The sequence below is a fragment of the Alnus glutinosa genome, chromosome 11, assembly GCF_958979055.1.
Source record: "Alnus glutinosa chromosome 11, dhAlnGlut1.1, whole genome shotgun sequence".
Taxonomy (NCBI): domain Eukaryota; kingdom Viridiplantae; phylum Streptophyta; class Magnoliopsida; order Fagales; family Betulaceae; genus Alnus; species Alnus glutinosa.
The window spans coordinates 9,826,372-9,964,891 of NC_084896.1; the positions used below are offsets into that span (position 1 = coordinate 9,826,372).

The 138,520-nt window shown below is 37.9% G+C and overlaps 5 protein-coding genes across 7 annotated transcripts; 2 read left to right on the top strand and 3 right to left on the bottom strand.

Moving 5' to 3' along the window:
* Window positions 1-8,265: 8,265 nt before the first annotated feature.
* On the top strand, window positions 8,266-11,428 carry LOC133882617 (uncharacterized). Its single transcript, XM_062321830.1, has 3 exons — window positions 8,266-8,565; window positions 9,229-9,938; window positions 10,757-11,428. Exons 1-3 carry the CDS (start codon window positions 8,395-8,397, stop codon window positions 11,199-11,201), a joined length of 1,326 nt encoding a protein of 441 aa, XP_062177814.1. The 5' UTR covers window positions 8,266-8,394; the 3' UTR covers window positions 11,202-11,428.
* A 1,892-nt stretch (window positions 11,429-13,320) lies between these two features.
* LOC133881878 (putative transferase At1g60990, chloroplastic) lies at window positions 13,321-29,407 on the bottom strand. 2 transcript variants are annotated; one of them, XM_062320936.1, is made up of 13 exons: window positions 29,340-29,407; window positions 28,942-29,197; window positions 28,664-28,765; window positions 20,786-20,819; window positions 18,901-18,974; window positions 18,713-18,778; window positions 18,535-18,599; window positions 16,429-16,516; window positions 15,180-15,245; window positions 14,504-14,669; window positions 14,338-14,421; window positions 14,136-14,263; window positions 13,321-13,736 (listed from the first exon to the last, which is right to left on the bottom strand). In XM_062320936.1, the coding sequence occupies exons 2-13, from the start codon at window positions 29,161-29,163 to the stop codon at window positions 13,560-13,562; spliced, it is 1,272 nt and encodes a 423-aa protein (XP_062176920.1). In that variant the 5' UTR covers window positions 29,164-29,197; window positions 29,340-29,407; the 3' UTR covers window positions 13,321-13,559. The 2 variants fall into 2 exon arrangements, with proteins under 2 accessions (XP_062176920.1, XP_062176921.1); XM_062320937.1 differs by lacking the exon at window positions 29,340-29,407 and having other exon boundaries at window positions 13,692-13,814; window positions 28,942-29,259.
* Window positions 29,408-32,438: 3,031 nt separating this feature from the next.
* LOC133881091 (uncharacterized) lies at window positions 32,439-36,398 on the top strand. The gene has a single exon (XM_062320054.1). The coding sequence runs from the start codon at window positions 32,439-32,441 to the stop codon at window positions 36,396-36,398; it is 3,960 nt and encodes a 1,319-aa protein (XP_062176038.1).
* A 1,153-nt stretch (window positions 36,399-37,551) lies between these two features.
* LOC133881546 (membralin-like protein At1g60995) lies at window positions 37,552-61,729 on the bottom strand. The gene is made up of 14 exons (XM_062320493.1): window positions 61,455-61,729; window positions 60,965-61,027; window positions 59,782-60,219; window positions 58,730-58,811; window positions 52,917-52,978; window positions 52,697-52,791; window positions 52,051-52,130; window positions 51,137-51,220; window positions 50,694-50,810; window positions 50,416-50,501; window positions 50,185-50,291; window positions 49,271-49,362; window positions 49,104-49,180; window positions 37,552-38,353 (listed from the first exon to the last, which is right to left on the bottom strand). The coding sequence occupies exons 1-14, from the start codon at window positions 61,605-61,607 to the stop codon at window positions 37,871-37,873; spliced, it is 2,019 nt and encodes a 672-aa protein (XP_062176477.1). The 5' UTR covers window positions 61,608-61,729; the 3' UTR covers window positions 37,552-37,870.
* Window positions 61,730-70,545: 8,816 nt separating this feature from the next.
* Window positions 70,546-93,998, bottom strand: LOC133881643 (uncharacterized). 2 transcript variants are annotated; one of them, XM_062320622.1, is made up of 22 exons: window positions 93,584-93,998; window positions 92,467-92,599; window positions 91,458-91,594; window positions 91,305-91,350; window positions 76,107-76,319; window positions 75,443-75,946; window positions 75,229-75,363; window positions 74,890-75,105; window positions 74,721-74,810; window positions 74,388-74,632; window positions 74,184-74,272; window positions 73,461-73,501; window positions 73,110-73,140; window positions 72,866-72,988; window positions 72,540-72,757; window positions 72,369-72,464; window positions 72,154-72,266; window positions 71,778-71,913; window positions 71,552-71,656; window positions 71,230-71,436; window positions 71,091-71,134; window positions 70,546-70,776 (listed from the first exon to the last, which is right to left on the bottom strand). In XM_062320622.1, exons 1-20 carry the CDS (start codon window positions 93,856-93,858, stop codon window positions 71,236-71,238), a joined length of 3,147 nt encoding a protein of 1,048 aa, XP_062176606.1. In that variant the 5' UTR covers window positions 93,859-93,998; the 3' UTR covers window positions 70,546-70,776; window positions 71,091-71,134; window positions 71,230-71,235. The 2 variants fall into 2 exon arrangements, with proteins under 2 accessions (XP_062176606.1, XP_062176605.1); XM_062320621.1 differs by having other exon boundaries at window positions 71,091-71,436.
* Between the last annotated feature and the right edge of the window lie 44,522 nt (window positions 93,999-138,520).

Below are 138,520 nucleotides of genomic sequence, written 5' to 3' on the forward strand. Positions count from 1 at the left end.
CTGCAGACTCCAAGAGGATCCCTTCCACATGCATGTTCGATCCTTCTCAAAATTGGAGAGAGACGTATTCAATCCTAGCCGCATGACATGTCTTCCCGTAAAAGAACTAGAAGCTGGTCTTCTTTTTCATTCATGCTTGCTGTCCGCCATTTTTGGGAAGAGCCATCCAGTTCACGTGTTTCATTTTTTGTCCTCCTTGCGCAGTGTCTCGCGCTGTTTTGGTGCCGTGAATTATGGAAAGAGTCATAAAAAAAAAAAAGAAACTTAAAAATCTGCTCTTCAAAAGGTGCCACACGACTTGTCTTAGTACTGCTCTTCAAAAGGTGCTCCACGGCGCATGCCTCAATTTCTTTTCTCATTGCAAGTTTTGCACATTCACATGATGGAAAGAATTGTATGTTTGGTCAAAGATATTTGGTGCTGCCCATGCATTTATTGACTTGCTGCCAATATATCTAAAGAAGCTCTCCACCTAGATTATCTCTAAAAGAAAACTCCACCTTTTGTCTTTTCAATATATATATATATATATATATATATATATATATATATATATATATATATGCATTTTCTCTTCAAATTTGAATGGGTCAAACTGAGACGATTTTTCCGCTTCTATGTAATTTTACTTAAAAACCACCATTTTTTCTCAATGACCTGCAAAACACTAAAACACAAAAACTAACCAAAAATATCAGAAAATAACAAAGCTAAATGTTTAACTAATGTAAATTAAGGGGTCCAAATATACACTTTTTGGCACTCATCAATTAACAGTTGGAATGTGAGACTTAACTATTTTCTTGTTGCCAGTAAATGCATCCGGCAATTAATTTGCAATACTCTGCAAATGAATAATCCTCTGAACTTCTAGTTCACATTGATTTGTATGAGGATCAAAATGATAACGCCGAATTATTCCAAGTGATTTTTTGTCGTGGTTTTGGTAATGAGTTTTCTTTCCCTAGTGATGGGAATATATTTTCATCAAAATGACAATCTTCAAAACGTGCTTTAAAAATATCATCAGTTAGAGGCTCAAGGTATCTAATAATAGAGGAAGAATCAAAACTAATATAAATCCCAAGTCTACGTTGAGGTCCCATCTTAGTGCACTGAGGTGGAGCAATTGGAACATGTACAGCACAACCAAAAATGCGAAAATGAAAATTATTTGGTGGTTGATCTCAACTAATGATGTAGTATGTAATATTGCATGTCTTCAAGTATAAACAAGAAATTTTGTTTTCATAAACAAATGTAGATCAATCAACAGAAGTCGTTTAATAAATGATTAAGCTAAACCATTTTAAGTATGAGTATGAGTATGAGCAACATGATGTTCAATATAACACCGATTAACATGCAATAGTCATAAAAATGTTTGAGATATAAATTCATTCTCATTATCCATCCGAATAGATTGAATTGGATAATCAGGAAATTGTGCCTGTAATCATTTGGACAATAAGTCTAATAAATGCAACATTACGAGTAGAAAGCAGGCAAACATGAAACCATCTAGTTGATGCATCTATTAAAACCATAAAATATCTAAATGGCTCATATGGAGGGTGAATCGGCCCACATATATCCCCTAAAATTCTTTGTAAAAATGATGGAGATTCAACAATTACCTTAGAAGGGGATTGTTTGATAACAAGTTTACCTTGAGAACATGCAGCACGAGAATAATCACTGGGTTAAAGAATCTTCTGGTTCTTTAAGGGATGCCCATGAGAGTTCTCAATTATTCGACGCATCATAATTGTTCCCGGATGTCCAAGATGATCATGCCAAAACATAAACATCTTTGGATTAGAGTACTTCTGGTGCATTACAACATGTGATTCAATTGTTCTTATTGTTGTATAATACAACCCGGAAGAGAAAGTAGACAGTTTTTCCAATATGAGCTTCTGGCCCGAAATTATTGAAGTAATATAAAGATATTCGTTACTGCCTTCATTAGTGGTTTCAACATGATAACTATTTAGACGAATATCCTTAAAACAGATTAAATTTCTTCTAGATTTAAAAGAATACAAAACATTGTCAATACTTTTTTTCTTTTTTTCTTTCTTTTTTTTTTGACAATATGATATTCGCTCTTCCAGAGCCTTAAATTAGGTTTGATAAACCTGATATTGTATTGATACTAGCTTTGTTTAATATTAAATACTGAAAATATTTCTTATCTTGAAAAATCATTCCATGAGTATGACTCATGCCTCCATATATAAACAAAATATAAATTAAATTTCATTACTCAAAAAGAAAAGAACAAAATACAAATAAAGTTGATAATGTAAACATGATGTGATTCAGACATAATGAAAACATATTAATCTCCAATCAAAAGATCAGTTTTTCTGTTAGAGTCTACAAAGAAATTAGAAACATCAAGATGAGTGATACTCTCTCCATTTAGAATATCAAGAAAAACTGTAGGATCTACATGATCACTTTAATTAGCAAAATTCATTTCAATCTATTTTTCTTTCTCTTTTATGGAGGCTTGATATAGGTCTACCAAAAGTTTAGGCGTACGACAGGTACGTGACCAATTTCCTTTCATACCAAACCTGTAACATTTATCTTCATAATTCTTTGTAAGTTTATTCTGTAAACCTTTGTTTTCATTTTGTTTCGTCTCAGTGTGGTTCCACTTCTTGTGGTAAATAGTATTTCTTTTGTAAGAATTATGAGTACATTCCCCTTGACCTCTATAATTTTTTTTTTCTACCACGTCCACATCCACATCCACGATCACGGTTTCCTTTATTACCATGAAATGAGGTTCCATTTGCTTTAGGAAATGGTGTAAAACCCGTTGGACGAGATTGGTGATTTTTCATTAATAACTCGTTGTTTTGCTCAACCACTATAAGACAAGATATTAATTCAGAATATCTTGTAAAATTATGCACTCGATATTGCTGTTACAGGAGCACATTCGATGCATGAAATATGGTATATATCATCATAAATGACTTTTTCACCAAGCAGTTTTAACTGTGAGCTAATTTTAAAGAGTGCAACTTCAGGTGCATTCGACCATAATGAGCTTTTTGTGAATAAAACTGTCTTCTGGTACTCGTATCTCTCCTTAAATTATTCCACAAGGTGAAGGGATCTTTTACAAAAAGGTACTCATTTTTTATTTTTTATTTTAATTCATCATGCATATGATGACGATGAAAAATTATTGCTTTAACACGATCTTGTTGGGATGCTTGATTTTCTTTCTTAATAGTATTTCCAAAATTCATAACATCAATATTCATAGCATTATAAAATGATAACATTTTAGTTCATATTAATCTCACATGGATCATAAGATTCATCTGTTTTAATATGATTCTTAAAACACTAAAAATTTCTAAGCATATGTTAGAATGTTTATTAACAAAATAGATAGTAAGATTACTAAATTTTAAAGAGACTTACAATGATTTAAGAATATCCTACGGATAGCTTTTGATGTTGAAGATTAAAAGAACACAACAACTGGCTAGAGCGTCGTGCTGATAACATGTTGTAAAATCAAAGAAAATAACAATACAAGATAAAGAGATTGTAATATGTGAAACTAGTTCTTTAGGAACTATGTATGATTCTTCTCTATTATTGTGTGTCCTTACATATAACTCAATACTCCCTTTTATAGACATGGAATCATAGTGGGAAGTTAAGGAATATGAAATGGTAGTACATGAATTAATAGGCTACATGAATGTTATGAAATTTTTAAAGATGACATGAATGTGTAGAATTCCAAGTGATGGATTTAAATGGTCATCCACCACATGCATGAATGCATTCATAACAGAATTGAATTATTCTAAGTGAAGGAATTTGATTATAATTAGATTATATTTAAATAATTTCAAACCATTTGTAAGCTCTATAGATAGCTTTATACACAATCATATTAAGTAAAATAAGAGCACAATGTAGTTTTATTGGGCTCTTTCATGGTTTGGATATAGATGTTTAAGTTTAACACTATACCACCAATAAATAATTTGTCTCCAATTTCTTCCACTTTTCTACTTAAGTTTTCATTATGAATTTCTTTATGGTATTAGAGTCATCGGCTAAACGCCATTCTTCGACCCCTAATGACCGTGTGGATTCTTATTTTCTTCATTTTCCCGACAGTGTCTCCCTTTGGGATTCCTCACTGCTGTTCATTCATCTTTTGCCTCCGATCCTTATCTTCTGATAATTCTATCAAGCTTTTTACCACATCAATTAAAACCTTACTGGCCGATCTACACAAAGCTACAAAAATCATCCAAATCCAAATTCGCATGCGCCCACATGTGCCACTGAAATATGTAAGCTCTATAATTAAAGCTTTGTAAATTGTACACAATCATATTTAGTAAACTAAGAGCACACCATAGCTCTATTGGATCCTTCTAGTGGTGGACGTCGATGTCTGACATCGAACCACCCGTATATTATATCTCCATGTCTTCCACTTTTCTCCTTAAGTATTCATTATGAATCTTTTCAAACAGTAGATGAAAAAGAAAAAAGAAAAATAAAGACCTTTTTGTGTGCCTGTGATTAACCAATAAACCAAAATATAAAATGCAGAATATAAAGAACACATATTTTCGTGACGAAATGGAAACTCTTTGTACCAAAGAAAAAAATCACTCTGGGGCAGCCAAACCCAGGCAATCCACTATTCAGAAGAAAAAGCTAGTTACAAAGCAGTCGTACTCACATACTCCTAATATAGTAGTCGTACCTCTAACTTTAACACGTACCTATACGTGAACGCCTCTCAACCAGACTTCTTGTCTAAAGAGTTCTTCAATGGATTCTTTTACCTTATAACTTTTCCCGAAGCTAGACTTTAATGGTTGATCAAATCACTCACAATAAAAACGTTAAGAGAGTTAGCACATCTAACAATATTTGCCTAAACACCATCTCTTAGCACATTACAATTCAATACTGAATTCTTACAAATACATAGCATATGAGCTTCTTTAAATAGGCTACATAAATCCTAATTCTATTCAAACTTAGATTTGCATAGGCGGCGTTTGGACGGTAAGCAGCAATTCTTCATAAGTTGCTGAAGCGCATCCGGACGACTTGCCCTAGCGTGCATCCGGACGGTTGAGTAGAACATCTCCACTGTTCGCAGCTACCGCATTTGCGTCTTGACACTTGTACGAACATTTGCTCTCTATGGGTCGCGTCAGCTGGGTCATCTGGACGGCTGTGCGAATACTAAGTCCCTCGGTTTGCGTTTGATACCTTGTTCAGACAGGATAGAACACTAGTTGGCGTTCGGACGATTCCTCTGTATGACGCCTTAGATTTTAAGACATAAAATATAATGTCTTAAAATAGAATTTAAGACCTAATAATAGAAATAAAATAAATATGAATTTTTATAAAATAAATATTCATCAGTTTTGATATAAATATTTATAAGATTTAATATTTATTATAAGTATGTTTATAGGTCTAATTCACTAGATGGCTTAATAAACTGGAAGCAAAGGAATCACGGTTGAACAGTAGACTCGTGATGTCGATCAATCCATGACATTGGCCGATCGATCGACCTGTTGCTCGGTCGACCACACCTATCGTTTGATCTACCTATCGCTCAACTGACTAGACCTACTAATTGATCGACGTGTCGATTGATTGACACAATCCGCAACTCGATCGACCAAGTCTATCGACTTGTCGATCGATCCACACAATCAACTGATCGATCGACCTTGTTCTGCAGCAAATGAGCAGCAGCGCTGAACACCTGTCTCGTTGATATTTTTAATAAAATATCATCTCAAATCTTCCCCAACCGTTAGATACAATCAGAAGTGAACAATCCTAGCCATCCAAATTTGTTTATAAGGAAAGGAACCTCCCCCCATGGATCATGTATTCCTCTCCTTCATTCTCTCAATTCTCTTTGCATGTTCTCTCTTCCTTTGATTTGGTTGCATCATAGTAAAACCAGAAACTCTCCCTTGCTCTTTCTTTAATTAGGCTAAAACCAGCAGCTTCTTGCCTCTCTTAAACCTCACGTCTAGTAGCAGAGAAGAGGAAGAAGAAAACTCTTCTTTTTTCTCTCATACTTTTGGTCCAGCAAGAAGAAGAAGAAGAAGAGAACCTCTTCTTCCTTCTCTCTCTCTTTGGTTGGCTTGAACAGAAAAGAAGGAAATCAGGAGCTCTCTTCCTCTCTTTCGATAAGCTTTCTCTCTTTCTCTCATTCTCTCTCTCTTGGTTCAACCTTGCAGGAAGAACAAAAAGAAAAGAGAAAGAAGAAAAGAAAAAGGAAAGAAGAAGTTTTCTCCTTCTCATATATTTATCTCTCTCACTCACTCTCTCTCTCTCTCTCTCTCTCTCTCTCTCTCTCTCTCAGTGTGCTGTTGGTGAACAGAGAAGAATAGGATCCTCTCTCTCTTTTGTCTCTAGTTTGTGTGTCTGTCGGGTGCATCAGGAAAGTTAGAAAAGGGAAAAAGAAAGAAACAAAAAGGAAAAGAGAAGGCTCATCCCTCTCTCAGCCAATTCTCTGTCTTACACAAAATATATCTGTGATATATTTTGGTAAGTTTCTTATTACATGATTTTAAAGTTAATGGTGTTTTAAATAATTATAATTTTATGAGTTTTATTATAATATGCTAATGTTTTAAAGTTGTTGTTTTAAACAGAGTCTCACAATAAACTCTGTTTAATGAGAATGTACATCTTTTAGGTTTCAGTCTTTTCCATCTCACCATTGTATAACACACAAGAAATCATGTCTATATACCTCTCAGCAAATGTAAGTGGAGCTGAGAGGATGCTTAGACATATACTTGAGACTGGTCTCACTATGCTTATTCACTTCGAAGTTAGGCCTCTCAAATTGTTATTGGGTTGATGCATTTCTTACCCTATTCTATATTATCAATCGATTTCCTAAATTCGTAATGTTGTGTTTAATCAAAGTTCTCCTATATATATATGAAAACAACTCATATGAAAAATTTGTTCCTCTTTTCACTCATAACAAAACAAGATCATCATTTTAGGGTAAACTAAAGTATAAGGCATACTCAGTTTGTATTAATTGGCAACAATTTCTGAAATTGAAATCCCATAAAACTCAATAAAAAGAAAAAGGTACAAAATCAAAGATAAAATCACTAAAAGCTCACCAAACATCTTAACCATCATAAAATAACATAGCACCAGTTCTTAATTGAAAAAATTAAACATAATACAAACTAAACATATCCAACTTTCAACAACTACTCGTTGATAATTCCATTCACCCATTCTTCATTTTCATCATCTGGAATGCTGAAGAATACATCCATTAGTTCAAATTGACTAACAATCAATCTTGTTGCTTTGTGATGTTCCTTAACGTTCAGACCAGTTAGTTTTAATAGCTCACCATTGATTTTTGACCTATTAACAGGTGCTACCCTCTTGATAACTACATTGCTAAGATGATTTGATGTAGTAATATTTGAGCAAGAAAAAAAAAAGTAGGATCTAACTAGAGTAGCTTTGCTTACCTAGTTATGTTTAAAAATAAAAAGTTCAATTTACATGCTCTGGTGTTTAATTTACATTTATAAAGATGAGTTTGTGGTTTCAAAGGAAAAAAAGAAAAAAAAGAAAAGCTAGTTTTTGCTGCACTGTTAAGTAAAAGTAGTAATGTCACGTGAAAATATGAGTATTTTGTCAATCTAAATTGGTCAGGGGCGTTACAATAAATGTCCTTTGATCTTTATCCAACAACCACTCGACTAGCAGAAAGTTCACCTGTTTGTGGCTCGTGCGAGAATGCGACAAAGTATATATATATGTGACAAAACTTCTTGTGACTCGCACACGACGACGTTGGCTCGGGCGAAGTTGCGACTATCTTCAAAAAAAGGATACTTTTGTAATTTTGATTGATGCCCTGGACGCCTTTAAACATAATAAGTAGGCTTGTTATAGGAGTTTTTCTCCTATTTGTAGGGAAATAGGAAACTAAAAACCTTTGTTGCAAGAATTCAATTAACATTTATTAATTAAAACGAGAGGAAATTTGATTGGTGAGAAATGCATGATTGGGATGATCGAGAAGTTTGATATATTAATTTAAGGGTAGTGGATGGAACAGATGGACTAATCCAACGGCCTCTAAATATAGGAGGTATTAGTGTAAGAAAAACCTTATCGAGAAAAACAAATTTACCTGACCCATCCATCTCGCAACAGACACATTTTGCCCTACAAAAACACCCTAACAAAACGCGCGCTTCCTCATGTTTCGCTAATTTCCTCTCCTTCCTTCCTTCCTTCTCTTTGCATTCTTTTCTTAGCCGGCCTTCTTCCTCGATCCCCATCGATCTCTGTGTTTTTTTCATGGGCGATCCTCCACGTTCACAGACGACTGATCTCTACAGCATCGTCGGAATCTCCAAAGACATATGCAAGGCCTACAAATCTCTGTTCATGAAATGGCATCCCGATAAGAGTCCCAAGAAAAGCAAAGCTGATGCCACATCCATCGCCCCTGATGATCAAGAGTTCACGGTAAACACAAACTTTCTATATAAGTCAATCGATTCAGCAGGATATTTCAATCTGTACGTAGTGATACATATCATGAACACAAATTTTCAAATGCAAAATATATCCCATATATGAAGAATCTTTTTTTTTGCCGCAATGTCCCTCCAATCTACCTTTGAGATTGCAACGCCTCCTTTATACGACTCAAAATGACAAAAATACTTTATATGAAATAAAATATATATGAGTTACATTTTTTATCTACGGAATGAATTTTTGTCCTTCTGAGTAGCGGAGGGACACTGCACCCTAATGATAGATTAGGAGAACATTGCAAAAATTGAAATAATGAACACCGCAAAAATTATGGTAGTTAGAGGGATAAATGAGCGACATTTAGATGGGGTAAATGTAGTTTATGTGTTTATTAATTATGCACTGCTTAGATAAAAAAATATTAAATATTCGTGGTAACAATTAGAAAATATTGATCGAGAGCAGGGTAGAAAGTTAGAAACTATATACATTTTTATCTTACAATTATTCTCTAATGCTGACGTGATCGTTTTAATCAACTTTTCGATAAATTCTTGTTAAAAATAAATAAATAAATTTACCAATTATTAGAATTGCCACAACAAGTCTGAGGTGAAAATATGTGTTATATAACATTTTTCACTTTAGATAGTGCATGGACAAAGGGAGGATGAAAGAAGTACAAGTAGCGATAGTTATCATCATCAAAACGACGACGATGGCTTCTTCAGACGCGGCGCTTCCTTTTTATCAAGGAGTGCTAGTAGAAGTGAAACGCCGAGCCCACGCTGCTGGACGAACAGTTCAAGCCGGAGGAGCACCAGTACCCCACTATCCAAAGTTACGAGCAGAAGAAGCAACTCAGTGACGGAAATACCCATTCCCGATTCCTTTCTATCGAGGAGTGGGAGTAGAAGAAGTAAAACGCCGACGCCAGCGAGCCCACGCTCCTGGACGAACAGTTCAGGCCGGCAGAGCACCACCCCGCTATCGGAACTTTTGAGCAGAAGAAGCAACTCAGAAACGGAAATACCAGAAATACCCTTTCCCTTTTTGAGCGGAAGGAGTTCCTCAGAAACGGAAGGCTCTCGGTCAAAAAGTAAGAGTAGAAGGAGCTCATCGGAAACGGAAGCCTCCCTGTTGGGTAATGTGAGGTCCCAGCAGGAAACCGAAAATCCTCCACCTCCTCTGTTAAAAAATGTGAGCCGAAGGTCCACGACCCCTATCATATTCTCGCAATCAACCGCCCGGCGAAAACCTCCGCCGGTCGAGAAGAAGCTCAAGTGCACGCTTGAGGAGCTGTCTGAAGGATGTGTCAAGAAGATCATGATCACAAGAGATGTTATCACCAACACCGGGTTTGTTAATCTTCCCTATTTATTTATTTATTTTTATTATTATTATTATTATTTTTTTATAGAGGAGCTTAGTACATGCTATTTTTAATTATAACTTGGAATTTTTAATTTTTGTAACGTCAGTATTCCAATAATTTTTTTTCTTTTTAATTTCATCAATTATAAATTAAAATGTCCAAAATACCTTACTAAAAAAGAACTCAAAATTTTAAAGATTTCATTTGGTTCGCAGAATAGAAAAAACTCAAAATTTCTTAAAGTCTCATTTGGGGTTTGGGGGTGGCCGTCTTGGGAGGTGGTTGGCCACCCACTCGTATTCACTTTCATATATATATTTTTTTTTGGAAAATAATGTGGGCTTTTTTTAGTAATTTTAATTCGATTCCAATTTAGTATATGTATTGTCACCAAACTAAAGAGCGAGAATAACTATTATATTCCACTCTCTTTCATTCCCAATAATAATCATTCATTTTCTTAATAGAATACTCATTCAGGATATCAAACGAGACTTAAGAGTCTCAACCCACGGCCATGTATGTGAAAGTCTTTTTAAACGGGGGCTTTTTGGGCATCGTAACAAAAAAAAAAAGTGAAATTAAAACCCGAAAATTCCTTAGACATATAGCGACATTGTAAAAATTAAAATTGTGAAATTATGACTAATTTAGGAGTAAGAATTTTTTTTTTTACTTGTAATTAAGAAGAAATGACTATATTTCATGCCCGAGTAATTATAATGCTAAAAGGAGGAGTCTTAGCTTGTATTAATTTGTGTGAATTAATTAAGGAAGTAGATTAATATGCATGCATGGCAGGATAATCATCCAAGAAGAGGAGACAGTGAAGATAAAAGTGAAACCAGGATGGAAGAAAGGAACAAAGGTTACGTTTGAGGGAAAGGGTGACGAGAAACCTGGGTATCTCCCTACTGACATAATCTTCTCGATAGATGAAAAAAGACACCCTTTGTTTACGAGGGAAGGTGACGACTTGGAAATAGGAATTGAGATCCCTCTGCTGAAGGCCCTCACCGGCTGCTCCGTTCCGGTCCCTCTTTTAGGGGGTGAAAAGATGACGTTGTCATTCGATGACATCATCTATCCAGGCTTCCAAAAGGTGATTAGGGGCCAAGGCATGCCAAATTCTAAAGAGCGAGGAAGGAGAGGTGATCTTCGAATCAAGTTTCTGGTGGAGTTTCCCTCCCAACTCACTGATGAACAGCGAGCTCAGGCAGTTAGAATACTACAAGATTGTACTTGATAATCATATGTATGTACGTACGGTACGTGTTCTTCTTTTGAACCCCCCCCCCCCCCCCCTTCCTTTTTTTTCTCTCTGGAATTCAGATTTACTTGCAATGATTTACCAAGCAAGAAACAAAGAGAAACAGAAAAAAAATGTTCAGTACTTATACTCAAGTCCTGAGGTACCTTGTAATCATGTATATACTTTTGTAACTTAATTAGACAAAAAATATTGTCATGTATTTCAATGGTGGTACGTATATCTTGTGTTCATGTTAGGTTATATGTCCCACATTGTGTTGTGAATTGTGATAATTATATTGTATTGTAGTGATCGATCAGTGTACTCTACATGGTATCAAAGCTTAGTTTTTGAATCATTCTCACCGTCCGTCTCCTCCCTTTTAAAGGTGTTCTCCCCGGCGTTGTTTCCCTTCCCGGCATTCTTTCTGGCGACCCCGATATATGTTCCAACAATACCTCCTTTTGAGATCTTTGTCTTCTATTCTAAGCGTCCTTTGGAGTTGGTGACACTACCAATAGAAAAAATCAGTAGTTGATCTAACAACAACGCCGAAATCAGTATGTTAGAGCCACCAAGCACCGAAATTACTCCGATTATAGTCTTAACAGATAACTTACAGCCACTAAGCACAAGAGCACACACCTTTTTATTTTATTTTATTTTTTTTTTAAAAAAAAAAAACCATACATCATATAAATCAATTTCCAAACAAAAAAGTACACATCATGACATCATAAGTGAACCAATTAATGAATGACGAGAAAATTGAGATATGATTAGTGAGCCAATATTGGAATGACGAGAATTTTTTTTAAAAAAATAAATAAAAAATAAAAAAATAGCATGTGCTATTATAAAATCTTAAAGCCTTAAGGTATACATCTTGAGAAATAGAGGGACAAAACCCCCCTTACACTCTAAGCTACAAGGATCTTACTTAAAAAATAATTGCATGCGCAGAGAGTCAATAAACATTACGAGAATTACATTTGAGCATCTCTTACATTAACACATACTTTCAAATAAAAGAGGGCCGATCTAGCATTTAGGCAACTAAAATTCCAATAAAATTTGAGCAAAAGGGAAAGACAAGAGCTGGGGTGGACTTCCCTCCCCCGGCAACAATAAGTTTTTTTTTTTTTTTTTTTTGGGGGGGGGGGGGGGGTGTTCTATGGAGAGAGAGAGAGGGGACAAAAATGTCTACTTATGTTAACACATTTAGAAAATTGAGATACTTTAAATGTGCATTCAAGGCATCATAGTCTTCTCTAATTTTCTTTTATAAAAGAAACGCATCAAAGAAATAGAAGAGACACGAAAATATGCAATATAAAACTAAGACTCAAAAAGATATGCATGCAAATAACAAAAGGAGATCCTGCCCGGAATTCTAGTATGTGTTTCCATGAACAGTTGGCTATCTATTACATTACTGATCAAACATGTCAAGTTGAGACGTTTGAAAACGTGAATACCCCAATTTGAAATGTTTGTTAGTTCAGTATCCTTATCTCAAAATGGCGTATAATTCAATACATTTTTGTGAAGTTATCCCTATTTTTTTTTTTCTGAAAATATTTTTTGTTATGTGTATAATGTTTATAGACCTTGTACAATTGTATACTATGTTTAGTTGATTGATCTTGGATATTCAGTTGTGTTCGGAGGTATTTGTTGGACAATCATTTGTTGTTGGATGGAAAACAGCATTTTCAAGTGTTGTGATTTCATATTTACTTGAACATGTAAGTTTGTAATTAATTTGTATGTTGTATTTATTACAGTATTTGAATAATCTTTTGATCCAAGTTAGTTTGAATTATTTGGAGGTATATTTGATGAACTTGCTGATCGAAGTTGTTGTTTATGTTGTTTGATGGGACTCTTTATTATGATTTCTAAAGTTTTGTGACCTTTATATATATAATCAATAGGTTTGAGTTTTTGACCTTCCAATATTATTTTATACTTAATATATCGTGACTGCTTCCGGCACAAAGATGTTTCAAGAGATGCAGTGTCATCATTCAGTGCCCATGACTGTCAGATGTTTACTTTTACTCCCTAGACGGTGTCTTGTTCCGTGGTTTTTAAGCCATCTTACAATCAGTGAGGCTCAAGCTCATAATATTAGTATGTAAATTAAATCCTGTTAAGTCTGAAGAGCAAAGTATCTCTTTGGACTTTTGAACCAATGTACTTATTAAAAGAACAAAGAAAAAGGAAAAACGGTTGTGGAGGGTTAATATTATAATGGAAAAGTGGTGAAAAATATGAGAAAAGATAACAGACTAAATATTTGAGGTTCAGCTTAATCCTTATGATTACCGCCACCGGACCTCAAGAACGTCAACTCCGTGATGGTGGGCATTGGCGTGCAAGAAAAGGAACTTCCACCACTGTCCCTGTGATGTTGTCTCCAACAGTTACGGTGCCTCCCTCTGAAGCAGCTTGCCTCTTAATGTACCCTAATCCAAAATGCTCCGATTCCGTTCTTCCAGATGCATAACTTGTCACCTTTCCCACCTGCATCAAGTTGCACGTATATGAAGTTCCCCTATTTTTTTATTTATTCCCTCGCTAGATGCAATCATGAAGTGCGCGCTAACACAGATGGAGTAACAACATAAAAGGGAAAGAAATGAGAAGTACATAAACTATCATCAATATGTATTAAAGAATTATTTGAAATGCCACCTCTAATTAAAATTATATATTATTATCTTTTGGTTTCCAAAAAAGAAAACTACCTCAATTAAACCAATTAATTAGTTTACGCTGTTGATTGGTGATTTTTGTTTGGCATTCAAAATTCCTTTTCCTTTTCCTACCTCTCTCCCATGAGCAAACACAGCATATAAGTGAGCAGAACTTTTTTGGGGGGTTATTTTTCAATGTTAAAAGCATAACAGTCATTACCAGTACCTTTTTCCCATCAATTGTAATGGGGCTGCCAGGTTCTGTTGGTGCTGATAGACGAATTCCCCAGAGTCTTTGCTTGACTCCATCATATGTTATGAGTCTAGATATAGTCTCCTGTCCCTTGTAACAACCTGAGAAGATTAGAATTAGATCATTCATCTCTTATCTTTCTATTCAAATGATTTTGTGGAAATGAGTTAGATACCCTTGTCAACAGAGATGGAATTCCAGAGACCAGCCTCCAGGACATTAAATTCATTGGTAAGTTCTTTTTGAGGAGCTGGCCTCCCTGCAAAAATTGAGTTGCACTCATCAAGTAGTTATATAAATCAAAACTTGTAAGCCAAAACGACCCAGTCAAGAATCACCACCTTGAAGAACCCTTAATTTTTCCCATGCATTAGAACCCATTGGGAGAGCGCCCAGAGAAAGAATACTTTTCCAGACTGATCCAGCAGCAGCTGGTGACATCATTAGAGAAAAACCTTCTTCAGATATGATGTTTCCCACACCTACAGTAATAGGCATCCCACTGACCTGCAAATTAAAAGAGGGTTTGGATAAGGTCGATTGCAAATAAAAAATGAAAGTATACACAATAAAATAGTTAATATCTCTATTACCACTGGCCTTGGTTTACTACACTTGCGTAATGCATCATCAAAGATACTCCTAGTCATGAATTGAATAATATAAATTTAAATTTGTCACATTAGGAAAATTACAAAATCAGGTAAATGATTCTGTAACAAAAATGTTCTCTTTTTTTTTTTGGGCGGGGGGGTAACATAAATGTCTAAGATCCACAGATTTAACAGGGAACAGATACACAATAAAACCATTTTACATAATAATAATAATAGAAATCCCAGAATCATATAATCACCTGAAACAGAGACACAAACAGAACCATTTTACATAATAATAATAGAAATCCCTGAACCATTTTACGCATATGTGAATGCATCACTGAGACTCCAAAGCACAACTTGTTTATGCGTACGTTGTAACGTTTACATTACATTTTAGCTATGCATGTTAACATACACTGAAATGTCGATGTGTGCCATATGGTTGTCCAACAAGATCACCGAGGTTCAAGTCCTCCATTACCTGATTGCATTCCACAATAATAAGCGTTTACACCCTCAAATTCAAAGCTTCAAAAGCATCATATCAAATACTGGAATAATGTTAAGGGAAAATACCACGTTACTATCATGAATTTTGCTCGTGTGATAAATCGCCCCTTGAGCTTCTAATTTTTCCAATTAACTTCTGTCATTTTTTGCTCACCTAACAAATAGGACTGAACCGGTGGCTCACTCTTTCTAAGTAATGGGAAAGAGGACCGAAACATGCCACTGAAAGACTACTAAGACAAAGATGGGCTGTCAAGAACGTAGAGGAGGTAGGATGGGTAGTTGGTCAGATCTAGTATAGATCGTACATGGACGGTAGTTGGAGTTGGCGGCTCTCCGGGATCCCTCATTTGGGATCCCTGGAAAAGAGGATCAAGTTGGCCCTTGCGAACAGCTTGATGCACTATCTTCCTTCAATCCTTTCAAATTTCCCATCAATTTTTAACAAGAGTCCTACGACAAGTCCAATTTTATGTCACCCCAACAACAGCCTTTCAAATATGCGAACCTCAAATTTTCATTCATTTTCCAATACAAATCCCTTAAAAAATACTTTAAAAAAGCAAAAGGAAACATTAAAATAAAAAAGCTGAGGGTAGCACCTCCACCCCTTCCCGTCACTGAGGGGCAGCCTGAGGGGAGGAATCCACCCCCACATGAAGGGGTCCCCTGATGTGCTTGGGCGTGGAGGTGCCTCCAACCCCAGCCTTGACGGAGCGGCCTCCTGCCCCCCCCACCCCCCAAGGCCACCCAAGGGAAGGACCGAAGGGGTAAAGGCTGGCCCGTCATGAGGGGTGGAGGCATTTCCCTCACTCTCCTTCTTTCATTTGTTCCAATTTTTTTTTTTTAATGGAAATTTTATATGGTTTGTGTTAGAGAATTAATGTAAAAATTGAAGTTCACACACATGGAATCCCGTTATTAGGTCTTTGTTTCTGATATATATGTAAAATCAGATACAACACAGGACTTCCTATTAAAAATTGGACAAAAATCTGGAGGGAACAACCTATTTTTCATATGAGCAAAACTGAAGGAAGTTAATTGGAAAATTAAAAGTTTCCAGAGATTTTTCATACAGGCAAAACTCCAGGTAGTAACGGGGTATTTTCCCTAATGTTAACAATATATGAGAACTTTTTAACATTACTTACTTGATTGCTTCTGGGTCCCACCAAAACAAATATGCAAGTTTGCTTGGTGATGTCTTGAATCTCAACCTTGTCAGCAAGAAATATGTACCTATGATTGAATGCCTCATAAAAGACTTTACTGCATGGATCTTTTCCCTTGATAATAGTAATAACAATTTATACAATGAAACAATAACTCAGGGGAAAAGTTTCAATACAAAAGGTGTACAATCCAACTTAACTGGAAAAGACCTTTACTCAACTACTTGGACTCAGCTATATGCATTGGTTTTCCACCATCCTACTGTTTTGGGATCATTTAATATGTTCAAAGCCCATTTTATTGATAACAATACCATGTCAACCACATTTTTGTTGGCCTTCTAGCCCTCATAGCACTGGCACCAGCACCTTCAACTTGACTCGTCCTTACTAAGTCATTAATCGCCTTTGTTGCATGTTACCAAATTATCTGAGCGAACTTTCTCAGACATCGTATTTGTTGTCAATTAATGCTAACCTCTAGCTTTTCACAGATGTTATTATTCTATCCAATATTTTCTTGTCTTTTCATAAATCCCCATTAATCTACACAGACTATAAAGATCTTGCGAGGATGCTGCTTCTTGACTTTCAGCATGTAAGTACACATTTCTGAACACTTAATTTGATAAGCATAGATGGGATAGCTGTCCTATGACCTTTTCTGGGGTACTAATTGATATCACGATTCTATGAAAGCATTTTCCACAAAGTGCGACAAGCAGGGTTTATTGTTTACTGCTAAAAGTGTAAAAGCTTCCATGAGCTCCAGAAAGACAATACCACCTAAAATCATGATTGCAATGTTTGGCAAAGTTGGTAAAAAGAGAAAAAAGAAAAAAAGGTTTTCCTAACTTGATATTTATAAAATAGCTGCTATAACACATATGGGAAGCAGGTATTATGCCCGGAAACCAATGTCATGTTTATGATCTTTGACTGAGGTGTAAATCAGACTCCCTAGTCAGTCTGCTTGAGGAATCAAGCCTTTTTAAAAAAAAAAATTATTGATTTAAAACATTCTTGAATTTAATTTTGAGAACAAAACAAAAACAAAATATAATTAGAAATTATTTGATCTTGACATTTCTGATTTTGGGTGTTTGTTTTTCAAAACAGGGAAAAAAAAAAAAATCGGAACCCATGCCAGCAGTGCTAAGGATGCGCTACCGTCTATGTTCCTGTATTGTGCTAATTTAATGAACACATGCTTCTTTTGCTCCGTTGATTGTGTTGGCAATGAAAACCATGCCTAACAAAATCATAGCACACGAATGAATCCGATCAAGTTGTTGGCAATGGAAAGCACACCTGACAATAAAAAATTTGCCAAAATGAGTTGACGAGGTGGTTGCCCCACCCTCAAGCTGTCGGGGGAGGTTTCATCACCCCCTCGAGCTGTCGGGGAGAGGACATACCAACCCCCAAGCTGCGCACCACCACCCCGTGCCATCGGGAGGTCGTCGCATGTAACACCACCTTCTCAAATTGAGAAGATAAGGATTAGCTCACGTAGAGTGGATAGTTTATAAAAATATTTATGAGCGCTAAGCTCCACATTGTCTACTTCTTAGGTAAAACTGGGGTTTATAAGGGATTCTAGAGAAGCTCCAAATTGACTAATTCTTTTGGGGTGATAGCGCATATGTGACTAATCTTTTTCCTTAGGTCGTTATAAATGGTATCAGAGTCAGGTTGTAACGCCAAGCCATGTGGTACAGAAGTACCACATGACGTGGCTCTTACGAGGTCGTCAGAGGTTTAAGGGAGGGCATTTGTAACACCCATGTCTCACATTGGAAAGATGAGGAGTAGCCCACATAGAGTAGGTGGTTTATAAAGATAGTCACGAATGCTAAGTCCCACATTACCTAATTAATATGTAAAATTGGGCTTTATAAGGAATTTTAGAAAAGCTCCAAATTGATTAGTCATTTTGGGATAATAGTTCAGATGTGGCTATAGCTTTAAAATGTTTTTGGAAACAATTTGATATTAAAAACACTTTCCTTATTTATTATATTAACTATTAATACTACTATCGGTAGATAATAATAATAACATGCAAGAACAAGATGCACCTACTTGTTCAGCATTTCAGTTATGCTTCGACAGGTCACTGGTGAAACCAACAATATAACTGCATTTTTCTGTGAACACAAGCAACCCAAGAAAAAAAAAAAGGTACTAATCAGCCAATAAAAATACAAATATTATTACATTGCAGAGAAGCCAATAGCCAAATCAGAAGTATAAAGATTACCATGATCCACGCGAACGCAATATCAATTGTCCGAGCTGTTGGTGTAACAAAAACAGTGTCACATCCCTACTGATTTCAATGAGAAATCCTATTACTTAAGCCTGTAGGACTGTATCAATATAAGAATAAAGTTTATGTACGAACTACAAATATGCAATGAACTAATGACATCTCCCACCAAATCTCACCTGTCCTTCACGAAGACATTCAAAATTTGCTGTGCTTTGGTTGTGAAGAAACTGGATACGGTCTTCTCCACTGACTATATATCAGTTGAACCCGTATTATTTACAAGGAAAAAAAATGTTAAAGCACCTGTGAAGAGAACCATATACTGCACAGACTTTTGCCATATATGTGTGGAAGACCTCTAATATTCAGACGATATATATCTCTTACTTATCAAAAAAAAAAAAAAATTTCAGACGATCTATACATCAAAAAATTAACAATATGCAAAGCACTTTGAGTTGAGTGCAAAAGATGATAGGGTGAAAAATGTCAAATACCAAAACAAGGCAGTTTCTTAGCATGTAATCGAATGTGTCTGATAATCATACTAACAACTATGAGATTTCTGTAGCTTAGAAACAATTTCTGTACCACTAAAAAGTGGCGCACAATGACAAGCAGATGAAAGCATTACACAGGGATTAGGAATAAATATGAAATAATTGACAACATATTAGTACCTCAACTATAACTGAAAATTTTATATGGTTATCAACCACAATTTCTCATTCTATAAATGGCTATTTGCATTTTTATCATGTAATACACTGCATTGTTATATTCAATTTTACCATTCATAGCAAGATCAATAATAGCCTTGTTATAACGGTGAAGAGTTCAAAGATGGTCCAAGGTTTGTACACCGATCTCTGAGGGAGGGTTGGGGATTAGGAACTTGCTAAGGTTCAATCATGCTCTCTTAGATAAATGGCTTTGGCACTATGGGCTTGAGAGAGAGGCTTAGTGGAGAGTGGTGGTGGGCTCTAAATATGGAAGTGCATGGGGAGAGTGGTGTTCTAGTGAGCTCATTGGGGCATATGGGGTGAGCTCATGGAAGAATATTAGACGGGGTTGGGGTGAGCTCCAGGGAGCTATTTGTCACAACCTCAAACTAAAGTGACCAATTTAGTAATTTTTCCTCTTTTTTTTCTTCTCTCTTTTCCCACATTACGATTACTTCATTTGTTTCGAAAGACTTTCTCCTAGAAGTATACTAATTACCAGGGAATTTATCAAGCAGTGTCCTTTCATTAGCTACAACAATTATTCTGCAAAGTGCTGAAGTAAGTTTTTAAACATGTCAAATCTTTAATTCATAAAATATCTAATGTCTCTCTTAATGACACTAAGCTCTCGTTTGGAAAAAATAAAGAACACAATTGAAATATTCTCTTTTCTTTTTTTTTCTCAGCTAAAAGAATGGGCCAAAGCTGCAACATCACATCTGGAAATTTATTGGGAAGCAAAAAATACCATCTAAAACTATGAAACAAAGATCACAATCTAGACCATAAAGGCGGTTCTTTTGAAATTATTTTCTTTGCTGCTTCACCTGGGTTCCTTTATCTTAAGCGGGACCACCAAAACAAAAGATAGTAATATTATCTTTTAATGGGTTTTTAGCTATCCATTCTGCCCATTAATGACTACTTGGAAATTCTTTACTAGATTTGGCTCCAGATCATTAATGACTACGGAAAGAGTGCTGCCTCTTCTACCCGATCATTTTCAAAACATTGGAGGTGCTTGAGAAAAAAAAAATTATCAATGATCTAATTCACATGATTCTACACAATGCCTCACATCAGTTGAAACTACTACTGTTTCAAAAGAATCGACTCACATGGAGATATTTTTCAATAGCATTTACTAAAACAATACCAATAGAAACGTGGCTTGTTCCCTAACACCCCCACCCCTCTCCCCAAAATAAAAGGTATAAGATAATGATATCGTCAGTACAAATCACAAAACCATACAAAATTTTGCAGCATCATAGTCCTAACAAAAGTTAAGATAATGATAATATATCTTTCGAAAGTACAGGAAAAGAGCATGTACCTCTTATCCGGCCAAAATGTGAAAGGTCCACAACCTAAGAAATCAGATGTCATAAAAGAAACAAAATAAGACCATACAATTAATAGCTACATACTGAAGAAAAGTTAAAAGTCAGACAGTAAATCGCCACAAGCTCACTAAAAGAAGAAAGTTAAAAGACTGCATACAGTCTTATGAAACTCGTAATGAATTTCGTTACAAAATATTCCAAAGAACTTCATGGATTAAAGCATTAAGCCAATAGCACCTATTTTTTATTAGCTGGTGCATCTGACCAAGCCCAAGCCTAAGCCTAGCCTATGAATGCCTGATAGTATTAACTGCTTTGGCAAGCCCAGAGCTAAACAAATTTGTATTCTTATTTTATGAATTCTTCAGAATATTTTTGATTTGTTGCTTCATGGAAACTAAGTAGTGTCTTGGTTAACAATAAATCTTTTATTTTTTTTGATAAGTAAGTGCAAATTTTATAAATAACAGCGTAAGGCACCCCAAGTACACATGGAGTATACAAGAAACAAACACCTCAACACCGACCCACCCCAAACAACATCCCACAAAACAAACCAACCCCTAACTCTTTTCCATTACTGGGGTATTAAATAGTAGACCATCCAACATATCTCCAAGTGTGTCATAACTATATCTATTTGAACAAAGAATGAAAGAAGGGAGTCACAGCTATTATTCAAAGTGACTAAACTAGCATGCCATTTTAAAATTTTCTTTTTCAGGCCAAGTACCATTTCAAAATAAAATTCACTTCATCTGCACCATTTTCACACATTCTCATAGAGAACCACCAGACTTCACAATAAACCTTCTAAAAGAAGACATTGACATTTGATAATGCAACTCCAATGGCAGCATAAGCATCAAAATTATTTGCATTTAGATCAACTAGTCATGTTAAATTCAGTAAATGTGAAGCTAAAATGCTCTAAGACAATTTTAACTCAAAGAGACGGTTAGATTCGGTGGATATGTGGGTAAAGGACTAGGTACTGAGTTTTTTTTCTTTTATAAATTAAAAAAAAAAAAAAAGTGTTTAAAACTCTTTAAAACAAAGGTAACATTTTTTTTTTTTTTATTAAAAGATCCCTTCCAATATATATAAATGAGACCAAACGGTCTAATGTTCAGGGTTACAACAACTCTCTAATAAACTAAGTCAGAGGCAGGAAATTGAGTTTTCTCCGCCAATGCAAAGTCAGACTCAGACCATAACAGACCACAGCTGCTAAAAAATAACCTAGACAACAGAAGATGCCTCTACATTACATGAATATCAATAAAGATTTAGGAGAGGGCACACATTTTGAGCTATAAATAACTTTTACAGACCAGGTTTGAACTAAAACCAACAGAGCAGACTGCATAAGTAACTAATAACATACAAACCAAAAAACAAGATAGAAAAGATCGCCATGGTTATCTCCCGAAAAATCTCCACATTGGAAATGTCCCATATCATGAACACAAAACCAAGTTGAAACAACCTGTTGTGCCACCTGTAGTCTACTAACCGCATCAAGTGCCTTAGAAACTACCACTTATAACTGTTACCACTTGGAACTACCACCTGTAGGCTACTTGTAACGCATCATGGGCAATTGGGACAGCATGCCGCATAGATCGGTGATGGCCCCACCAAAAGCATTTCTAACAGAACAATTCTGATGTATTCTCGCAGCCGTTATGGAGGAATTAACCTGGCCAGTAACTGCTCCTTCACAGGCAGGTACATCAGTGCTCCTGATCTCCGATGCTCCGATACCCCTTTTTCCAGAGCAAAGCCCAGCCCTTCAACAACTGTTAGTAGCGGTTAATCCTCCTACCACTGTCGCTGCAAGCCACTGAGTGCAACCAACGTTTATTCCACCAGCATCATCTCCTTTGGCACCAGATCTACTCTCCTCCCTTGCTTGGCAACCAGCAAACTTCTCCTCTACATGCTTGACCACACTGGAACAAAAACTATTTTCACCTAGGGTCGTGAAAACATTCGTTCTAGATTGGGTGTCCTTCTCCGGAGAAAAACCACGACCAAAACATTAAACTACATCTCCATCCCAAAAAAGGACGAGACAAAATGACCTTCTCCAGTGGGACAACGTCGCCCTAAGATAGAAAACGCCCTACCAATTTCTAAAAACACAAACACAACAGTATGGGAATATGCTTCCCTCCTCAACAAACAGGCTTTTTTTCTTTTCTCTCTCTTTGGAAATAACTGCTAACATGCCATTTCAAAGTACTTTTCATTTTTTGGCTAAGTAACATTACAAAATAAAATTCACTTTATTTGCACCATTTTCATACATGCTCATAGAGAACCACCAGACTTCACAATAAACCTTCTAAAAGAAGACGTTTACATTTGATAAGGCGACTCCAATGGCAGCATAAACATCAAAATTATTTGCATGCAGATCAACTAGCCATGTTAAATTCAGTAAATGTGAAGCAAAAATGCTCTCGGGCAATCTTAACTCAAAGAGACCGTCAGATTCAGTGGATATGTGAGTAAAGGAATAGGTACTGAGTTTTTAAAACAAAAAAAAAACAAAAAAACGTGTTTTTAACTCTTTTTTTTTTTTTCGATAGGTAACATGAAATTGCTAAGAAGTTTGCTGAATTCCATGCAAAAGACCACATATATTCTCTATAATTAAGGCTTCCGACCAAGCCTCTAATATTACTGTGGGGTTTTCTTACATTAGTTCATTAGCATCTGATGGGTTATTTTGGTTATTTTTACGTTGAATCGAAGTCTTATGAGGTCTGGTCGGGAGTTGGGAATGGTGGTTTTCGACTAGCCGAGTGGAGTAGAGGGACTTTTCGGTCGGTGGTATGGGTTTTCAAAGTATGGTTTAGTTCCTTAAAATGATGGAGCAGTTGTTGATTGGAGCTTTGTCGGTGGAGTTATGTAGGACTCGTAGAGTTGTCTGGACATTTATGGAACTCACAGAGTATGGCGGTGGAGGGAGGCACAATTACGTAATTACACCAGAGGGCCATGATACTATTGGTTGGGGATGTTGTGTTTTGCAGTTGCGGAGGTTGGTAAAGCACGTGGAGCAGACAGGGATCGTCGACCCGGAAATTGATCCTACAAAGGGGCAACCACGAGTAGTGGAGTGGGGACATCGGACATTTGTGGAAGCAGTGGCAGTGAAAGGGCTAACCAAGGAAATATAGGAGAAGAGCAAGGGTGGTAAGGGAAAGATTGAAAAAAAGCCCAGTATTGAAAGTGAAGATACCAAGAAGCAGGAGGGGACTTTTATTCCCGTAGATCCCGCTGATCAAGCTGGGTTAATTCTAGTGAAGAACGTTATGGAAGGTAATGTATAGGCTTTAAAGGAAATTTTGGTTTCCTTTGAAAATGAAATCGCCAGATGTCTGAAGCAGATTGAATTGGGCCGGTTATTAAGTAGGGGCTGGATTATGGTAGGTACAGATACAAATAAGCTATGGGACCCACAAGGTATTCGAGAGGGTGAAGAATTGCTACCATGTGGTAGGCTTGTCGTATGAGGGGTATGAGCAGATGCTGGCACTATTTACAGTTATTGAAGCAAATAGGAAGGATAGTAGTATGGCTAGTTCTTCAAAAGTTTTGGCAAAGACAAATATCAAAGGAAAAAGAGAATTACAGTGATTGGCATGTTCTACCAACTATGATGCAAAGAGAGGGACAACAACAAAAGATAACGGAAAGGGGAGGGGCTTTCGCGTGCTTAATGATGGCCAGAATTTTATCTTGGAATGTGAGGAGACTGAATGTAGAGGAGAAGAGGATGCAGATTAAGGGACTCAGAGGGGTGTGGAAGGTGGATATTGTGTGTTTACAGGAAACCAAACTTCAAGTTATTAACGGGGAGGTGGTACAAAGTTGGTGGAGTTGTGCTCGTGTGGATTGGTACTTTTTAGGGTCAAGAGGTGCCTCCAGAGGTATTTTGCTGATGTGGGATAGAAGGGTCGTGGAAAAGATGGAGGCTTGTGAGGGGAGATTTATTAGTGCATGCTCCTTTCTCTGTGTTAGTGATAATTTTGAATGGGTCTCCGCAAGTGTGTAGTGTGACTGTGGCCACAATGATGATCAAGAAAGGAAACTTCTGTGGGATGAATTGGTTGGAGTCATGAGTTGGTGGGAAAAGCCTTGGAGCATTGGAGGACTTTAATATCATTCGTTATCTGAGCGAGAGATTAGGAGATAACCGATATTCATCATCTATGGGGGAATTTTCAGACTTCATTTTTGAACAAGGGCTTATGGATAGTCTCAATGATGACCAATGAAGTATTTGGGTCTTCCGTTTGGGGCGCCTTATAAGTCTTCTACTAAATGGAATGGTATTGTTGAGAATATGGAAACAAAGTTGGCGGGTTGGAAGAGGCTTTATTTGTCAAAGGGAGGGCGGTTGACGTTGATTAGAAGTACATTGTATAATTTACCCACATATTTTTTTTATTTTTTTTAATCATTGTTCCCTATTCCTTTGGGTGTGGCAAACAAGTTAGAGAAACTTCAAAAAGATTTCTTTTGGGGTGGTCTAAATGAGGAGTTTAAGTTCCATTTAGTTAAATGGTCTCAAATTTGTTCTCCTATGCAGTTTGGTGGGTTGGGTATTCAAAACTTGAGTAAGTTTAACCAAATATTGTTGGGTAAATGGTTATGGAGTTTTGCTACAAAAAGGGAAGCATTTTGGTGTTTGGTTGTGGAAGCAAAAAATGGTTGTTTGAATGGAGGTTTGAGTACTAAGGAAGTTGAGGGGCTTTTTGGTGGAGTGTGGAAACATATTAGGCGGGGGTGGCGAGTTTTCTCTAGATTTATTATATTTCAAGTAGGAGATGGTTCTCAAATTAGCTTCTAGCATGATGTTTGGTGTGGTGATCATTCTCTGAAGGACGCCTTTCCGAGGTTATTTCATATCCCGCAATGTAAGGAGGCGAGGGTCATGGATAATTTGTAGGTTTCCAATGGTGTTATACATTGGAACATTCCTTTTTAACTAGCTGTACAAGATTGGGAGGTAGAGGTGGTGCTTGCCTTTTTTGGGATGTTGTATTCTCTCAAATGGAGACAAGGTGGGGAGGATTGTATTCGGTGGATTCCTTCAAAAAGGAAGTTTAAGGTGCGGATGTTTTTTCATGAGTTATCTATTTCGGGGGTTTTTTCTTTTCCTTGGAGGAGTATCTAGAAAGTTAAAGTACCTCTACGTGTGAGTTTTTTTGTGTGGATGGCAGCTCTTGGGAAGATCCAAACCTTGGATAATCTACGAAAGAGAGGAGTTATAGTAGTGGGATGGTGTTGCATGGGTAAGAGGAGCGAAGAATCTATAGATCATCTTCTTCATTGCGAAGTGGCACTGAACTTATCGAGTGCGCTTTTGACTCTTTGATGTTATATGGGTTATGTCTGAAAGGGTGGTTGATCTGTTAGCATGTTGGATAAGTCAGGTGGGCACTCGTTTAGTTCTAGTTGTGTGGAGAATAGCCCCACTGTGCTTAATGTGGACCATATGGAGAGGGCGGAATAACAGATGTTTTGAAGATCATGAAAAGTCGAAGGACGAGATCAAGAATATTTTGGTCAAATCCCTTTTTAATTGGAGAAGGGCTTTAATATTTCTTTAATTTCTAACTTGTCTCTTTTTGTGGAGTTTTGTTCTTTTCACCTTCTTTTTTTTTTTTTGTTAAGTAAGAATTCATTAAAAAGCGCAGAGGGGCGCAACCCTAGTACACATGAAGTATACAAAGGAGCCCCTAAAAAGAGGACTGAAACGAACAAGAAAGTAAAAAATCAGCGTACGGCATACTACCCGAGCTATGCGCCGACACCCAAAGATATAGCATATTAAGCACATTTCTACAAAGAGCCCCAACCTGTACCTCCACATCCTCAAAAAGCCTAGAATTTCTCTCACACAAGCCCCACAAGACACATAGAGGAACCTGCTTCCAAATACGGTGAACAGAACCACGACCCAGGAAAGTGCCCCAAGCACTCAATAAATCCACAACACTACTAGGCATAACCCACTCCACCCCAAACAATCTATAAAAAGAACTCCAAACAATCCGAACCACGTCACAATGAAGAAGAAGATGATCAACGGATTCCCCATGCTTCTTACACATAACACACCACTCTACCACCACAACACCACGCCTACGTAAATTGTCATGAGTTAAAATCTTCCCTAAAGTCGCTGTCCAGACAAAGAACGCAACCCGCTTCGGAGCTTTGACACGCCATATACTCTTCCAAGGAAAGGAAGTCGTCTCGTGACAAACTAAAGCTTTATAACAAGACTTCACTTCAAAATTCCTCCTCTTAGTGGGGCCTTATCTTTGTATACATCCTATATACTAGGGTTACGCCCCTCTGTACTTTTCAATAAAATGAATTATTTATGAAAAAACAATTAAGACTTTCATGCTAGAATACTTGGTAGATGTAGTTCTTAGCTTGTGACAAAGGAAGTGTATTAGAAAATTTACAATATGAATAAACCCAAAGAAACGTATGTTAAAGGGTGTCTTGGAAATTCATTTTTTTTTATAAGAGAAATTTATAAAAGATGAAAGTGCCCCTGATGATACAGGGAGTATACAAAAGGACGCAAAACCAAAGAGCAAAAAGACGAGAAACAAGAAAAAAAACCCAAAAAGACCCAACCGCAGCAGAAAACCCAAAGCACCCCAACAAAAACCAAAAACCCTCTATAACATTACATCTCAGTAACCCTCTTGCTTTTGCCCAAAGTAGAACCAAGACTGGGACCTTAGGAGTGGAGACTGGGACCTCAAGACGCTGCCCCTCAACCACTTGAGTCATAACATCCAAAAAACCTTTTACGTTCCCCTCAAAGGAAATCCCCACAGTTTGAAGGCACATCGCGGCATCGAACACGGCCCCGGGAGAACCTACAACCTCTTTAGAAACACCTTCCCTCAAAGATTCACCCACCTCAACCAGCGGGGGAGAACGGCTGTGCAGAAGAAGGAACCCACGCCGACAAAAGTGGACTGAAGGCTTCCTAACTGCCATGGACTCCAAAGGCGGCAAAGGATGATGGCCAAGCGGAGAAGGAGAGGCAGTGATAGCCACCAAAGACTCAACTAACAAAAACTTGTTCAGATGCGCATCCTTTCACTTACAAGAATACCTCATCACCAACTTAGACTCCAAATGATAGATAGGTACCCAGACTCCGACATCATGGAAAGATGAAGTCGTTCACCCAACTCTTCTACCCCTGAGGAAACACCAAGAAAAGCTGACCCACAGCCTGCTTTCCAAGCGTGAGGAGCTTGCGGCGAAGAACCCAAGACCCCTGAGAAGTCACGGACAAAAAACTAGATCCAGGGCAAGTGAACCAAGGCCCTGGCTCAGCAACTCCAAAGAAGAGAGGGGAGGGACCAGTGAAGAAGGTACTAGACCCGATATATAGGAGCAAATCCTGAAGACAAGAAGCTTTCTTCTTTCTCAGTAGTATAGGAGCAAGAATCAATTGTAGCGACATAATGCTTGGAACAGCAATGACAAGCAAGAACAAAACCTAAAAAATTCAAACCTGAAAATGCAAGTTATTGGCAACTCTAGAAAGTTTGGAATTTGTAGAAAAGCATGTTGGGTGAATTCATCGAGGAAGTTGAATGTAATTAGTCAAAGATATTACTTCATCATTTCTTACCCTACAAACACTACCGTATGAGGATCCAAGTCATATTCAATTTTCACAAAAATACCACAGCAACAGAATGAGGATCATATAAACATGTAATTGGCATAGATACACAAATTAGGAATATTGTGAAGAAAAAAAAACTAGGCACTGGGTTCGAATTTTAAGAAAATAAAATACGCACCACAACCCCATTATCAACGGCATCTAAAGCTTCATCATCATTGTTAAATGTTTCAATAACGCCATCATCAGAAACCTTTGCACCTGCAATTGTCGCAGTCTCCTGCAAGATAGGGATTGCATAAATGGTCAGTTTGGATGTTCATGAGTAGAGGAAAAGGACAAAAACAAATGGACTCAACTGCAAAACTAAATCAGAGCCACAGAGAGAGAGAGAGAGAGAGAGAGAGAGAGAGAGAGAGAGAGAGAGAGAGAGAGAGAGAGAGAGAGGGCGCATACGAGGAGGTCGTGATCGATGGGAGGTGGTGAGAGGTCGAAGGGTAAGGCGGCAAAGTGAGTAGTACGGCTTGTGGATGAGAGACTCAGTTTCTTCGCCCACGTCACCTTCTTCTTCCAAGACAACGCACCGTCTCGGTGGAGCTGCTGAGACCTGAACGACGGCAAGGGGCGCCGTTGAGTGATAGTAATTGATGGGAGACGCTGAGCTGCCGCTGTTGCCATCCTTGGATTGTTCAACGGAGCCGTCTGCAAACAACTATGGCGCAGCGGTGAAAGGGTAAAAGGTCTACAACTACAAATCTACAATAAACACAACAACAACGAGGAGGACTTTATATATATATAAAAAAAAAAAATAAATAAATAAAAATAAAAATAAAAACTATCTCAATTTTAACCTGGGATTGGGGATCTTTTCCAAGAAATATTTCTTCAATTGTTTTGTCCTCCAAGAAAAATAATCATAATGGAGTGAAAATGGTACGTGCTTCCCACACGTCCAGTAGAGAATTGTGAAGAGTTATGTTTAAGCAAGTCTCGAATAATTTGTGAACGGTTGAACTTGTAAAAGTACTGCATATGAATATTGCTAGTTGCCAATGCAATTAAGTATATAATATTTTGCCATCACTTCCATGACAATTAATAAAATATATATGTGCATGACCCGCGTTTCCAATGTTGCGGATTGTTATATGAAAAATGTTAGATTTATAATACCAATACAACAACTATACAATAACCCCTCACATGAGGGTGGGTCCCAGTATGTGAGACCCACCCTCATGTGAGGGGTTGTTGTACAGTTGTTGTATTGATGTTGTACCAGAATCAAATCCCTTGTTATATTTCTATGTGGGATCCACCCTCATGTGAGGGGTTGTTTTACAGTTGTTGTATTGATGTTGTACCAGAATCAAATCCCTTGTTATAGTTCTAAGTAAATTAAATGATGGGTGCGTCTCTCGAGTGTAAGTGGAGCATGTGTGCCTGCATTTATTATATATATATATAAAAGAAACAGAAACACATACTTTTGCCACTTTACTCTTCACCCATCTTTGTTTTCTTCTATGTTTTTCTCACCTTTCTCTTTCACCTCACCATCAGCTCTCTAACCTTTTCACCTGTTACTATCCAATAAACGACTCTGCCCCACCTTACATCATGTCCTCTGCTTCTGCTTCGCTGAAAGCCCTTATTGCGGCTACTGAGGCCCTCAACTGTGAGGACCCTTTTTCCCTGGAAACAGTCCCTCTTGCTCTCCCCTCTTCTGATGGCTTTCGTTTACTTGGCCGTCTCATTTCACCCAATCCGCCATCTGTGCATACAGTACGGGATTTTCTTGTTCATGCATGGAAGTTTGTTGGTTTATTTACGGTTGATCCTCTCCCTGGTGACCGCCTTTTGTTCACTGTTTCCTCTGCGGTTCTGGTTCGTAAGATCATGGACGGTGGTCCATGGAATGTCAAGGGGGCCTTGTTGGTAGTTAAGCCATGGCCACAGGAATTAGCCATTGAAGAGGTTAATCTTTCCACTTGTGTTTTTTGGGTGCAGGTCCATGGTTTACCTCTGCAGAATATGACTGTCGTTAACGCTATTAAGATTGGGAAGAAGTTTATTGGGGAGGTGTTAAATGTTGAAAATGGTGATAAGAAGGGAATTATTGCTCATCATCACCTCCGTATCCGAATTGTAGTCAATATTTTAGTTCCTCTTCATCCGGGGTTTTTTCTTCCGCGCCAAGGACTTTCCTCTATTTGGATTAAGTTCTTATATGAGCGATTGGCCGATTACAGTGTCTACTGTGGCTTAATTGGACATAGGAAGAATTTCTGCCCGGGTCCTTTGCGCCCTAATCAGCAAGAGTTGTATGCTCATTCCCTCCGTGGGTATGTTTATCCTAGCACTCGCATTCCATCAACACGCCCAACTCATGTTCCTTCAGCTGGCTCTTCAACATCTTTGCGTGGTTCTGATGATTTTTCTTCTGGTTTACACTCTCCAATGGAGGTTTCCCACAGTAGCCGACGCCATGGTTCTCTCTTCAGTGATACACCACCTGTGCAGCATGGCAGGGATTTTTTTGGATCGCTTGGCCATCCCTTTGCCACGTCTTCCCATTCTGCTGGGGACATGTGTCCAAAGGGTAAGGAAAAATTGGTCTACCCTCAAGATCCAGGAAATATCCCCCCTCCAGGAAATATCCCCCCTCAGTCGGCTTATCTTGACGCCCGATATTTGCCATCTTCAACAACAGACTGCCCACCGGGGTTTGGGCCATCAAGGTTGTCTCCTCTTCATTTGGGCCCATCCATCACTGGGCCAATTATTCAGGGTCCAACCGATCAGACTAGCTCTTCGGGCCACTTGCAGCTTGCCCAGCAATTGACGGGTGTCATGGGTCACTCATCTTCGGGCCTCACTCTGTTTGGACCATCGGCACTGCATTTCTATCAGGGCCCTAGCTCCCTTTTGCCTGATGTCTCCAATCGGGCCTCTGAACCACTGCTACCTTCTCCTGCCCTGCCTCATGATCTACCTATAAGCCAGCCTTCATCCTCTCCTTTTTTCACTGATAATATTGGATCGCATGGATTTTCTCTGCATACCTATCACCCGGACTTACAGAATCTGCCCATGTCTAAACAACCACAAGTTTATACTAACCCTATTGTTTCCCTTCCACCATCCACTGCACAGCCTTCCCCTCTCCCGAATCAAAACCCTAGTGCCTACAAAATTCCCAGTATTATCAAGCCGTCCCACTCTCGGCCTTCTAGGTCTTCCCCTCGCCTTCATCATTTTCAGAGGACTAATACTGCTACGATGGACCATGGGAAATCTTTTGGCCTGAATGCTCAGAAATTGGATGATGCTACTGTGTATCCCTCCCCCCTTTCCGAGTTGAGTAAGGTCTTTAGACATAAAAGGGTTGCGGTTTCTGATATTTCCGAACTATTCCCTAAGCCATCGAAGAAATTAAGCATGACCACTCAGGATAGGATGAACCTTGCAGCTCACTCCCTGTCTGCGTTGAAGAACTCCCCTGCAGCTCCATCGACACCAATTGTGCTAAGGGTTTCGGGTCCCTCAGATTTGGCTCCTTTTACTTTGGCACAATCCTCTGTTGCAGAATCGTCTCCATCTACTCGGATTGATGCTATGGGCTTACAACCTTCAACTGCACCTTTGCCTAGGAAGGTGTATAAGGCAGGGAAAAAATCTAGGAGTGTAACACAATTGCTTTTGTTGGAAGCAGAATCTCTTGCAGTGGCTAACACCTCTGCTCCCTTTGAGGCGGCTGGCTTGGCCATGCCCCCTCCTGATATATGATAACTTTTTCCTGGAATTGTAGAGGGCTGTCACAACCCTCTACAATTCGCAGTCTTAGGGTTCTTATTAGGAAACATAATCCAGATGTTGTTTTTTTGTCAGAAACTAAGGCTGCTCCTTTTGTTACTTCCCCTATTTTGCATCAACTGGGGTACACTTTGATGGTTCATGCTCCTCCCTCTGGCTCGCAAGGAGGCCTTGTTCTTGCTTGGAAACCGGATGTAAATATTGTTAGCTTTTATGTCACTTGTAATATTATATGTGTTTGGCACTATTCGGATACTCCGCTTATTAAATGTATGCTTACCTTTGTTTATGGGCCTCCATACAAGAATCTTTGCTCTGCTTTTTGGAAGGCTATGAATACACTGGGGGTTTCTTATAATGATCCGTGGGTTTGCATTGGGGATTTTAATTCTATTACCTCTCCTGATGATAAATTTGGGGGTCGAGCATTTGACTCTTTCTCTCCAAGCCTATTTGCGGATTTCATGGATGGATTTGGTATGATTGATTTGGGCTTTAGTGGTAATCCGTTTACATGGTCTAACCATCACCAATGCTCTGGTTTAATCAAGGAAAGGCTGGACAGGGGTGTTGCAAATTGTCACTGGATTCATTTTTTTCCATCGTATTCGGTTGTTCATCTCCCAGCACATAGCTCTGATCACTGTCCCGTTCTTTTAAATACTAGTCCAATATTACCGTCCCTTCCTCGCCCGTTTCGTTTTGAAGCGTTTTGGACTAGGGATCCAACATGTGGTATTGTTATTGAAGAAGCTTGGTCCCCTTTTATAGCTGGTTCTCCTTCTTACTGTCTAACAAAAAAACTTAAGCTAACAAAGGAGGCTATTAAATTTTGGAATAAGCATTTTTTTGGGAAAATTAAATCTAAGGTGGATCGAACTCTTCTTTTGCTTGATAAGGTTCAACAGGCCCCTCCCTCGGATGCTAATTTAGCTACAGAACTTCACCTTCAATCATTGCTGGATGAATACCTTCTTCAGGAGGAGTCCCTTTGGAAGACTAAATCTCGGGAATTATGGCTTACGACAACAGATTTGAATACCAGATTTTTCCACACTAGCACTATTATCCGTCGTCGGCGTAATTTTATTTCTATGTTACAAACCCCAGGTGGGGGCTGGATTTCTGACCGGGCTGATATTGGAATCTCTTTCGTTACACATTTTAAGAAGTTGTTTACTTCCACTAATCCGGTTTTTACTCCTGCCCTATTGGATCTTTTTAATCCAGTTATTACGGATACTGACAATAATCTGTTGTGTGCTATTCCCACGGAGGAAGAGATTTTTGCTTCACTGATTAGTTTGGGTAAGGAAAAAGCGCCTGGTCCTAATGGGTTCACTGCTTTATTCTATGTCAAGTATTGGGAATGTATAAAGACTACGATTCTGCTGGCTGTCGGTAATTTTTTTGATTCTAACACTTTGCTAAGAGAACAAAATCATACTTTTATTGCTTTAATTCCAAAGCGATTGGACGCCTCTGTTGTTCATCATTTTAGACCTATTAGCCTTTGTAACATTATTTACAAAATTATCTCAAAGCTCTTGGCCAACAGACTCAAGCCACTTTTATCGAAGATTATTTCTCCATTTCAAACTGCTTTTGTGCCGGGTCGTCATATTCAGGATAATTCTATTCTTTCACATGAGATGCTACACTCTCTCAAGAATAAGAGGGGAAGAGGTGGATTAATGGCTTTAAATATTGACATGGAAAAGGCCTTTGATAAAATGGAGTGGAGCTGTGTTTTTATTATCATGGAGAAATTGGGGTTTCATCCAATTTGGATTAATTGGATCCGGATTTGTATCTCAACTTCTTCTTTCTCAATTCTACTGAATGGATCCCCTTTTGGTCTTTTCCGGCCTTCTCGTGGTTTACGTCAAGGTGATCCACTGTCTCCTTTTCTCTTTATTTTGGGTACTGAGGTAATTTTCAGACTCCTTCATCAAAGTCTACAGGGTTTTAAGATTTCAAGGAGATGCTTCCCTCTTAATCATCTTCTATTTGCTGATGATCTGATTATCTTTACACATGCCACCTCTTCGGAAGCTGATATTATCAAGGATTGTTTAACTAAATATAGTCTTTGGTCGGGACAAACGGTTAATATGGAAAAGTCAAATATCCTGTTCAGTGCTAATACTACTGAATCTACTAAAGCTAGTATTCTGGATATTATCCCCTATGCTAATACTCCTAATACTGCTAAACATTTGGGCCTTCCTATGTTCTTTGGCCGTTCTAAACAATATCATTTTTTGGATATTCTTGACAAAGTCAAGGGGAAAATTGAAGGATGGAGATCTAAAACTTTATCACAGGCTGGGAAATCTGTTTTGCTTAAAGTGGTAGCTTCTTCAATCCCTTCTTATGCAATGAGTTCTTTTATGTTCCCTGATATCCTCTGCAATCGTCTAGATGCTGCTTTCAGGAAATTTTGGTGGGGTTTCCCGGTTAATAAAACTCATAATCTCTCTCTGAAGTCGTGGAAATCGATTTGTGTGCCCAAAGATCAGGGTGGTTTGGGCTTCCGTTTGATGAAAGATATCAATGTCTCTCTTATTGCTAAACTTGGGTGGAAGATTCTTGTTAATCATGATGCACTTTGGATCCCTCTCTTCAAGGAGAAATACATTAAATATGGAACTCTACTCTCCTGCCCCCTAACCACTGGTTCCTATATCTGGAATGGCATCACTTCTGTTGTGCCCTTGCTTAAATTAGGTGCCTGTTATGTACCTCATGCATCAAGTTCTCTGGCTATTTGGAATTCGCCGTGGATTCCTACTTTAACCAATTTTCAACCTGTTCCTCGAGTTCCGCGACTCTGCTTCGATTACCCGTTGGTGATTTCGAATCTTATCCATCCGCAGTTTTTAACTTGGAACGTACCACTGCTACACTTTCTTTTTGCTCCTGAAACAGTTACAGAAATTCTTAAGATCTCGACTCGAGCTTTGTCTGACTCTCTTATCTGGACTGCATCGGCTTCAGGGGTTTTCTCTTCCAAGACAGCTCATCATTTGTATTCTTCCTCTCGATCCACTCCTGTCTCGCATGTTTCTTCTAGCAGTTGGAAAGGTTTGTGGAAGCTGAAGCTCAATCATAGACTCAAACTTTTTCTCTGGAAAATGACCTGGAATATTGTCCCCACCAAGGATCGAATTGCACAGTCAATTATAACTACTCAAAGGGATTCTTCATGCTCTTTATGCTCTGCTTCAACAGATTCGCAGCTCCACCTCTTTTTCTCATGCCCTGTTGCGAAGGTCATTTGGCGGAACTCTTTCTGGCCTTTGGATATTACTGCCTTATGTATCTCTGATATTTCTGATTGGCTAAATATTATTCTTCATCCGGGAATATTAGGTATTCCGCCTGCCGATTTTCATCTATTCCAAATATTTGCAATGGTAGCTTGTGATAGTATCTGGTACTCTCGAAACAAAGCTCATCATGATGGGTGGATTCCGAATGCTTTATCAATCTCCGCTGATGTTAACCGTAAATCACGGACACATTTTCAGGCTTGGTCAAATAAAATTTCTCCTGTTCGTCAGATCTGGACTAAGCCTGCTCCTCTTTGCTTCAAAATTAACTATGATACAGCTATCCGTCGGAATTTCTCAGCTCAGGCAGCAGTTTGTAGAGACTCTACGGGTGCTATTATTCAAGTATTGATGAGAATCAGTCCTTTATGCACCCCTTTGTATGGAGAAGCAACCGCAGCTCTTCTTGCAGCCACTTTGTGCTCATCTATGGGATTGTCCAATGTAATTTTTGAAGGGGATTCCTTGACAGTTAACCTTGCAATTAATAAGGGATTACTCAAGACTGGCGTATTTCGTCCATCATATCGGAGTTCTTTTCAACTATATCATCCACTCCAAGCTGGTCTGCTAGTAACATCAACCGAAGTGCAAACTTCTGCGCCCACTATGTGGCTGATTGGGCCGCGACTAGATTTACCTCTAGCTGCATTCCCACCTCTGTTTTGTCTTTTACACCTTTTTGTTCGTCCATTCCTCTCTGTTTTGGAATGGATTTTTCATTCTCCTTTAAAGTTCCTTGAATTCTTGCTCATGTAAGCTTTGTATGCTTGTTACTGTTGTACTTATAAAAAAAGAAAAAAAGAAAAAGTAGACCCTTTTTTTTTTTTTTTTTATAAGTAATGCAAATTTATTAAAAAAACAGCTTAAGACACCCCTAATACATACGGAGTATACAAGAAGTAACAGCCTCACCACTGACCCTACGCAAACAGCCCACAAAACAACACAACCCTAAGCAACTAAAGCTCACACCTCTCAATCTTATCCCACCTCCTATGTTCCTCATCAAGGGCAGATAGGAAAGCCACAATTTTATCCTCTTCCCCCTTGTCCCCGGATCCTATCGAAGACCAAAACAAAGACCACTCCATAGGAGAAATAGCCTGGGAACCGCATGTAGAGTTGAGAGCACTAGCTCTACTAGAACAACCCCCTCCAGAGAAACCATGCTTTGAAAAAGTAGACCTTATAAAAGCTCTCACAATTACATGCCAAATTTACAAATAATATGGGGAAAATGATAAATGTACATCACATGTACAACAAGTGTACAACACCCCTCTCACATGGGGTGGACTCCACACACTGTGGGGCCCACCCCATGTGAGTGGGGTGTTGTACACTTGTTGTACATGTGATGTACGGGAATCACCTCTCATAATATGGGCAAGTAAATTAGGTGTAATTGTGTTTGAATCTCAATCCATCCCTAAAGGTTGTCTATTCAAACATACTTCTTTCTTCCCTAGCTTCTCTTCGGCAATAAATGTTGAATGAAAATATAAAAAATATTTGCTAATTTAGCTTAAACATTTTCCAACACAACATTCTAAGCAAATGGGCTAAATCATAATTTTATTTTATTTTTTTTAAGTAAATCATAACAAAAGTTAAAATACGGTAATGCCCATCTCTAAAATACTGTAAATACCAAATTACCACAACTTATAAAAATCACTAAATTACCTCCGTAACTCTTTCTACTTTCTAGAGGTCTCCTTAATTCATTCTTTGATTTTCAAAATCAATGGCATTCTACCAACTTGGCAACTCCCTCAGCCACCTTCTCAATTCACCCTTAGCTCCATCTATTCTTCAGAAAATAGAATCAATTTCTCTTTTGATAGGAGGTTTTGGAATAAAACGCAAAAAAATTACCCACCCTAACCAGTAACCACACAACAACCCCTTCAATACAAGCATCTTCTCTCTTGAAATTCAACCATTGTCAGTTGGATCCTTACTTCAATAATATTACCACATCTCAAACAAGATGTCACAGTCATGTACCACCCATTGTATGTAATGTGAATGCAACACATGCAATGTAAGCTTTTTCTTTGATTTTCTTTTCTTTTCTTTTTTGCTTCCATGGACGAATTAACAGGGTTTGGCCTATAACATGTATCAATCATTTCTGTACAAACAAGAAGATCCAGTAAACTCTGTGCTATACTATTAAACATGAACATGTTACACAATCTAACACTAAAGGTAGCGTTCCAACACTAATGCGCATTTTGATTTGCACGGTTGTCTTGCCCAGGGGATTCGGCAAAAACTTGTCCTTGCTCTCTCACATCTCTGAACATGGAAAGGAATGAGTTGAAGCCTTCAGAAGAGGCACCTCCTAAGATCCATAACAAAAGCGAACTGAACGAATTCATAGCCCCAGGGTTGGGACCATTATCTGCTTGCTGAAGGTTAGCTTGTCCTGGCATCTGAATTGGATTCCCTGCCCCATTTTCGCTTTCTGATTGCTCCTGAAGCCCAGCAACATCTACTCCTCCATTGGCTGGCATCACTGGGTCAGATCCAGGTCTCAAACCAGTCCCAGAGGTCAAGTCTGTGTTAACTGAACCGGGATTCCTTGTGTTCAATCTTGTGATGTGCAAAGTCGATGCAAGGATGGTTGAGGAGGTAATGTGGAAGTCTGGATGCTGCTGAAGCTGTGATCGACGGTTTTGCATAAACCTTTGTAAAGCAGGTACCTGGGACAAGTTTAGCACTGTATTAATGATCAAACATGAAGTCAAGAAAAGTAAATTCAAATTTCTATACAAACACAAAGACCATAATGGAAAAAAAATAAAAAATAAAAAACAATTCTTCAAATATGTTTCTTATATTTCCTAGCAGAAACAGAATCAAGAAGTCTACAGGTCCTATCAATAAATTGTTAAACGTAACTCATTTCAAAACAAAACGTACTTAGTCTTAAAGCCCATTTAATAAATAACCCAGACACCACCCATGCACATAAATGACTTTCTATGTGACAACGCGAGGAAGTTAAGCTCATGCAAGATCAATGACAAATGGCCAATGAAGCAGAAGAATCCATAGGCTTCAAGTAAATATGCAATAGGACATGTCTATTAACCACAAACAACCCCTGCTCATTTTTCAGTAAAGATAGAGCTGTAACCTATCGTTACATGCAGGTGAAAACAGTCAAGAAAAAAGAATAAGTTCAATAATTTTCATGAAATGCAATTCCAAGCTAGCCAATGCATAACAAAAACGAGATTTCAACAGCACATCTTTATGGAAAGAATTAATAGGGCATTTAACAAAAACAAGAAATCCATGCGGAGAAATTCTTATATTTTAGTTAGGCAGGGTGTCAATCATTCATTTTGCAGATGATACAGTTATTATGTGTGATGCGGCTCGTGATCGAATTTTGGGTCACATTCTTTTGTGTTTTGAGGATATTTCAGGCTTGGAGGTCAATATTGGAAAATCTGAATTAGTCACAGTGCAGGTACCACATCAAGAAGAGCTGGCAAACATTCTCAGCTGTAGTATCTCTTCTCTAACCTTGAAACATTTGGGACTTCTTCTGACTGCTTTTTTTTAAGTCAAAAGCTATTTGGGAAATGGTCATTAAGAAAATGGAAAAAAAGATGGCTAGTTGGATGAAGATCTACTTTTCTCAGGGTGGTCGTCTAACTATAATCGAGTGTACGTTATCTAGTTTATCTACGTACCTTTTGTCCCTTTTTCAGTTACTAGCCAGTATAGATAGGAGATTGGAATGTATGCAAAGAGGCTTTCTTTGGGATAGACTAGGAGGTGAGCCTAAGTTTCAATTGGTGAATTGGAAGACTATCTTTTCCTCGGTTCCTAGAGGGTTGAAAGTTAAAAATATCGTGTTGTTCAACAAAGCTTTATTTGGTAAATGGCTTAAAAGATTCGTGCAAGATGAGTCTTCTCTATGGAGATAGGTGATTGTTGAAAAGTATGGGATCCAAACAAGGGGTTGGTTAAGAGGAAGCTCAATGGCCTTATGGGAATTTCTCCAACTTTGTTTCCTTCAAGATCGGGGATGGATTCATTTTTTGCATGATAATTGATGCCGAGAAGCTGCTCTCAAGAATCATTCACAGAACTTTACTCGACAGTTGGCCTTGGTGTTGGGTTACTTGGATTCCTTTAGCGCTTCTATACATGGAATTTGAGTTTCTCTAGGATAGTCCAGGATTGAGAGCTGAAATCTCTTTACTGTTTACTCAATTTGTTATACTCCTCGAGAACCCATCTAGGGGAGACTAATAGTGTAAACTTAGAAAGGGTAAAAGGCTTATGAAATGCACGTCGACTTCAATATGTTTGGTGCAGGCATGCGAGACTGGGCTGGTAGCCAAAGACAATGCACCTGAGTTGTCACACCAAATGGTTGGTGGTGATGTAAGAGATATCTGCAATTCTCGGAAGAGCATGCAGAGCCAGTAGAGGTCATCTGTTGCAAGGGCCATGGCGCGATACTCAGCTTTTGTGCTGGATCTAAAAACAATATGTTGTTTCTTTGCGGACCAGGAGAGAAGATTGAGCCCTAGGAATATGCCAAAGCCGATGGTGGAGCAGCGGTCGTCTAGGATTCCGGCTCAGTTAGAGTCGCAAAACCCTGTGAGTTGGAGTTCTCCTGAGGTGTTAACTCACCACTTGTCCCAAAAGCTTAAGCTGATAGAAAGAAGTAAATTTAATCACTTAATACTTTAACACTCCCCCTTACGTGTGGGCTCAGACTTCTTTTTAATAGGTGAGGCTTAATACATGGAATATTTAATTGAAATGGGAAATAAATGACGGAGTTAGGTTCAAACTCAAGATCTTTGGCTCTGATACCATGTAAACTTGAAAAAATATTAGGGTAAAAGGCCTTAGCACTTGATGCTTAGGTTTTGATATTGATGTTGTATATATAGAGCTGTACAGGATGCCATGTATATGGCATTCTACAATTACAAAGATTTAGTCTATAATTACATAGGTTAAATATTGTAAGAGGTATCCTGTCCTAATAGGCAATATAGCTGTTGGTGTGTATTGAGAGGAATAGGAAATATGCAAGCCGTTGTAGGTTTGATATGGTGAGGATATTATGTATTCTAGTTTAGGAACTCTTCCTTTATTAACACAATTCCAATAACAACTACAACTCAAGACTCCAAATCCGCTTATGAGTCTTGTGCGGCACTACATAATCCAAAGACTATTGAATAGAGGTCTAATCCTATCCGGAGTCCTAATCTGAAGATAGAGTTCTAAGATAAATTGTATTCTAGTTATTTGAGAGCTAGAGAAGTCCTAGATCAATTATGTATAGGAGTCCTGGTATATGTTTATCTCTTGTAATACTCCTATATATATTCAATGAAAGCTCATCTATAGAGCACGGTTTAACAGCCTAAAACATTAGTTCTATCATGGTATCAGAGCCATATCACCGACTAACGTCGTGATCTATGGCTTCCGACTCCGAATCCTCTGCCACATCGGCAGCACATCCCCCACCACCCGCTCAACCCTCTGTTACTTTTTCAGTCCCAAACATGAATCATAACCTCAGCATCAAACTTACCAAAGGCAACTTCATGGCCTGGCGAACTCAGATCCTTGCATATATCAAAGGCCAAGACGCTTATGGCTTCCTTGATGGCTCTTCTCTTCCGCCTGCCCAGACGATTCCCAACCCAAGCACTGCTGCTGGAGCACCCGCCACCGTCGTCAACCCAGACTTCCTCGCCTGGAATCAACGGGATCAGATGATCCTTAGTATTTTAATTTCTACACTATCCGAGCCCTATGTCGTCCATGCAGTCGGCTCTCCCTCGGCTTCCTCTCTCTGGAACACGCTGCTCACCATGTTCGCTTCTCAGGCTCGTGCTCGGGTCATGCAAATTTACTTCCAGCTCGCAACGGTCAAGAAAGGCACCAACTCGATCACCGAATATTTTCAGACTATAAAGACGCTCAGTGATACTCTTGCTGCAGCCGGACAGCCTCTCAATGATTTTGAGAGTGTTTCTTTTCTTCTCAAAGGGCTCGGCTCCGAATATGATCCATTTGTGACTTCGGTCACAACCAGAGTCGACCCACTGTCCATTGATGAACTTTACGGCCACCTCCTTGCTCACGAAATGCGCCTGGAACAACAAATTCCGAGCATTGATGTTCCCTCACCATCTGCGAACATCACCACCCGCACGTCCAACTCTCGTGGTCGAGGTTTCCGTGGTCGTGGCGGCCGATCCTCCAACCGGGGACGTGGATCTTTCAACAACAGAGGACGCGGTTCCTATTTCTCCACGGATGCTTCCTCTTCTCGACCTATCTGCCAAATTTGTGGCAAGCCCGGACATACAGCAGTCCGTTGCTACTATCGACAGGACCAGTCTGAGTCGTCTCAACCGTCCGAGCCGTACCAGTCCTCCAATCCCCAAGGTTATTACTCCACACCTACCTTGCCAGCTGAAGAACTGTGGTATCCTGACACCGGTGCCACTCACCATCTAACTGACCATCTTCAGAATCTCAACATAGCTCAAGAAGAATATCACGGCCAGGACCAAATCCGCATAGGGGATGGAACAGGTTTGAATATTTCTCATACTGGTACTGCTTCCATTCCTTTCTCTCGTCGTAAGTTCATCTTACAGCAAATTCTTCATGTCCCCTCTATTTGTAAAAATCTACTATCTGTCAGAAAATTTGCCCTTGACAATTCCGTTTTCTTTGAATTTCACGCCTCTTATTTTTTGATCAAGGACAAACACACCGGGCTCCTCCTTCATCACGGGCACCTTAAAGATGGTCTTTATCAGTTGCTTCCGTCTTCCTCGAGTTCGTCACCTTCAATAAATCAAGCTCTTGTTGGGGAACGCACCACTCCGGTCTCTTGGCACAAGCGCTTAGGTCATCCTGCTTTTCGCATTGTCCATCGTGTCCTAGATCAGTTTAAGCTTCCTGTTATTTCCAATAAGGCTGATTCCTTTTGCTCAGCTTGTGCTCAAGCAAAGGGACATCAATTGCCATTTTCTCCCTCTATTTCTCAAGTTTGTAAGCCCTTACAATTAATCCATTCCGATGTATGGGGACCTTCCCCAACTATTTCAGTTAATGGAAATCGATATTATGTCTCGTTCATTGATGTTTTCACTAGATATACATGGGTTTTTCCTATTCAAGCAAAATCTGATGTTATGTCCACCTTTCTTATATTTCAAGTCATGGTTGAACGCCTCCTTAATCATAAAATTATAAGTGTTCAATCTGACTGGGGTGGTGAGTATCGTAACCTTCATACATATTTTCAATCTGTTGGTATTACTCATCGTCTCTCTTGTCCTCATACACATCAACAACAAGGATGTGTTGAACGTAAACACAGGCATCTTATTGATACCACCTTGGCATTACTCGCTGACAGTCATCTTCCTCAAAAATTCTGGGATGAAGCTTGTCTTACCTCATGCTATCTCATAAATCGCATGCCAACTCCAGTGTTACAAAATAAATCTCCCTTTGAAAAACTTTTTCATACAACACCCGACTACACTTTCCTCAAAATCTTCGGGTGTGCTTGCTATCCAAATCTTCGTCCCTATAATTCTCACAAATTTTCTCCTCGGTCAAAGGAGTGCGTTTTTCTCGGGTATAGTCAACATCACAAAGGTTATAAATGTCTCCATCTCGAATCCGACCGGATGTACATCTCTAGAGATGTCATCTTTCATGAAGACCGGTTTCCCTTTTCCAAGGGCTCTTCTCTACCTGAATCTTCAAGTGTCTCCCTTCCTGTTGTGCTTCCTCCATCCTTGTTTACTCCTACTTCTTCCACTATATGTCCCCCGGACACTCCTTCTATTTTATCGTCTTCTTCCCAGGCCTCCCCTGCTGTTTCCAATACCTCTTCAGCAGTTTCCAGTATGCCCTGTTCTACTTCCTCTGCAGATCAGCCTCCTGCTCGGGTACACTCTATGAGAACTAGATCAATGAACAATATTGTGCAGCCAAGACAGCTCACAGATGGCAGAATTCGATATCCAGCTCCTCAGGCCTTCATGGCAGCAGCTTCTCCTGCCAATATTGAACCAACCTGCTACTCCAATGCTGCTCCTATTCCAGAATGGCGACAAGCTATGCAAACCGAGTTCAATGCACTTCTTCAAAATCAGACCTGGTCACTTGTTCCCCCCCATCCTTCTCAAAACATTGTGGGATGCAAGTGGGTGTTTAAACTTAAAAGAAAAGCCGATGGTTCTATTGAGAGACATAAAGCTCGCCTTGTTGCAAAGGGTTTTCATCAACAGGCCGGGGTGGATTATGGAGAAACCTACAGCCCAGTGGTGAAGCCTACAACTATCCGGACAGTCCTATCTCTTGCTTATTCTGCTGGCTGGTCCATGAAACAGATTGATATCCAGAATGCGTTCCTCCATGGGCTCCTTTCGGAAGATGTTTATATGGTGCAACCACCAGGTTTTGTTCACTCTACCTTCCCTAAACATGTGTGCAAGCTTCAAAAGGCAATCTATGGCCTCAAACAGGCTCCAAGGGCCTGGTTTTCAAGACTTAGTGACAAGCTCCTTCAACTTGGTTTTGTGGGTTCTAAAGCTGACACTTCTCTTTTTATTTATCGCACCAAGACTCTTACTATGTATCTTCTTATCTACGTGGATGATATCATCATCACTGGGTCAGATCCAGCAGCCATTACCGAACTTCTACAGCTTCTTAGTGCAGATTTTGCTGTAAAAGACTTGGGCGATCTTCATTATTTTCTCGGTGTGGAGGTGACCAAGCTCAAGTCGGGTCTTCTACTTTCACAACATCGCTATATCATGGACCTCTTGAAGAAAACAAATATGCATGAAGCAAAACCGATCACCTCTCCAATGGCTTCTTCGTCAGCTCTCTCGGCTTTTACAGGTGATCCAATGGAAGATCCATCACTCTACCGTAGTACAGTTGGATCCTTACAGTATCTCTCTCTCACTCGGCCAGATCTTAGTTATGCAGTCAACCGTGTGTGCCAATTCATGCATCGGCCTCTCAAACCTCATTGGCAAGCGGTTAAAAGAATTCTTCGATACTTAAAACATACGGTTTCTCATGGTCTCCTTCTTCATCACAATTCTTCTACAAATTTACAAGCGTATTCCGATGCGGACTGGGCTGGATGTCCCGATGATCGTCGCTCTACAGGTGCCTATTGTGTATATCTCGGGTCCAATCTAATTTCTTGGAGCTCCCGCAAACAACCGACTGTTTCACGATCATCTACTGAGGCCGAATATAAAGCTGTTGCCAATACTACAGCCGAACTACTTTGGATTCGTGCACTTCTTAAAGAACTTGGAATCACTCACTCAACTGCACCAACTCTTTGGTGTGACAATATTGGAGCTACTTACATGTCGGTTAATCCGGTTTTTCATGCTCGCACGAAACATGTGGAAATTGATTTCCACTTTGTCCGTGACCGTGTGGCTGATAAATCTTTAGTTGTTCGGTTTATTCCTACTTCGGATCAGATTGCAGATGTCCTTACAAAGCCACTAGTTTCTGCCAAGTTTCTTCACTTTTGTTACAAGCTCAACGTGCGATCTCCCCCGTTGATCTTGAAGGAGGGTATTAACACAATTCCAATAACAACTACAACTCAAGACTCCAAATCCGCTTATGAGTCTTGTGCGGCACTACATAATCCAAAGACTATTGAATAAAGGTCTAATCCTATCCGGAGTCCTAATCTGAAGATAGAGTTCTAAGATAAATTGTATTCTAGTTATTTGAGAGCTAGAGAAGTCCTAGATCAATTATGTATAGGAGTCCTGGTATATGTTTATCTCTTGTAATACTCCTATATATATTCAATGAAAGCTCATCTATAGAGCACGGTTTAACAGCCTAAAACATTAGTTCTATCATCCTTGAATCACAGCTGACTGCTCTAGTGTTTGTCTGCTATCACCGAGTGAGTTTGAGGCTGTAGTGGCGACTGATGAAGGTTCGGGTAGTCTTGTATCCTTGACAGATAGAATATTGTGGACCCCAATACCAATCGCGACTATGAAGTGAAGAGCTATTATAAAACTTTACAGATGAGAGAGCCTTGTCTGTCACCCTAAAAAAGCGTTTGGAAGGTTAAGGGACCGCTCTGCATTGATGTCTTTACATGGACGGTAGCTTTGGGTAAAATATTCACTATTGATAATCTTAGAAGGCCGGGTTTTCCTCTTGTAAATTGGTATTGCCTATGCAAATAGAATGAAGAGTCTGTCAATCACCACCTCATCCACTGTGCATACACTAGTATCTGTGGCACTTGGTTCTCAACTTATTCAGAGTTTTGTAGGCTATGCCTAGCAACATCGTAAAGCTACAACATTGTTGGAAGACTCAAGGGCAGGGACGTTCCAAAGAGGCTATTTGGAAAAGTTATTCATGTGTTGTTAATGAGGAGCAGTTGGAGAGAAAGGAATCGGCGACTCTTTAAAGACTACGAAACCAACGTGCTTTACTTTAAATCCTCTATTTTAGAGATCTCTCTTTAGATTGAGTTGTAGTCTATGTTCCTAATTTCTCTTATTTTTCGAATCTTTTAGATCTTGTTAACTTTTTAGATTTAAGACTATATACTTTTCATGTAAAAGAGCTTTGCTTTTTTCTTTTAATACATTATTATTCATCAAAAATAATTTCTTGATGCTCTTGATGTTATGCGGTTTGTTTCCATGGTTAGCTGATATGTAAACACCTGTCGACTTAGTTGTGTGCATTCATATGTTTGTGCTCATGTGTGTATGTTATACGCAATGAAATTATTAAGCAAAATGAGTGCACAAGGGTGTACACAATGACCTTCTAAAACAATTTAAATGTAAGTTTATGCGCCAACGATATCTTTACCTACCTTCAAACATAGGAGGTTTTTTGCCCAAACAAACTGAAATATCTATGGGAATTTCCCCCATCTTTAAAATGATGATGAATTCTTAGAAAAACTATTTTCCCAATAGGGCATTTAGATGCACCCACCCTCCCTCGAAATCATCTGATAATATGGGGGACAATTACCAGGTTACTACCCTGGGTTTTTGCCAGTCCAACAACTTGCCTTCTGAGCATCTAATTTTGCCAATTAACTTCTATCAATTTTATTCATATGACATATAAGTCATTTCATCCAAATTTTTGTCCTCTTTCTATAGGAGTAATTCTACGTGTACAATATTACATGTTAAATTGTTTTTTTTTTTTTTTTAAATAAAAAAAAATAAAAAAAAGGACCTCATCGCTTTTCTAACAAGATTGAATTACTCATCAAAAATAAGATTTTGTGGAGAAGGCAACTAAGCTCCTGTGCCACCATCCCTCACCCAAATGGTGGGCAGGGAGGGAGGCCGATTGTTGGGGCAACCCATCATAGTTTTTTTAGAGGTAGGGGTGACCCATTGTTTCAAGGGGTGAGTGGGTCGATCCAGCTATCCCACCCCTTGAACAGAGGGGGGTGTGGGTGTTGGGGGGGGATGGGTCAACCCACTCTACCCATCCATTTGGGGACATCACCCCCACCCCCTTTACACAGCCCGCCCCACCACTCATGATTGAGGGTGGGTGGCAAAGGGGTTGGCCCCCCTTCCATCAATACTTAGATTTTTTTCCGTTGATATATGGTTTTGCACTTTTTCTTTTGTTTTTTTTTTCCCTGGAAGCTATGACCAGGCAGTCCAAACATGCAGAACTTTGTTATTGGATCTAATGTGTAAAATTGCACACATGGCATTAGTCCTGCTAAAACCAGGACTAAAGTTTGGATGATTTATGAGCAAAACTAAAGGAAGTGAATTGGAAAAATTAGAAGCCCATGAGGCAATTTGATAGGGACAAAACCCAGGGTAATAACATGGCATTTTCCCTAAAATTTAGTGTTTGGGTGCTTCTTCTCAAGCTTTGGGTGGGACAGTGGTACGGTCCTCGCCGAAGCTAGGTGGGGGAGTGGGTAAGTCTCCTCCGTCTAGCTTTCTTCGGCGAGGATTCCTCCTCCCGAGTGCTCCCTCCCCATTGAGTGGCTGCGCTTCTTCAAATCGGATGGCTTGATCCAATCTTAGGAGTGGCCAGTAGTTTTGGCATGTCTGGGGAGATTGTTGTGTGGGATCAGGGGGCTGAAGGCTGGGTTGGGGAGGAAGGAGACTCTCCTTACCCCTTGGGTATTTTTCCTCCCGACATGCCCTTGGATTGGGTGTCAGATGGTGTTGAAGATAAAGATACGTCATTCGCGTCTTGGATGCCATTGAAAAGGATTTTTATCGAGTTAATAAGGGTAAGCATCTTAAGATTAAAGGGAGGAGAGAGTTGCAGAATCTGAAGAGCTCCATCAACTACAGCAATGCTAGCGTGCCCTCTAGGAGTAGGAAAGGAAAGGCTCAGGTTTTGTATCGTTGAATGCTCCGTGTGGGTTTCAGGGGTTTTAGTGTGGGTCCTTGTGGGTTTGATTGGGCTTTTCTTTTGTTGCTTTGAATGCTCTTTGAGAGTTTTGTACTTTAGGGCCTAGGTCCCTATGGGTTTGTTTGGTGGGTTTCTTTCTTTTTTTCTTGGCTTATTTTTTTTCGCTTTCTAGCTAGATACTTTCACTTGTATACTTCCGGTGTACTTAGGGGCGTCTTACGCTTTTAATAAAATCAGTTTATTACTTATAAAAAAAAAAATTAAAAAAAAAAATAAATCTTCAAATAGTTTCATATTTTTTCCTTGTAGAAACAAAATCAAGAAGTCTCCGGGCCCAATCAATAAATTGTTAACCATAACTCAGTTCAAAACAAAATGTACTTGGTGTAAAAGCCCCTTTAACAAATAACCCAGACACCACCCATCCACATAAATGACTTCTATGGGGCAACGAAAGGAAGTTAAGCCCATGCAAACTAAATGACCAATGGCCATTGCAGCAGAAGAATTCATATATAATGGCGCTATTGAACTTGAAAAGCTTCATTAACTACGGCGATGCAAGTGCACCCTCTAGGCGTCAGAAAGACAAGGCTCACATGATGTAGTGTTGTGTGCCTTTTGTGAGTCTTGAGGTTTTAGGGTCTAGTGGGTTTGTGGGTTTCTTTTTTCTTTTTTCTTTTTTTTTAGTTGGTTTGGTAGTTCCTGTGTTTACTTCATGTATACTTAGGAGCGCCTTACACTTTGTTTACCATACATAATGGCTTCAAGTAAAGATGCAATAGGACTTGTCTATTAACCACAAACAATCCCTGCTCATTTTTCAGTAAAGATAGAGCTGTAACCTAAAGATACATGCAGTGAAAACAGGTAACAAAAAAGAATAAGTTCAATAATTTTCATGAAATGCAATTACAAGCTAGCCAATGCATAAATGTATTGAGAGGAAAAGGAAAAAATAAAAAATAAAAAGAACTTGGAGGCATACACAATAATCATTACCTCAAAACGGTTCCAAAAGTATAGAATGAGGTGCTGCATAAATGCTGCAGTAGTAGACAGAGCCAGATATGAAAAACCTGGAGAAATTATACAAGCAACATTTTAAGAGAAAAACAAGAGATTCCACCTGATACAGAAATAAGTCCAGAAAGGTAATAGGGCCATACCATAAGCATAGGAGAAGAAATAAATGTGAAAAACCAAAAAATAGAGCAAAAAGAAGCGAGGGAAGAACTTCATTGATATTGGTGTCCGGACGCTGCAAGATATATTAGAAAGCAACCCATATTAGAAAAACATACACATGAATACACCTGCACAACCATATTAGAAAAGCATGACACATGAATACACCTGCAAGCACACATACATATGGACAAGCATACACAAGACAAAACACTGAGAGAGAGGTGGTAGCGTTTGCCAGATGCAGGGGTTAATAAGTTTGAAAGATAATTGTTAAACAAGTCTCCCTCTGTTGCCCCTCTTCAGCCACAACAATCCGTGTCACAATCAATGCTCAAGTGAAAAAATAGCTCAATCATTGCATCAATGCCATTAATCTGGGCATCTTCCGCAAGAATCACAGAAATGGTTTTGTGTGAGCTAAGATATTGTTTCCATGAGTCTCAATCACAACCCAGTCCGACCACTACCCCAAATTTAGTCTTGACCGAGTGTAGGTCTGCCTTTAGGTGAACGAGATTCATTTACAACCTAACCCACACCTCCTGATATTGGTCAGACAAGGAATCCAAATAATGTTTGTAATGAATACCTAACCACAACTCTGACCCATGTATGGCCTGACCTGATCCTACCTGCCTCAATGCAAACCATAAACTTCTACGTTGAATAGAGTAAATTGTTCTTCAAAAATAGAAATCCAAAAATGCAGTTGCAGACAGGTGATTTTTTGCCTGAAAACCCACCCATCAGATAGGCCACCTTGTCCTAATAGAAGGCAACATATATGCACCATTTCACAACCAAAGACAACATACATAAGTATACTCAGTACACCAAACCTATTCATGAAGAGAGAGAGAGAGAGAGAGAGAGAGAGAGAGAGAGAGAGGACCTGATAAGGGTAAAGAGTTCACTCAGCCAAACAAGAATCAGGACCATGAAAGCCAGCAGCTGATCATCATAAAATTCGAACAGAAAAAATAGGATACCAATCATAATCTGCAAAACCCAATTTAGAACTCTATCAGCCAACAACCTACAGAAATTGAAGTAGTTACGTGGAAGAAGACAATCGAAATAATTTATAAAAATTTGAGAATGGCTTTGTAGAATCAATGCTTACCGGTACAAAGACAAGCGATTCAATTACATGCACAAAGATCAACTGAAATGTTGGAAGCCGATGTCGGGCATGGTGTTGAAGCTGCACTGCAATAAATTGACAGAAGGGAAATTTTAAGGGAGGGCACAGGCATGAGGATTGTGGCACCCTAATAATTTGCCACCTCAATCCGTGTACCCATTGGATTCGCCCATCAAGAAATCGAAAAGGAAGAGGAAACAATTGAAACCCTCTGGTGAGATATGTGATGACAAAAAAAAGAAAAGAGGTTATCAAACCTGTAAACTTCAGCATCCGGGTCTGTGTCTCTCTTAGCGTAAATGAAACTGACATTGTGGTAGTAAAGAACACAAACAGCGACATCATAAGCACACCACATTTTGTCACAAGGTAGTCTGCAGGGAAACCAGATGAATGCCACAAGTTGAACACAATTTACATCCGGAATTTCAGGGAAGAAAAAGAAGAAGAAAGAATTGTCCAATTCATGTCCCCAATATTTATTCAAAAGCAAAAGATTGGTAATGAGAATATTACAGCTGGACCACACATAGGAGCATTCTTCATTGGTATCGTAAGCAGAACAAAATTCTATAGAAGGGATTCTAGATATGAAACTCTACAAGTCTATTCACAAGGAACCTTCCATCTTCCTGGATGTTGCAACCTCAATGTAAGAAAACAGTGCATGAATGCAGATAGAAGGCGCAAGTCAACAAACCTCCAAATCTTGCAGGACCTTCTGGGGGTTCTTGTGCATAACTAAGATTATAAAACTCTTTTGTTTGATAATTATAAAGATAACCTGCAATGAAGTACCAAAAGATGCTTAGACAAAATACGACCATAAACTAAATCAAACCAACCATACAAAAAACCCTATTACTGGCTCTATCCACGATTCATATTATTGGCACTGTGATATGATAATTCAACACAGATGGATCATGTCCAACCGACCATCAAAAGGTTGATTCTAGAGTTAGCATTGATTTCCTTCAGAATATGCAATTCAAAAAAAAGAAAAATGCTACACTTCAGCCGCATGTAACTAAAGACATTTAGAAGGAAATAAAACGGCTAACACGGGTGAACGGATTTATAGAACTGCTAAAACCATACACAAGTTCAGTTAAATACAAAAGGTCACTTAACATAAGCATTATGATTTGCACATGTGCAATGTGGACGTAGAAAGAAAGATAAAACAACCAGATATTGATTCACTGAGACACGTTATTCATAAACAAATGGGACTGAAAATATTGCCTTAATAAAATCATACAGCAATGGAAAGTTGCTTTTTGTACCACAACAAGAGGATCATAGACTGGATCATAATGTGACATTTTTTTTAATAAGTAATCCAAATACCATTAAAAGCGTAAGACACCCCCAGGTACACAGGAAGTATACAAGACAAAACACCTAGCTAGAAGGAAAAGCATAATGTGCAACAGATTGACATCTGTTTATACATGTCAATGCAATAATGACAAAACAATAATTAAATAGGAAAGAGAATAACAAGAATATCTAACAGTGCAAGAGTGGTAAATCTCTTGCAATACATACAGAGAAGAAAATTTAACATATAAACATGTAATGTGATCTATCCAAAGAATCGGATTCTACCTTGACCAGGAGAAGTCAATAAACTATTCATCAAAATAGTATCATATCCGACAATTCTGTTTATGAGGAGTTGCTGCCACCTGGTAATAAGAAAATATCCATTTAGTTACATTCTAGTACACAGCTCCTATACGCATACGCATATAACTATAACTCAAATTATAAAGTACAACACAGTTTGACAAAAATGTTAAAAATTGGATGAAGTTTAACCAAAATGATGATGCAAATGCCAGTGTTAAGGTTTTAATTGTCTTAACCAAGCACAAATCTAGTTATAAACCTCGTATTATGCCTAGAAGAATGCTAGGACATTATCTTCCAAAAAAAAAAGGCATTGACACAATTCTTTTCAGTGAGTCTAGCTTGTCAACAAACAAATAAACTCTCAACCACAGATGTTCTTAATCTGTACTCAAGGTTTTGAACTACAGACACTTGGATTCCACAAAAAGTTAAATTAAATCTTTCTTTTTGATAAGTACCACAAAGATTAAAATTTCAAAATAGACTTCCCAACAAGAATTAAAAATTCGGACTTAGCAAAGAAAATTATTGAGAAAATAGGTTCTTCAGAAAAATTGTCACTTCCAAGCTCAATTCAAACTACCCCGACAATGGTTAAGTTATGTTTGGAAGATATAACCTGTTTCCAAAACAGGAATGCCGAGCTGATATGCTAATGTTAACAGTACGAATATTATGGCGAGACTTAGCTCCTTCAGGTAGCAAGAAATATCCCTGTAGGACAAACACCATTAGAACATTGGAAATAATAGAGTAAATGCAGAAATACGGAATCAGAGTATATGCAGAAAAATTTCATGAATTGCAAGGAGGAACAAACAAATAAGGTGAACAATTACCTTTTCCATAGTGTATATATAAGTTGGTTCAAAGGCTTTGATTCTCTTCTCAAGCCATTGCACTGAAACAGATGCAAAAACCATTATCAGAAAACAAGAAATATATAGTACAACTAGGCAAATTAGAAGAACAGGGGAAACTATTCTGGTCAGCTCATGAATTCTTCCATCCTAATGAGATAATTGCCCGACTTTTTTTTTTTTTACCAGATTGTCAAAGGTCTATAAAAGCGACAGTTTAAGATACATGTACACACACACACACACATTTGTGTGCGTGTGCGTGTGTTTATATGTTAAGAATGATGACTATTTTACCAAATAGCACTAACAAAGTCTTTCGTTGACTAATTTAGCCTTTCCTAATGACTTTCTGATAATGACTAAAACAATTCAAATTTTCTAAAATTAAAGATAACCACTCATGTTTTGTCCTAATTCCCCATATTGATTAATTAAGGGGGAAAACCTTTCATTGAGTTAAGGGGGAAAACCTTTCATTGAGTTCTTCCAACTTCTTATAACGAATACACAATATGAAGACATTCTACAATACTACAAACTAATGCTCCGTTTGTTTCGACGTAAAATGGTTTCCGTCGTAAAATGGTTTCAGGGAAGTCATTTTTCAATAAACCATTTTCCGTCGAAAGCATTTTCCGGTGTTTGGCGCGTACGGAAAATCGCAAATATTTTTTTATATTTTTATTCAATCATATTAAGTTATAAAAATCAATTTTTATTTACAACATAAAAATATTAATGTAAAATAATATAAAAATCATCGATGACGAGATTTCGTCACTGACCGACTAGATTCTAACTATTTTCACCTGATTCCGACTAATATAACTAGAATTTGAGATAAAGGCCGGAATCCGGACAGTTTCGTCGAAATATGGGATAGCCGGATTCCGGCGAAAGTGGCCGGATTCCGGCAGTTTCGCCGGATTCCGGCCATCTGGCCGGATCTGGCCAGAGAGGCCGGATCCCGGCAGGCTGGCCGGATCTGGCCAGATCCGTCCGGCCAGCTGGCCGTTCTGGCCAGAGCCGGCCGGGATCCGGCCTCCCTGGCCAGGGCCGGCCGGGATCCGGCCTCCCTGGCCATGGCCGGCCGGGAACCGGCCTCCCTGGCCAGGGCCGGCCGGAATCCGGCTCTCTGGCCAGATCCGGCTGGTCTGGCCGGAATCCGGCCTTTCTGGCCAGATCCGGTCAGATGGCCGGAATCCGGCTGGTCTGGCCAGATCCGGCCAGATGGCCGGATTCCGGTCAGATTGGTCGCCGGAATCTGGCTGACCGGATTCCGGCGAAGGTGGCCGGATTCCGTCGCTAGATTCCGGCGACATTAACGGATGTTGGATTCCGATACCGGCAATATTTCGATGGTAGTCGGTTGCTAGAACGTGAAGGTCGACTGTGCCGTTTAAAATAGATCGGCTGCGTCTGGTGTCTTCGGAAAATGATTTACGCTTTTAAAAAGCGTAAATCATTTTCCGAAATTTACTAAGCATTTTTGGTCAAACAGAAATCATTTTCCGGTTGACTATTATTTTCGCCCCTACCAAACACCGGAAAATGCCGAAATCATTTTCCAGAAATCATTTTACGCCGAAACAAACGGAGCATAAGAGGAAATAGAATGTAATATGTTGTACAAGAGCTAACACACTTCAAAATACAGTGATAATATTGCCAACCCCTCACACATTAGAGTCAATCAAGCTTTTCAAAAGCCTTATGCCTCAGAAGACTAAAACTCAGATGCCAATGTTAGAGTAGGCAACTCATCTGCGTAAACGGGGAATATATGGGTATCCTTGAGGGAATTCTAAAAATACGAAAGAAAAAAAAATTAAAAAAATTAAAAATTAAAAAAAAAAATAAACAAAAAAGAAGCTCATGGCCTTATTTCTACCGGTTGCCTGAACACCAAAGATAATGGCTTATCTCAGCACACAAAATTCACAAATGCCAGACACTAAGGAGCATAACATATGTATAAATAATAAAATTAGTTTTGAAGCAAAGAATAATTGTTCATTTTCACTCTTGCAACAAAAACTTTGCGTACTATAAGCCACGTTCTAGTCAAATCCTCAATCAAATGAGTAACTAATTTTTCTCTTGTATATTCCTTGTGTGCTTGATTGTACTTTGCTTTTTTTTAATGATATTTCTCTTACTTATCAAAAACTAATTTTGAAGTATGGCCCCACTATTTTTTTAACAACACACCTGTCCCCACTGAAAGAAACCCCTAAGCCCCTATCTCTTTCTTACCAAGCGTGTCATCATGCTCTCTTAGATGGCAAATAAAAACGAACACATTCTATCTTATCTCACTGTATACTGTATCAGATATGTATCAGATATAAAAACGATTGATATTTTCATGTATTTATGCTTCCTAGAAGAAACCTAAGAGGATCTCAATAAGAAGAAGAAAAAAAATGTGTAGCAAAGATAAATTTTTTTTTTTTTTTTTTTAAGTAAGAGAAAATTCATTAAAACGCAAAAAGAGATCAAGTACACAGGTAGTATACAAGAACGGCCACTAAGAAGAAGAAGAAAACAATACAAGAAAATCATTAAAACTAATCACTAAGGGGGCAAGGAACACAGCCGTCCAAGAGTACAAAGAATAAAATAAAAAAGAAATGAGCTCCTTAATGGTTCTTTCTTTGTCTTCGAACTGTCTATCGTTGCGTTCCCTCCACAAGCACCATATAAGTAAACAAGGAACCATCTTCCACACAACCGCACTCCGTGTGAAAAGACAAATAAATAAGTACCCAATATGCCAAATTAAATGCTATCATCTCTCTACTATGTACATCAGTGGCCAAAACAGCGCCTTCGACCCCATGGCTAACCCTTTTAACTTATGGATACCTATATTTTTGATGATGGGGAAACCCCTCAAAGCAGGGTCACTTTATGTACCCACCCATAAAGGATAAACTCCAGACCCATGTAACACACTCCCACCACACGAAACAGATAAATCTGGCTTTCACCAGGGGTGTGGCCACAAGGAGTTTTTTGCATTCAAGGGGATTTGAACCTTATTCTGGTGGTTAAGTTAAAATAAAAATGATTAAATTCATCTCTTCCTATCAGCTTATACATTTAGTACAAGTGATGATTTAACATGGTATCAAAGCAGAGGTCCTGAGTTCGAATCACGTCTCCTTCATTCGCCTCCCATTTCAATTAAAATATCCCATGTGTTGGCCTCACCTATTAAGGGAGAGTTTGAACTCATAGGTGAGGGAGGGTGTTAGAATATAAATGTTAAATTCTATCTCTTCCTATCAGCTTAAGCTTTTGGGATAAGTGGTGATTCAACAGGTTATTCCACCAAAGTCCAAGGCATTCACCACTTGAGCCAACCCCTTGAGGTTAACTTATGGATACCTATCAAATACATATCCAAACGTATCCTGAAGTATCCATATCAAATACATATAAATTAAGAATACCCTTGACATTTCCCTGTCGTGCTTTTAGGAAGAAGAAAACCTCAATAAGAAGAACAAGACATTACGGAAAATATACATAAACAAGCACCTGACATCCAAAATTGAATGCAATCATCTCTCTTACCATAGACACCAAATGGCCAAGACAGGACCTTTATTCCAAAAACTAACTCTTCTCATAAGTTAGCTTTATTTTTCTTCTGCATTTCTTGCCCTTTCTTTTTCCTTTTCCTTTCTTTACCTAAGCATCCGCTACACAAAATTGAATGCAATCATCTCCTCACCATGGACATCAATGACCCAGGCAACACCATTAGGCCCAGAGCTAATCCATCATAGATTTATTTTATTTTTCCTCCGCATTTCTTCTCTATCATTTCCCCCCATTTTCTCCACAAATAATATTGTTGAAATCAGGGAAGAAGAAAAAATCTGGCTCATAGAGATGGATCATTTCTGGGTTCAATGCCAGATCTGGAATTTAATCAAATCATTTCTGGCTAATAGACATAAACAATGGATTCATGCAATAGTGTGAATTTTTTTTGATGTGTACCTACATTATATATTTTACTTCAATCATCAGCTGATACTTGATTATATAATACAAAGAGGGAAAAATAAAAATAAATAAATAAACGGAGCCCTAAAAAATTATAGGTTGGAGTGATCGACCGGTATTGAGAGCATGAAAGAGATGACCTATTTTCGAAGTGGTTCAATACCTCCTCAATGCTTACCAATAAAATTATCGAAGACAATAACATATGACCCCCCCCCCCCCTCTTTAAAAAGAAAGAAAAAAGCCACTCGATTTTTTATTATTATTTTATTTTAATCTCCAAACCGCCTGACAATTGGTTGGGCCCCACTAAATTAATCAGGTCTGGGTCAGTAATAGAACCCAATAAACCTTGTTGTATAATATATTCACTGTGCTCATCTTAGTGAGCTTTGATTGATATATATAGCATTTACAATATATAAGATTAACTACAACTCTTTTTTTTTTTTTTGATAAGTAATTTCAAATTCAATAAAAAGCGCAGAGGGGCGCAACCCTAATATACGGGAAGTATACAAGAGTGCCCCTAAACGGGAGGAACAGCTAATAAATTTAAAGTCTACAAAAGTAGAAACACCTAGGTGGCAAAGACGGGACGCTATCCAAAGATATAGCGTGTTAAGCACACGCTTCCTTAACAGTACCATTACAGTCTCGACATCTTCAAAAAGCCTCGCATTCCGCTCCCACCAAATGCTCCACAAAACACAAAGAGGAACTAATCGCCAAACTTTTTTAGCTAGGCCATGCCCAAAAAACGCACCCCATGTAGTCAACAATTCCAGCACTGTTTGTGGCATGACCCACTCAACTCCAAATAAAGAAAACATAAAGCTCCAAAGCTCACGGGCAGTGTCGCAATGAAGTAACAGATGGTCAATAGACTCCCCCTTCTTTTTACACATACACCACTCAATAACCACAATATTCCTCTTTCGCAGATTGTCATGGGTCAATATTTTTCCTAAAGCTGCAGACCATACAAAGAACGCCACCCTTGTCGGAGCCTTAGCACACCATATATTCTTCCACGGGAATGATGGGCCTTCTTTCCTACTAAGCACTTCATAATATGACCTTACTTCAAAATAGCCCCTTGTAGAGAGGTTCCAAACTAACTTGTCACCCTCTCCTCTACCTCTTCTATGTCTTCATATTGAAGTATAACTCTTCCTCCTCTATACATTGAGTTGGAGTTAGATTACAATGTCTTCCTATCTCTACCTCTTCGTGCCCTTATCTCTTATCTCTTTATCACTAGACTCGAGTATAAGATGAGAGGTGTCTTGAGTGATTGAGTCCTTTGATGATAAGTCATGTGCGTTAATAGTCAGTATGTGTATTCAGCACATAATGCCACAAGGTTAATGATAATTATTCACCTGACCCATTTATGACCCACCCCAAGCCGCTCTTTCCAGTAAACAATGCAGCTAGCAGAAACAATAAGAATGACCTGACTAGGAAGATGACCAAAATACACTCATTTCATGGATTTTCTCCCTTTTATATTTTGCCAAGATTTGACAAGAAACCTAGAAGCTGAAATTAGATTGAGTACCAAAATAGTAAACTAGCATTCTAGAATTACATACTCTAGGTCAGCAAGTGTGACAAGAGGACTCAAATCAAGCCAAGTGAGGACAAAAGCAATTCTAAGAGATGAAAATTCTTCATCACTTGACCTAAGTGATTTCAATTTATTCATAACCACTACAGCTCCGCAACGGTAGTGAACAAGCAGAACTAAAAAGATTGTCACTTACCTGCATATGAATTAAGCCGGTCCAAATGAAGTATATGCAACCACTTGGGAATGTCAATATTTAAATGTATACCTGCAAGATTCTGCAATTAAAAAGTCAAATTCAGCAAAGAGAGTCTAGGTCTTGATACAAGAAATCAAGTAATGACCAAATATGGTACAGACTCTAGGCTTCTCCATATATGCCATTTAGAGATTAAAATATTTTCAGAATACATGGATGGAAAAACAAGTGAGAGAGATAGAGGTGGGGCGAGAGAGAGTAATTGCGAAAGAAATGCATCAAATACTGAAGGCACCAAAGAGTCCTGCTTGCTGATAATAAGAAAAATTATCACACTCCAAGGATAGAGTCTGCAGAGAACAATAAAGAGCATGCATTGAAAATCAATAAAGACAAGAATTAAGAAAAAAAAAAACTTCAAATAAATAATTTAATAAGATAACATAATAGACATGAGCACAACTTCTAACCCGATCATACAACCACCCCCCTCCCTCCCTCTTCCCAACCCTCCAAATATTAACACACAATTTTCTTTTCTTTTGCCAAGGTAGATACTTATATGTAGAGATATTAAATTTGCCAGAACAAGAAATCAAGGGGAGACTTAGGCTCATGCCACAGGCATCTGCATGAACAAATTCTAGCCCCATGTCTTCTTCCAGTATCAGCAATAAATAACTAAAATTGAGCTGAAAAAGATATAAAAACAATAATGTAACATATATATTCACAGAATAAAAAAGGCATCAAAATGATAGTATCATTAAGTTCCAGAATCAATAGTATCTACAAAGCACCCAGGCAGATAACTGTAACAAAACACATGCTCATGTTTCAAAAGGAAACCCATAATCACAAGAACGAACAGGAAATGCAAGGCAATAAAGTGCCAATCAAGACTGAAGGGGATTTAACATTGCAACAAGTAAAGCAAGCAGAAATCAGAATTACACTAGCTACTTCCATAATTTGGTAATTAAAAATGAGGCTATTGTATTGAATACTATGTCTAGCTCAATACAAGAACATTTTCTAGATTTACTCACCCACAATTTCCAGAAACTTCTAGCAACCTGAATTGCATGTCTCCAAATGAATAGTAGACGCTTGTACCACTTTTTGCCGAAGTGAAATATTGCTGCTTTAAATGTCTCTCTGGCAGAGACAGGGAAACTACTACGTCGCTCCTCTTTATCAAGTTTGGTGACTGCATCATCTACTGTTGGCCTAGGGCTTTGACTGCTCACTGAAGGCTCTGCTTGCTGCTCAAGAAGTTCATTGTCAGTCTTCCAGAACTTCCATGCTGGTTTGTCCCTTCTAGCACCAGAACCAATCCAATTTAGCCAAAACTTTGCAGCCATAAATGTCAATCCATCTCCATCCACATTTGCAACTTCTAATTTCTCTGTCACAGTTTTCATATCAGGGACGTCTATTGCATTTGATTCAGACTCATTCTGCGACCACAACCCTGCACTAGTTATCTACACCAAAGGTCACAATTGTTACTAAAATATGACAGTTTGACTAACTTAAGAAAAAAAACCAATAGCATATGTCACATGAGTAGTGAATCTCACAATTACGTCTCCATAGATCTCAGGAAACAAAAAAAAAAAAAAAAAAGTGATAGATAAAGTTTCAGAGTACAAATTATGAGCGACCAAAAACAAAACTGAATATGAGAGTAGCCCAGAAATCTGGCCAGGATACAACAATATCCAATTAATATGCATTGTACTCAACTTGTAATTAATTGGTAATAACAAAGCCCCATAAAGGGAAAAAAAAAAAATTAATAAATTATGGACATAGAACTTTCTGAACCAAATCAGAGCTACATAAATGCCAAAGCAAACAAATTGGCATGCCATGCTGAAAAAGTTACACCATAATCTTTTCCCTATTTCCCTCAACAACAAAAAGGGAATAGAATTACTAAAGCTATGATGCCTAAGGACATGTTGCCAGACCCTGTTGGATGGAGAAAGTATATGATCTGGTAGCCAGACAAGGCACGGCAGAAAGGGTGAAAATGACAGGATGCAATTGCAGGATAACGAAAATAAAATTTTGAATTCAGTATTCAGCTGTCAATCTGTGAAATCCCCAAGCCCAAAGGAACCCAACACGATGATGTTAAGCCCACTTAGCAACTTGCCGCAGGGGAGTAATTGCAAAAACATACAAACAGAGCTAATGTATCAGAAGTACTAGACAATATATTACCTTAATTTGGATCAGCTGGGCTTCTGTTATTTCAACTCCAGAGAGCTCACTTGAACAGCCAGGCTTCAAATGAAAAAAAAAAAAAAAAAAACAGATTTTAGTTAGAGCATTATGGCATAAACCTAGATGCCTCAATTTGGTAAACACGCAAAAATAAACAAAGGGATGTGATGTTTGGAATTTTGGAATCAGCAAGGGCAACTAGTACTACTTATGGCAAACACAATAAGGAAACCACAATGATATAGTCCATAGAAACCTATCTTCTTCATTTCTACCCATGGAAACCAAAATGATCATCTAAAAACTAGAGAACCAAACCCTCGTAGACAAAATACCTGACAGTAGTTTATTCCAAATTAAAAAATTAACCATGAATTGAAAATTGACAAGAAAGCAATTGCTGGATTGAAAGTCAAAAGCCCTAAGAACAATGGAATTAAAACATAAATCGAATTTGTGAATCGTTTAGCATGTCCAAACGACGTACCTGCTGAACGTAATTGGCGTGCATAACAACGAGAATAGAGAACAAGGTGATGGCGACGAAAAGGTAAAAGTACTCCAAAGCAGCTCTCACTTTGGGCCTCAGCATCTGCGAGAACCTCTCTTGAACGCGTATGAACGTCTGCTCCGGATCCATCCCTCTCTCTCTCTCTCTCTATCTATCTCCGCGATGAAACGAGGGAAAACAGGGAATTTTCCCGAGAAAGTGAGAATTTGCAGAGCTCTTACTCTGAGTTTCTGACAGGTCGTTGCGAGTAGAGGTATCAAGCATTAAAAAGTTAGGCCTAAATACAATTTAGCCCCACACTACCCGTCATATTTCATATAGGCCCTCGAAGTATCAAAGCTTAAATTTTAGCCCTCAAACTATCAAAATCTGTGAAAAAAGTCCTTTTTTAAAAAATTGTCCATAAGACCCCTGTCACGAGTCATTTTTCAATTAAAAATTTTAAAAACAAATTAACAAAATTAAAAAAAAAAAAATTGAACAAATTAAAAAATTAGAAAAAAAATTAAAAACTAAAAAGAACTACAATTTTCTTTTTTCTTTTTTATTTTTAAAAAAACTATTGCGATCGATCGGAGGATGTACTGTTTCTTTTCAGCATCGTTGTTGAGCATGATGCACCCCTGTAGTTCGGCAAACTCGTCATCACCTCTTCAAACGCGGACATGGCTAATTTGCTATCCTTCGATGTCTATAATATTGATCTTTTAAAGGCTATGAACGATTCCAATCTGAATTTTGTTTTGTTACAAATGACGAGCAAGTGTTGTGGAAGACCTCGATGGATTTTTTTTTAATTTTTTTTTATCATTTTTATTTTTTTTAATTGAAAAATGACACGTGGTAGGGGTACCCCACAGGTACCTATGGTTAGGCTTTGCATCAAATTGCCGCTTTGGTTTCAAAGTGTCACATGTGATACCTATTGTTAATAAAAAAAAAAAACATAATTGGTACTTCCGTCTGGCTTTTGTCCTCTTTTTTTTAACAGTTGTCCACGTTACTCCCCTTAAAATGCAAACACATATCTCTCCTTCCATGTATTTAATCCAACCTCAAATTACCATCCCATGTGGCTCACGTATCACAGGTGATATTTAAGGTTTCAATGTCACGCAAGACGAATAAATTATTAAAAAATTACTTTTTTTAAAAGAAAAAATAGAAAAAAAAATAAAAAAAATAAAAAAAATTGGAGTGGTCAACCACCTTCAATATTTTAGTCGGCGGATCAATTTTTTGCCTCTCAGGACGTGGAAAAGTGTTCTTTTTTCTTAAAATAAAAAAATAAAGACAAAAGCACATTTCATTTAATTAAGTTGTGATCAATTTACTGCTTTGTCAGAGTAGAAAACCCGCACACCATTAATCTGCCTATATAGTCTGTAGTTTGAGATATGTACCTTGTCACAACCATCACATTTCCCAACTGTTGCTACGCCATCATCCAACTAAGAGATTCGAGCGTATCTTCCAAGCCATGTTGATAAGACGAGATTTTAAGTGGTGTATTGTGGACCGCTAGACTCGAAGTGTGGGGAACAATTGTACCACATGTTGCCTTATTATGTGTTACGCAGGTCCACGAGTTCCTAATCAATGACTCTCAGGCTGATTGGATTTAGCGCGCACACGCACGCCCGTGTATACACATCGAATTATACCGAGTTTATATGAGTATGTGTCATTTAACTAACAAGTATAGTTTGGTTTCATGTTCACGAACGGGTTCATTTACTAATCGAGTCGAACACAAATCAAGTTTAGTCGAGTCGATCCCCAGTGAATTTACAAGTAACTCAACTCGTTTACACTCCTACAACCATAAAGTCATTGACTATGGCAGCAGCCATAGCAAAGGATTGTTAATGCTGGCATAATCTTATTTGGTGCAAAGGAGAATTTAGAGTAGGCTTAATGTTCGGGACTAATTGCTTGCCCAAAGCATAATCCAAACTAACAAATGTACAATCTTTGTAATCTTTCCCCAGTGACATAAACCACATGCTCTTCTCCCATTCCATCTTGGATTGGATTTAGCACTCCTTGTGTAGCAAATGCAAATTGATGTGGGTCTATCACGACTGTGAGGACTCAATGCAAGGGTTTTCTAGGATCCTTTATGGAAAATCTCTATTTGTACCATTGTTAAACTTATATTGGCTACTCTTTATATATTGTATTTGAAAGGAAATAAACAATAGAATGTACAATAGAAAATCAATAAATAAATAAATAATTATCCTCTATAAAATCATTTTCTAAGTCAAAATGAGAGTAATCTTGTCGCTAAATTTGATCCCTCCCATAAAAATAGATTGGGAAAACTACACTTACCCTCTTTGAAATGACACTTTATCTATGAACATCTTTGCAAAATTTAAAAAATGATAATCGTCCTCCTTAAACCACACAGCACCTTCAAGTCACCTCATATGTTAGCATTTTTTGTTAAATTGGATGGAATATTTTGATGCAAGAGATAATCATAACTTATGTGGCGGCCATGTAGATGGCATGTGTCCATTTTTTAAGTGTTTAGGTGTCTAGTAAATTGTCATTAATCTAGTCAAAGTTATTTATAGATTCTTGTTGGTAATTGTTACAACCTAGTTATTTGTAGTTTGAGAGTTGTGTGTTGACTATTTAATTGTGTTTGTGTTGGAAGTTGTCTACCTACTAAGCTGTATTGTGTTGGAAGTTGCCTATCATTTATTGTAAGTTTGCACTGGTCATGGATTGTATTGCCTATAAAGTGAGCTGGCAAAACGGGTACTCGACACGAGCCATTTACAACCCGTTAAGACATGCCACCCATTTAAGTTAGACTCAAACACGACCCATTTATGTTAACAGGTTAGGGCTCCAGACACAATATAACACTGCTATTTCACGGGTCACCCGACACAACCCGTGAAACCTGTTTGACCTGTTTATAAGACTAAAACTATGATCAAGAATCATCAAGCAACAGAACCAAAATCAAACACTCTTCCAAGTACTAAAACCAAAAAGAAAGGAAAGTAAAAACAAGGAAACTAGATGAGATTGAAGATGACTGAGAGTTTTTCATCATTGCTTCAGCTCATCCATTAATTACAAAGCATTTACACTAACAAGTAACAACACACCACTGAGACTTGACAAGCCTTTTTCCGAAACAAATCAAAGATTCAAAATGCTATAAAAATGAGAATCAACTATTAACATATCAGCGGTACCGGATGCAACATTGGCGGAAGAGAGAGAGAGAGAGAGTGGTAGAGAGACGGGGAGAGTGTTGGTAGTCGGCAGCGAGCGCCGAGCAAAGAGCACCGAGCACCGAGCGGAGAGCAGCGAGCGCCGAGTGTTGGCAGTCAGCAGTCGACAGCGAGCGCCGAGCGGAGAGGTTGGAGAGCAGAGACTAGAGAGACTGAGAGAGAGAGAGCGTCGACTTGAGCGGGTCCAAGTGTCCAGCGGGACTGCGGGAAGAAGAAGAAGGGGCGACGGCGGCACGGCGCGGAGCTGAAGAAGAAGAAAAATTAGAAAATGGAAGAAGAAGAGAAGGGTGGCGGAACTGATTCAGCTGAAAGAAAAAAGTTAGGGTTTTGATAGTTTTGATTTTTGAACTATTGTGTTTTCAACTTTTCGGCTAAAACGGAATTTCCCGAATTCCCCCCCTTTTTTTCTTTTTTCTTTTTATTTTATTTTTAAAAAAAAAAAAGAAAAAAAAAAAAAAGAAGAAAGAGAGTTAATCGTGTCTACCACCCAACCTACCAGATTGAGTTAAACAGGTCGACCCGTTTATGAACCAAACCTGCTAATTTCGTGTCGTATTCATGTCGGGTAGTGTCAAAATTGCTAGCCCTACTATAAACATCAATAAGAAATAACAAAAACTCAATGAGTGATTTTGATTCATAAAAGTACTAGCAAGTGTTCTTGCTTTGGAGTTGATGATTCCTACTAACAATCAAGTGTGTGACTTCATCGCATTGAGTGACGTCTATTGTAGCGCCCCAGCTTTCAAAACAAGCCGTAAGTGTAATTATCTAAAATTACACATAACATTACTATATAAAATAGCAGCAGACCTTTTTTTTAAAATAAAAAAAAAAATCAAAGTTTTCCTTAAAAGTATAATTGTACCATAACATCTAATTAAAACTTCACATATTATATCAACAACTAATAATTGAGTTTACCAAAACTGTCATAGGCAGCAGGCTACATCTATTACAAGGCTATTAACAACACACTATAGATCATAAGTTACAATAAGTGGCATACTAAATTACACACATCTAATACTACAAGTATTTTCACTATTGACATTAAGTACACCAATCTTTCCATAAACTAATGCAGGGTTTTCACAAAGTTATTTTCAATAAAAGTATGGCTAAATAGTAAACCATGTAATAGACAATTTGATACATAATAATAAAACATAAACATCTTTCTTTACTTCTTATTACATAATTAACTCTATATTTTATAATATGAAGCAGTAAAACAGTTCATAGCATGATAAGTAAAACATCAGTTAAAATCAATATACTTTAACACATAACATATTATCATAAGAATAAATGAATTTATACTCCAACTTATCCTCAGGGTTTGCTAAGTGCTACTCCACTTAACCGCAAGGTTGGTAATAATTTATTCCTCTTATAGTTTTGAGGTGCTAAGCGCGTGTGACCCCACTTAACCGCTAGGCTATTAGGCAACTTTGTTTCCTGCTTCTTAACATTAAAGTGTTAGGTGCCTAATCTCCACCTAACTGCTGGGCCTTTTTATACATTCATGCATAATTTCATATAATATTATCATTTTTGCAAATCACATTTTCCCTTCAAAAACTCAATCTCTTTTCATAATTCATTTCCTTTGAAAACACATTTTCATTTAACACATGTAAAACATATCAAAATATATTCATACGTGTAATCAAAATAACAGGGCTCAAGAAAACATATATAACATGTTTTTGTAAAATAATGCAGGGTCAGTAAGTTTGAACTTACAGTTTAGGCTTATATTCCTTAGACAATTTTTTGCGTCTTCGTATACTTTCTGCATTAATATTGTACCTTCATATTAGCCTATATTCTTTATTACTCAATCCTAAGCCTTATTTTAAATCCTAAAAGTTCGGGCAGCATAACGACTTATTTACATTGTCATAGTGCAACTTAGGCATCATAACGACATATCTAAATATCTTAATATTATTTGGGCATTATAACATATTCAAAATATCTTAATATTGTTTGGGCATCATAACAACATATCTAAAATATCTTAGTATTGTTTGGACATCATAACGACTATGTAGTATTTTTACGTATTTTTCAAAAGGGCATTACTATGACATTAGTATAATGGGGTTGTTTGGCAAAAACATGAATAGAACATAGTAGTGGATTGTTAATTTTGAAATTAGTAAAAAGTGATGATGTAATATAAACTGAAAAGAATTTGTATAGAAAAGTGAAAAAGTTTTGTATTGTAATGAATTTTTTTATTTGAATAGTAATAAAAAATTATTGATGTGATATAAAAAGTGAAAAAAATAGGAATGTTTTGATATTGATTGTTATTAAAAAATGTAAAAAAAAAATGAGGAAAATAATGAGAACAGTGCTATGCACTACTCTGTACCGTTCCTGTCCTTGGCAAACAAGGCCAATATTTATTTAAACCTCTAACACTACTTGGGCATTACAGCAAAACTATTGCAAAATACTTAAAAATGTTTAGGCAGCACAATGACACATTTATAATTTTAAAAGAATGATTGAATATAATATCATTCACTGAGATATTCATTCACATTTTTCCCAACAATTTAGACATTATATGGACATAATTTAAATTCAAATGGGTAATTACCTTTTTCCCCCATGAACTACCAAAAAATGCGCAATGCCTCCATGAACTACCAACTCGACCAAAATAGAGCATTCAACTACCAAAGACAACAATTTTTCCCCCTTCCGTCAGTCAAAGGGGTTAAAACAAACGGTCAACGGGTCATGTGCCGTTTTATATGGGGGCATGTTGGAAGATGATGGTAGTTCATGGGGGGAAAAGAGGAAGATGGTAGTAGTTCATATGGGGAAAAGAGGAAGAAAATGAGGGTAAAACGGCGTATGACTGACGGAAGGGGGGAAAATGGTTATCTTTGGTAGTTGAATGCTCTATTTTGGTCGAGTTGGTAGTTCATGGGGCATCGCACATTTTTTGGTAGTTCATGGGGGGAAAAGGTAATTACCCCAAATTCTAATAACTAGAAAGGACATAAACTAAAGATAAAAGAATTATGCCCAGCCATTCCCACTTCAAGTAGCTCCAAAGCTTTCTTAATTTTATTTTTATTTTTTTCAATTTATATATATATACACGAGAGAAAGAGTTAGAGAAGGTGAGGCAGTGAATATTTTTTCAATGCATTGCCGGGTATTTATATGCAGATTTTAAGGGACATTTTCGGTATTTGCAGGCGCCGAAATTCTCTTTCTTTTCACACTTTTTTTTTTTTTTTTTCGACTCAAACTTCAACCTTCACGTCTTTCTTCAGCATACTTGAATGTTCTACGTTTGATTTAATCAACAACTGAAGCTCTTTCTTTTATTTTCCTTTGAAAAGTCTCCATACCATTCAGTCAAATTCTCTTCTCTTTCTTTTTATTCTTTCTTCTTTTATTAGGATAATTATGTTTTCCCCCATCAACTACCGGTCATTATCAACATGCTATCACGAACTGATACCTCGATCAAAAGAGAGCATGAAACTACAATTTTCATATCGTTACCCCCATTCCATTAGGGAATGTCAGACAAAAAATTTTATTTTTAGATATTAAATTTTGTTTAAAGACAAAAATGCTCTCAAACAATAATTTAATAAAAAATATTAAACCATATATATATATATATATATATATATATATATAGAGAGAGAGAGAGAGAGAGAGGAAAACGAAAGAAGAAAAAGAAAGGGCAGCGTAACCCCTTAGGGGGTGGCCCGCAAGCCACCACCAAAGGTGACGCCAGCCACCCCAGGTTTTTCTGGGGTGGCGCATGAGGCACCCCTGGGTCTCATCCTTGGGTGGTTCGCGTGCCACCCCTGACCTACGAGGTGGTCAAGTGCCACCCTAGAAAAACCTGGGGTGGCTAGCCCTGGTGGCGGCCACCCCCTTTCTTCCCTTTTTTTTTTTTTTTTTTTTTTTTCCTCCTTTTTTGTTTTGTTTAATTTTGAGGATATTTTATATAAATTTTAATTTTAAGTTAGGGTATTTTTAGTTTTTTCATAAATTTTACTAACAGAAGGGGTAACGGTATAAAAATGGTAGTTCCATTCTCTCTTTTAGTCGAGTTATCAGTTCGTGGTTGCATCTTGATAATGGCCGGTAGTTGATGGAGGGAAAATATAATTACCCCTCTTTTATTTATTTTCTTTCTTTTTCCATCAACCGTAACACATTCTTTTCTCTTTCTTTTATTTCTTTTCTCTTTCTATCAACCGAAGGGAATAACTTCATTCAGGCAGTGGCAAAAACCTGTTGGTTTTTGCCCTCCAATGAGAGAGTGACACGTCATCATTAAATAAGAAAAGTAAATATTAACAAAACCTAGCAAAACACTAGATCAAAACCCTCCCTTTCACTATTTTAGCCTTAAAACAAAAAAAACCATCACAGCCACTAACCGGCGCCACAACCCCATTTCGGAATTGGGGTGGGCTGTCACCGGGCTGTGCGGCCACCCCTAGTCCATGGGGCGGCCACCCCCGACCACTGGGGGTGGCCGTGTGGCTACCCTTGGTACATGGGGCGGCTGCGCAGCCACTCCCGAGGTCTGGAGGTGGCCTTCGGGCCAACCCTAAATGGATCTGGGGGTGGCCGCGCGGCTACCCCCGGTTCATGTGGTGGCCACGCAACCACCCCCTGGCCAATGGAAAGTGGTCGCGCTGCATTTTCCGGTGTGGAGCAGTGGCGGCGGCGATGTCTGGGTGGGTGATGGTTGAGGGGTTTTTTTTTTTTTTTTTTTTTCTAAATTTTGCAAACAATTATTTTTCTTGTTATAAACTAATGTGTCAATCTCTTATTGGTGGCAGAAAATCAGTGTTTTCTGCCTTGACCAAACAGAAGGGGCTCTCATCAACTGAAACACCTTCTTTTCTCTTTTTAATTTTTAATTTTTATTTTTATTGCTACAGACGTTGACCCATCTTAGAATTTTTCTTTTTCTTAAATCTTTGTAGCATACAAATTACACACTATTTTAATTAATCTATTTTAAGTCAAAAGTATTTACATCTTAAATGTTAAACTATCCATAATGCGAATCAAAGCCTAATTCGAACCGAGGATATAAAATTTAGACATCAAATATATTTTTCCAAATGTATTTAATCCAACTTAAAATTATTATTTACAATAAAGTATTCGTAGTCATCCTAATAAATTTCCTTGGGTGTTACATCTACTAACCCTAGTCGAGTGGCATCCTTCTTTTGCTGGTCTCGACATGCATCAAATTGGTATCCGAGCAAGTTTTCATGTTGTGTTCGGATTTTCCATTATGACCCCCAAATTTCGAATTTCTCACGACGTCGTAGAAACGCCGGTAGTGTCGATGTACGATCTGAACAAGCTCTCCAACAAACGATGAATGAACTCAGTTGGATTCTAACCTCCTGAAGTTTTGTTCCAGAACTTGCTGTTGCTGCTCAATCGTCTATGGACCGCTCGGCTTGGGCATTAGAATGTTCAAATTTTCACGTCCAAGACTTGGAAGGGAAGCTTAATGCAAATGGAATGTATTGTGACTGGGTTGCCTCTTTAAGTGTAGCTCGTTGCTATGGAAATTAGAGGTTTATGCTCTAATTTGGTAGCAAACAAAAGGGGCATAATGAAAAGAAGGAAAAAAAAAAAAATAATAGATCTCAATTTGTCTGGGAACAAATAAATAAACACACATCTAAAAACTCTGATTTACAAGCTGTTAATGGCCATTGAAACCATATCCATTTAGAAGCTACTGTTAAAGAATATATTGCAACAGAGAGCTGGAAAAATTATACACAAGCCAAACAAAATTCCTGATTGACGAGTGAATTAACTTGTAATATACAACAAAACCTCAAAATACACCTTTCGCCACTTCAAGCTCAACAAACAAATAAATTAAAGAACATAACACAGAAAGGCAAAACCAAATAAAATACAACAGGTATTGAAAAGAAATGAATATATTTTAAGACTGTTGTAAAAATGGAGAAGGCACTGGAAGCAGCAGGAACAACAACCTGCAAGAATGAGCAAGAATATCTGAATTTATGTTTGTGCAATGATGAAATTCAAGAGAATAAACATGGTATCCAAATGGGAACACAACAGTAAAAGGCATCATTTTTGTAGACTCTTACGAGCGAAGCATGTCCACACACAACTCTTATAAATGATTGGCCTTATTTGAAAACTTTTTTCACCAAATCAAAGATCTGGTAACTTTTTCCAATAGTGAGAGGAAAGTCAATTTGGGGATCGCCATTAACTAATAATGATGTAAACTTCAAGCTTTGTTGGTTGACTAAACTTTAAACAAATATCAGATGCATACCTGGGAGGGATGCCAATCTTCTTTCAGGGTCCACAAATTTCCAACTAAAAAAATAGGGATAACAAACAATTATGTTCGAGAAACAAATTTGATGACCAAACAAGTTAAAATGACGGGAAATACGGTAACGTTTTCTGACTAGATTTCAGCTTCTTGGGGCAAATGCAGCTAGAGCATTAGCATGCATAGGATGAAGGTTGCTCAAAAGGGGTTGAATTTGTTGACCATATAGTGAAATCAAGTGAGAGAAAGCTCTGCCCACTTGAGCTTTAACTTCAGAAGTTTCTTCAGGCGACACCACTACTTGAGCAAAAAGATTGACCAACTCAGGAACTAGAGTGAGGATCTGCTTGCATCAAAAGGAAAAAACAAAACCAGTAAAAAATCATTTCTTGGAAAGCAAGAATTTAAACAACCGGTCATCCAATTTTACATTGAGATTAGGGAACGAACCCAAGTACCTGGGGATTTGATGATAAAACAAGAGTAGATACACAACCATAGACTGTCAAGGACTCCTCATGATCTTCTTTTAAAGGAAGAACTTTTAAGAAAACAGGAAGGACCTGGGAAAAGCAACCAAGATACTCAGATTCAAAAGCAATAATTAGCTAAGAAAATTTTTTTTTTTTTTTTTTTTTTTTTTTTTTCAAAAAAAAGAAAAGAAAGAAGACACCGGAAGATAACCTGATTTAGTGGGATGGACTCAGGATGCACCATTATCATCCTTGCCACTGCGCCAGCCGCATTATCCCTGACAGCATTGTCTGGCTCAGATTCCCCAAAAAGTGGGAAGAGTCCCTGTAATATTTCATTGTAGTGTCTGGTATTGATGAAAGGAAAAAGCTACAGCAAGGCAAATGTAAGTTTCAATTTGGAAGATGTGATTAATTCCAACATAAGAGACTGAATCATGTCAAATGTGCACACCCCAATTAAAACCCAACAACCCCACAACAATCAGGAAGGTAAATCAAAATTTAAAACTACTAAAAAAGAGAGGATAGAGAGAAAGAAATAGGAAAAGGAGAAGAACAAGCATCATGACCATTAAGAAGGATACTTCAAAGTTGACTCGCCTCCATTTTTGCACAGCTCTCCAACACAAAATGCAGCATTCCTTCTATTAGTTCCCTCAGATGAAACTAATTCTTTCAGTACCATGGGCATCACCCGCTGAAGCGTATGGCATAAGGTTTCAAAAATCAGCAGTATATTCTTATAGACACCATTAATGATCCAAAAATTAGATAAAAAAATTGGAAGCAATAAAATTACATCAACATAGCCTGCAATTGGAGAACCCATATCCTGGGCTACTTCAGCGAGGCAAGCAACCACCATGGTCCGATCTTGCGGAGGGCGTGAACCTCTCTGCATATGCCAATAACTAAAACAGTGAGATATTTGAACAAAGAAATGACACCACAAGATCAGTTGCTAACCCACCGCAAATTTCATTAAAGGATCAAATAGCTTCGCAAAGATGGGTGCAAAATGAGAACCCATGGACTTGGCAAATGCAGGAAGAAGATCAGAAACTGCATCCATAAGATCTTCGTCGTGTTTGGTATCATCATCATCAATCTCACTGTCAGATTCTATTCGCTGACAAACAGATTCCTCTCGAAGCAATAACAAAGTAGCATCAACAAGCCGAGGCATGTCTGAAATCAGATCACATAAAAAGCAATTTCTAACTAAGAAAAATTATTTGAATAGGAAAGATTTCTTGGAATAATAGGCAAAATGAATGCAACTAGATCTATACTAACATGGTTCAATGGCCATGTAACCATATTCCTTGATGATGTCAGCTATGCTCATACAAGCATGAGCAACAACTTCCTTGTCATCATCTTCGGTCATAGTCTTGATATAGATGTTCATCACGGAATCTGTAGAAAAAAGAGCATGATAAGATTTCTACCACTGCTAGAAAACCAGCCATGCCAAGCAATTTTAATGCTAAGATATTTTTTTTTGCAGATATTTGCCATTCCTCTATTATGTTCTTACCAAAAATTTCTTTTGTTTTTGCTGGTCCATCCTGCAAAACATGAAGAAAGATCGTGATCATGTTAGAACTTTGCCACCTATGGCAGTTTACACAACAGAAAGTAACAAAACCAAGCTACCTTTCAAACTTAAGTTGCTAACGTAAAGAGCCTGCTTCTAAAAGCATTGACAATTGAGACAGTACTTCCATTGACTAATATATAAATGTAACCAATATTGTCAGATAAAAAGCACCTCAAACTCTTAATAAACAAATCCAGATGACAAATAAAAGCCACAGTTCAAATTGCAAGTATAAGAACCCAAATTTGAGAGAGAGAAAGAGAGGGGGGGGTTCTGATGCAGACTAACATTTTGACTCTGGAAGATTGCCTGTGCCGCTGTTAAGACATCTGCAGTTAAAATAAATTTATAAATGAGCATTCCATAGATTCATATATAAATTTGAAACCCACTAAGTATGAAGTGACAGCGTTATCAGAACTGAAAGTTTACCATTATCTACAACTTCCATTATCAATTATCAAGTATTAAATTTTGTACAATTGAGGGTAAGTTAAGACAGAAAATAATGATCTGGAAGCATGGTTTCCCATCCCAACTTACAACATTATACCAGTATACTATTGTAGCTATATATAGACCTGTGCAGCAAACCTTAAGTAGACCTTCACTATTTGTCTTGTATAGGTTCACTGAGCTTGAATAAGCCTAAATATATTTCCTTGGTTTCTACACTATCTTTTTTATCATATTTATTTGAACTTTGGGGGTTGAATGAAGACAGAATGGAAGAGAGCAAAACCGCTCACATCTTGAAACCATTAGAATAGAAGAGCTGGAGATAAGGCTCTGCTGATGTCAAGATGGCACTTGTTTTTCAACAAAAGTGATCGGCACAATTTTTGATCTAGCAATAAACTGCTTCCAAATTAACCAGCTTGAATATGTTATTTTATGAAAACTAGTCACATTTCACAGCGCATAAGGGACATATTTGACCAAGGAAAAAAGGAGACAATGGGTTGTATGCACAGTACAGATAATTTTGCAATAAACAGAGCTCCCACTCACGTTTCAAACCTATGACTGCCTGAAGCCGAACATCTTCATGAAAATACCCAGCATGTCTTACCAAAATTTTCAATGACTCCTCCAAATAGCTTAGAAAGATTAAGAAACCCAAAAGCTACTTCTTTACTTTATATATTTATGTTTACTATCACAAGGCTGAGATGGGAAAAAAATAACAAAATAAATAGAAATGTAAAAGGATACGGTGCATAAGAACTTTTTGTGTGTTGTGCAAATAATCCAAGAGCTTGAGTAGCAGCTGCCTTTTCATCCAGAACTCCAGTTCTTATACTGATATTCCGTACTCTTGGCTCATCATGAGCTTCGTCATCAGATGAAACTCCACCAAATCCATTAAAAGTTTCATCCTCGGACTCATCAATGTCCACTGCAGAGCCATCGTCCAGATTGCAGGAAGCAAATGCCAGAGGTACCACGTGAGGAAGATACTGTTGACCAAGATAAATATTCACACGTAAACATAGGCACTAAGAAAGATCCACAAGAGTTCAATTTTACAAATCCATCCATGCACACCTGCACAAAACCGTCAGCCAAAATTTCTGCTATGTTGCTGAAGAATCCATGGGTGTACTCCCGAAGCTCACTGAACTCCAATCCAAAGCCCTGAGAATAAAAGACAAAACTAATTACTTAAAAAACACTGATAATAATTCCAGCCAAAGAGAAGTGGCAAGGTAATTACTGTAATTGCAGCTTCTATGAAAGGGGTTAAAATTGGTTCCATCCTCATTCTCCCTACAGACATTGCAACAATTCCGACTAGTTCAGTAGCCCTTGCTCTTGAGCAAAGATCCTCGTCATTGGTAAGCACCATGAAACTTTTCATCAACTCTAGAACCCTTTCAGCATATGGGAGGAAGGCTTGCTCTGCAGCAGCTGCAACTGAACCAATTGCAGACTGCAAGGAAATTAAATCTAAAATTTATACTTAAAGGACAAGAAAATGAACTTTTCAGTTAATCCAAACAATATCAAAACTAATTATCGAAGTCTTTAAAGCACATAAGATACATTTTGATACCATGCATGTCTCCTGCAACTTTCGAGGGCTGTTTTGAAGGGCTGCCAATAATCTCCCCATCAAAGGATCAAGAAAAGGAAGGATTTCCTCCCCCATGTGCTCACAAAATGCAGCCAAAGCATAGTATGACTTTTCCTGTGGAAAATGACCGACTTATATAAGACAATAATTTATAAAAATTAATTCCAGATTTCAACACCTTGTCTATATTTACCTTTACTTCAACAGATGCATCCTCAAGGGCATTTAAGATACAGGGAAGAACACTTTCATAATGGGATACAATTTCAGGCTGCAAATGCTCAGCGAATTGACCCAATGCAAATGATGCAGCCCCTCTAACCATTTGTTCAGGATCCCTCAAAGCCCCTAAGACAATATGAAGAACAGGTTCCAACTGCTTTTTCATTAACTCCAAACAGCCCTCTGAAATGACACCTAAAGCTGTAACAGAAGCTTCCCGATACTTTGGATTTGCATTCTGACTGCCCAACGAAGCAAATTCAAAAACAGGGGGAAACACGTGCTTTGGGAGGTTCAAAGCCATAGTGTCAATAACTTCGGCAGCATCTCTATCTGGTGCAAGATCATCATCTTCATCTCCATCAGCGGACTCTGCAAACAATGGGCATATAACTTGCAGGATGGGGATTACCAACTTATGCTTTTTAAGGGAATTGGACTTGTATTTCGCTAGCCATGATATTATCTGAATAGCCTGATAAATTGAACAAAGAATAAGCAAGCAAAATTATATAGAACACCTACGAGGAGTAAGAGCAATAAAACAGGTCAAATCAAACAGTCAACTGTATACCAACTACCTAGGCTGACTAGAGTACTGAAAACAGGAAAATATACTTGACACTCCTTCCTACCTGATGACGTGTGCTGGATTCCAAATTTTGACTTGAGCAAACTTCAAGTGAGAACTGCACGATGGATTTGACAGATTCCCCAAGAAGAGGTGCAGGAGATTCAATCAACTCATCAAAGATTTCAAAAGCAATTACAGCTACATCTTCCTCACCAGAGGCAAGACACTGTCTTGATACATGTAAAATGCTAGGAATGAACTCACGAAACTTGACCTGCATGGGTAACATATAGTTTAACGCAACATAAGAGGGCATAAATAGCAGTCCCAGCCTGCAGGAAGTGCAAAGAGCTAAGCCACTACAAACATCAAAAGAAATCATAGAAAAAAGTAACACAAGGTCATGCATCCTAAGATTTGGCAAGAAGATCAAATCATCAGCTCTACTGAAAAAACTGATATCTAGAAAATATAAGTTCATATTTTACTAACGATACTTTTTTTTTTTTATTGGTAACACATGCACCCAACAGGTTTTGAATCTTGACCGCATAGTACCAGGGTAGGGTGGGCCAGTGGGGGTGCCATTCGTGCTAGAGCTCATTGGCTATTTTATCATCTATTTATCAATTCTACATAAACAATTTATTGAAATCCAAGATCCAACAAGCATATGTTCACAATCAAATTACTCTTATTGCTGCCAATCAAGAACATGATCAATCCTAGACTATGCTGGACCAAGGGTAACAACATAAGCACCTGAAGAAAAGATGTAGATCCAATAAATACATTTCCTTGATAGGTCAGTAAGCAATGAACCAAAATGATGGCTCATTCTATACTGCCATCCATGAGCTTCAGATTTAGCCTGTTATATAACTCCCTCCAATTTTAACAAGTTCTGCACACAATGATCTCAAACAAGATTGTCTTCAGCGTCATAATTCCCTTTGACACTATGCAAACACTATACATCCATAATTAGTATCATGCTCAATAGCTTGAACAGATATCTTCAGGTTCCACACATGCTGCACTTAGCTGTCCCAGACCCTCACTTTGACATTTCAACTCAGGATGTAGTGCACATTTGGCAGTAGTTGGTCTCTCTTTGACCTCATTCTGTAAAAACTAAATCCAACCTCATCAATATGTACATCCAAGTGGTACAGACATGCTCAATCACCATAGATGAAATCCCACATAAATTCCAAATCAGCATAAATGGGATGACAATAATACTAGCAACGAAGATATATGGCACCAAAGATAACAAAGTCAATAGCTTTCTTATTTTTTTGATAAATAATGTCATATCATTAAAAAAGTGCAGAGGGGCGCAACCCTAGTACACAGAAAGCGTACAAAAGTTGCCCTAAAAAGTGGAAAAAGAAGAGCATGAAATTAAAAACTTTGCAAAAGTAACACGACTCGAGCTGTGATGAGACTAGACCCATACAAATAAAGTATTAAGCATGTTTCAACGAACCTACAACACCGGCATTTCTACATCTTCAAAGTGCCGAACATTCCTCTCACGCCAAAGACCCCACATTACACATAAAGGAACCAGCTTCCAAACTTGCTTAACTTGACCACGACCCAACGAATTGTCCCAACTACTCAACAAATCCAGCACCCATCGCGGCATAACCCACTCAACCCCAAACAAAATATATATATATATATATATATATATATAAACTCCACATATCCCATACAACATCACAGTGAAGTAAGAGGTGGTCAATGGATTCATCACTCTTCTTGCACATACAACAACACTCAACCACCACTAGCAGATTGTCATGCATCAAAAAGATCTTTCCTAAGGCTACTATCTACACAAAACGACACCCGCGATGGAGTCTTAAGACGCCAAATACTCTTTCAAGGAAATGAAGAAATCCCTTGACTCTAAGGCTTTATAGAGTGACTTCACTTCAAAATGCTCCCTCTTAGAGAGACTCCAAACTAACCTGTCAACTGCTCCATGCCGAATCCGATGAGAATACAACCGCTCAAAAAAATATAGGACCATCTCCACCTCACAATCCTTTGCAAGGCGCATAAAGACAACATTCTAGCATGCAACTCCATCTAGCAAAAACAAATTATCTACCACCCAGGCGTCTTTAAATCGAGCAATACTGAACAAAATTGGATAACAAAGCTTTAGCGGACTATCTCCACACCAAAGACCATGCTAAAACCGTACATTATACCCATCCCCCACCTCCAAGCTCACAAACTTATAAAAAGTATCCCACCCCCTTCTAATATATTTCTAGAAACTCTCACCATAAGACCCCACAACCTCTAATGAACACCATCCACCCCTCTCATACTTAACTTCAATCACCAATCTCCATAAAGCCTCTCGCTCCAAAGCAAACTTCCACATCCACTTCCCCAATAAAGCTCGATTAAATTGAATCAAATTTCGAACTCCCAAACCACCTTCCTTAATTGGAGTACAACTTGTGTGCCAATTTACTAAATGAAATTTTATCTCATCCCCAATGCCACTCCATAAGAAATCCCATTGAAGTCTCTCAAGTCTCAAAGCCACATTCACAAGAATTGGGAACAACGACAAATAATACGTAGGAATGTTGGAGAGTGTACTTTTAATCAGAGTCAACCGACCATCCTTAAAAAAATATAATTTCTTCCAACCAGCTAACCGAAGTTCCACTTTCTCAATGACTCCATTCCAAATAGAAATATCTTTAAAAGACGCTCCCAATGACAAACCCATATAAGTTATCGGCAGAGATTCAACTTGGCACCCAAGGATGTGTGCCAAATTATCAACATCTTCCACCTCGCCTGTGGGAACAAGTTTTGATTTTCCTAAATTGATCCTCAACCCTGAGGAGGCCTCAAAGCATAAGAAAATACATCGCAAATTTCGAACACGTTCTACTTGCACACTACAAAAAATTAAAGTGTCATCCACAAACAACAGATGATTCACCACCAATTCTTCATTATTCCTGGATCCCATGGAAAAACCTGTCAATAATCCCTAGTTCATTGTCGCATTCAACATCCAGCTTAATGCCTCCATAACCACCATAAACAACGAAGGAGAAAGCGGATCCCCCAGCCTTAGGCCACAAGAACTCGTAAAAAAACCAGACAGAGATCCATTCACCAAGATGGAAAATCTTACCGTAGATATACAAAATTTTGTCCAATCCCTCCACTTCTCCCCAAAACCACATTGCTGAAGCAACAAAGTCAATAACACAATCAATAGATATGTTTTCCTCAAGTATATGGTTGATGACGAAGATTATATCAACTCAGAATCTAACTTTTGGCAAAATCATACAGCAACCCCAATAAATGGGCATGTTTATCCCACAATCAATCATCTACTACAAGATAATTTCCACTCTAGAGTCCATTCAACAGGCAGCTTTCCACATAGTAAGATGGTCGGCCTCGCATTGGAAGTTATCACGCAAAACTAATTTTCAGAAACAATTGTACTTATGAACATTACATAGAAATGCTAGTCAGAGAAAGTGTATAAATAGAAGTGCTAATCCAAGAAAGTGTAGACATCCAGAATAAGAAACAAATCCAGTAAGAAATGAACCATTTCACCATCCTTTGACAACTCTGAAGTGCCAAACACATGCTGGCCTTTCCCTTTCACATAGCTCTCATATTGTCATAAGAGGGACACTGATCACAAGTGTGGAAAAGTAATTCAAAACTAGGGTTGGCAATTTTTAACACGACCCGCGAACCCGACACGAACATGACACGAAAATTCAGGGTTAGGGTTTAATATTATCGGGTTCGGGTCATAATCGGGTCAACCCGATTATGACCCGTTTATAATCGTGTCTGGCAGGTCAACCCGCGGGTTGACCCGCCAGACACGATTACACGATTAGCTCCTCTTTTTTTTTTTTTTTTTTAAAAGTCAGGTCCAAAACCAAAAGGACCGAAACGGCGAAACCCTACCCGGATCACGCATCACCCATTTCTTGTTTTCTTTTCGCTTCACGCCATCACCCAGTTGGGCCAGTGCCGCCAGTTCACCGTCTTCAATCTTCATGAAGTTCACAGACTCACAGTTCACACCGCAACCCTCCTAAACGGCCGAGACACCTCTCGGAGACTCGGATCCTCCCCACGAGGTCCAGGGGCCCAAGCTCTCAGAGCCGCAAAAGCCGAGTTCTCAAAGCCGAGCTCCACCACGCAACCCTCCAAAACGGCGACGTCTCCACCGGTTCTGTCCGGGCTTTCCCTTCGATCTCCACCGGCGTCGTCCCCACCGGCTCTTTCCCTTCAATTTCCACCGGCGTCGTCCCCACCGGATCTTTCAAGGTCCAAGCCATTCGAACCTCCTAAAGGCGAAAGTGCTCGGTTCTAGTCATCAGATCCGGAGGCCTGGGCTTGCCAGCCCTGCTCGGCTGCTCCACCTCGTCGACGTCATGTCCTGTGGGCTGTGGGGTGGGCACTGGGCTCGTCGACGTCGTGTCCTATGGGTTGTGGGGTGGGCAGTGGGCACGCGTTACCGGGTTCAACGGGTTCGTGTCGTGTAACCCGGTTCACAACTGGGTCGTGTTCGGGTTATAGTGTTTGACCCGATTAATAATCGGGTCGGGTTCGTGTCTGACCCGATTATGTAATCGGGTCAGCCGGGTCAACACGAACCCGACCCGCTGACCCGAATTGCCAAGCCTATTCAAAACCCAACATCTGTTACATTAATCATCATGAATAGATCCAAAAATTGACAAGTTTTCCCAAAAGCAAACTATATCCTAAACCCTAACATCACTTCAAACCAAAGCCCTTCACTACCCTAATAAAACCTAACAAATAACTTCTCTGTTCAAATAATATTCACAACTAAAAAGAAATCCGTGTAATATTCATGTCAACCAAACATAAAATGTAATTTGGCTAAGCTAGCTACAGAATCAAACATCAAGGTGAAAGAGGGAATTGCTTAAATGCCTCACAATTTGAATTAGAATATGACACGTGCATCGGGATAATAACCAAAAAAATTACCAACAATAAATTGTATTCCATTTTTCATATGACAAAGGACAAAGGAACATTGCCAATTTAGAAAACAAATTTTAAAGGATTTTGCTCTAATTGAATGCATCGTTTTCATGGCAGGTTTTCAATCTCGAGATCCAGGGGCTATCTATAAAATGGGCTTAGAAAAAGCTTATGATCATATTAATTGGGATTTTATGTTGTACATGCTGAGTAGGTGTGATTTTGGGGGGGAATGGTGCTCTTGGATAGCTCACTGTATTTCTTCGGTGCATTTCTCAGTGTTGGTGAACGCCTCTCCCACAGGCTTCGTTAGCAACTCTCGTAACTTGAGGCAAGAAGACCCTATCTCCTTTACTATTTGTCATTGTAATAGAAGCGTTGGGTAAGATGATTTTTGTTGCTGCAAGTGGAAGTTTGTTGTCAAGCTTCTCTGTGGAGACAGGGGTTGACATTTCTAACCTTTTGTTTGCTAATGATACCTTGATTTTCTGTGGGGCCGACCCTAATCATCTACGTAATCTACATGGCTTATTCTTATGTTTTGAAACTGTATCGGGTTTGAAGACAAACTTAGCCAAGTCGGAATTGGTTCCTGTTGGTAATGTTGATAATGTGACTCAGTTGACTAGGATTCTCGGTTGTGGGGTTGCGTCTCTACCCTTTTAAATATCTTGGTCTTCCATTGAGGGCTTCCCATAAGGCCAAGCATATATGGGACGGTGTTATTGAGAAAATAGAACATCAATTGGCTAGTTAGAAAAAGGTTGTATCTATCTAAGGGTGGTAGGCTTACCTTTGTCAAGAGCACCCCTTCCAATTTACCTATATACGTCATGTCTTTCTTTCCTCTCCCTACAAAGGTTGCAAACCACATAGAGAAGCTTCGACACAATTTCTTATGGGGTGGGTTAGGTGAAGAGTTTTTTTTTTTATAAGTAATTTAAAATTCAATAAAAAGCGCAGAGAGGCGCAACCCTAATACACGGGAAGTATACAAGAGAACCCCTAAACGGGAGGAACAACTAATAAATTAAGAAAGTCCACAAAAGTAGAAACACCTAGGTGGCAAAGATGGGGTGCTATCCATAGATATAGCGTGTTAAGAAGACGCTTCCTTAATACTACCATTCCAGTCTCGACATCTTTAAAAAGCCTCGCATTCCGCTCCCTCCAAATGCTCCACAAAACACAGTGAGGAACTAAACGCCAAACATTCTTTGCTAGGCCATGCCCTCGAGAAGCACCCCAAGTAGTCAACAAACCCAGCACCGATTGTGGCATGACCCATTCAATTCCAAATAAAGAAAACATAAAACTCCAAAGCTCACGGGCGGTGTCGCAATGAAGTAACAGATGATCAATAGACTCCCCCTTCTTTTTACACATACAACACCACTCAATAACCACAATATTCCTCTTTCGCAGATTGTCATGAGTCAAAATTTTACCTAAAGCTGCAGACCATACAAAGAACGCCACCCTTGTCGGAGCCTTAGCACACCAAATATTCTTCCACGGGAATGATGGACCTTCTTTCCTATTAAGCACTTCATAATATGACCTTACTTCAAAATAGCTCCTTGTAGAGAGATTCCAAACTAACTTGTCACCCTCTCCTTGTCGAATCGGAGTGGAGTACAACCGCTCGAAGAAAGAGAGCACCATCTCCAACTCCCAGTCCTGGAATTGCCGCGTAAAGAGAACATTCCAATGAATATTGCCATTATGAACAGCCATATTATCTACCACCATTGCCGCTTTGTTCCTCACAAGACTATACAGAACTGGAAAACAAAGCTTCAAAGATCTCTCCCCACACCACCGATCATGCCAGAAGCTGATATATGACCCATCCCCTACCACAAACCGAACATAATTGCAAAACTTCTGCCACCCTTTCCTGATATGTTTCCAAACCCCTACTCCATAGGAACCCGACACCTCAATGAAGCACCACCCACCCTTTAGGCTCCCAAATTTGGCGTCAATCACCAAACGCCATAAAGCCTCTCTCTCCCTACCATATCTCCACAACCATTTACCCAAAAGAGCTTGGTTAAACTGGGTGAGGTTGTGAACTCCCAACCCACCTGAATGCAACGGAGTACAAATCCTGTTCCATTTCACTAAATGAAATTTGGCCTCATCCCCTATGCCACCCCATAGGAAATCCCTCTGGATTTTTTCAAAACGATTAGCCACCCTCAAAGGAATAGGAAACAGCGACAAGAGATACGTGGGTAGATTGGACAGCGTGCTCTTAATAAGAGTCAACCGTCCACCCTTTGACAAATACATACGCTTCCAACCAGCCAGCTTCCTTTCCATTTTCTCAACCACCCCTTTCCAAGTAAGAACAGACTTGTAAGAAGCACCCAAAGGCATACCCAAATACGTCATAGGCAAAGATCCAACCCGACAACCCATAAGTTGGGCCAACCCTTCAACATCCTCCACCTCACCAATAGGAACAATTTCTGATTTTCCTAAATTGATCCTTAATCCCGAAACTGCCTCAAAACAAAGAAAAATGCACCTCAGATGTCGAATTTGTTCTTCTTGCGCCCCACAAAAAATCAACGTATCATCAGCAAACAATAAATGATTCACTACTATTGCCTCTGACTCTCTATGTCCCACAGTAAAGCCTGTCATCGAACCCTGCTCCACCGCAGCAGCCAGCATCCGACTCAAAGCCTCCATAACCACCACAAATAATAAAGGCGATAGAGGAGGTGAAGAGTTCAAATATTACTTAATAAGATGGTTCAAGGTTTGTACGCCAATCTTTGGGGGAGGGTTGGGGATTAGAAACTTGATGAGGTTCAATCATGCTCTCTTAGGTAAATGGAGTTGGCACTATAGGCTAGAGCGAGAGGCTTGTGGAGAATGGTGGTGGACGCTAAATATGGAAGTTCATGGGGAGGTTGGTACTCTAGGGAGCCTATTGGGGCGTATTGAGTGGGATTATGGAAGAATATTATTAGGAGTTAAGGGAAGTTTTCAAGTCACTAGATTTGAGGTGGGAGATGGCTCCAAGGTTAGATTATAACATGATCTGTGGTGGGGAGATATGGCCTTTAAGGAAGCTTTTCCGGGTTTATTTGGTATTGCTTACGCAATGGATGCTTTTGTTGCGGATCACAAGGTAAGCAAAGGATGCTTTTCCGGGTTTTCAAGTTATGATTTTGTTGCTTTTGTTGCTTGTTCAATGGAACGTAAACTTGCTAGAGCGGCTTATGATTGGGAGGTGGATGTCTTTGCCTCGTTTGTTTGAGTGTTGTATTTAGGGAGAATGAGACCGGAAGGCAAGGACAAGTTGTGGTGGGTCCCTTCCAAAAGAGGGTTGTTTGGTGTTAAATCTTTTTACAATGTCATGAGTTGTAAAAATGGTCTTCGCTTCCCCTGGAATAGTGTATGGAGGACTAAGGCTTCGTTGATGGTGGTCTTTTTTGCTTGGTCGACGGCCCTAGGAAAGCTACTTACCATGGACAATCTCTAGAAGCGGCCCATCATTGTGGTCGAAAGGTGTTGTATGTGTAAACTGAATGGGGAGTCTATGGATCTTCTTCTTCATTGTGAGGTTGCTTATGTTATGTGAAATGTTTTCTTCAATCGGTTTGGACTGTCTTTGGCTATGCCTAAACGAGTAGTCGACTTGTATGCTTGTTGGTGGACTACTAGCAACACTAGTAGTGCTATAGTGTGGAAGACGGAACCGTCATGCCTTTTGTGGTGTAGTTTCTTTTTTTTTTCCTTTTTTTTTTTATGAATAATTCAGATTTTATTGAGAAAAAAGGGTTAAACCCACGTACACGAATAGTATACAATATGGACTCAACCCTATAAGCTGTTACAATGTGAAAAACTAATCAAATCAACCAGATTTGTAGAGACAAAGTTAGGAACATTAACAAGAACCCAACCCAAGAGAGATCTCAAAAAGGAAGATTTTAGAAGAGCACATTAGTCTCACTATCCTCCAAAATACATTCTCTCCAAATGCTCCACATTAAGAGGGCAGCAATAACTTTCCAAATAGCCTCTTTGGGATGTCCCCTCCCTTGAGCTTTCCAGCAATGAAGAAGTTCTTGGATGTTGTTAGGCATAACCCACAAGACTCCAAAAAGACTAAGGATCAATTGCCAGAGAGTCGAATTATACTCGTAGTGGATGAGAAGGTGATTAGTCGTCTCCTCATTCTTTTTACACTGGCAACACCAATTAGCTAAAGAGAAGCCCTCTTTCTAAGAGTATCTACCGTGAGAATTCTATCAAGAGCTGCTGTCCAGAAGAAGAAAGCAACGAGAGGAGGCGCCTCAAACTTCCAAACACTTCTCCAAGGGAAAGAATTGTGCTCACCTGACTATAACAGAGTATAATAACTCTTCACTGTAAATTTCTAGCAGCTAGAAGGAGTCCACAACAAGTTGTCTACTTCCCTCGAATGTGTCTTCGAGGTATATAAGAGACTAAAGAACGAGTCAAAAGATTCCAGTTCCCAATCATGTGCAACCCTAATAAAACTAGGATTCCAATGGATAAAGGAGCTGGATAGGTCTAAACAATCAGCCACATAAGCCTCCTTGTTTCAAGCAATGGCATAGAGATCGGAAAAAGAATGCTGAAGCGGCTCTATTCCACACCAAACATCATGCCAGAAACTAATGTGAGAACCATCACCAACCTTGTAGGATAGGAACTTGGAAAAAGAACCTCAACCATTTCTAATATTCCTCCAAAGGCTCACCCCATAAGGACCTCAAGCTTCCTCTGAGGACCAACCTCCTCTCTTGAGCCCATACTTCAATTCAATCACCTGTCTCCATAAGGAATGCTTCTCTTGCCCAAATCTCCAAAGCCATTTACCTAGAAGAGCCTTGTTGAAAACCATCAAATTTTTAATGCCCAAACCCCTGCTAGAAATAGGGTTGCAAACTGTCTTCCAATTAACCATATGTAATTTAGGATCCCCGCCTAGACCATCCCAAAGAAAGTCTCTCTGAAGGCACTCCAATCGCCTGGCTATACCTACTAGTAATGGGAAGAGGGAAAGAAAGCATGTAGGAAGACTGGATAACGTGCTACGCCCCCCTTTTGACAAGTAGATCTTTTTCCAGCTAGCCAACCTTTTCTCCATTTTCTCGATTACCCCATCCCAAATAGCTCTCGATTTGAAGGAGGCACCTAGAGGAAGACCCAAATATTTCATAGGAAAAGAAGAAACTCTACAACTGAGAATACCGGCCAACTCCTCTATATTAGGAACCTCCCCACTACGACTAACTCAGATTTTTGGAGGTTGATCTTCAATCCAAAAATGGCCTCAAAGCACAGGAAAAGATTCAGTGATGTAGGATATAAAAGTTAATTTTATTGACTTCTATTTTTTTAATTAGGATTTAATTATTTCATTTCCTTACTAGGATTATGTTTACTTTCACTACTAGGAATATGTTTGCTTTCTATACAAGTATTTCATTTCCTTACAAGGATTAGGTTTACTTTCACTACTATGAATAAATTTACTCTCTCTACAAGTATTTCTCGACTATTTATAGGCGAGTTTGCAATGTAATAATCAACCTTTGAATTATATTCAAATATGAGAATTTCTCAAACACTCTGCAGAGTTTACTGTTCTTTTAAGCCTGTGGGCTTGTTTTATCTTTTGGTCAGAAGACGCAGATGCTTCTGATTGTTGTTACCAAGTCTTTCGCTACGTTATTCAGTCTCTATTTTTCAACACCCTGTATCTTTGGATAGATGTTTTTGTTTCTCCTTTAGTGATTAGTTTTCATGATTTTCTTTTTTTTCTTTTTTTGTTGCTCCCACAAGTTATGTAGCTTCTCTTGTATACTTCATATGTACCTGGGGGCGTTTTATGCTTTTAATGACATATTGATTACTTATCAAAAAAAAAAAAGGCAGTTTGAAAATTATGGTTTAATTTGGATTTGGAGCCCACTTGGGATCCTCTATGGTCTAGCATAGTCATCATACACCTGAAGTTTCTCTGCAATATAATGCTGCTGGTTTTGTTTTATCTTTTTTTTTTATAGGTAATAAACAGAATATCATTAAAAAGCGTAAAAGGCGCCCCTAAGCATACAAGAAGTATACAAAAAGGACACACACAAAAAAAAAAAGAAAAAAAAAAAAGAAAAAGAAAATTACATCAAACCCCAATCTTCTTGCCCCTGTCCCAACTATAACCCATTCCCCTAGCATCGAAATTGATAGAACATTCTAGATTCTTGACCTCTCTTTCCCCCTTTTTCCTTTTTATCTCCTTATCCTTCTTAGGAGGGGATTCAAAGTCAAAGCGCTCATCCTCGATCAAAGCCAAAAAATCTAAAAATCCCTTCTGATCAGATCCCACGAACGAAACCCCGATCGTGCGAAAACACGACTTGCTATCTTCCACAACCCTGGGGTAAACAACAACACTATCCTTTGGAACAACCCCTTTAGAAGAATCCCCCACCTCAATGATCCCAGACAGCAAACCAGGAACTAGGGGGCATCCAGCAACACTTCCTTTTGGATCAACCCCCTTTGAAGATTCCCCCATCTCAATGACCCTAGACGACAAACCAGTTAACTGGGGGTGCCCAAACACAAAGGGGACCGGCCTTGGCCAATGAGGAAACAAAACCCACTGACCACAGGGAAAGGAAACCGAAACCCCAGGAAGACCCAAAAGATTAACCCCACCAAAACTCCTTCCCAAGGCAGGGACATCCGCAAGCATCCCTTCCTGCCGACTGAGAGACGATGATCGGTACAAAGAACCAGAAGGCGCACTAAGAGCAACATCGACGTGGTCACGCCCAGCACCGACAGACGAGTCACCAATCTCCCCAAACTGAAAGACCTCAACGCCCGACCTCACCCCAGCTGACAGAAGAACCCCTGCCTGCCGAAGGATGAGCCCTGATACGGAAGAACTTGAAACTAAAGAAGGTCGCACCCCAGAAGGAAGAACACTCAGAAACACCGGCGGACGCAACACCAGCGCCGGAAGAGAGGAAGGGACGGCAACCTCATTGACGGACTCGACCACAGGAACGAGCACCCGATCACTGGATCTAGCCCCGGAAAGAGACAGAACCAGATCCACCCCAGGATCTGCCGCCGACGTCAAGTCCGGCCGAAAGGCGCTCCCATGGATCTCCATCGGACGCTGAAGACACCCCTGACCCGATCCCCGCCCCGATATTGCACCATCAGCCGAAGACAGCTTACGGCCCGAAACATCGTCCGAATTAGCATAGGGCTTAAACTTTGCCCCAGCCCGAAACCCTTTAACAACAGACTTTACCCTCTTAAGCACCCGACCCGCCACAAAACCTACCCTACGTTTAAGCCCAAGAGAAGACTTATAGCCCAGCTTTTTCGGCAAGCCACAGGCCCAAACCAGCGCCTTGGAGAACTGGCCCAGGATTTCAAACACCTTCTCGAACACTCCAACCAGTCCCTCCCCTTGCAGAGAAACGTCACCCTCAGCGGCTGAATTCCTGGACACGCCAGCCTGCCTACAGACACAACCTCGATACCTGGACTGGTCTTCTGCACGAAGGTTCAATCCCGAAACGCCGACCGGTTGCTCCTCCAGAACGGAGCAATCACTCACCTGACAGACCGCCCCCATCTCCATTCCCCGCAGCTGCGTCTTCTCCACGTCGCACCCGACCGGCAGAGGCCAATCACCAATCATCTTTGTCTCAACCCTGGTTCCTGAGACGGTAGCTGCTGAACTCATAACCGCCGCATACGACGGACGTCCTGAACCTATCCCCAGTTTACCGCCCGACGGCAAAACACCAGATGAAGAAAGACCGCCAGAAGACGACGGCCCACACGTGTTTTCCAGAAAATCCAACATTTTGCTCAGCTCCCCAGAAACACGGCTCCACCCTCTCCCGTCCCGACCTTCAGGAAAAAGGATGCGCCCTCTCCGACCTCCGTCGAAAACTGCCACCTCCAAGAACCGCCCAGACCTGTTTTCACCTCTCCGAGTGATGGTCGCCTTTGAACCCTCCCTAAAGGATTTGACGAAATCCTCGATCCCAGCATTACCCAAGACTTCTTCCACCCTCGACAGTAACCAAGCTGTGCAGCTCAACCCGAGAACAGCATAACCTGAGAACCCTTTTCTCTTTTCCTCCACCCGAAGCTCGGTAGACCCTGCTTCCACCGAGAACCGGAAGGATTTAGCCTCCACATAGAACCGGCTCTCCATAAGGCAGAAGCCGACACCCCTACAGGGAAGACATCCCTTCCAAACAAACGCAAAAGAACCCACCACCCAGTAACCACCGAGAGATTTTAAGAGAGAACGAAAGATAGACCGAAAGCTAAGGTAGAACCCCAGGCGGTACGCGCCTGCACGCACCACCGCAACGAAGAAAACGGATGAGGAGCGAGAGAGAGAGGAACTGGGAAGCCCTTCAAAGGAAAAAAAAAATTTACACCACCAGATAAGATATGAGACTGAAGAAATACAAAATCAAGAAAAAGTGCTTACAGGGGAGGTAACGGCAAAAAACTCTGGATTACAGCAACTTGAAGAAGAATTTCATTGATAAGTATAAGATGAGGAATTGAGTCTATTTCGTATTATGGGAACTCAATGTCGGTCCTTGGTACTATTGGTTTGGAGGTCAAAATGACCAAATCCTATAATTACTAAATTTTCAATCGTAGGTCCATTAGAATTAGGAAGTGCTAGCAGATTTAAAATCTATGTAATCCTTCCAGTTGAAGGCAGTGATAAAGCAGAGAACATTTCGAGCATTTATGGGGAATTTGAGTATTGATTGTTGCAATTCTAACCCAAGGCATAATGCCTAAGGAACCTACAGGTTTCTGTGTGAGACCTAGACATCTCCTTTGTTAATTAATTCCTCCAAGGTTGTCATCACTTTTTCTTCTTCAATTTAGTATCCCGCATGGCTGCAAGTACTTTTGAACTCACAAAAGCCTTAATAATCTGTTGAACCAAAAGCCCTGCCTTTTGTAACCCCAGCTCTCTTTTAATTAAAAGCCGTCTTTCCAACAACCCAACAATTATGAAGAAGGATGCTGCCAAGAGGTACTTAGCAACATTCTTTTTTTCTTTGGATATGTTATTTCTATTAGAAAATAAAATAATGGCGCACCTTAAGTAGACAAGAATACCAAAGGATACACAAAAGTTACATCTTAAAGCTTTGAAGACCCAAGAATTTCCAAAAGAAAGAGGAGATATGGAAATTAGTTGAAAGCACCCATCTGACTGGAAAGAATTCATAACCATAAGTTTAAGCTTATTCCTGGGGAACCCAAAATTTGACAGGCCAGCCATTCCCTCCCCAAAAACATACCACGTGAAGCAGAGTCAATACACAACTGCCATACCCACACAAGCAACTCAATCATTCCTAGGATCACTGAACGTACCCTACTCTCACTCTGATTGGTTTATCATGAATAATTCTTCAAAAGATTCTATGTTGTTAAAATCCTTACCAAAGCAACTGTCTAATCCAACAAGGCAAAGCCATGAACGCTTTCCTAACTATATATGTATTAGAATGGCAGGATATTCAATTGTCCATAACCATAGAACACATAACAAATTACTGGAGTACATCAGATCAATGTACTTACCATTTAATTCATGTGAAAAATGATACACAATGCTATAATACTGCATTATGATTAAAATTGCAAAAGTGTGAATTAGTGTTAGTAAGAGATCTTAAAAGTTATAACTTCATAAGGTTAAATAGCTTAGTGCACAACTTAGCAATCAATATGGGAAATTTCAAACCCCCTAATTATATATTTTATCATAACGATAAGTTTCAATGTTAAGAGTTAGAGGAATAATAACATTTGACGGTTAGTTCAAGGAATGCACATTAGCAATCATATATTGCATCTCCTAGCACAAATATCATTTCCCATGTCCCTTCTAGAAGTATGCTTTTCTTTTTAATAAGTAGTCCCTTCTAGAAGTAATCTGACAGTGTGTCTTAACATTGCAGGACAACGCTATAAAAAAGGCAGAAACTAAGAAAAAGATAAACACATACCAAGTCATCATAATAAGTAAAATTGTTTCTCAAAAATTATGTACAATAGAAGCATATAGACATGCAAACCACATGATCAGATATTTCTTGTAACAATGGATAAATAGCCAGATTCCTTCCAAGTATAAACTTACCACTTCAGCCCCATCATTGGTGAACTCTAGAAAGGACCCCACTGCTCTGGTATACAGGCAAAAAATTGTAGTAAGCAACCATATTACTCTTTCAAGAGAAAAGCAAGAACACAAAGTTGCCAAAAAGAATACAGAAAGGACTTTTAAAGTTACTTGAGAGCAGCAACTCTAACACGATTACTAGTTTCATCCTGTAGGCACTTTAATAAAAGATCTTGCAAGTCTGCGAAATGAGGTTGAAAACTATTCCCGATGGTTTCAGTTAAAGAGCTGAAAAGGACCAGGGCCACCTTATACCACCAAAAGCAAAATAATAGTATAAGTTAGCCTATTAAACCTGGAAAATAAGTAACAGAAGAGCAAAAATCCATAAATTACAAAGCAAAAGGATAGAGACGCTAGCATTTGGTTGAGAAAATCAACATATTGAACTACATACTAAGAAACATAAGGCACCGATGAGAAAACATATTTAAGGTAGTCTACGAATAATACTTTAGGAAAACATTTTGGAATTCAGGTTAAGTATGTCCCTAAAGAAGTAAGAAAATTACAAGTAATAAGCACCGCATACAAGTTGAAATAAACTCACTACTTTGCAATCATGGGTATGCATACAAGTTTCCAACACATTCCCAATCTATGTAAATAGTATTCAGTTCAATTTGAGATAACACTTTTGACGGAAGTGAAGATATGAAAAATAAACAACCGCCCTTTAAGAGGGAAAAAAAATTAAAATAAAATAAAATAAAATTCCAAAAGTCGAATCATGTGAGGAAAAACTGGTACTTTTTAGTTGAGGCAAGCCTCAACTTGATACTGCTATGATATATGCAAGTTGCTCAAACTACCAATTCGACAGGACCATCTCTTCTAAGATCATAGTTGTAATGCCAAGAGCTCTGAGTTGATAACCTTATGTACTGGTACTGGCGCGACATGTAAACATGGCGTGCAATATACACCATGAATTTAAAGTGTATAGAAGAATAATCCATCAAGATTAATATCGTTCAACATATTTACACAATCAAACCGACCATAAGAATGTGGATGAGTGTTGGAAGAGGTCTAATTTGGAAACAAGATAGCAATGATGGACATTATAAGACATTACAGTAACATATAGAGAGTGCAATTTGAAGAGTCATAAGCTTACTTCTCTATGGTCTTCCTGTGCACTCTGACTACATTGGAACAAAAAGGGCAGCAAATCAGGCCACTCTCCTGCAGGAACGGCATACTTTGCAATGATACTCACCACATTTGCACTTGCTCGCCGCACTGGCAGACTGCAGCAACAAGATCAATAAGATCATTATTAAGAAACATAATTACACATACAACAAAGTCTACATCAATTACAGTTGAGAAGCTGGTTGAGAAAAAGAAACTCATGCTTAACAAACACCCCGAAGTGAAATGGGAAGCAAAAATGATAAGATTGAAGAGAATAGGGACATCATTTTTAGGGACAAACTTTTGAGCAATTTCTTTATATCCAGGAACTTGAAAAGGTTTCTCTCAGATATTCGTTATTTTAACTTACATTTCCTACTCTTCTCAGAATCCAAACATGAAAATGAGAAGGCTCATAAATGTATCTTATAGTATATCCAGAGATGCAAGAGTGTCTAAATGGTCGATACCTAAAATAAGTATAATCAAGGGGCATCATGGCATAACCTCATTATCGTGTCCAGCTGAACCGGTAAACACAACAAAGTGAAATTACGAAATTAACAAGAAATGATGGCGATTTCAAATGATCAAGTTAGATGGAAAACCAAAAATCTCCTACATAGTAGAAGCCATCAACAAGCATGATACCAATCTCTCAGTCACATTATACAAAATCTTAACTAAGCCAAATTATTGTATCTAGGACAGTTTAAAAGGGAAAAGGAATCCCAAATTTTAAGTCTCTGCCATCAACAAACTATGGGAAATAAACCCATGAACTTAGCCCCAGGCTACGCCTACTAAGCGCAAAAAACAATTCGAAACTCATGGACATCTAATCAAAACATCTTATTCAGCCCCAATTCGATAAGCCAAACACAACTAACTAAACTTCAAAACATAAAAAAAAAAAAATTAAAAAATTAAAATTTTTTTTTTTAAAAAAAAAAAATCCATAATCCAAGACAATATATCCGTACACACACATTCAGCATATAAATGAAAATTCAATCAATCAAACACAACACAAACATAAATAACAATATAAACTTATAACATTGCCGCATATTTATTTCAATTTTTTGCTTTCGGACCTGTGCTCCATGGTGATGCTCTCAATAAGGGACTGCTTGACGAGCTGCTTGAGGTGCGGAGAGAGCTTGGCCCAGTGGCCAGTGATCTTCTTGCGGAGCAGCACGGCGGCGAGCTGGCGCACATTGGGGGTCTTGGCTGTGCGGAGATGCTGCACCAGCGCAGGCACCACCTGAGGGTCCTTCGCCAGCCGCTTTATCTGCTCCTCAGCCTGCCGCCTCGCGTCGTTGTCCGGCATCAAGAATTGTATCAGTAACAGCTCCAACGACTGCGCCATCGCCCTCTCACTCTCTCTCTCTCTCTCTCTGTGGCAAATATTTCTAAAGGCTGGCTATTTATGATGGAGGCTGGTGCCGTGCGTTGTGACTCACCGACTCGTGAGGGTTTTTGGGTTTTGCTTTGCTTTGTATTTAAGGGAGAGGAACTGAGGAAGTGGGGTTTTTATAATGGGTCTACGTACGCGTCGTATATACTGTATAGTGATTAGTGAGGGGGCTGTTGTCCAGGCGTGCCGCGTGCGTTTGGCTCCGGTTACAGCAATCCTGAGTTAGGTCCGTTGGGGTTTGCGATTTTAAAAAGTGCGATTTAAAATAACGATTTTAAAATGTGCGATTTGAAAAAAGTAATTTTTAAAAACGCAGTTAAGCGTTTGGCAAAATCACAGTTTAGCCTTTAAAATCGCGAATTTACCTTTTAAAATTCCGCGTTTTCAAAAAAGCACCATCTTATCTGCGATTTGAAAAAGCAGATTTTCTGTGTTTTCAAATCGCAATTTTTAAAAACGCAGTTCCCAAACGATATATGTTCTGCGATTTGGTTTAAAATCGCACTTATTATCTACGAAATCACAATCCCAAACGCACCCTTATATTTCTGTTTAGACTGTTTTTACTATTTTGTCATGAAGAAAAATATTCATGGAATTCCTACATTTTTTTTTATTTTTTTTGAAAAATAAATTTTAGCCCGTTAACGTTAGACCACTTTTTCACTTTACCTCCGATGTTTAAAAATTGGCAATGTCCCTTAATAAAGTTTTCAAAATTTTCAATATAAGCACTCTTTTAGCCATTTTTGTCCTCTTTGACTAAATACGTGCATTTTTTGGTAAAAAATTTCAAAATTACCTCATATACACATAGACCATTTGGGGGTGGTTTTGGCCACCCGCATTTGGGGTGGCAGTCAGATGGATAGTCACCCTTTTTTTTTTTTTTTTCCTTTTTTTTTCTTTTTTTCTTTTTTTATGTAAAAATAAAAAATATGGGCATTTTAAGGCCTTTCAATAATTTATGTTAAAGAAGACACATAATTAATGGAGTGCTTACATTAAAAATTTCGAAAACTTTATTAGGGTACATTGCCACTTTTTAAACATTGGAGGTAAAAGTAAAAAAGTTGTCAAACTTTGGCGGAATAAAATGTATTTTCCTTTTTTTTTTTTTTCTTTTTTAGTAATGCTAAATATTACTATCTTGTTCTAATGGGTTACGTGGCAAAGTCCATCAGTATTTGAATTAGAGTAATGCTACACATCATCCCCTTATCCTCCTTTTGTCCTCCCAAATTTGATTTGGTTCTTAAAATCACTATTGAATTTATGATAGATCACTATTGAATTTTGATCCAATGGTAATTTTAAGAGCCACATCAATTTTCGGAGGATAAAAGGTGGACAAGAGGATGATGTGTAGTATTACTCTTTGAATTAACCTTTGTTAAAAAAAAAAAAACAAAAAAAAAAACCAAGTAAAATAGGGGTGGAATAAAAATGTAGTATTTAACATTACTTACTCTCTTTTTTTCTATGAAGACAACATACTTTATAAACAAAAAAATAAGAGTAATGTCAAATACTACATTTTTTCACCCCATCTTACATAGGTTGATATGACATTGTCCATTGGCCCACAAAAAAAAAAATGATGGTTAATGGGTACTACCACATTAACCTAATAAGATAAGATGTAGTATTTAGATTACTCAAAAAATAATAACACTAAAATGGGTCTATACGGGCTAACACGGCCAAGCAACCCATTGAAACAGCCTCACCTTCAATTAGCCTTGCATTTCAAAAGAGTAATGCTACATACTACATTACATCTCACTAAATTAACGTGATAGTATCTATCAGTCCTTACATCAATTGGTATTTAAAAATAATAATAATAATAATTAAGAATTGTTGAGCCTACAACATCATCAATCAAGAGGTAGTATGTAGCATTTATCATATCAAAATTCTCGAACGTTGTAATAGTGTATGTGTTTGGCTCTCTCAAATCTCAGTCTCATAGTCTCTCATTTCTCATATCAGAATCATCTCCATAATCTAATGTAACTAAAATTATATATTTTATACAATTCAAATATATAAAAAATAATAATAATAATAATTATACATATTCATCAATAATTATTTTAAAAGGGCAATCTAAATATAAAATATTATATAGACAATTTTATTACTTTGATAGTAAATTTAAAAATAAACCCATATAAAAAATTGATTTGATACCTTGACATTTTTAAGAAAAATAAAAATTATTTGTAGTAAAGCAACCTTGTTATTGGAGATGATGTGAAACTGCAAAATTGAAAGCAATATTTACTATTTGGTAAGAGATGATAGATGGATAATTAAACAACACTACTAGCAAAGAAAAAAAAAAATTACAGAGGTATATGCCTAATTAGGGGTTGCAATCAAATTTTGCAATCCTCATCTTTGTTATAGTCACGGTTGTTTGTAAAACTTTTGACTTTGATATCTGGTGTGGGCAAACAACTAAAGATGGTTGCATCGAATTCTCCAAAAACTTGTAAAACGAGAGGAATTGTAGCCTTTAGGTCTGGCTTTACGATATCTTTTTACTTATTCTTTTTATTTTCTTCTAAAAAATCAATGAATTAATTAATTATTCACATGAGAACTTACATGGTTTTGAATAGCTAGAGGCTTGGGGCATTTAAGTGTATGATACCAGTTGTCAAGTTACATGGGGCAATTTTTTGTTTAAGGGTGAGCAAGACAGCTTATATGTATGGTGTATTAGAAAAATTTGGGCGGGTGAGGTGGTCATTTTCCCTCTTTCGACACCCATTCCCTTTGCCCCAAATTGAGATGATATGGCAGTACTCATCAGCCTTTGGATTAACTATTGTTAAATATATATATATATATATATATATATCAAAGGCTGATAGGCATGATCACATTGGCTTAGTACAATGGGAGTGGGATTAACACAAAAATTGGCCCAAACGGGCCGGATCTAGCCCATCGAAACAACCTTACTTGCTATCAACCTTGTATATAAAAAGACTAATGCTATGTAGTACACCTTTGCCGTCCCATCTCACTTTATTAATATGATAGTGTCCATCAGTCCTTATTAAAAAAAAAAAAAAATCTAATATATGATATGCACTGTCACATCAAACAATGAAATGGATTAGTATGCATTTCAAAATTTCCAAACGTTAGGTCATTTGGTATTAGACAAAATTTTCCTTCAAACTGGATTGGAGGAAATTCCTCAAATCCAGTCTAATAAATTACCACGTGTCCCTCCACCGTGTGATAAGCATATGATTTTTTAATATAATTAAAAGACTTCTTACACGGTTAACTTCTTTTACTCTACTGTTAACTCCTCTTCTCACACTCAAATACACAAAGCAGTCTAAGGTCTCTCTCACTCAACTGTTCATCTCCCTTCACAATTTTTCTCTTATACACAGTTTGAAAAGTTGCAGCTTTACATGTATCAGAGTGATGGCAATAGAATCAAAGATAAAAGTATCTTGGGAATAATCCTAATCTAAGTCGAATTGGGATAGTAGTCCTAATCCGGATCCAATAAGGACTCTTTGAATAATCTGGTCAATAGTCCAACTCCCACTTGAATGGGGATAAGATTCAAAGACCAAATTAAACTTTAAGCACTCCTAGTTTAAGTGGAAGTATTCAGGTTTACTACACATCTTTGTCTATAAATAAGCTCATACCCCAGGTATAAACGACAGACTGATTATTTTATGCATTGAGCATACTTTTCTCTCAGAAGCTCATTTAGGCATCAGAGCGAGACCCCTAGAAAGGTCTCTTAATTTTAGTTGTTTTGCAGTATTCTTGGGGAGTGTGAAGAACATCAAAGAACCTGCAGTTTACATTGTATTGAAAATTGTCCCAACAGTTTGGCGCCGTCTGTGGGAAAGATTATTCGTTTCTCAGACAAAAAAAGTCTGTCATGGTAATGAATACACGTTCAAAAGATGCTAGAAGAACCAGAACTACTCAAGATGATACAGGGACTTGGAACGATCCACATGCGCAGATAAGTCGGTGCTAGTCTTCATCGGGCATGCGAGATAAGTTTATGTTCTTCATTTCATTGTTGTTAGTAACAGGTAGCAATTTTAGCAGTTTATTGTCTTATTTTATGACTTTTCATTCAAATACATGCCTTCCGTAATTATGAGGATTGTAAAAATTTATGACCATGGTTTTATGAGAAAAGACAAAATTTTGAATGAGATAAGTATTATCTCTTGAATGCTTTATTATTGGAAGCCAAAACTTAGTCTTCTATTAGACTAGTGCTGAAATGTTTTGTTGAGATAAATAATAAATAAAAGTGCTTACTTTTATTAACATGTTAGTATATAGCCTTTCAAAAATGTGTAAGTGCAAAGAACGAGAAAGGGAGAAATCCTTTAAGGCAAATCCAGGGAGACAACCCTGCTGTAACGCCTAGGAAAATAAACCACTTAAAAATTATGTTACAAATCATATATATATATATATATATATATATATATATATATATGATAAATCTCACTCTCTCTCTCTCTCTCACTCGACCAGTTTAGCATTTTTAAAGAAAAACATAGAAGCTTCTAACTGTCACTCACCCTCTCAGCCGGTTGGTGTGATGTGTGCATCAAACCAGTCCACTTTCTAGAAGCTCTTGGTAAAGCCTCTACAACTCTATTTACAGTTTTTACAGTTTTGAATTATTAGGTTTAAATATAGGTGCTTGAGATATGTTTTTAAAAGGGATATATTTATTTGACAACTAAAATATTTTAAAAGCATCATTATGCTGCCTAAAATTTTAAAGTATTTTTAAGAATTGTTTATATTTATGCCGGTGTGCTGTCCAACTATTTTTAAAATATAAAAACCCATTATTTATATTAATGAAGTCATTATGTCTATTTTATACAAATAGATATAAACCCATATTTATATATAAATTTTTAATACTAATGTCGTTATAATGCCAGTTTTAATTTAAAGATGTTTTAGACATTAATTGGATAGATGCCGTAATTTGCTCACTTTGTACAAATTATATATATATATATATATATATATATATATAGTTGAGATGTTGACCACTTTAATTAAAATTATTCAAAATAAATATCGGGACAATACTAGTGTTAAAAATATGAAGTAATATTGCCTATCTATTTTATACACCGACTTAATGTTTAAAATAGCATTAAGAGTTATAGTAAATTATTTGAAAGCGAAAAGTAACGAAGATAATAAAATAATATTCTTAGCATTATGTGCTAATTTATTATCTCATGAATAAAATTGTATTGCAGTGATCACGTGTGAGGAAACCCTTTGGAAGCAAGGAACAGTAAGTATAAATTACTTATTGAGCGTGATACTGATTTCCATAAAATGATAATTGCGGATTTGTTTAATTGTATGTGTGTGAATGGAACTTTGCATATTTTGCTATTGTGATTAATAACGGAGCTGTTTGGTAACCAATCCATCCCATTTCAATTTCCATTTCACTTCTCCCAAAAAAATCAAATAAAAAACATTCCAACTTTTTTACACTTTTTACATCACATCAATAATTTTTTATTACTATTCAAATAAAAAAAACTCACTACAAAACAAAACTTTTTCACTTTTCTATAAAACATTCTCAAATTCTATATCACATCAATCATTTATTACTACTATTCAAATAAAACATCCCATTTTCCACAACTTACCAAACAGGTCCAACATGTTGGAAAGTTGTTGCTGCCAATGGCATGGGAAAGTCATTGTTGCCTGTGCCAAAACAATAATAAGTAAAAGTTGAAAAGTCATTATTGCCAATGGCATGGGAAAGTTGTTGCCTATGCCAACAAACCATAAAAGTTGGAAAGTCGTTGCTGACAACGTACTAGCAGGTCATCACTATTAGTACTGATAAAACAAGGTGATGGAGTTTTATCTCGAGTAAATAGCCGTGAAGATGAATAGGGACCTAATGGCCCAAAAGCGAGTGAGCGAAAGAGAATAAATAAGACTTTGCTTATAAAACTGTCATTACATCTCATCATTGCATGTTGTACCTCTAAATAAATCAATAATCATTATATTATTGAATATAATTGACTCACTTACTTGTAAATGAGATTGTGGTAATTCCCATAATTTATAGATGATTGTGCAGGATTGGAAGAAGAGGAATATCAAGACTGTTAGGATCCCTATACTAATCCTGATATATGTGGATAAGGCTTTCTATTGCCTCTTTTGTAGGAATGACTATTTAGTTTAGTCTATGTTTTATTTTGTGATGAATTTACCTTTTCTACGTGATGTTAATATGTACTATTTTTACTTATGGTTTGTATTAGGTTAAAACAATGATTACGTAGTATTAGTGTCACATGTGGCACATATGTTACCGCTTTAGTGTGTATTTATTATGTAAGAACACATTGTTCATATCTATTTATATTGAGGTATTTTAGACAATGTCTGATGTGTTATAAGGGGATCGTCCATCTCCTTTGAAAAAAAGATATACATATTTTTCGCTGCGAGATTTATCGTCTATGATGTAGTAATGTCACTTGGTTATTCAGATCTAATCACTTATGCTTTTTTTGTAAAAGGCGGGGCGTTACACTTGTAGAGAAAACAAGAATGGGAGAAAACCCTGATACAAATCCAAGAAGACAACCCTGCAGAGAAAACTATGATGGGAGAAAACTCTAAGGTAAATCCAGGAAGACAACTCTGCAGAGAAAATAGAGATGAGAGAAAATCCTAAGGTAAATCGAAGACAACCCTTCAGAGAAAACAAGGATGAGAGAAAACCCTAAGGCAAATCCATGGAAACGACCTTGCAGAGAAAGCAAGGAGGGGAGACGACCCTCGATTTTTAGGTAACTCCTAGTTTGCAGGTTTGCAGAAGGCATGGGCCATCCCCAGAGATAGGGAGAAAACCTTAAAGAAAAACAAGAAGGCAAAAAGCTACCCTAGAGAGAGGGAAAAAAATCCTAGGAAAAAAAACAAGAAGGCATAGGGGGTTGGATTTAACCCTCGGGTTTGTAGGTTAGCAGGTTTTCAGAAGGCATGAGCCATCCCCAGAAATAGGGAGAAAACCCTAAGGAAAAACAAGAAGGCAAGGTTTTAGGTTGGTATCCATCAAGATAGAAATACGTGTCTCGGGTGTGATCACACGCTTGGTGTTCCTAGGAAGTGCAACAATTAAACCCGAGACATTCGAAGGTAGGAAGCTAAAGAATGTTCAAGCCTCGGAACAAGCCAAGGCTTGAATTTCCCGAGACATAAAATTCTCATTATCCGAGCATGCTTCAGATAGGAAAATTAGGGGGTAACTGTTGAGAATAATTTTACTCCATGTCGAATTGGGGTAATAGTCCTAATCCAGATCCAATAAGGACTCTTTGAATAATCTGGTCAATAGTCCAACTCCCAGTTGAATATGGATAGTTTAAGTGAAAGTAGTAAACCTAATTTAGGTTTATTACATCTCTTTACCTATAAATAGACCCATACCCCAGTCATAAACGACAGACCGATTATTTTATACATTGAGCATACTTTTTTCTTATAAGCTAATTTAGACATCGGAGTGAGACCCCCGAAAGGGTCTCTTAATTTTAGTTGTTTTGCTGTATTTTGGGGGGGCGTGAAGAACATTTTCAAACGCGCAGTTCACACCATACTGGAAACTGTCCCAACAAGGTATATTCTAAAATTCCTTATGTGTGTATCGTTAATAAAGGCTTGCAAAACAGAGGAAACAAGAACCGTTTGGAGAATCCAATATATTTAAGGTCACTTATTATAACACCCCAGAAAATATCTAATAATTAGAATATTTTAAGAATATTATTATTTTTGGTATAATTAAAAGAGATTAAGTCTTATAAATATTTTTTTAAGGATAAATAAATAAGATATTATTAAGTATTAAAAAAAAAAAAGGCTCTACATGTGTTTCAGCCCCCTTCCTTCTTCTTATACAAATGTCCCTCATGCAAAATATTTGAACAGGGAAGGGATGTGTGGTGTACAAGTTTTTTTAGGTGAGCTTACAATGACACATTTTCCTGCAAAACTCTCTCTCTCGTGGCACCATTCCCCTTTTCTCTTGAACATATGTCTATCATGCATGTGCATTTTGGGACACCTGTTTGTCCCGACCTTCTATTAAAAAAATGGCACCTCTCGTTCTCTTCCACCTCAAGCAAAATCAGACTAAACCTCTATTCATATCTGCAGAAGCTCGCACTAGTAATTCCTCTGATCTTCATGTTTAATTTTTATTAGTTTATTTTACTCAGCATGTTGTCCTTCTATTTCTTTTATTTTTTCTTTCCTTTTTGTTGTAAGCACCCACATACACACTCGTCTTCTTTTTCTTTTTTCCCTTCTATTTTTTTCTTCTTCTTTTTGTTCTATACTCTTTTCATTGTCAGAGAGAAGTCATGAGATTGGGGAGAGGGAAACCAAAGGGAGAGTGGAAGAGAGAACCGAAGAGGAGAGGAGGGGGGGGGGGGGGGAGATTCTAGCAAGTTTGCCGCTGCTAGGGAGGCGCCGACGCCGGTGGGTCACAGGAGGGGTTCTTTTTCCGGTACTCCAAATAGTAGAAAAACTCATCATTTTTCTGGGTAATTGAAATCTTAGCTTTCTTTTCCATTTTAGATTAGTTTGTGAAAGGATTTTGGGACAAATTCTTTGGGTAGACCGTATGGGTATGGAGGTAAATTTCTTGGTTTGAGAGGAGTTTTGGTTTGGTGATCTTGGATGATTTGGGTTCTTGATTTTATTTTATTTTTTTAATTTTTTATTTATTTATTATTATTTTATTTTATTTCTGTTTGATGAGCTTTGGGCATTTTTGTTGTGGACCGAATGGGTATTTTCTTTTTTGAATGATGTTTGGGTAGATCTTGAAAGAATCAGTTGGGTTGATGATGAAAATTCTGGATTCTTGTAGTTAAATAAACGAATGGGTATTAGTTTAGTAATGGATATTGACTTCTAATCCTAGTGTTTTGATGAAAATTTTAAATTATGGTTTTGTGAATTTATTTTGCTTGGATTCTTGCCTCTGTTATGGCCATAGAAAATTGTTTTGTTCTGTGGAAGATACTTGTTGACCGTATGGATAATTGTTTTAGGATTTTAATATGAGTATTTATCCTTTTATTGCATTCTGTAAAGGCTTATTGTTGGGTATTATATTTTGTAGACTTTGATTTTCTAAGTCATTAGAGAAGACCATTGACAGAATCCTTCGTATGTCTCAAATTTCACATATATGATATTTTAGGACTATTTAGTATTGATGGCAAGATTGTTATGTGTTTTATAGGGAATTATATATATATATATATATATGTACTGTATGTATAAGCTCTAATTTGGATAGAAATTTTATGCATGCAAAAATTTACTAAATTTTAAGATTTATAGTTATTTGTTATGAAGAATATATTATTTATGGGGTACTTTTGTTTAAACTTTTTATCTAAAATTTCAAAATACCCCTCTAAGTTTATCCTTGAGATTTGTTTAGGCAGAAGGTCATTCAAAGCTTTTGTTCATCAAGGTAAGGGAAACACAGCCTTAAAACCTCGGTAAAATTTTTAATAAAACTTTTTCAAAAGAAAAAGTCAGGGATTTTAATAAAACCCTTTTCACACCTCCACATTACTTGTCCCTTAAATTTCGTCATTAATTATCCTATTACATAATTACATATTGTGGTTGGAAATTCATGAGATCATGTATGGTTGTATTTGTGCATCATGTCGTATATGTTACATGTGTTCCATGCGAACGGAAAATGATGGCATCATCGTAAATATATGTGCATATGTTACACAAAATTTTGCCCCATGGCACCATCGTGTTTCGATCCGGATCCATATGGGTAGCATGGCAACTACACCAAAAGTGTGGGCTATCGGTCGCGGGGGGGGGGGGGGGTCTTCACCTAGGGAAGTTCCTAATCCGTCGACTCTTCCCTATGACGACATGATGAGCGATTAGGTCATTCGGGATTGGTCCTTTTGAACGTGCCAAACGTAACGTGCGCCGCTCACGGTTAAATAGCGGAGGTGGGCCGGTGGTGGTTCAGACTTTCACACTGCATATATGATTCATGCATCATCATATAAATGTCACTTGTTCATTATTTAGTACTCCTTTTAGAGTTCTGAAAAATATTATGTTTTTGCTTGTTGTGCTTTCCTTATTGAGTTGTCAAACTCACCCGTTTCCTCCTAAATATTTTTCAAATGGCGTTGTTTATCATACTGGTGAGGACAGGAGTGCCCGTGGATCTACTGGTTATTAAAGACCCTTACATATGGCCATACGAGTGGGACTCTTGGAACCATTGTGACATGGTGTAGTAGTAGTAACAAAATAGTACCTGAGATTTCTATAGAAGATGGGACCGTTTAGAAGACAAAGACTAACTTGTGCAGTTCTTTTGTTTATGTATATTGTACACTTTCGCTAATTGTATACCTTATTGTCCCACATGTAGGAGGACCCTAACAACTTTAGTTGTTTCTTTTGTTTATACCTCCAAAATTAACTTGTAATGAATTTCCAGGATGTTAACTTTTAATGATATAAAACACATTATCTTATGTCCATTTGCCTCTCCTTGATTTCTTGTATTTCTATTAATTACTTATACATTATAAGTCCACTAAGTTCACACCTCCCTTATATCCCAAAACGGGGGCGTGACACTTATTGCAATAAAATGGACAGTCCAATTGATGTGTGTTTTAAAGAGTACTCGCAAGCGCACGAATCGTTTGCAATATAGTGTGTGCAAGTGCGAGGTCGAATCCACAGGGAAATGGTCAAATATTGGTGTCTTGTTCAATCAACCTCATTTTAACCTAGTTCCAAATGTTTGAGAATTGATTCAAGAACAAAAGACTAAACAAAAGAGATGAAATGAAATGTGCAAATTAAAAGGAACTAAGGCTAAGGAATCTACCAAACCAAATCCAACAACTCACACTTCTTGGTTTCTACTTGAACACCCAAAGAACATTAAGCTTAAGATGTCATTCAAGTTTTTCAACCACATATTCTAGAACCATTAAATGAATCCAACTCAAAGATAAATCACAAAGAGTACCCATTTGAAATCAAATCATCCAATGTATCCATTCAATGAACAAATCACAATGGATATCATCATTCAAACCAATAAAACAATGTATCCATCGGTTGAAACACATTAAATGTCTTATATCTACCAACAACCACATTCATTACAAAAGATAAAGCATTTAAATGAATGGAACTTGAATAACAAATATGATATATCATCAAATGTGCAAGTATTATAACCAAAGTGTGAGTGTCATCAATGGAAACGTTTCATCCTCAACCTTAGTTGAGGTTACTAGCCTTCCATGACTAAGAACACCACAAGAAAATGAAAAACAACCATGGAAATAAAAGAAAAGCTTCACAAAGAGGAAGTGTCTGAGAACAAAAGCTACTGAAATACACTATAAAATGCACGAAATTAAACCTATCTACTGTTCTCTACTCTCCCTACAAGAAGGCATGGCTATGACTTTTATAGAAGAAAACTAGGGCTAGAAACCCATGTAAAATGACTCCTCTACCCTCCTCTAGGGTTCCTTTCTTGCTAGAGACAACCAAGAACACGAAACCAGCGTGTTCTGCTGCAAAAATCAGAGGGAGAGCTGCTTTTTGTCATGGAGGAGCTTCTGATTGGGTGTTCTGGTGCGCTCTGCAAAAGCAGGTTTTGGGAAATTTCGATCGATCGACTTTTATTTCGATCGATCGACTTCAGGCAAAGTTTCGATCGATCGACTTTTAAGTTCGATCGATTGACTTTTCAGGACCTCCGAATTTCCAGGCATTTCCTTATGAAATTTGCCATTCCTCTCTTATTGATCTACAGAAACAGAAAAACAGAAAAACTAATCAAAACATCAGAAAAATAACAAGGCTAAAGGTCTAACTAGTGCAAATCAAGGGGTCCAAATACACAATATTTGGCACTCATCACCAACATACCTATTATTGCAAACACTCATATCAAGAAAGAAAGCATGGAAACTAATGAAGCCTTAAAAATGTTAACACAATTTTACGTTGAAAGTCGAATATGAAAAGTTGAGAATCAAGGCCGATCGTGTTTTTCACAAACCAAGAATATTTTCAAGTGATTTTGTTCTAGTAACAAACAGTTGGCCAACCAATTAAGATTCCAAGTCAAATAGATGACTATAATTGTCAAGCCAACGACCAATATGACATAAAAAGGAACATGCTTTTGCCAATGGTTAATGACTTTATCAAAGATTTTGAGAGTAACTTTTTGCAAAGGTTTTATCATTCAGTAAGACTTACCATTTGGTAGAGTAGTATCTTGTTAGTTTTTGTGTTGGCTGCATTCTGTTGGACAAAATCACTTCTATGTAATGTTGCTGCTTTCACAGGGATGCTATTTTATTCAGAGTCTACACTTCAGTTATGACCTTCGAGAAGACTCTGCGCAGAATTCAAATCAGTCAGTTCAGTTCGCTTGCATCCGTCCGGACGACGTGTATTCCGTCTTGACCCTCATCAGTCAGCAACATCCGTTCGGACAACGAGAACCTTCTGTCCGGACACCCATCAATGTCTAGAAGCTTCGAACAGGTCAAGGTTGCATCTGCCTGGACGTAATGGCAAATCGTCCGGACTCTCTTCAGAGTTCGAGAAGATCCCAGTGTTCCAGTGAATCCGTCCGGATGACGTGGCTATACCGTCCAAACGCCATTTAGTGTTTGACGAGCATTAGGGTTTCTGCATCAAGACACATTTATGGGAAGACGACTGCAATCGTCCGAACGATGTGTGATCCCGTCCGGATGATGTTCTCTATAAGGCAAGTCGTGCATACAAAGTTCAACCGTCCGAACGTCAGTCTTCATGGTCCGAACGATCAAGCATCATAAATGGAAATTGTGTGCACCAGTTCAAACGTCCGGACATCAGCCTTCAGGGTCTGGACGCTCAAAGCCTTATTATGGTAATTACGTGCAGCCGAAGTGCAACGGTCCGGACGCTGGGGCAACACCGTCCAGACAGAAACATCAAGCGTCCGGATAGCCCTACCAAAATTCGAGAATTTTTCAGAATTACTTTTCGGACACGGAAACAGTTGCTCGTCCGGACGCCCAAGGCTACCGTCGGGACGCGCGTGCCAGAGACTCCGAGTCTAACTAGAATTAGGGCTTCTAAAGCCTACAAATAAGAGGTTCTAAGCATCCATTCGACACAGAGTTCGGTATTGAATTCCATTAGTGCTTAGAGAGTTATATTGTGAGATTATTGAGTTGAGTTGTCTCTCTGAAGCCATTATTGTGTGTGCTGTTACTGCGCTTATTTGAAGTTTATCTTAGGGGTTGGCCCTAGGGTAAAGGATTCCATTGAAGACCCCTTTAGGTAGAAGACCTGGTTAGGAGGCGTTCGTGTTAGGCTACACATTAGAGTTCAAGGTACGACCACTGCATCAGGGGTATGTGAGTGCTATTGCTTTGTAACTAGCTTTGTCTTCTGAATAGTGGATATCCTGGGTTTGGCTGCCCTGGAGTGGTTTTTCTCTTAATTGAGTTTCCACTTCGTCAACAAAATATTTGTCACCTTTGATTTCTGCATTTAATATTTTGTTGCACACTGTTCACACACACTTGTTAAATTAGAAGTCCAATAATTTTCAATTGGTATCAAAGTAGGTACACTCTATTAAGGATTTATTTCTTGAGTGTGATCCTCATCTCTTTGTGACTTCTATTTTTTTATTACACCTTTTGTCATGGTTTTTTCTCAGTTATCTGAAGAAAATTATGATATTGAGATCTCTAAAGTTTTTGCTAAATTGGATAAAATTGTTTCTCCAAAAGAGCTCGAAAAGGTGAAGCAAGAAAAAGGGTCTTTGATTGTTCAGTTATTTGAATCACATGCTTTGATTGACTCTTCGAAATCTAAGAATACCATGCTATGTGACATTATTGATACACTTGAGAATAAATTAAAGGAATCTGAAAATCTCTTGAAAAAATTCTCAAGTGATAATTTGAAAAGCAAGCTGTGTATTCATTCAGATATTTCGAACAAGCCTAGTTTGACTGCTGATTTAAGTACTTCTACTTCACATGTTTCTGATTCTGAATTAGATTCTGTTGATGTTAAGCCTGTGATAGTAGATCCAGCTTGTTCTGAAAATTCTTGCTTAAATAACTGTGTGAAGCCAAAATCCAAAGATACAGGTACACAAGCTCATGGTAAGTTTGTCCCTACTTGTCATAATTATGGGAAGATTGGTCATATTAAGTCAAATTGTTATTTGTTGAGATCCCACAGGCCTTGGATTAAGCAGGATGCTCCGAGGAAAAGTGAAGTTGAAGATTCTTCCTCATCAAAATATGTCCCTCCGCATAGGAGACATATAAAAGGTAAGGGCAATGCTATTTGTAAGAATGCTAACTATAATTCTGCAGAGAATGTCAAGAAGCATTCAAACAAAAGAAGCTTGCCACCTGTCATCACTATGGCATCACCAGTCACATCCGACCCAAATGTCCACAGCTCCAGGCTCAGAAGTCGAAGGTTCAGAGGGAGTTGCCAACAAGAGCTGCATCAGACACTCTACCTCCTACGGCACTTCAGGCTCCACAGCATCATCAGCAGTTTGTTCCTGCCTATTAGAGTGGCAAATCAAAGAAGAACAAATCAAGGCGCTACAAGAGAAAGCCGCAGAAGCACACTAGCAACCATGGCTATGAAGGGTTGTTGAGCCTGATGTAGGGTATGCTAAGAAGAATGGCCAACATGGACATGACTCGCAAACCATTTCCACGGGTCAAGCAAGTATGGGTCAAGAATGATGAGACCATTCACCCCTTGAGGGGGAGTGGACTCACCTAGTAAAGGTGAAGTCTTACCATGCATAGGATTTTGGTTCCTAAATCCTAGTGCATGTCAGGTATGTTTGCATTACATTGCATTGTCTATCATGTTATATCTTATTCATGCCTTGTATTCTGTTTGAGGAACTGTTTATTTTATCCCCATAATTTTTTCTTGTTATCTTGAGAAACTTCAGCAGATATTTTTTTGGGGATGACAGTTAAAAGCACGTCGGGCGGCTGCTTTTCTGTCTTGGTATTTATAAACCTCTCTCCATGAGAACAGGTTTGCTTTACATGTTGGGAACAGATGTCATTTCCTTTTTCCATAAGCATGTCTTTGTTATCTTTCTATCTCATTTTTCAACAAAAAAAAAAATTGGGGGAAAAGATGCGGAATTTTTTTTTTTTTTTTTCTTTTGATAGCTTTTCAGATATTGCATGTGTTTTTGCCTGATATCTCAGTTCATTATGCATTGATTAAATATGTTTATATATGATTGAGAGTTTATGCATGATATCTGCTTAGTTTTCCTATTGCATCTTAATGATAGATAGTTACTTTCCTCATGCGATGAAAATGTGCATTATGCAAGTATCCAAGACTCCCCTAAAGTACATCTTTTTCTCTCCGACTTTTTGCTTCTGGAAATTCTAAATAAGAGAGATGTTTTTGATAAGATGGTCAAATTGACCAACATGCTAGTTGAACCTATAACCTAAAAATCCTGGCACTCTCTAGGTTGTAGCATCAAAAACAATTAAGTAGTTACCCTTATAAATTTTGTGCTATGTACGTATATTTATTGCTTATGTGCTGAACTAGCAATATACTTTGTCCTTCATGGTGCAAGTAACATTTTACCTTGTCCTTCATGGTACAAGTAAAACAATTGGGTGCTGCATCTTAGGGGGAGTGTATCAGATGAGGGTAATTAGGCCATAAAAATTAATAATGTTTGACTTTTGACTGATCTTTCATTTGATTTTCTCTTTTGTCTAGAAAATCTAGTTGCTTTTTGTCATATCAGTTAAATTCATACCTCAGGAAAAGTCTTCACACACACAAACGCATTGCATGGGTTGAGTAATCTATTTAAAATTTCTATCTGCAGGGAAATTTGTGCTTATTGAATACTTAACTCTCATTTATATCTTTGTATATTTTTGCAATGCTATTTGACTGCTTTATCAGTCGATTATATATGCGTGTTCTGAAGCTAACTTTAGGAAAAATATTTTTCTGCCTATTTTTCTCCAGTTTCAGAATTTCAGTGTGAAGCGTCCGGACGGACCTATTCTTACGTCCGGAGGAAAGCAGTCTTGCCATATCTTGACCTAGCAGTTACCATCCGGACAGTTAAGTGACACGTCCGGACGGGATCTCTACAGGTTTAAGACTTGCTTCTCTTTCACTGTCATATACACATCTTTGCATTTTTACTGATTTATCATGTCATGTTGTGTTTTTTTTCTTGTGGATTTCTCTCGAGATTTTGGCATCCTTTGCACATCTCTTCTCATCCCATGATCTTCATTATGTCTTCCGTTATTCTTTTAAGTTTTTGTGCTTTTAGAATATTGGAATATTTGTTGATTGGGATATTTTCTTGAGATAGTGTGCATGAAAATCCTATTATGTCTGTGTGTTGGGTTGATATTAATATATTTAGGTCATTTGGACTGCGATCTTTGCTCTTGTAATACTTGGGCATCCAATTGTTGGCTGTCATAATACCACTTTCTTTTTGAGACTAACAGGATCTAATATTTCTTTGTGGTGTTATTTTTGAAAATATTTCTGTTTAAATCTTTTCAGGAATATGCCGTCCAGCAGCTCCCAACACAATATCTGACAGATGGACCCTTTGGAAAACTGACCGTTGTTGAAGTCGGATGTTCAAATTCCAAAGGTCTCAGGATTAAGATGAGCTTTTTCCCCTAGCTCATGCTGAGCCTTCCGTAGCATTCCCTCAGATCTTTATCAGTTAGAGGTTCAGTAGGTGAATCTCCTCATTTATCTTGCAAACCAGTTGCTTAGAGGATGTCAATCTGCTGATAACCAGTTTCAGGCTTTGCAAAATCAAGAGATTGAAGGTTTTCAGTCCATGGCTCCCCGCTTCCTGAGCTAGAAGCCGAAGTAGTACAAATCCAGCTTTTTATACGGATTCTCTCTGTTACTTGATTTCAGTGGATTAGCAGGATTTGGTACTTGGATGATTTTTGTTCCTCTCTTTTGGGCCACTTGTAGACTCTTCTCTATTTTCCTATTGTTTTAAATTTTAGAACGTTTTTGTCTGTGGATATTATTACTCTATTTACCCTTGTCCTTCTAAGACACTTAGTGATGTATGTTTTAAATAGTACTCGTAAGCGCACGAATCGTTTGCAATATAGTGTGTGCAAGTGCGAGGTCGAATCCACAGGGAAATGGTCAAATATTGGTGTCTTGTTTAATCAACCTCATTTTAACCTAGTTCCAAAGGTTTAAAGATTGATTCAAGAACAAAGACTAAATAAAAGAGATGGAATGAAATATGCAAATTAAAAGGAACTAAGGCTAAGGAATCCACCAAACCAAATCCAACAACTCACACTCTTGGTTTCCACTTGAACACCCAAAGAACATTAAGCTTAGGGTGTCATTCAAGTTTCTCAACCATAAACCCGAGAACCATTAAATGAATCCAACACAAAAACAAATCACAAAGAGTACCAGTTTAAATCAAATCATCCAATGTATCATTCAATCACAATGGATATCATCATTCAAACCGATAAAACAATGTATCCATCGGTTGAAACACATAAAATGTCCTATTTCCACCACTAACCATATTCATTGCAAAAGATAAAGCTTTAAATGAATGGAACTTGAACAACTAATATGATATATCATTAAATGTGCAAGTGGTACAGCAAGATTGTGAGTGTCATCAATGGAAAGGTTTCATCCTCAACCTTAGTTGAGGTTACTAGCCTTCCATGACTAAGAACACCACAAGAAAATGATGAACAACCATGGAAATAAAAGAAAAGCTTTACAAAGAGGAAGTGTCTGGGAATAAAACTACTGAAATACACTACAAGATGCACGGAATTAAACCCTATCTACTGTTCTCTACTCTACTCTACTCTTCCAACAAGGAGGCATGGCTATGGCTTTTATAGAAGAAAACTAGGGCTAGAAATCCATGTAAAATGACTCCTCTACCCTCCTCTAGGGTTCCTCTCTTGCTAGAGACAACCAAGAACACGAAACCAGCGTGTTCTACTGCGAAAATCAGAGGGAGAGCTACTTTTTGGCTTCTGATTGGGTGTTCTGGCGTGCTCTACAAAAGCAGGTTCTGGGAAAATTCGATCGATCTACTTTTATTTCGATCGATCGACTTCGGGTAGAGTTTCGATCGATCGACTTTTAAGTTCGATCGATCGACTTTTCAGGACCTCCGAATTTCCAGTCATTTCCTTATTAAATTTGTCATTCCTCTCTTATTGTCCTACAGAAACAGAAAACACAAAAACTAACCAAAACATTAGAAAATAACAAGGCTAAAGGTCTAACTAGTGCAAATCAAGGGGTCCAAATACACAATATTTGGCACTCATCACTTAAGGGGAGTAATTTTTGTATGGTTTTTCTTCTTACTTTGTTTTACCCTTTGTCTTTTTGTGACAAAAAAGGGGGAGAAATTTTTGATTTGGACCGGGATTATATTTTTAACCGGTCAAGTGATTTTTGTCCTAGAATGGCCAAATGGGGAGTTTGTTAGTTTTTGTGTTGGCTCCATTCTGTTAGACAAAATCACTTCTATGTAATGTTGCTGCTTTCACAGGGATGCTGCTTTATTTAGAGTCTATACTTCAGTTATGAGCTTCGAGAAGACTCTGTGCAAAATTCAAATCAGTCAGTTCAGTTCCCTTGCATCCGTCTGGACGACGTGTGTATTCCGTCCAGACACCCATCAGTGTCTAGAAGCTTCGAACAGTTCAAGGTTGCATCTGACCAGACGTAATGGCAAATCGTCCGGACGCTCTTCAGAGTTCGAGAAGATCCCAGTGTTCCAGTGAATCCGTCCGAACGACGTGGCTATACCATCCGGACGCCATTCAGTGTTTGACAAGCATTAGGGTTTCTGCTTCAAGACACAATTATGGGAAGACGGCTGGGACCGTCCGGACGACGTGGCTATACCGTCCGGACGCCATTCAGTGTTTGACAAGCATTAGGGTTTCTGCTTCAAGACAAAGTTATGGGAAGAAAGCTGCAACCGTTTGGACGATGTGTGATCCAGTTCGGACGATGTTCTCCATAAGGCAAGTAGTGCATATCGGACGTCAGTCTTCATGGTCTGGACGATCAAGCATCATATATGGAAATTGCATGCACCAGTTCGACTATTTGGACATCAGCCTTCAGGGTCCGGACGCTCAAAGCCTTATTATGGTAATTACGTACAGCCGAAGTGCAACTATCTGGACGCTAGCGCAACACCATCCGGATAGAAACATCAAGCGTCCGGACGGCCCTGCCAAAATTCGAGAATTTTTCAAAATTGCTTTTTAGACAAGGAAACAGTTGCCCGTCCGGACGCCCAAGCCTACCGTCCGGGCGCGGGTGCCAGAGACTCCGATTCTGACTAGATTTAGGGCTTCTAAAGCCTATAAATAAGAGGTTCTAGGCATCCATTCGACACAGAATTCGGTATTAAATTCCATTAGTGCTTAAAGAGTTATATTGTGAGATTATTGAGCTGAGTTGTCTCTCTGAAGCCATTATTGTGTGTGTTGTTGCTACGCTTATTTGATGTCTATCTTAGAGATTGGCCCTAAGGTAAAGGATTCCATTGAAGACTCCTTCAGGTAGGAAACATGGTTGGGAGGCGTTCGTGTTAGGCTACACGTTAGAGTTCAAGGTACGACCACTGCATCAGCTGTATGTGAGTGCTATTGCTTTGTAACTAGCTTTGTCTTCTGAATAGTGGATATCCTGGGTTTGGCTGCCCCGGATTGGTTTTTTTCTTAATTGAGTTTCCACTTTGTCAACAAAATATTTGTCTCATTTAATTTCCACATTTAATATTTTGTTGCACATTGTTCACACACACTTGTTAAATTAGAAGTCCAATAATTTTCATATCTATATCAGATGTGTCTTTCCCTAGTGGTTCCATATACACTGGCACCTGTTGAAAAGGAAGTGATCCGTAACTAGTACTTTTTGGTCAAGGCATGATCACATGGCTTTGTTAATGTAAGAACAACACATGAAGAATCCAAACCAACTTTGTGACGACCCATTTTTTTTTTTTACAAAATGGAATCACATAGTGGCATGACTATTAGTCACCCAACCAACTCAAAGTACACATCCCATAATATGTACCTGATATATTAGAGACAAATAATTATGCAACAGAAACTAAATTTCATAAACTATCAAGTGTTAAATACAACAACAAAGCCATATAATCATCTATCTGTTTAAGACTTAATCATAATATTAATTACACAAAAGAATGGCTATACCAAACACATGTCACATGCGACACAAGCTATATACAAAAATGTCTACAAAAGTGGACTATCCTCAAGTCCAACACCTACAATCGTCGCGGAAGGCTTTAGTCGTAGTATCCTAAGTACACAGGGTCCTCATCAACATCTGTAGTACCTGCAGCCAAAACATCAGCATCTACGTTCGCATAAGTGAAAGTATGAGTTCACCAACTCAGTAGTATAATACACACTGATTTTCACAATGAGCCAACCTTTTTATCTCTGCCGTATGTTTACAATAACAGCTACTATCAACATGATGCTTATTGTTTTAAAAACGTATTGTAGCTGATAAGAGTAAACATAGGCATTCAATAACAAGAGTAATCTTACTACATTATACCCACATACTTATATATCAAGTGACTCAGCTATACTTGTATATAAGTATTCCACAACTTTAAGAGAACATATGCATACAAGCATCTCTAAGCATGCAAATCATTAACATCATAACCTGGTCATATAAGCATGCAGATATTCCACAACTCTGGGGAATATAAGTATACAGGCACATCCAAACTAGACATCATTTAAATCATATGCAATCTAGTCAAATAGAAATATGCATATGTTCTCTCCCATTAATACGTCTAGCATGAAATCATCATTTTCAAATCATAGCACATATCATCATGCTATGCATTCTCTTGTTCTATTTTCTTATTTTTGAAGCTAGGAGCATCAACTCACTGGTTTCAGGAGCATCAACTTTGGTCTTATTGTTACTTAGGCTAGGATCATCAACTCTAGTCTTACACTTGTACTACCCGTGAGGCATCAACCCGCAGGGTTTGTTTCTTACACCAAGAGCATAAACTCTATGGTCTTACTATTTCTGAGGCCAGGGGTATCAACTCTGGTCTTACACTTATTCCACCCATGAGGCATCAACCCGCATGGCTCGTTCAACGTTTGTGATTTCGTTAATGTAGTGCATCAACACTATTTATGCTTTGTGTCCATGTTATCACACATGCAAATCATTTCTTGTTCAATAGCATCGTGTTCTTTCTTTTCAACCAATCATGAAAACTCAACCTCACATAATGTTCATCAAAACATATCATAAGAACATATCTCAACATTATTTCAAGATATTGAAAGTATTCACAAGCACATATATTTATCTAAAATAATATTGGCTTGACAATTAAATCATATAAGTTTCTTATCAAGAAAGCACAATAAGTTCTCAGTGAGTAAAATACTCACTTTGGCTATGTAGTTTATGGCTTAACGGTGAATCTTCAACAAAAGCCTCGCAATGTGCTGCTACATCATCACATTGCATGACACATAAGTATTTCTAACTCTAAACTCCCAACTAGCTCTTGAATTGTTTATAGGCTAATCCATGGAAAACCTATAGAATTTCTAAGGTTCCATTTGACAACCCAACAACAAATAATACCAACCCATAAGATTATCTTAGGGTTAGATATCAAAAACACCAACTTAAACCACTTAGACAAAATTAGAGTTTCAGGACCTTTACCTTAAATCCTTGCTAAAATGAGACCCAAAGTGTGGGGATGGTTTGGAATGCTCCAAAATGCTCAAAGCCTAAAGAAAATTGAGAGATTAGGCCCAACTCCTCAAAAATCAACTCAAAATCTAGAGGGATATGAATTTTTGGATTTTACCTCAAATTGAATGGTGAAAACATAGATCTTGCTTTGAGGATCACGTTTCCAAAGTCGAATTTGAGATTAGAGGCTTTAATCTTCAAGGATATAGGGTTTTGTGGCAAAACCCTAAGAAGAAGAGAGAAAATGGCATGATGGGAGAGAGTTTTCGGAGAAATGAGCTGGAAAGAGCTCATTCTCGGTTTAAAACACAGCCTTTCCAGACACGCGCATGAGGAATTGAAAATTTGAAGTTTCTGTAAGGCCCGTCCGAACACAATATTGGTCCATCGGGACACGCATGCAATTGAAACTTATTGACTAACTCGTCTACTAGCCCGTCCGGACACGGCAACGAACACGGACCTTCTGCCAAGCCCATTAAGACACACTCTTGGTCCGTCTGAACACGCTGCTTAGAGACTTTCCCCTAGAGGTTTATAAGTGTTTTTCCTTCACTTTTCCTATTTTCCTGTTTAATTAGTCTAATTCAAGTCTTTTAACACCTAATTAACAAACTTCAACTACAACATCCAAATCAACCTCAATCTCTTTAGAGAAGCAATCCGATAAGCATCAACATAGTTGTAAAAAGCAGTCCAACAAGGAGTGCTCTCAAGATCAATCACTTGATAGAAATAATCCTAGTTAAACTCATGTACCCCTGTAATCGTGACTGAGTTAGAATCAAACATGTAATTTGAATTGTGTATGAAGGAAGCCATATTGTGCAAAAGAGAATGAATTTTAGCACATGTCTTTACATGGTTAGACTATTCTGTGCATTTGACTGTTAGAAAAATAGTTAACGGTCTTTTAATTATATTAAAAATCATGTGCCTCTCATATGATAAAAAGATACATGGCAATTGATTAGATTGGGTTAGAGGAATTTCCACCAAATTTCGTTTGGAAGAAATTTTTGTCCTTTGGTAATAGCTTATGTGTTAGGCTCTCTCAAGGCTCAGTCTTAGAGTCTCTCATTCCTCGCTCTCGATTTTGCACAAATCGGTGAAGTTGATAAAGGGCACTGATTTGATCTGACTTAGCCTTTCTCTCCTCAAGTTTGATTTGCGTTCGACCTCTCTCTCCGTATCATGTATGCTTGCCCGCCAATGCAACTCTAAGATTTATTTGTTTTGCCTTTCTTGCCCTTCAAAATGTGGGGAATTTTTGACTTGATTTAGGTTTTCTATCAAAACCTTATCCCTATGTCTGTCCGTCATTAATTGATCAATGAATGAATTTTAGGATTTTCATTTTACGGTTTTCAAAACTTTATTTAGGGTTTAACTTTCTTCATGAATACCTAGCCCCACGCTAGTCTAACGTTATTGGATGAGGGATTGAACTTCAACGTTTTTATTTATTTATTTCATGGGCAATTGAATTTTAATAAAAATTTGATTCGATATTGGAAAATATGATAGAAATTCAGACCAGGGATTTGATTGGAATTCAAAGAAATGAAACTCTAATCTTGAAATTCCGAAGGACATAGGATTTTAGTTTTAGAGACCATTATGAATTTTAGGATTTATGTTTTATGGTTTTCAATACTTTTTAGGATTTATATATATAAGAATATCAGTATGATTGGAATTTATAAATTCAGAAAAAAAAAAAAAAAAAAAAAAATCAGTTTTGGTCAGATTAGAGGATACTTGCAAGCCTACCTTCACTTTAGGTGCTGATGAGATTGATGTATCTCGAATTTTGCTCAAATTCATGGTTTGGGCTCTGAATTAGAGTTTGGTCACTATTGTTTCAGAGTTAATTAGGGCATCAAGAGTAAGAGATCACACACTTTGACATGCAACTTGATAAGTCTTGAATTATTCGATTCAAGACCCCTTAATTTGCATTTGTTAGACCTAGTTTGTGTTGTATATATAACGTTTTGTTGTAGTTTTGGTTTATGTCTTATTTTTCAGGTCTTAGTTGAAATCTAGGGCAATTTGGTCATTTCCAGAGTTCGAGGCTGATCTTGAAAAGATGAAAAATCGTCCAAGGCATTTCGATCGATCGATTATTTGTACAGCTAATAATTCGATCGATCGACTTTCAGTCGACTCAACTTCGATCGATCCAGATGCGATCGATCGATTCTCAGAGCACAACATTTTCGATCGATCGACTTCGCATCTTCCAGAAGGTCCAGATATTTCCAAATCTGTGTGCGATTCAAATCAAAAGTTGGGTTTAATGGACAGAAATGGACGGCGACCAGCTCTGTTTGTGCGGCTAGAATTGATCCTTGATGAGTCCCTTGTAAATTAAATCTCTATATATATGAGATTAGGGTTTTAGGTTAAAACATGCATCTTTTGGGGATTTTGGATCTGCTCAGGTGTATCAACTTAATTTTTAGTGTTTTTCATTTACTTTGATGCTACTCTCTGGACCGAAATCCAGAGAGCTTGTTTCCTTTGTTGTTTTTCCTTTAAATTTTATGTTCTAGCTTAGGTTTATTTTCTTTCCTTGTAGTCCAAATTGTAGAAGTTTTAATCTATTTTTTTAGTTTATTTTCATCTTGTTTCTTTACTGTTTTTTATAGATTTCATGCTTAGATTAGATTCAATTATGTCTAGCTAATTTAGTTCTTAAGGTTTGATCAAAATCCTTTCCAAAAACCATGAAGTGTTCTTGATGTTCTTGAGATTTTCTTATTATGTTTGATGATTGTGTAAGGCTAGAGGATTGCAAAATCCATGCTAAAAGGTTTTGTTTTTAATATTTCAATCCATTTATTTATGAAAAAGAGTTATGCTTGTTTATGAGTTTTCTTGGATTCATGAGTAAAATCAACATTTTTGAAAGAGAATGATGTCTTGTGCAATGATATTTTTTGACATAATGTGTGTTTTCTCATTAGAGTCACCTTATAGGGTATACTAGGGAATACCGGTAGTTTCACAGCTTTGGTAGTTTAAACCGTTTTTCAATTATAATGTAACTTTTACGTGATGTGTTCGGTGTGAAACTAGATACCTATCATTGTGGCCTAACTAGGGTTTTCATATATTGTGTATGCTTATTAGGATGTGTTATAAAGTAGTAAGCTATGGAGAATTAATCACTCTACACTTTTGGTAGAGTAAACGTTTTTCAATTGTAGTTTAAATCTTTACGTGGAGTTGTGTAATGTAAAACTAGGTGCTTTATGATTACGTCTTAACTAAAGTGATTTCATGTCGAGGTCGTCGTAATGATTGACGCCCATTACGCGCTCATATCATGCATGTTAGGAAGAACCATATAGACTTTAAGCATTTTATCGGTTGAGGAGTGGACAAGATCAATACCCTAAGTTTTCTTTAAGTTGTTTTCAATTTCCGCTTTCATTTCTTCACCTTATTGTTGTAGCTTCAATTTTACAACCTTTACTTTGTTTTTATTTTTAAGTTAAGTTAAATACACTCTATAAGTATCCCATTACGCAAAACAACCCATAATCTCTGTGGACCGATCACCCTTACTATAGTACAATCGATACGTACTATTGCGAGTGGTTCAAACTTATAAATTTAAAATCCACGTAGTCGGTTAGCGTGACTACCACAACTGATCAAATTTACGTGTCTAACATCCTACTCCAACATGCTACTTTGTTCTCTAAATCATAATCTTGCCACGATTGTTTTAGAGTTAGTTGGGGTATCCAGAGAAAGAGATCAAGCCCAATTTCTAATGTTACATTTGGTACACGGAATGACTATTCCTTTAGAAAAAATGATTAATTTTTATTACGAATTGAAGAATGTAGAATATAATAGCTTGGTGTTAGCATATATGATAAGCAATAGTCATTCCCTCATAGCCTTGTGTGTCAAAGATAAGGCTACATGTCTTGCAATCCAGGTTTCTTCTTCAACGGTTGAATCCCAAGGCTTTGATTTGAATAAGGCCATGGCTGCTCAAGCAAGAGGGAGAAGGTTTGAGACCTGTAGGGCCAAAAACTCCATTACTGGCTATGGACCACGATATGTGATACTGAAGGGTGTACAATCGGTTGCAGTTATTAGAAACCGGCGGTTATGCGAATATTAACCGGTAACCGCCTTTCATGAATTGTTGATTTTTTTTTCTTCTTGATAATGTCAAATAGTTATATGAAAATTGAAAACTATTTACTTAGAAAAAAGAAAATCAACGATTCTCATGGCACGCATGAAAATTATTGGACTTCTAATTTATACAAGTGTGTGTAAACAATGTGCAACAAAATGTTAAATGCAGAAATTAAATGAGACAAATATTTTGTTGACGAAGTGGAAACTCAATTAAGAGAAAAATCAGTCCGGGCTAGCCAAACCCAGGATATCCACTATTCAAAAGACAAAGCTAGTTACAAAGTAGTAGCACTCACATACCCCTGATGCGGTGGCCGTACCTTGAACTCTAACGTGTAACCCAACACGAACGCCTCCCAATCAAGTCTCCTACCTGAAGGGGTCTTCAATAGAATCCTTTACCTTAGGGCCAAACCCTAAGATAGACTTCACAGCTGATCAAATCACACACTGGCAAAAGCTAGAGAGCTAGCAGATCTTCAATATCTTCCTAAGCACCCTCTCTAAGCTATAAGCAATTCACTACTGAATTCTGTGTTGAATGCATGCTTAGAACCCTTTATTTATAGGCTTTAGAAGCCCTAATTCAAGTAAAAAATGGAGTCTCTGGCATGAGCGTCCGGACGGTAGCCTTGGGCGTCCGGACGGGTAACTGTTTCCATGTTTGGAAAGCAATTTTAAAAAATTCTCGAATTTTCGCGGGGGCAGTCCGGACGCTTAATGTTTCTGTCCGGAAGGGGACCGTCTGGACAATTCTAATGGCCGTCCGGATCATCAATATATAGAATTTTTCGTTAGCTTTCCAATGACGCCGATTTCGTCCCAATCCGATATTTGAGTAAAAAGTTATATCCAAAATACCGGAGGGTGTCTGGACGGCTTGACCAAACGTCCAGACGGTCAACTGCAACCACCTTTCCAAAGTAGCACTGAAAGCTTCCATAACAAGGCCGTGTTCGGACGGTGTTGCCCTAGCGTCCGGACGGTTGCACTTTGGCTGCACATAATTACCATAATAAGGCTTTGAGGGTTCGGACTCTGAAGGTTGATGTCCGGATGGTTGAACTGGTGCGCGCAATTTCCATATATGATGCTTGATCGTCTGGACCATGAAGATTGACGTCCAGACGGTTGAACTTTGTATGCACGACTTGCCTTATGGAGGACATCGTCCGGACGGTTGCGGCCGTCTTCCCATAACTGTGTCTTGAAGCAGAAACCCTAATGCTTGTCAAACACTGAATGGCGTCTGGACGGTATAGCCACGTCGTTTGGACGGATTCACTGGAACACTGGGAACTGCTCGAACTCTGAAGAGCGTCCGGACGATTTGCCATTACGTCTGGACATATGCAAACTTGAACTGTTCGAAGCTTCTAGACACGAATGGGCATCGGGACGGAAAGTTCTCGTCGTCCGGACGGAATACCACGTCTTCCGGACGGATGCAAGGGAACTGAACTGACTGATTTGAATTCTGCACAGAGTCTTCTTGAAGCTCATAACTGAAGTGTAGACTCTGAATAGAACAACATCCTTGTGAAAGCAGCAACATTACATAGAAGTGATTTTGTCCAACAGAATGTAGCCAACACAAAAACTAACAACGCGCACATTACTCAGTTGAACAATAATTTCTATGTAGCAAATGCAATTACAAAGACTTTATTCAAGAGATCTTGGATTATATTATAATGATCCAAAACATAATAATTTATTTTATCTAGATTAATTCATATATACTATACAAGTAATTCAAATTTCCTCTTAAACAAACAATTATTTCAACTACGGTGTCTGGACATACATTTTATGCTTTATTTTTGGGTCGTCCGAACAGTAATGCATGGAAGGCTAGCTTCATGAATGATATGCACCATTAACGAGTTAATTATTGTCCCCGGGACTTGGACCTAAATGATCCATTCTAGGTAAGATTGGAGCAGAATTGTTAGTTCCTCAAAGGCCAATAATTTTAGTAATATAATAACCCATTACTGTATGGCTTCCAACACTTCATTATGGCATGGTGGTGATGAATTTGAGCATGTTAAGTGTGTACTTGTATGGTAGAAGATAACAAAAAAAAGCTTACCAAAATAACAAAAATTTTGGTAAAGAAACCTAGAGGCTAGAAGTGAAGAATTGGAGAATAAATTTGTAAGAGGGCGAAAAGAAACCTAGAGCCTAGAATTACGTTTTAATTATTTATATTTTTCATATATAGATATATAACTAATTACTAGTTATTAACTGGATTTCTAAATCCCTATAACCGGTAATCGCAACCGGCCTAGGGGTTATCATGTTGCTGGTATTTTCGGTTATGCCGTTAATGATTGTTGGCTGTTATTAGAAGTTAATAACTACCTCGCTTGTACACCCTTAGTACTAATATAAGATGATCAGTGATACATCATTCATTTTTAGCTTTTTGTGTGTGTGTGTGTGTGCGCGCATGTGTGCCCGCGCATGTAGACCACACTATAATTGGTTTATATCATTTAAAAAATGGATAATTACCTTTTCCCCCCATCAACTACTGGTCATTGTCAACATGTCACCACGAATTGACACCATCACCAAAAGAGAGCATGGAACTTTCAAACCGTTACCCCCCTTCCGTCAGTTAAAGTCATTAAATTGAATAGTCAACCCATCATGTGCTCACATGCTGTTTAACCATTTTTTTCTCCCACTTTTGCCCTCAATCTCGGTTATTAAAGGACACATACCCCTCGGCCAGGATCTCCAAAATTTAAAATATCTTTAACAGTTCAATGACACTTATACCCTTAGTTTACCGATGAAATACCTAAAATGCCCCTTAACTCTCTTATTGAAAGTCTGAACTACCTCGACTCTCCTTATCAACGCCACACATTTCATCTTCTACACTCAAAACCCTAGAACGGATCTTTGAACCTGACGCTAGCTTCGCACTCAAAATCGGAAAGAAAAAAAAAACCCTAGATCTGCTACCAACTAACGCTTTGCACTCGAGATTTTGAAGGCATCGCGCACTTGTTTCAGCATTGTAAGTATCGTTTGATTTTGTTGTTTTCATTAAAATAAAGCAATAACTTTTCTTGTGGGAGTGAAAGCAACAGATCATTGTTTAATACTTCACATTTAGTAGTCTTTTTTGCGATAAAGTACCTGTCCTTGGTTTTTTTTTTTTTCCCCCTGAAGTGGTCCGCATGGTCGTCGTTTTCCCCTTTGTTGGTGGTCCACAAATTTTTTTTGGGTTTATTTATATGAAGTGGTCCTGAATGTTAGGTTTTACGATCTGCGTTGGAATTTTCTCACATGTCTTGTGTTGGATTTATTTACTATAAAGTCCATTGCATTGTGCATACAAAATAACAAAACAATCTACTATAATTAGCCTTTATTTAGTGGTCCCGAATGTTGGCAGTTGTATTGAATTTGAGATATGATACATTGACATCCCAAAACACAACTTTTGAACACCTTTGTCCACGTGACAGCTTTTTTTTTTTTTTTTTTTTTTTTACTTTTTATTTATTTATTTTTTTTTTTATAGAAAAAACCCTAAAGTTAGCTAGGGGATCACATTACCACATGGACAATGTGGTCAAGAGTTGTGTCTTGGGGTGGCAAAATATCATATGTCATTTAATTATAGGATAGTTGCACTTTAAAATAATGGTAGTTGTATTTAGTTCTGCCTCTAATGGAGAATTGAAAGAAATAAAAGCACTTCTTCTAGTTTTCTTTTGCATGGGCTGCCCTAGTTGGCATTAGAGCAAAGAAGATTCACTAGCATTAATGTTATCCTTTTTCTTTTTTTCTTTTTTCCCTTTCTTGTTCTTAGAAATAAAAATTAAACGTTTGATATTTCCACAAATACTTTATGTATCCTTAATAGCATATACATAGAAAATAAAAAATAGTTTGCAATGAAGACAAGTTTAATTCTGAGCTATGTTATGTCTCATGTAAAAATACATGGGATTGAACATACATAGTACAAAAATATACTATCCTTGTCATAAGACATTAATACAAAAATAAATAAGAAATTAGTACAAAAATTGAAGATATGTTTACTTATAAAAAAAGACATTAGTACAAAAATTGACTATCATTGTCATAAGACTTTGATTATGCTTGAAATAAGGGATTATGTATCTCCCTCTCTCTTTGATTTGTTTTCTTTTTCCACATCATATTATTTTCCTTTTCTATTTTGTTACTCAGTTATTGTACATTTACACTAGGTTTTTTTACCTCTCTGCTCTATTCTTTTAGCAAGTCTCACTGATCATAGGAGTAATAAAGCTTTAAAAAATTTTATGAATTCATATAACTAACAGACATTTATATACACACACTTTTATGACCATGCACAATTATTATAAGTCAATGTGAATATCCTATCCAATACAATTACTCATGCACAAGTACTCATAATGTTTGTATGTTTTATGTGTAGGGACCAACAATCCACACAGATAATGGCAAACAACGATGTCATTTTTAGGGTTCATTTTGGGAGCAGGTTTGACAGGAGCTATAAGTGCACTTATGTTGGTGGGGATATAGGATTGTATGATGAGGCATATGATCTAGACATGCTATCTTTTTTTGAAGTCGAAAGAATAGTTAAGAAATTTGGATACCAACCAAGTGACCTGATTTAATATCGTGAACTTGGTAAAGAATTGGATTATGGGTTGGTTCTTATAACATCTGATGATAATGTCATCAGAATGGTTGGGGTCTTTCTAGGCTAGAAACTTGTAGTGTTGTACACGGTGTCCTTTGCAAATGTTATTGATGAAGTAAGCCCAAATGTGGGTGAGGTTGAGGAGGATGAGGGTAGTGATGGAGAGGAAAAAAGGAGGAAGGTTATAACTGACCCATACTGACAGTCATTGATGAGTAATGATGACGATGCATGGGATGTTGTTGATGAACCAGTGGCTGGTACATCAACCAGTAGAGATGACACTTCCACATTTGGAGATGAGGGGGATTTTCATGAGGAGGATGGTGTTGAGAATGATGGGGATGGTGGTGATGAGGAGGGTGGCCATGATGAGGGTGGTCATGAAGAGGTTGTTGAACTAGAAACCACTTATGTTGGTGGCTCAAGAGATCCGGGTAGTTATGGTGGCCGATTGTTAAAGGATGAGGAACAGGAAGAGGATGAGGTATCATCTAATTTGGCCAGAAGTGATATCCTAGTAACTCCCCCTAAAAGTGAAGAGGAGTATGAGGTGAATAGCAGGGCTAAGTGTGTTACTAAGATTTCTCAATTTTACGATGTGGACATGGAAGACCCCCATTTGGATGTTGGCATGACCATAACTACAGTGAGTCAGTTCAGAAAAGCTGTGAGAGAATACAATCTATTTAGGGGAAGGATGTTGAGTTCACTAAGAATGATGGGGATATGGTGATTGGAGTTTGTAGGAGTAGGGGCAAGGGTTGTCCTTGGAGAGTTTACGGTTCATTGGTACCAGGTGAAATGACTTTCATGCTTAAGTCACTGAACCCTACTCACTAGCGTACAAGATGTTACAAGTCTTCAATTGTAGCATCTAGGTGGGTTGCAGATAGGATGGTCCACAAATTTAAGACACAGCCAAACTATCCATTGGAAGCTCTCTATGATGATGTAAAAAAGAAATGGAATGTGAATGTTATTAACAGACAACTATGCAGCGCTAAGGTGAAGGCTAAAGAACATATAGAAGGCAAGCAATAGGAGCAGTACAAGCAGTTATGGGATTATTGTACAATAGTGAGGCAAACAAATCGAGGGAGCTGCTGATGTGAATTTTAATTGTACTCGCAAGTGCACGAATCGTTTGCAATAAAGGGTTTTGCAAGTGCGAGGTCGATCCCACAGAGAATTATGTTCTTGAAAAACAATTTTGTTTCTAAACTAATTAAATCTTAACCTAGTTCCAAAAAAAAGGTTTAATTTTTGATAAAGCGATAACATAAACTAAATAAAGTAAAATAATAATAAAAAAAAGATACTAAGGTTTTGGATTCCACACCCACTAAATCATAACAACATATTCTCATGTTCATCAGTATACATCCGAAGTTCTCACCATACAAATCTTATGTATGTTCTACTATGCTTCAAAAAAGGGGTAATTACCTTTTTCCCCCATGAACTACCAATTTTTGCGCAAAGCCCCCACAAACTACCAACTCGACCAAAATAGAGCATTCAACTACCAAAGACAACCCTTTTCCCCCCTTCCGTCAGTCAAAAGGGTTAAAACAAACGATCAACGGGTCACGTGCCGTTTTACATGGGGGCATGTTGGAAGATGGTGGAGTTCATGGGGGGAAAATAGGAAGAAAATAAGGGTAAAACAGCATGTGATGGTCACGTGACCCATTGACCGTTTGTTTTAACCCCTCTGACTGACGGGAGGGGGAAAAATGGTTGTCTTTGGTAGTTGAATGCTCTATTTTGGTCGAGTTGGTAGTTTGTGGGGGCTTTGCGCAAAAATTGGTAGTTCACAGGGGGAAAAGGTAATTACCCCAAAAAAATCATTAAATCATTCAATGAATCCATTATTTGCACAAATCACAAAAGATATTTAACCAAATCATCAAATGTATCTGTAGAACGAAATACAATGAATATTCAATGTTTTGATAAATAAAAACCCAAGCAATCAATTAAATGAAACTATTTCAAATCATCACATGTATCCGTAAATCACAATAGATATCCAAGAATCATATCAATAATTGAATTAAAGTAGAACAATTAGAAATTAAAAACTCATAAAATTAGATAGTATAAACTTACATTAAAATATTGTTACTCTTCAATGGTGAGGCTCCATCCTCAACCTTAGTTGAAAATCTAGCTACACATGATTATTGAAAATAAAAACCTATCCTAAAGAAAAACTAAACTAAAAAAAAAGAATATATTTTGTCTCTAGCTTCTCACATTTCTTCTTGAGGCTTAGAGGTCTATTTATAGGGAGAAAAAAAACCCTAGAAGCCCTAAAATTTCTAGTAAAATCGGAGGTTAGTCTTCTAGTTTGAGTACGAGACTGAAAACTCAATTGAAGAAAGAAAATGATTCTAAATTCGTCCAAATTTACGATCTTTTATTTTGGGACACTTTTAGCATAGCAAACATCCGAATTGAGAAAAGTTTATTTCACAATGATTTGTAACACTTTGAGTTAGCTTTCGAACGCAGCTTGATTTGTCTTAATTTGATACTTGAGCTGAAAGTTATGGCCAAAATACTCTAACATGTACATAATCTGAAATTTAATCCAATCTGATTTTGACTCCAATTAGAGAAATTCCGATTTAGTCCTCTCCTTGATTTGATTGAACATAACCACATCATTTAGGTCTTCTCAAAGTGTGCTTTATTTCACCTCAAAGCTATTGTTTTCTCTTAATGACCTGCAAAACACTAGAATTCCAAAACTAACCAAAAACATTAAAAAATAACAAGGCTAAAGGTTTAGTAAATGCAAATTAAGGGGTCCACATATGCAATATTTGTCACTCATCAGCTACATGTTGATGAAAGTTGAGAGGCCGACTTTAGAGGTCCCACCAACTTTTCAAAGGTTGTATATGTCTTTGGCAACATGCAATGAAGGTTTTAGATAGGCTTGTAGGCCTGTGATAGGAGTTGGTGGCTACTTTATTAAGGGACATTATGGGGGGAAATTTTTGGCTGCTGTTGGAAGAGATCCAAACGACAACATTTATCCCAATGCAATTGATATTGTTTAAGCTGAAACCAAGGACAGGTGGTCCTAGTTTCTAGAGACTTTAGTTATTGACCTTGGTCCAAATGGCTCTAGTGGGTGGACATTCATATTTGACAGGAAAAAGGTATCTTTGTTTGCTTAGTTTTAATATTAAATTTTGGTATTTTCATACATTTTCACTTGTGCATTGACTTTCATGGTTGGAGTTAACAAAGTTTTTTTTTACTTGTGTTGTTTTGTGCCAAGGGTTTGATTCCAAGCTTTGAGGCACTGATACCAAATGCACCACATCGCATATGTGTGAGACATTTGTATGCGAGCTTTAGAAATGAGGGCCACAAAGGTTTGTTGCTGAAAGACAAGTTGTGGAAGGCAACTGCTGCCTATACAATGCATGGATTCTAAAGGGAAATGGAGGAATTGAAAAAATTGAGTCCACCAGTAGGAGTGTAATTCTGGGCGGATTATAACTGGCCGGGAAACCATAACTAGGCACTAGCCGGTATCGGGTAACGGGAAAACTGGTTTGTAATCTGATTATTCATAATCGGGTAACCGGGCACCCAAAGTCGGAGCCGGTTATTGATTTCTTATACACCCGATTATAATCGGGTAACCGGCTCTGAGTGTTTATATATATATATATATATATATATATATATATAAATTAAAAAATAAATAATTACGGCTCCTGCCCTTTACCCTAAATATACGGTACTTAAGCCCCCTCTTCTCTCTTCAGTCGTTCCTTTCTTTTCAGATTTCTCACTTCTCACAATCTCACTATCTCCGTCGACGTGAAGGGTTCTTCAGCTCTGCCTCTTCTTCTTCTTCTTCTTCTTCTTCGGCCCTACAGTGTACACGATATACACCCTTTCACCTAGGGTTCTTCAGTTATTCTTCTTCATCATCATCTTTGATCTTTCTCACTTTCGTGACTTCATATTTCTCTGTTTCTCTACAGATCTGGTGACTTCATCGTTCAAAACTTCAAAGCACGCCCATTAACACAAAGAAGAAAGCCGATTTGGATTTCTGAGGTAATCTTTTTTTTTTTTTTTTGGTAGATCTTAGATATTTTGTTGGATGTTGATCTATGATTAGATCTTAGATATTTTGTTGGATGTTGGATATTTCTCTACATATTTTGTGCTTAGATAGTTCATTTGTGATTAGATCTTAGATATTTTGTGATCTCCGAAGGGATTATGGTATTACATGTAGGAATGTTGTAGTTGACCTTGCAGATTTAGCTTGTGACGTTGTTATAAAGTATCATTCCGTAGGTCCAGCTTATACCTTTGTGGATTTGTACAAGCATTATTTTCCTAATGATTTTCTAGCTACGAGTTTGGCTAAAATAGCAGATGTTGCTTTTGGTGATCGGGGTACGAGTTTTCTAAGTGAGGAACAAATCTTATCTGCTAGTAGGGAAGTCTATGCAACCTACGTGACTACCAAAGAATTATATTCTAGGTGGTGATTTATGTGATTGTGATTTATATGAGCATGTATCATTTAATATTCTCTGCTAGTAGGGAAGTCCTAAAAGCTTGAATAATTTTACTAATTACCCTTTCTTTTGTTGTGTTAATGAATTTATGTTATTTTGGAGCATTTTTATGATCTTATATCAACGAGGCAATGACGTGGTATCAAAGTGAAACATAACAGAGAGTTTGGAAAGGGTATATATATATGTTTTTTTTTTTTTTTTTGTTTCATATATATTTCTATGTTTTTACTTAATCTCATTTGCACTTGAGACAGTTAGAGTATATAATGCAGTTGTTTGAATCAGTAGTACAAGTGCTTGCCTGTCTTGTAATTGTTTTGAACTGGATTGGTTTAATGTGCGTTACCGGTTAAGGTGTATTATTGATGAATTTTATGTTATTGTTTGTTCTAAGATGCATAGCCTTTCGTTAAATTGATAAGATTGCTGAGTTTTAAAAATGAATTAGTGTGTATTAAATTTCATTGATGAAGAAGAATGTTCGTAAATTTTATTAAGTTTCACTCCTCAAATAAGAATGAAAAGTTGAAAGTAGTATGCTTCGTGTATGCAATGTTAGCCTACGATGATTTTGTTTTGTAATTTCAGGTGTAACTTGTTTTGTTTACGGTTGTATGTTAATGTCTTTAGGAAGTCCTAGAAGTGTTAGCATTAGCGGACTTTGAAAAGCTTGCTTTAATTTTTGTCATTGTTGTTGTAATGGATTTTTTTTTTTTTATATGCATTCTAAGGTTTTTCTTGCCAAATCTGATGAACTGCAGGTGCCTATGCTGACATGGACTTCAAGGAAGGGGAGCTTGTTTTGAAAGACCAGATGCTTGTGGATGCTCAACATTATTCCAACAAGGTTTTGTATATATGATTCTCATTTTACTAATTTTTTTTTGTAACTTTTATTTTTCCCTTATGGATGGCATATTTCTAATACTTCTTTTCACACTGCAGATTGAGTGTTTAGTATGTAGCTTCTGTTTTTGTTTTCTTGGCTCGATAGAACTTCAAATTGGAAAGAGGGTTTACTTGCAAGATCTAGGATTTTTTGTGGAGGTTCTGCCGTGGAAGGCAAAATAGTTGGAATGTATATATATATTTGTGGAGGTTGTATGCCTTTGCAACTGCATAGTTTTTAATTTTTTACATTATGTTAATTTTTTGGCTCTTTGGAATGTATATATTTTTTGTTTGGAAGTTTGGCAGATGTTAGGATTTAATTTCTTGATTGAAGTATGCCCAATACCTCAAAAAATGGCTAAAACCGTTTAAATAAAGCCCCAAAAAAATTTAAATGAATTAAAAAAAAAAAAAAAAGACCTAATACCTAAAATAGGCTCAAAAAGTATTTTTTTTTGTTAAAAAAAATTTACTACCTGGTCCGGATAACAGGTTTCACCTTGGGTAACCGAGGTACTCAGTTCTGGTTACTGAATTTCAATAACCGAGGTCCCCGAAGCCGATTCCCAGTTTCAGCTAATAATCAGGAACCGACTCCGAATTTACACTCCTATCCACCAGCTCATGCTTATTTGCAGAAGGTTGACCCGCATGGATGGGCTATGGCTTTTTTTTGACACCACCCCAAAGTGCGACTTGATCATGAACAACCTGTGTGAGTGCTTCAATTCATATATCATCAAAGCCCGAGAAAAACCAATAATTATCATCTTGGAGATGATTAAGAAGAAATTGAAGAAGAGATACCAAAAGAAGAGGCAGGGAATAAGGGAGTATATCGGGGATTGATGCTCGAAGATATTGGCAAAGTTGGAACTGTGTGGAAAGGATGCTGGAGAGTGCACTTCATATTATGCTAGAGAGGGACTCTTTGAGGTGGAGTGTAGCTATATGGTCAGTTTGCGGTTGACTTGACGCATTGTAGTTGTGGGTGTAGGCAGTGGGACATGACTGGCATTCTATGCCCACATGCCATCTAAGCCATATTATATAATTCCATAAAACATGAACAATACTTGCATTAGTGCTACAATTTTGAAAATTACAAGAAGGCGTATGACCCAATGATTTACCCAGTGCCAAGTAAAGATCAATGGGTCAGAACCGAACAAGATGAAGTAGACCTACTTATTATTAGAGCTGCCCCAGGCAGGCCCAAGAAGTTGAGGAGAAGGGGTCCTAATGAGCCAAGGAATTCATACTGTATGAGAAAGAGTGGGGTAATTATGAGATGTTCAAAGTGCAAGGGGTTGGCCATAACAATAGGACTTGCCCTAGGAGGAAGAGGGTGTTCACTCCAAATAGTTCGCGAAGAAGTGTACCCACTAACACTGCAACCGAGTTGAGCTTTAATGATGCAAGTATATACCCTAAATATATATTTATAATAAAATGGCATTGTCAACCAAGTTAATAATTTTCCTAACTTTGTTTGTTTTATGTTGCAGATTCCCTTCCAGCCAAGTGCATGTGATTCACAGCTTACGCAATCACCAATACCTACACAAGAGGTAATCGGCCAATACTCTCCTACTCAACCTCTAAGTTTGTATGAGTTACTATTGAGTCTAATTGTTTCCTTTCCTTATCAGCGCATGCATACTGCAGAAGAAAATATTTCAAAGTTCACAAAGAGACAAGCATCTACTACTGTTGGTGTAGGTATCAGTAACATTTGTTATTACTTATAATAATTGTATTTTTTCTAACGACAATCTTGCATATGCTACTTGCTACTAGCAAAAGGATTAAGACAACATCAGTACGAAGCAAAAAGTTTGTGCTAGAGACAATTAGGTGTAAGGGCATGCATACATCAGTAGGGAACAAGTCTGTGCCAGAGGCGGTTAGGGGTAAAGGCATGCATATATCATCAAGTAATGTTGCTGCTATGGGTACTCAGCCTTCTCATGCTGCTACCGTAAGTAAATATAAAAATATAATATATAGTTTATTTGCGTTATGATGTTTAACTCATCCATATACTCATTAACTCATCAATGTATTGCACAGAAAAGTAACTCCACAATTGTTGGTGCAAGACAAAAGACTTTGAGACTTAAATCTAGAAGTGTAGGACATATTAGGAAATCTAGTAGTAGGTTGTTAGCCACGTTTAAGGAAGCCAACCCTAACATAGAGGTACCAACGGTTGATCTTACTTGTGATGATGGTGAATCAGCAAGGACAGTAGGAATAATGCTTGGTGAACCAACAAGGGCAGCAGAAATAATGATTCGTGAACCAGTAAGGACAACATAAAAAGTGATTGGTGAACCAATAAGGACAACAAGGACGTCAGAAAGAGTGATTGTACCAACAGTGGAGAAGGGAATCCAACGAATTGAAGCAAAGAAGAAAGGGAAAAGGCATGCATGGCAACCTTGATATGAAATAACTTCTTGTTTAGTTTGTTACTGAAAAAGTTATGAAGGGACAATTTGGTTGGTTTGTCGGAAATATGGTTTATGTTGGTTGTGTTATGAAAGAACAATTTGTTTGGTTTGTTGGAAATATTGTTGTTTATGTATGTTGATGAATGTTGATGTGGTGTTTGTTTAGATTGTTGATGTTGATGTGGAAATATTGGGGATTCTTAATAACTTGTTGGAAATATTGTTTTTGTTGGTTTGATGTAGATGTGGTGTTTGTTTATGACAATCTTGTTTAAGTGTGTTAAGAAATGACAATTTGTTTGGTTTGTTAGAAATCTCCTCAAACTATTTGAATGTGGTGAGAATGAAAGAAGGTAAAGAAATTGATAGAGTGTATTCTATGTTAATGATAACAACTTGCTGTTTCTATAGGGAATAAGGTATCATCCCTATTAAGCTAATAAATACATTAGTCATTACAAATTTAAGCTAATGTATGTAGAACACCATAGCCCATAAAGCTAATACATTAGTCATTGCAAATTTAAGAACATAAACCACTTTTTCATGGTAGCCGTTTGTAGGACAAACGTCCATTACATGCAACATAATAGTTGCCCTAAAACACAGCTACAAAGACAAAAAAAAAAAAAAAAAAAAAAAAAAAAAAAAAAAAAAAAAATCCAGGAAAATGCCAAAAGTTAACTATTTGTCTTCGAAACGTTCACTTTCATCTCATATCGAATTGCTTTAATCTCTAACTTGGCCTTCAATACTGTAACCTCTTTGTTTAGCATCGCATCCCTGTGTTGCAAACGACCCAACACTCGTTTATCATGGTCACATATGTCAATATCAAATACTAGCAACTACTTGTAATATTAGCACAATAATGCAAACTTTTTAAATTTTTAAATTTTAATTTTTAATTTTTATGGTAATGTAGATTCGTGATATTTGAAAAAAGAAAAAGCTTATGTGGCTTTAGGCAACGATTCTAGATGGAGCTCTTAAAAAAGACTTTCATTTGTATATATACAAGTACTCATAAACAACAAATATCTTCACCAATTATCACCTCCGAAGTAAAGCTCCAAATCCGAAGTTTGGAGATGGGGTCTCAATATCACTTATGTTGGTGGAAATCCTTGTGTACAAAAATTAACAATAAAGATTGCATAAAAAACAACTCAAATTTAATATTAAGTATTTTTCCATGCATTGTTCTATATTTTACCAAAAACAATTCAACTTCAATAAACCCCAAAACAACTCTATATTTTACCAGTCTTCTTTCCATGCGTTTTTCTTTTATTTATTTTTTCTTCTTCACAAAAAAAAAATAAAAATGAAAAAACCCAAAAACAGCTCAAATTCAGTAAAACCAAGGAGAAAGACTCCCTTCAAGAAACATCTTCTTCAGTTTTCCCAAATTTCTCGAGTGAAACCTCATTAGCCAAAAATATTGACCCATTATGTTCCGAATCTAAGATCTAAACTTTCAAACCCTAAAAAAAGTTACCCATTATCTACAAAATAGATGAGAAGAAAAGAAAACAATCCGAAATTTACAAATCTATGAAGAAATTCTTACCTCATAATTAACACAACCCCAAAACAACCGTCCAAAATTTTCTTCAGTGAAGGAAGTCTTCAAACATACAACTACTCCACAACAGCACATGGGCTTCCTATATGTGGCTTCGCTCTTTAGTGAACACGACATTTTTGCTTGAGAGAAAGTCGACTCCTCCTAGGGCTCTCTGGACTTTGCTGTTTGAGTTGAAGTAGGAGACAAGAGTCAAAAAATGACTCTTATTGTTTTCTTTCTTTCCATTTTTCTTTTTCTTTTTGATTTTTTTCTTTTGTTTCAAAATCCTTTAACAATCGATACTAGGGGCAAAAGTGGGAGAAAAAAATGGTTAAACGACATTTGAGGCGCGCATGATGGGTTGACCGACCGATTTAACGACATTTGACTAATGGAAGGGGGGTAACGATATGAAAATGGTAGTTCCATGGTCTCTTTTAGTGAGGGTGTCAGTTCATGGTGGCATGTTGACAATGGCCAGTAGTTGATGGGGAAAATGTAATTACCCCTTTAAAAAAAGTAATAGATATTTTCATACTTTTTGTTATAATTTTGGCGACATTACCGAGCCATAAGGTAGGGGCTGCAAAATCATCTTTCCCCAGTTCAAACCTAACCAAGAAAAAATAAATTCATTCTCTCATTTTTAGCCTTTTTTTTTTCTCTCTCTCTCTTTCTTTGTGTGTGTGTGTGTATATATGTATATATATATATATATATATATATATATATATATATATATATATATATATTTTGATATATGATTTGTAAAATTTTGGAATTGGAATTTAATTTCTAATATGCACTTTTCAGTTCTTGTTTCTAATGAACTAAACCTCCCGTCTTTATCATGCATTATGAGTTCATTAGTTTGAGTTGTATTCTGTTTGGTCGTTGAAAAAGATGAGTGAGAGAAAAAATTTGTATCTTTTGGGTTGTGTTATATTTTGGGGTTGTTTTCTACTGTTTAGACCCAAAGGATCATACTATTATGGTAATTTTTAACTTCATGTTTTTCTAAAGGATCGCCATCTCCTGCTAAGATTGGACATGATTTCTATTCCAATTTGGATCACATCCAATACAAAGCTCATTATGTGTTTACTTACAACAATTCAACATCTGAAAATTGTGGAAGTTTTTTTAAGTTTCTGATCGAGAAACCATCTTGTCCATCGTTTAGTAAACCATTAAGGGCAATGGATACTTCTGACATTTTCCTGTAGCTGGAGCTATTGCTGTTTTGGGTAGAGGCACAGTCAACATTTAAGGAAGAGTAATGCTATTTAGTAGTCTGATATATGACTGCCAAATAACTTGATGATGTACGTTATGCTAATTTTTTTTTTTTTAATAGTTACCTGTTTTCTTGATCATTGTTGTTAGTTTTTGTATTTGCTGCATTCTGTTGGACAAAATCACTTCTTTGTAATGATGCTTTTTATCAGGGATTCAGTTAGTTTCAGAGCCTTCATATTCAGAGTTATGAAGATTCTGCACAGATTCCAAGTCAGAGAAATCGGATCCCTTACATCCGGCCAGACGACGTGATATTATGTCTGGACGCTCAACTGTCAAAGCATCATCCATCTGAACGACGAGAATTTTCCGTCTGGACCTTCCTCTGTGTCGAGAAGCTTCGAACTGCTCCAAGTTGCATCCGCTCGGACGTCTCAGCAACACGGCCGGATGCCTTTCAGTTTTCGACAAGGACAAGGAAAAGGAAAAGGATTTCAGTGTTTCCAGAAGTCCAACCTTCCGGACGTCAGTCTCCATGGTCCAGACGCTCAAGCCTTAATATGGAAATTGCGTGCAGCTAAAGTGCAATAGTCCGAACACTAGGGCAACACCATCCGGACGCGGCTTTATTCAGGAAAGAATTTCAAGCGAATTTAGAAAGCCGATTGTACAGTTGTCCGTCTGGACGCCCTCAGCTACCGTTCGGATGCCGCCTAGGAAAATCGCATCAGACGCGATTTAAGTTTCTGTAGCTTATAAATAGAGACCCTTAGACATGTTTTTTGTAAGAATTTGGTATTGAATTCCATAGTGCTTAGAAATGATATTTTAGGAGTTGTTGTATTGATCCGCTTACTTTCTAGCTGTTGCCATTGTATGCTGTTGCTGTACTGAAACTGAAGTCTATCTTAGGGGTTGACCCTAAGGTAAAAGATTCCATTGAAGACCCCTTCAAGTAGGTGACTTGGTTGGGAAGCGTTCACGTTGGGTTACACGTCAGAATTCAAGGTAAGACCATTGCATAAGGGTATGTGAGTGCTACTGCTTTGTAATTAGCTTTATCTTCTTAATAGTGGATATCCTGGATTTGACTGACCCGGAGTGGTTTTTCTCTTAATTGAGTTTCCACTTCGTTAACAAAATTCTTGTGTCATTTAAATTCCGTTTTTATATTATTTTGTTAACACATTGTGCACACACATACATGGTTAAAATAGAAGTCATATATTTTTCAATTGTACATTCACTTTCTTATACGTCAATATCTCAAGTAAAAAATAAATAGAAGGCAAGAAGGATAGGAGGCCTAGATATTGACTTGGTAAAGGAGGAAGTACTTTATCTTCTAAATCAAGCATAACTCTATGCCAATTGGGCAGTTTATATGCATTTTTGAAAATAAAGTATTTCCTCATTTGTTTCGTCAATTGGCCAATTCTCAACCTCTGTACCAAAAATCTCTAATAAATGATGTTTTCAAAAAAGAATTAGGTTAAAATTTCAAAACTAAGACGTGGCAGTTGACGTCAACGTTAGAAAGTCCAAAGACGTCAACAAGGGCATCGGGAAGAGTTATCTTTACTGTTTAATAGCCCACCCACCATGTTGTTTTGTCATGGATCATTTTTAGATTGTTCTTTTCTTTTTCTTTTTTCTTTTTTAATGTTGTTTTGTAATAAACTATTTGAAAAGTTATAAGAATTTATCTTCATATTCTTTTTTATGTATTGAATAATTCAAACCGTTGGGGTGCTGCTTCGAAAAAGTTATTTATTCTAATTTTAGTAAGGTTTTTTTTCTTAGTATTTCATAATATATATATATATATATATATATGGAGATTAGTGACAAGGAATTGTTATTATTATGAGGAAGGAAATGAAAATGATATCTATATTCAAGTAGCTGGAAGAGTAGTGGTGGCTGTCCAATGTTATACAAAGTATATAGCAAGATTAAAACAATTCATATTGTTGAGGAAATTATCATTCCCTAACTCCAAGTGAGCCTAGGACCAAATTCTAGGCCCAATTGGTCCAACCGACCCGAAGAGACTCGAGAAGACCCGGTTGGTCATCAGGGTCTCGGACATTTCTTGTAGGATCTTATGAATATCCTCGGTTACCAGAACTGGGGATAAGCACAGTCGAACGGTCCCGGAACATCACTGTCTCAGGAATGCGAGAAGAACATACAGAGTGTTTATATCCAGTTGGTCCTGGGAAAGGATTTATCGGGACTACCATGAGGGGATGCGGATAGAGTATGCTAGGATTCTTATCCCGATATTACAGTCTAGAAAGGCGCAGAAGGACTCTATCCCGGATATTTCGGGATGGGGATACCACTCTTAATTGAATTATATCATAGCACTCCAACTATCTCAGAACTGTGTGCCTATAAATAGGCTGCTACCCCAGGTATCCAAGTACTTTGCTCTCTTGATATTCACGTGCTCTCAATACTCCATGAAATTTGTTTATTAGAATCTGATTTAGGTATTAAAGTGGGACCCCGTTGGCACACCCAACAATCAAAAATTGTACCAACGCATATTAACTATTTGATATCAAAAAGTTACCATAAAAAATAAGAAAATTTTAGATATAATTTTTTTTTTAAAAAAAAAAAAAAAAAAAAAAAACATTAGTTACCAAACAGTTAAGCAACTTTTGAGTAATAGAACTTTGTGGCAAAGCTTTACAGATAAAAATTATATTACTCACAATAATCTCAAACAGACACAGTAAAACGAATATGGTATATCACACTTAATTCTTTTTTTGGAGCAAAATATAGCAAATTTAAACTGAAAATTTGTTCAAAATACACTATCTAATTTCCATTAAGAAAAAGTGAGGAGAGAAAAAAATATTTTTAAGAAAAATACATATACCCTCTCAAACTATCGCAAAATTGTCAATGTTCTCCAAACTACCAATTGTGTCAATGCCTCCATAAACTACCCAAAAATGTCAATGTCCATCTCAATGACAAAAATACCCTT

Bases quoted from the DNA above. Each gene is read 5' to 3' on its own strand.
- LOC133881091 (XM_062320054.1), top strand. From the start codon at position 32,439: ATGGTTCATGCTCCTCCCTCTGGCTCGCAAGGAGGCCTTGTTCTTGCT.
- LOC133881878 (XM_062320936.1), bottom strand. From the start codon at position 29,163: ATGGCAACAGCGGCAGCTCAGCGTCTCCCATCAATTACTATCACTCAA. The intron at 14,670-15,179 runs GTATGTTAACAT...TTTAATTTGCAG, and splicing joins GCACACATCGACATTTCAGT to GTCAGTGGGATGCCTATTAC. The intron at 14,422-14,503 runs GTGGTGATTCTT...CAATTTTTGCAG, and splicing joins AAAATTAAGGGTTCTTCAAG to GGAGGCCAGCTCCTCAAAAA.
- LOC133882617 (XM_062321830.1), top strand. From the start codon at position 8,395: ATGGGCGATCCTCCACGTTCACAGACGACTGATCTCTACAGCATCGTC. The intron at 8,566-9,228 runs GTAAACACAAAC...TTTTCACTTTAG, and splicing joins CTGATGATCAAGAGTTCACG to ATAGTGCATGGACAAAGGGA. The intron at 9,939-10,756 runs GTTTGTTAATCT...CATGCATGGCAG, and splicing joins GATGTTATCACCAACACCGG to GATAATCATCCAAGAAGAGG.
- LOC133881643 (XM_062320622.1), bottom strand. From the start codon at position 93,858: ATGGCGCAGTCGTTGGAGCTGTTACTGATACAATTCTTGATGCCGGAC. The intron at 75,106-75,228 runs GTATCAAAATGT...ATTTCCTTGCAG, and splicing joins AGTTGCAGGAGACATGCATG to TCTGCAATTGGTTCAGTTGC. The intron at 72,989-73,109 runs GTAAGAACATAA...TTTTTTCTACAG, and splicing joins AAAAACAAAAGAAATTTTTG to ATTCCGTGATGAACATCTAT.
- LOC133881546 (XM_062320493.1), bottom strand. From the start codon at position 61,607: ATGGATCCGGAGCAGACGTTCATACGCGTTCAAGAGAGGTTCTCGCAG. The intron at 50,292-50,415 runs GTAAGCATTGAT...TGGGTTTTGCAG, and splicing joins AATCGCTTGTCTTTGTACCG to ATTATGATTGGTATCCTATT. The intron at 49,181-49,270 runs GTATGGCCCTAT...TAATTTCTCCAG, and splicing joins TTTCTTCTCCTATGCTTATG to GTTTTTCATATCTGGCTCTG.